This window comes from Lactuca virosa, chromosome 5, assembly GCF_052849685.1.
Source record: "Lactuca virosa cultivar CGN04683 chromosome 5, Lactuca_virosa_CGN04683_v6, whole genome shotgun sequence".
NCBI classification, from domain to species: Eukaryota; Viridiplantae; Streptophyta; class Magnoliopsida; order Asterales; family Asteraceae; genus Lactuca; species Lactuca virosa.
The window spans coordinates 202306726-202450904 of NC_136430.1; the positions used below are offsets into that span (position 1 = coordinate 202306726).

A 144179-nucleotide genomic window follows, 5' to 3' on the forward strand; every position below is an offset into this window, starting at 1 on the left:
ATGAACATTTGGAATAACCATGAGAGAAGATATTAGTCTTATATCTCTATGAAATCGGCTTGCCCTCTATGTAAATACACTAGTGCCGATTTCACCAACAATGGGGTCTTTATATAGTGTGCACATTTGGGTTACACCATGTAACCCATGACTTAACCCATTCCTTATGCTCCATGGGTTTTAACCTCCATGGAGTATCCATGGGCCACCACATGGGTTAAACCCAACATAAGGAATCATGGATCATGAGCCCACATATATAAGAATCTATGATTTACACAATCAATCCCCATATATTTATTTAGTCTCTTTTGATCACTAAATTAATTCCAAATTAATTCTAGATCAATACTAATTAAATAATATGATTTCATATTAATATATTAGAACTTATAATATATTAATATGTCACAAATATCTTCTTCTCATTAAAAGGTCTATCCAATTGTTCTGATGCCATGCAACCCAAATGGACCATGCCGGGTCGGGTCAAGTATATACCAATTATAGTTATGGACTTAGACACTAATCCAACAGTCTCTCACTTGGATAAGTCTAATAACTATTATTGCAAGTACGCCTTCACAACCTGACTAGCAATCGTAGCTCTTAAAAGCTGCTGCCGAAATCAAACAAATCAATGACGCGTCCATTAGATAAGTGATCATATATTCCTCCATTCTAGATATCATATGGACTGAGACATGGATTATAATCATTCTCTCTGTCCATTTGTTGTTTCCCGATTTCTGATTTATGACGACTGACTAATTGAACAAATCAAATCAGTCTAGGCCCGGCCGAGCACTTACATTTTGTCATCACTAAATCATCGAGGGGCCCACAGATATCGCTTTTATCCCTTTGAGGGTAAAAGTAATGGATAAACTTCGACTCATATGCTTGTACTGACTACTTGTTGAATCATACACAAAGGCACGTTTATAACATCGAGTTATCAATGCGTTTTCGTGCAATCAATGTATAACCAACTCATAGTCAACAACTCATATCTCTAGGTTTGAAGAATATAAGATATTATCGTCTCATGATTCACTCGTGATAAAATCCATGAAGTGATTCAAATGAGCGTGGGTTGAATCCAATACTCAGAACTTATGAGCACTCATGAATGTTGTAGCAACCACTGCTATGTCTAATGCACATTAGACAAATCATACAAGCCAAATTCATGACAGTCTTAAATCAATACCTACTTCCAAAGTATGACTGACTGCGGAGGGTTTGAATAACTTAGTCAGTCGGGAAGAATGACCTAGTTATTCAGGAAGTCAAAACATGCAAAGTGAAACACAAAAATAATACTAATCTTGTATGGCCTCAACACTTCGAGTGTAAATAAAAACACCTTTTATCTAAGCACCATATTGATTACTCATTATTCATGTTTCGATTAATCAACTTAATACTTGAATTGAAACAATAGTCATGCCATGCTCCAAGCATGCACACTATGTTCACTAATGGTCTTTCTTTTGTGAAATAGATCAATTGAACACGACTCCAACGATGCTCATTTCACAACCCCAATCCCTTTTGTAAATGTAAGAATACCGAACTCTTGCCATTTACTGTAATCTGTTAGACTCTAAACTTATATGCAATGATCCCCTTGTAATGACTATGCACAAAAGTCACAAAGACTTGGCAACATACATTACACAGTATTCCAATGGAAAACAATCCCATGGAAATGATCTCAAATTCAAAGTACATTCCTTTGAACATCCTTCTTTGCATTAAGTTCTTTAATCTTACACAGATTAAAAGAATAACTTCCACCTATGGAAACAATTCCACATTCCCATTTTGACCATCACTTTTGAACAAGAGTTGCCTCTTTTCAAAATATGTCAATATGGTACTTACTCTATACTTCCAATCGTCAATGAGTAACCAATCTTTGGTAAACCTCAAATTGTCCTCGACAATTGCTTAATCATTTTAGTCATATCCAGTTCTAATCCCTTTTCCTCTCTTAATGCCCTAAGCATTAGGAAAATTTAGAAAGGATAACTATTATAGCTCATGTAATCGATCCTATACCCTAAGCATATGGGACATGATTCATGCTATAATTTTTTTTATTTGCCATATTCTCACAATTCGAACTATGAAGAGGTATGCCGTAATCATAATCAAATTTTGAGAACGCAACATATATAGAATTTCCTTATGTTGAACCATTCCAACATAACATTCTTATATATCCTTGACTAAAGTTGATTAAAATCTCAATCTAAGCTTGTAGAATTGGAATGAAGTATAAAATCCTCTCCCTTAATTATAGGGAAACAACTTTTCAAAGCGAATTGGAACTTTTGTTTTCTATAATTTACATTTCTAACTTACAACATAATCATCATGCTCCCAATAGCATAATGATTATTATCTTACTAGCATAACACTTATGCTCCCACTAGCTTTGACATGTACTCAGAAAACAGCTGGACTTCTAGAAAAACAATACTTTATTGACTTTCTTACTAAAGTTTAGATTTCTGATACGAGATGCTTTGATAAGACTTTATCAAAATCATACACCTTTCCTTAGATAGCTCACATGTTTGTCTAGACCTTTTGCAATTCTCACTAGTTAGTGTGCCGATTAACCACACGCGCTCCACTAACGACATGAGAATGCAAATATCACAACTGCTATATACTTAAAATCCATTTAGTGAAAGCGTTTCCTCACCATCATTTTCATGAATCGAAGAGAAACCTTATGACACTTAGATTTTTATGGTGTAAGTGTTCCTGTCCATGTGAATTTGTGATAACCATAATCACAAGACAAGGTTAGTGGCAAATCCAAACACATATGGACTGAACTTGTTCAATCTTAATTTCTTGCCACCCGGCAGCACAAGGGCCTACCATTGCTTCTAGGTTGTTATGCAAACAATTGAGAACTCATAGAACTCATAAGCATAGTCAACTTTTAACTGGGATAGACACAGAAATAAGAATATGTCAACACGATAGGTTACAAACCTCAAGTCGTGGGCTAGTGATTAACAAAACTTCTTGATTAGTTTTTGAAACTATTTCAGGATATCTTAAACTCCCACTGTCCTCTTGACATATAAGACTCTCTTGCCCAATATTCAAGAGATAGTGCAGATTCTTTTACAAACACTCCACACAATTGGCCTTAGTTGGTCTTTGTTTTATCCAAAACATCACAACTTACCAATTTCAAATGTACAAGAGTAAGAAAACATTTTACTCTACATTTGACAAATGTTTTAAACCTTCTAAAGACTATGTCACTCAAGTTACAATCTTGGAGTATAACTCAAGGATTTGTTTTTGGAACGAAGTATGATTTATCTTTTGATTTAACCATTTCAACAATTCACGGTTCCTCTCCTTAAGCAAACAAATGCACTAAGGTGTCCTTAGAGGATCAATTGTGATATGATTCCATAATCACTAAGATAATCATAAAGCAAGATACACAAGTACTCTCCCATCTCTTCAGATTGGAGAAACTTTTATCTTTCTGCCTTATTTGATTCTTCTTATTCATTCTGCCATATATTGAAACTTTTCCAATGTTTCAGAATTACACTTAAACTTGTAAGCATAATCATATTTACTAAACTTTAGTAAATCATAATGAATAATCTTATCAACCTTTGTGGTGGACCTGACTAGTGCACAACCTAATGTACCCGATCCTTTAGTCCTTCGCTTGACTCACATGCGAATGTGAATAAGGAATTAGTCTTAATTTACCAAAGATGAAAAATCTCATTCATCACACAATACAACTTGCATGATTCCAAGTTTCTATCCAACTGAAACTTGGGTGATGAGAATCTTTCCTTATTTGATAAATTATGACACTACCACAAACGAAAGAATCAAATTCATTTTCCAATATTGCTTATCAATGGAAACATATAAACAACAATTTTTCACAAATGCCTTTGTAAGGATACTTAAAATAAATAAAATCAAAACTTTTCTTTTATTTTAAAACTTGCGGAAAAACTTATCCTTACAATGCAAATTCATATGAAAACTTTGTTGTTATCTATTCCTAAGCAATATCTCATAACTCTTATGCAGTGGCTCAAAATTCTGGTCATCGAACCATGCGATCAGAATCAGCACACCTTTTCTTTAAGCATCCTTTGATTCTTCAAAAACATCAAAATGTAATTACATTACATCATGTATTAAGAATCTCCAAAAGAGACTTAATAGAGTTGGATAACGAACTTTACCTGAAGTAGAGTCAAACTTTTGACTTTACAATCCTTATGAGGTTTCAGGTAAATTCGGCAGCTTCGCAACCAATGCCCATTTCCTTTGGCAATAGGCACATATGGACTCTTTGGGAATGGTACATGGGACTATCTCAGACTTAGCCTTTCTCTTTACCATTTGGTCAACCGATTTGACTATGGCCGATCCCTTTCCATTGGGAAGAGAAAGTTTTTCTGGATTTCCAGTGTCACCATTGTCAATGTCCATGAAGTTTTGGGAAGTCGATCTTCTAATCAAATTTGCTTTACCAGTGTTCCAAATCATTGCTGATTCAGCAGCACCAAGCAAATAGATAAGATCATTAAAGGGTCATGTCATGATCTGTCATCAGGGAGTGACTGAAGAACCAAGTCAACAGCCAGCTACCTCGAGACTTCGACACCCGACTCTCCCGGCTTGTCAATATGTGAATTAATCTCCAAGACCTAAGCACATATAGACTTTGTTTGCCAATAGGGATTGAGTGACTTAGAACTTATCAAGTCTTGAAACTTGTGGGATAGGGAGATTTATTGAAGGAGGTGGATGAAGTGAAGTATGATTTCCATTCCCAGTAATGCACAACAAAGGGATTGATCTTTCACATTGATTGCCATTTGGGATATCATCTTCATTTGGATAGCTTGTTCCTAAAGATTTGGGAAGACCATAGTTGTCTGAAGGAGACATCTATAAGGGAGAAATTCAAGTTAGTTGATTTAAAGTCCTTAATATAACACCCAATATGAAATATTAAGGCTAGGATCCAACAACCTATTTATAACTGGAAGAGGGATGCTGTAATCCAAATTATAAAATAGTTGAAGGTAGGTAAATGACGATTTACCAATTTCCACCATGAAAAACGAAATATAATTAAGTTTTAATTGGATTTGAAACTCCTAGATCTTTTGAGATACATTGAACTTTCAATGGCATGTTTGAATCTCGATTGTGCCCTCTCAAGTTTGTGACTGGGGTGTCGAGGATCACAAACAAGGTGTGAATAACCATGCAAATTGACTTGGTGCCCTTAACTTTATCACCTAACCGATGTGCCAGTTAACCACACATGCTCCACCGATCTATAATAAAGTCAAGTTACCCTTTGCCACTCTTACTAGTCCTTGTTAGTGTGCCGGTTAACCACACACGCTCCACTAACGACTTGATAAGGTACAAAGTGTAATTTCATGGGTTAGCACCTATTTCACATTTTCCTAAGTAACTAAGATTGGGAATTAATAAGTGTTTAGTTACTTAATATTTATCATTATACTTTTAATGAAGGGAGAATTATAGTCCTTTCCTACCCGTTCGGCTAACGACCCTCCACCAGTCAAGGAAGGGGTGGGTGAGAGTGGACACCCATTAAACTTCCATTTTATAGGCAGTAACCTTATACCCCCCTTATAGACCGGCTTCGTGAATGAGGCCTACTAACGGTAAGATTGACTTTATCTTATACATATCTATATAATTAAAATTATAATAATAGTATAAGGGTGTATTTTAAACATTTAAAATAATTGGTGGTTTAATCTATTAATTAAACTATACTCTTAATTTAATTAAACTTAAACCATGTCTTTATGGAATTATTAACTCTTTTAATTAAACACTTTAATTAATTTAATGAAGTCCATAAAGTTTGAATTTTAACTTTTAAAATTATAGAGTTTGGAATTAAAGCATTAATGTGTGTGAGACTTTACAAATTCCAAAACTTGAGGGCAAGTTTTGAAACTATTCAAAACCTTTCATTTCATAACTTATGAGTTTAATGATTCATTAAAATGAAGACTCTTCATTTTTATGTAACCTCTTATTCTTTAATAACACTTTTAAAGAAGTGACTCTTAAACATCCATTCAAGTTATGGAGTCATAAAATAATTAAATGAAAAAGACTCTTCATTTTTATGTAACCTATGACACTTTTATGATTTTTAAGATTCATAAATGTGACCTTTTATGTGACTTGAAGACAAGTTACAAAAACACCTTTTATGAACTTCTTTTAGATTAATATGGATTGAAAGAAAATAACAAATAATATATTTCATCAATCTAAATTACTCATAAAACAAGGCAACACAAAAAAAAAAACTTTTGGCAATCCATAACTTGAGGACAAGTTATGGAGTCCATACCAATTTCATCAAGATCATGAATTATACTAACAAACAATTTGCACATAATTCCTATGATCTAACAAAACTCATAAGCATGAACATTCATAATCAACAATTTTCAAGAATTACATAAACATATATAAACTTGAAACTTCGATTATAGCATTGAAATTGGTTTAGCATAATCATTACCACTTAAAAAATAGGTTTTATAAGTCCAAAACAGTCAAAGGTAATGATTCTAGACCAATTCCAGCACCAAAACTCGAAGATATGTTGTTTGGGGGTCCAACTTGTCGAGTGCATGAACCAACTCGGCGAGTTGGATGAACTTTGCCTTGGACTCGTCGAGTCCATCAATGAACTCGGCGAGTCCACTGTCCCAGCAGCAAAAAACTTCGATTTTAAAGTAGTATAAGCAAGTATAATAAGAAAACAAGCCTAGGCTCTGATACCACTGATGGGTTTTGAGCATTCTAACACTCCTATGGTGTACATGCAACCCTAAATACCTTGGATCTATGTTTTCTCTATTATACATGCAAATATCAATTTTCCAAGGTATTGTTCTAACTAACATAATATAAAGTACGCATAATATAAATTCTAGTAGAATTACATACCACTTGTTTGGTGCTTGATTCCATGGAGCTCAAGAGCCTAGTGCCCCAAGTGTGACACCTCAAATGGTTCACACAACACCATGAACATTTGGAATAACCATGAGAGAAGATATTAGTCTTATATCTCTATGAAATCGGCTTGCCCTCTATGTAAATACACTAGTGCCGATTTCACCAACAATGGGGTCTTTATATAGTGTGCACATTAGGGTTACACCATGTAACCCATGACTTAACATATTCCTTATGCTCCATGGGTTTTGACCTCCATGGAGTATCCATGGGCCACCACATGGGTTAAACCCAACATAAGGAATCATGGATCATGAGCCCACATATATAAGAATCTATGATTTACACAATCAATCCCCATATATTTATTTAGTCTCTTTTGATCACTAAATTAATTCCAAATTAATTCTAGATCAATACTAATTAAATAATATGATTTCATATTAATATATTAGAACTTATAATATATTAATATGTCACAAATATCTTCTTCTCATTAAAAGGTCTATCCAATTGTTCTGATGCCATGCAACCCAAATGGACCATGCCGGGTCGGGTCAAGTATATACCAATTATAGTTATGGACTTAGACACTAATCCAACAATAACTAAGATTGGGAATTTATAAAAGGTTTAGTTACTTTATATTTATCATTATACTTTTAATGAGAATTATAGTCCTTGTACTACCCGTTCGGCTAACGACCCTCCACCAGTCAAGGAAGCGGTGGGTGAGAGTGGACACCCATTAAGCTGCCATTTTATAGGCAACAACCTTATACCACCATATAGACCGACTTCATGAATGAGGCCCACTAACGGTAAAACTGACTTGCTCATATATATATATATATATATATATATATATATATATATATATATATTATTAACTTATAATACTATAAGGGTTGAATTTTAACTTTTAAAACTCTAGGGTTTGGAATTAAAGTTTTCTAAAGTGACTTTACAAATTCCAAAACTTAAGAGCAAGTTTTGAAACTATTCAAAACCTTTCATATTTAATAACTTATGAGTTTTTAATAATTTTAAAGAAAAGACTTTTGGAATTCTGTAACTTGAGGACAAGTTATGGAGTCCATTAATTGGCATTAAGATCAAGAATTACACTAACAAACAACTTGCAAATAGTTCCTATGATCTACTAAAACTCATAAGCATGAACATTCAAATCAACAATTTCAAGAATCATATAAAACATATATAAAACTTGAAAATTTGATAATAACCATTGTAAATGGATTAGCATAATCATTACCACATCAAAAACAGGTTTTATAAGTCCAAAACAGTTTAAGGTAATGATCCTAGTCCATTTCCAGCAGCAAAACTCAAAAATCTGCACACATGGCCTCCTACTCGCCGAGTGCAAGAACCTACTCGACGAGTAGGATGACTTTTCACTTGGACTCGTCGAGTCCCCCCATGGACTCGGCATGTTCACTAAACAGTGAGCAGAAATTATACTTTTTTCAAGAAGTTGGCATCAAGTATATAGAAAACAAGCCTAGGCTTTGATACCACTTATGGGTTTTGAGCATTCTAACACTCCTATGGTGTACATGCAACCCTAGAAACCTTGGATCTATGTTTTCTCTAATATACATGCAAATATGAATTGTACAAGGTTCTCATTCTAACTAGCATACCATGGGGTACTTGTAATATAAAAATTAGTAGAATGACATACCTTTGTTGTTGATTGGATTCCTTAAGACCTTGTGAGCCTAGCACCCTAAATGTGATGCCTCAAATGCTTCACACAACACCTCAACTCTTGGAATAACTTGAGAGAAGTACACTTGAGCACAAATCGGCTAGCCCTCACTCTTTTGTCTTAGATGCCCATTTTGCTCCATATGAGGTTCTTTATATAGTGTGTCACATGTAGGGTTACACCATGTAAACCCTAATGTGCATGGCTTTTCATCTCCCCTATGATCCATGGGTTTTAACCTCCGTGGAGCATCCATGGAGCACCCAATGGGTCCTAGCCCAATCTAGTGAATCATGGACCATAAGCCCACTATATAAGAATGAAAGATTTACATAATCAATCCTCATATATTTGATTAGTCTCTTTTGATCACAAAATTAATTCCAAATTAATTCTTGATCAATACTAATTAAATAATATGATTTCATATTAATATATTAGAATATATTAACAAATCATAAGTGTTCTTTTTCTCATTTTGTCTATCTAATTGTTGAGATGCCATGCAGCCCAAATGGACCATGCCATGCCGGGTCAAGTACATACTAAATATAGTTATGGACTTAGACACCTTATCCAAAACTTTCCGTTGAGGAAAGTGGTTTTGACATCCATCTGCCATATTTCATAATCATGAAATGCAGCTATGGCCAGCATAACCCTTATATATTTGATCTTGGCCACTGGTGAGAAGGTCTCATCATAGTTAACCCAAGGGGTTTAAGTAAAGCCCTTCGCAATCAATCGTGCCTTGAACGTATGCACTTTCCCATCCATGTCGGTCTTCTTATTGAAGATCCACTTACACCCGACGGTCTTACGACCTGGTACATTGGTAACCAAGTTCTAAACTTGATTGTCATACATGGATTGAATCTCGCTGTCCATTGCATCTTTCCACTTCGCAGACTCCGGGCCTGCCATGGCTTCCTTGTAGTTGTTAGGTTCATCCATATTTATCAGTGTACTATCATTAATAAATGTATCACCCTCGACAGTTATATGGAATCCATATAATGCGGGTGGAACACTAACTCTACTGGAACATCTAAGAGGTAAGGACTCGTCAATCGGTTCAACAGGAGTTCCCTCCTCGGGTTGAGTGCTAGTGTTTGAGGTTCCTTAATTACTTGATTCTTGAAGCTCTTCAAGGATAATTTGTCTCCCACTGTCCTCTTGGCATATGAGTTCTCTCTCTCTCTCTCGGAAAACCCCTCTCCTCGCAACGAAGACAACATTGTCACTCGGTATATAGAAGAGATATCCAAAGAACTTCTACGGGTAGTCGATGAAAATACATCGCTCACTACCAGGTTCATGCTTGTTGTGAGTCTCTCGTCTTACGAAAGCGTCGCAACCCTAAACCTTGATATGTGCCAACGAGGGAACCTTCCCTGTCCACATCTCGTGAGGTGTTTTGACAACCTTCTTAATTGCGACTAGATTAAGGATATGGGCAGCAGTCTCTAAGGCATACCCCATAATGAGATAGGTAATAAAGATTGACTCATCATGGAACGAACCATGTCCAACAAGGTTCGATTGCACCTCTCAGCCACACCATTCAGCTGCGGTGTCCTAGGCGACGTCAATTGTGAAACAATTCCACATTCCTTAAGATAGTCGTGGAACTCGATACTAAGATACTCACTACCTTGATCAGATCGGAGCATCTTTATCTTCCTGCCCAATTGATTCTCCACTTCTTGTTTAAACTCTTTGAACTTTTCAAAAGTTTCTGAGTTATGCTTGATTAAGTAGATATACCCCTATCTGCTATAATCATCGGTAAAAGTCATATAGAAGCGGTTTGCATCCCTTGTGGTGGATCTAAAAGGCCCACACACATTAGTGTGTATGAGATCCAATAATCCTTCACCCCTTTCACAAGTGCCAATAAAGGGTGACTTAGTCATCTTACCTAATAATCCTTAAACTCTAAACCTAACCCACTATTAAGAAATTAAGAATAAACTCCAATCTTGGTGACAAGCGACGCTTTCATATTCCCCATGATCAAGTTCATCTTCCCGTGCTCCACATCCCTACTTCTTCTTAGACCATGCAAATCAGAACAAATGTGAAAACCACATCCTATGTCAAGGACCCAAGAACTAGCATGTGATGAGTTGTTAGATTGAATAGTGTAAATACCTGTGAAGGTGGGCTTTATTTTCCCATCGTTGATGTCTTGCAGATACTTCAGGCAGCTTCGTTTCCAATGCCCTTTTCATGACTATGGAAGCACTCTACATCCTTTGGATTGAAAGTGGGAGTAGCAGAACCACCTTTGGATCCACTCGAAGAAGAACCATCATGAGACTTTCCCTTGTGGCTCTTAGAGGGAGCTTTCCTCTTCTTCCCCTTCCCATGTCCAATTGCAAGGACTGGGAAGCAGCAGTAGGAGTGGGTACAACAGACTTTCCTTTTAAACCACTTTCAGCAGTTCTCAATAGGCCTTGAAGCTTGCTTAGAGTGACTTCCTCCTTGTTCATATGATAAGTCATTCTAAACAGATCATAACAAGGAGGCAAAGAGTGTAGGATAATATCAATAGCCAACTCTTCGTTAAAGTTGACATTCAACTTCAGCAAGTGGTCCACATACCTTTGCATCCTTTGCAAGTGGGCTGTGATGGACTCTCCATCCTTCATTTTTGTTGTTATCATGGAGGCAATGATTTTGAACCTTTCTTGTCGAACACTTTAATGGTACCTCTTAATCAAGTCTTGGTGCATCTCAGGAGTCATAGTCGCAATCATGATACACGACATCTTTGTCGCGTCCTTCTCATGCGCCCTATACTCAGCAAATTCTTCAGGAGTAGCAGTTTGTTCATCAACTTCCTTCAGCTCTTTTTCAAGGACATATTCTTTGTCCTCGTATCGAAGGGCCATGCGTATGTTATGAATCCAATCGTTGAATTTGGACCCATCAAAGATTACCCATCCAGATAAGTTCATGAGGGAGAAAGAGCCAGAAGAGTTGGAGCCAGAAGTGTTGGAGGTAGACATCTCAAAAAGAAGACCAAGTTTAAATAGATAAAGAATCCTTAATATGACACCCAAATGAAATATTAACGCTAGGACCCAAACACAATAATTCACAATTCAGAAAAGGGATCCCGTAGTCTAATTGCAAACTATTTGAAGGGAGGTAAATGACGATTTACCAATTTCACCACCCAAAAACAATATTTTTTGAAATAATTAAGTTTTATGAAATTCCTAGTTCTTTGAGATTTATTGAACTTTTAAATGACATGTTTTAATCTCGATTATGCCCTTCAAGTTTGTGACTGGGATACCGAGGATCACAAACAAGGTGTGAATAACCATGCAAATATGCGTGGTCCTCTCGATGTCGCTTACCACCTAATCAATGTGCCGGTTATCCACACACGCTCCATTGATCTATGATAATTCTCGAGCTACCCTATGACACCCTTGTTAGTCCCAAATTAGTGTGTCGGTTAGCCACACACCCTCCACTAATGACTTGGCAAGGTGCAAAGTGCAATTTCATGGAATAGCATCATTTTCACATTTTTCCTAAAGTAACTAAGATTGGGAATTTATGAAAAACATTTAGTTACTTTATAATATCATTATACTTATTAATGAGAAATTAGTTCGTCCTATCCTATCATTATACTGGATCTAGCATCTAGTTCGTCTTGGGCATCAAATTGAGGTAAGAATCTGTTACCTTAAGCCTATATTCTAATTGGGAGTTCATGACCCAACTTTGAGGAAATGGAAGCAAGCCTAGATCTGGACCAATCACAAGGGTATGGTTCCAGATCTGAACCTCACTAGGTCCCAAATATCATAAAGTTGCATGCTTTATAAGCTTATTCTCTCCCCATGCATGAAAACCTTGTTGGAAGGTTAGTTTTGGTGATTATGGCCATGTGAGTCTGTGCATGCACGCAAAGTTTGCAACTTTACGTGTTATCCACACTAGTAGAGTATAGATCTGAAGTTTGGTGCCTTGAGTCCCACTAGAAGAGGCCGTAAACATAATGTACAAATAGGGACTCGGCGAGTCGTGCGAGAGACTCGGCGAGTCGAGAGGGTTTCCTCGTTCACGGCCAAGGGTTTATGGCCAAGGGTGTACGGTTGGTGGTTTACGACCGTAAACATCAAGGAACTCGACGAGTCCCTCGGGTGTCTCGGCGAGTGGATGAGTTAATCAAGGAACCTGACGAGTTAATGATTGAAATCGATGAGTCAAGGTCAATATGGACTGTTGACCTTGACTATAGACTTTGACTTTGACCGTCAGGGTATTTATGGGGTTATGCTGAGTTATTTACTCATTGATTATAGGCAGTTGGGAAGAGCAGCATAGGGTATACCTGAATCCAGTTTGGCAGTTCAAACTTTGAGAGGTGAGTCTTCTCACCATACCAATGGGTCTAAGGCACCAAAGCCGGCCCATTTTACGATAGTTGGTTTACTTGTTATGTAGAGGTGTGATATGCATTTGTGCATGATATATGGTAGAGATAGCCTTTGTGGCTAATGGTAGAGATAGCCATATGGCTAATGGTAGAGACGGCCTTATGTCCAATGGTAGAGACAGCCTTTATGACTGATGGTAGAGATAGCCTTTGTTGCTAACGGTAGAGATAGCTTCATGACTAATTGACATGTGATATGTGGTAGAGGTAGCTTGATAGCTAATATGATATATGGTTTGTGTGGGGTATGCTCTGGGGGACTTACTAAGCTTTCAGCTTAGCGTTTGTGGATTTGTTTCAGGTACATCGGAGTACAAGGATAAAGGCAAGGCGTGATGATGCGGCGTGCACTCTATCTCTCTTTTCCGATCCGGTTTGGGGGACACTCTGATGTTTTGAAAATAATAATGTTGTAATTTTTGTGGTTTGAAAACAATTATTGGAACCTTTATGTTTTATGGAAAATGGTTGATTAATTAAAAATGAAAAAAATTTCTTTGTAAATTTGGGTTGTTACAAGTTGGTATCAGAGCCTTGGTTTGAGGGATTCAGACATACCCTCAGGTGTGTCAGGACTCAAACTAAGGAAATGATAAATTGTTTTCAAAAATGACATAAAATGCTTTTGAAAGAAGGAAAAGATGAGAGTACAACACGCGTGATCAGCCGAGCCAAGTAAGTAGATCACCAATATGCTAGTCATGCTATTTGATATGTGAACTTGGATGATCATATGGAATTTGCTATGTGTATGCTTTTAAAATTATATACGGTTAGAAGCTTATAGCCTTAGAATGATCGATTTGGCCTTATTTCCTGTTCCTTGTCTGGTTGGGGTCGTAGGGTAGAATCTTTTATTCAGAGGTCTATTTGATTCTCTTATGTGTATAATTTTCATGCATAAAGGCAACCTGTTATGATTGGTCTTTTTGATGTGGGTAGAGAAATCTTAGAACAGTCTAGGATTTGGGTTATGCGGTGATTGGTAGTATATGGTTTATTTGGGACGAATTGGAGTTATCAGGTCGAGTCTTGGGGAAAGGTACATGTAGGTGTGGAAGGTAGTATTGGGCCCGTACTACTGGAAGCACAGGATCTGTACTCGAGCCAATGCTAGATCTGAAGACCTCATGGAGAGCCAGTATGGAGAGATCTGTTTTATGGAAATCCTGATCGTTATGACTTATGACATTCCAGTTCAGCATGGTAATGACAAGTTTCGGGACGGGAGGATCAGGATCGGGATCTGGATCCGGGAATGGATCGGGTGACACTATAGACGACAGAGATGAGAGGCTGCGTGAGCTTATCGCAGCCGAGGTTACCAGGGGCATCCTTGATGCTACCCCAGTCATTTTTGGGAAGGTCAAGGAGGGCATAATGGAGATCATGGAGGAGAGACTGAGATCATTCAGGACTGAGATTGTTGCGGGCCAGTTGGGAGTCCGAACTCCCTCGTTCCGGGAGTTCAAGGCGTGTGGGGCGCCAAAGTTTTTTGGGGTCAGGGACCCCATTATCAGCCGACGCTGGGTGGCGGATATCGAAAACACCCAGCGCACGAGTTCTTGCCCGGATGTGGCAAAGGTCAGTTTTGCTTCTTGCATGCTGAGAGACAGAGCCCGGGATTGGTGGGGCGAGGTTACCAGATAGGTAGGACCAGCCGGGGTGGCTGAGATGACGTAGGCCGAGTTTGTTCGGCGATTTGATCTGGAGTTTGCACCACCCATTGAGGTGCAACGTTTGGTGCGATAGTTTCATGATTTACAGCAGACCACCGAGACTGTGGCGGAAATCACCGCCAAGTTTCGGGAACGAGCTTTGTTGATTCCGCAATACGCTACAGATGAGGAAATGAGGCGGACCCGATATCATTCCATGTTGAGGGATGATATTCGGGAGTTTGTGAGCTTTACGGGGTGTAAAACCCTAAATGAAATGGTGGAGAAGGCCCGGGAACGGGAAATGGAGCTTGAATCCCGCACGAAGCGGAAGCCTGAGCAGGATCAGGCAGCAGTAGGACAAGCTAAGAAGCGTAAGACATCAGACACTCCCAGCAAGGGCCAGCAGGGTCGGGGCCGATGTGCCAATTGTAACCGGATACACAATGGAGCTTGCCGTATCGCAGGCTTGGAATGTTATGCATGTGGCTAGCAGGGCCATATGAGCAGGGACTGCCGCGCGAAGGGCTTAATCTGTTTTCACTGCAACCAGACCGGCCATAAGCGTGTCAACTATCCGAAGTTGTAGGGAGGAGGAGGGGCGGTGGCGGCACCTGCGCCCGCCACAATGAGGATTACTGATGGCCGCCCTGTTAAAGAGGATACTCCAGCGGTAAAGAGTCGGGCATTTCAGCTGACTACCGAGGAAGCACGGGCAGCACCAGACGTTGTGGCTGGTACATATTCATTCTTCTCTACTCTATGGATCTGTTTCGCTTATGTGTATTATATGCTTGTATTGGGACCTTTTTGGTCAATGGTATGTCCGCTCACGTCTTATTTGATTCGGGTGCTACCCGATCGTTTGTATCTCTTGCGCTTAGCAAGAAGTTTCGGGAAGCGTCTGGAACTTTAGATTCCCCGCTCGAGGTGGAGATTGCCGATGACCGCACCATTAGTGCTGCGAGGGTGTATCGGGAATGTGTCCTGAATGTGCTTGGTGAGAGATTTCGTGTCGACCTAGTCCCGATACCGTTGCGAGGGATGAAAGTGATTATCGGAATGGATTGGTTGGGGGCCAACGGGGCCATGATTGACTGTGAGCACCAGCTGGTGAGGGTTCGAACCCCAAGTGGGGAAGAATTGGTAATACATGGTGATAGGGCATCGCAGGGGCCGACCCTCTGTTCGGCTGCAAGGGCTAGGAGGTTCCTGCAGCAGGGTTGTTCGGGATTTCTGGCATATATCTCGGATACAAGGTTAGAGATCACGAAGGATGTAGGCAGTGTCCCAGTTGTTCAGGACTTTCGGGATGTTTTCCCCCGAAGAGTTACCAGGGGTGCCTACGGAGAGGCAGGTGGAGTTTCGCATCGATTTGGTACCGGGTGCCGCTCCGATAGCAAAGGCACCATATCGGTTGGCACCACTGGAGATTTAGGAACTCTCTACGCAGATTCAGGAGCTGCTAGACCGAGGGTTCATTCGTCCGAGCAGTTCCCCGTGGGGAGCACCGTATCTTTTCGTGAAAAAGAAGGATGGATCGCATAGAATGTGCATTGATTATAGGGAGCTGAACAAGCTAACAGAAAAGAACCGTTACCCGTTGCCAAGGATCGATGATTTGTTCGATCAGCTGCAGGGTGCGTCTTGGTTTTCCAAGATTGATCTTCAGTCGGGATACCCCAGCAGCGTTCATGGACCTTATAAATAGGGTGTGTAGACCGATGCTGGATTGGCCGGTGATCGTTTTCATTGATGATATTCTGGTCTATTCTAAGACTAGGGAGCAGCACGAACAACACTTAAGGGAGGTGCTGGAGACCCTAAGGGCGGAGAAGTTGTATGCCAAGTTCTCCAAGTGTGATTTATGGCTGCGAGAGGTACAATTCTTGGGGCATATCATCAATCAGGAGGGTATTTCGATTAATCCAGCCAAGGTTGAGGCTGTGATGCGGTGGGAAGTACCGAAGAATGCATCGGAGATTCGTAGCTTCTTGGTTTTAGCGGGTTATTATCGGAGATTTATCCAGGACTTCTCCAAGATTGCGGTGCCATTAACCCGTTTGACCAAGAAGAATGTGACGTTTTGGTGGGGTACGGATCAGCAGTTGGCCTTCGAGACCTTGAGGTGGAAATTGTGCGAGGCTCCGATCCTTGTTCTACCAGAGGGATTAGATGATCTAGTGGTGTACTGTGACATATCAATTTCAGGGTTAGGTGCGGTACTGATGTAGATAGGACACGTGATAGCATATGCATCGCGGAAGTTGAAGCTGCATGAGGTAAATCACCCTACTCACGATCTGGAACTGGGGGCAGTGGTGTTTGAACTCAAGATCTAGAGGCATTACTTGTATGGAGTGCGGTGTACCATCTACACCGATCATAAGAGTCTGAAGTATTTGATGGACCAACAGAGCCTCAACATGCGACAAAGAAGGTGGTTGGACGTGCTAAAAGACTATGATTGTGAGATTCTATACCACCCAGGGAAGGCCAACGTAGTGGCCGATGCCTTGAGCCAACGTAGTGGCCGATGGGGAGTGTGTGTTTGAGGATGACGGTGATCTCTCTATTGTTGGAGATAATCAAAGAGGCTCAGGTTGAGGGAGTAAAGAAAGAGAATTGGAAGGTAGATTGGATCCGAGGAAAATATCCTTTGTTTGTTAAGGATAGTCGTGGCCTCTTGACGCAGTGTGGCCAGGTGTGGGTACCGGTGACCGGGGGAGTGAGACAGAGGATATTAGAGGAAGCGCATAAATCCAAGTTCTCTATACATCCAGGAGCTACGAAAATGTATAGGGACTTGAGGCTAAGTTATTGGTGGCCATGCATGAAGCGGGAAATTGCTTGGTTTGTAGAGCGGTGCTTAACTTGCAGGAAGGTCAAGGCCGAGCATCAGCGGCCTCATGGTAAGGTCCAGCCGCTACCCATTCCCATGTGGAAGTGGGAGGAGATCACGATGGACTTCATTACGAAGTTGCCAAGGACGGCGAGGGGTGTGGATGTCATATGGTTGATTGTGGATAGACTAACGAAGAGTGCCCACTTCATTCCTATATCAGAAAGTATATCCACTGAGAAGTTGGCGGATATTTACGTGTGTGAGGTAGTGGCTAGACATGGGGTTCCTGTGTCGGTAGTCTCTGATCGTGATGTTCGGTTCACATCCAGGTTATGGAAGAAATTCCACGAGGAGCTGGGCACTCAGCTATATTTTAGCACGGCGTACCACCCCCAGACCGACGGTCAGAGTGAGAGAACAATCCAGACATTGGAGGATATGCTACGGGCATGCGTGTTGGATTTTGGAAGGAGTTGGGATACGTATCTCCCACTGGCAGAGTTTTCGTACAGTAACAGTTATCATGCCAGTATCGATCGAGCTCCGTTTGAGATGTTATATTGTCGGAGGTGTAGGACCTCGGTTTTTTTGGATGAGGTTGGACACCGGGTCATGGGAAACACTGAAGTAGTGCTCAAGACTACTGGGTTGATTTAGCAGGTGTACGACCGGTTGCAGGTCGCGCATAGCCATCAGAAAAGCTATGCCGAACGACGGCGATCAGATCTTGAGTTTCAGGTGGGGGATTTCGTGTTGCTGAAGGTGTCGCCCTGGAAAGGGATCATCAGGTTTCGGAAGAGGGGCAAGATGGGGCCTCGGTATATAGGCCCATTCAGGATCACGGCCTGGGTGGGTAAAGTAGCATATCGCTTGAATCTGCCAGAGGAGCTTTGCCAGATTCACAACACGTTCCATGTGTCGCAACTTCGGAAGTATGCCACAGACGAGGCTGCGGTAGTCTCATTGGGTGATATCCAGGTGGATGAGAGCTTGAACTACATCGAGAAGCCCATTGCCATCTTGGATAGGAAGACGAAGGCTCTTCGGAATAAGGAAGTAAGTCTGGTGAAAGTCCAATGGCAACATCGGAAGGGCTCCGAATGGACTTGGGAACCGGAAGAAGAGATGCGAGATCATTACCCCAATTTGTTTGAGTCAGCAGACTTCGAGGACGAAGTCTAGTTCAAGTGGGGGAGACTTGTAACACCTGGTTTGAAATGGAAAGGATTTGAGTGTGGACTCGGCGAGTTGGGAGCTCAACTCGTCGAGTAGGGTCGTATTTCAGGGGCACGAATCGGAGGTGACTCTGCGAATCAGGGTTGTTTAATGAAAAACCCTAATTTTGGGGTTTGCCCCTATATAAGCCTCATTAAATGCTCTTGTAGCATCCCTTAACATTATAAGAGACCGTGTACGGCTGCAAACTACATGGTGTGTGAAGTGTGTGCATTTGAGAGCTTGACTTTTGGAATTTGGGAAGGAATCCAAGCTTGGAGAAGAAGGATCAAGGGGAAAACACTGGATCTAGCATCTAGTTCATCTTGGGCATCAATTGAGGTAAGAATCTGTTACCTTAAGCCTATATTCTAATTGGGAGTTCATGACCCAACTTTGAGGAAATGGAAGCAAGCCTAGATCTGTACCTATCACAAGGGTATGGTTCCAGATCTGAACCTCACTAGGTCCCAAATATCATAAAGTTGCATGCTTTATAAGCTTATTCCCTCCCCATGCATGAAAACCTTGTTGGAAGGTTAGTTTTGGTGATTATGGCCATGTGAAGCTTTGCATGCACGTAAAGTTTGCAACTTTATGTGTTATCCACACTAGTAGAGTATAGATCTGAAGTTTGGGGCCTTGATTCCCACAGGAAGAGGCCGTAAACATAATGTACAAATAGGGACTCGGCGAGTCGTACGAGAGACTCGGCGAGTCGAGAGGGTTTCCTGGTTCACGACCAAGGGTTTACGGCTAAGGGTGTACAGTTGGTGGTTTACGACTGTAAACATGAAGGAACTCGACGAGTCCTCGGGTGACTCGGCGAGTCGATGAGTTAAGCAAGGAACCCGACGAGTTAATGATTGAACTCGACGAGTGAAGGTCAATATGGACTGTTGACCTTGACTATAGACTTTGACTTTGACCGTCGGGGTATTTATGGGGTTATGCTGAGTTATTTACTCATTGATTATAGGCAGTTGGGAAGAGCAGCATAGGGTATACCTGAATCCAGTTTGCCAGTTCAGCCTTTGAGAGGTGAGTCTTCTCACCATACCAATGGGTCTAAGGCACCAAGGTCGGCCCATTTTGCAATAGTTGGTTTACTTGTTATGTAGAGGTGTGATATGTATTTGTGCATGATATGTGGTAGAGATAGCCTTTGTGGATAATAGTAGAGATAGCCGTATGGCTAATGGTAGAGACAGCTTTATGGCCAATGGTAGAGACATCCTTTATGACTGATGGTAGAGATAGCCTTTGTGGCTAACGGTAAAGATAGCTTCATGGCTAATTTACATGTGATATGTGGTAGAGGTAGCTTGATAGATAATATGATATGTGGTTTGTGTGGGGTATGCTCTGGGGGACTCACTAAGCTTTCAGCTTACCGTTTGTGGATTTGTTTTAGGTACATCGGAGTACAAGGGTAAAGGCAAGGCGTGATGATGCGGCGTGCACTCTATCTCTCTTTTTCGATCCGGTTTGGGGGACACTCTGATGTTTTGAAAATAATAATGTTGTAATGTTTCTGGTTTGAAAACAATTATTGGAACCTTTATGTTTTATGGAAAATGGTTGATTAATTAAAAATGAAAAAAATTTCTTTGTAAAATTTGGGTCGTTACACCTGTACAAGTAAATTCACATCGTAACAGTTATACAATAAGAATTTGGAATGCTAGAAGGGCATGTTTATATAAGTTATTGTATGAACATACTTTGAAAACCATACCTCTACATATTATACATACTTACATTTTGAAAACTATACTTATATGGTTATATATATATATATATATATATATATATATATATATATATATATATATATATATAAGCATATGTGTGAAAACTATGTTAAATTTACTTATTATAAGTCAATGCAAGTCAAAGAATTAAATCAAAATCATGGAATGTACCCCACCACCTTGGACCTAAATCTATAGCTTTTGGGATACCATGGCCAAAAACACCCCCTTTCTAGAAGACCCAGGCTGAAAACCCTTTCCTCTTTGACCATAAGGCCGAAAACCCTTGACTCTTGGACCATAAGGCCAAAAACCTTTTACTCGTAGGATATTATGGCCGAAAACTCTATTTTGAGAGTACATATGTGCGATTTCGGTCATACTTGGCAGTAAACACTTCCTTTTGGCTGCAAACCTCTTCAATTAGCCAGTAAACTCCTTAAATATCTTTATTATCTTATCCCAATTCAGCTTCCCTAGGTGATAACTCCAATAACCAATGCAAACATCAAATCAACCTCTTATCTACTCCTTCATATATAAGTCACACTTAGGATCAATTCTACATTTCCTATTCTCAGTAAACCAAATCACATGCAAACTCTCTCAAATACTAAACTCCTTTTCTCTCAACCCAAACTCTCCACAAACATATTTTCAGGAAGCTTTAATCCTTATTACTCCATAATATTTTGGTAAGTGATCTTCACTTAAACTAATGATTATATAAACAAATTCAATTCTAAATCTATTCATTGACACATCAATATGTGTCTAAACACTAGGATACGACTTTCGTTACGTGTTCTAAGCCGAAGGTCACCGTTTTTATCCCGTTAACAAAACCGCGATCACACTCAAGGTGAGTTCACACCCCCACATTTTCATAACCTTTTCTATGTTTTAAGGGGGAGAATACAAGTAAAACACAAGGAAACTTGTGTTAATATACAAACCATTGTTTATGATTTCTTCAATTTTATATCTATTACGTGAAAACATCAAATATGCGAAACAACGTTATTACCAAATTTGCAAACATTTACATGAAAAAGATGCTCAAATGAAATGGTTATCATTTTCGACGAAACATACATTTTAAACTATAATAGGTATAATTTGGAAAACATTGACATTATTTTACCCTTTCGGGAAAAAGAAACGATTATATAAAAATACGATTATTTTTATGTATTATAAACATAACGAAAGGAGTAACAATTTCATGTACGAATATTTTCATTTCAAAAACACGTATCTCGTTGGAAATTTGTGTGTCATTCGTCTTCATCGTACCTACTAAAGGTATACATGGAAGTCCTGTTTTATAACCAGAGTCTCCTCCTGGAGAGCGTGATACTTGTGTATAGATCTATACGAGACTGATGATCCCACACCCTGACTACTAGCTACAGTCATACCGACAGGTTATGAGTGGCAAATGTCATAACATTTCAACGCCTGAAGAACGTCGAGGCAGGCAATTCATTTAGCACGGTTATGAAAACTCACATGATAAATGACAATACATTATTTTACGTGAAATCGACAATACACTTATTTTACGTAAAAACATATCTCTTCAAACGGTTTTATTTATGAATAAAACTGCATATTACTAAAACTAAGTATGACATATATACTTATACTTCTCGGTCTTAGAAACAATTAAGACTACAATTTAGTTTTATGGAAAATATAGGATTTTCTAGGATAAATAGTCTTGTTTTATAAGCAAACGGCTTACAACTCTATTTATAGAAAATATCAGATTTTCTGGAAACAAACGTGATTTCATCTCAATGAATGGCATACAATTATTCGTACAAATGATTATGAACTCACCAACTTAAATGTTGACACTTTTTCAAATGACTTGTATTCTTAGGAAACCAGTAAAACAGGTTATCAGCAACTTTGAAGATTTGACGCTAAGGCCTTAAACAAAACTTTTGAACATTATATTGTAATTGACTTTTGAAACATGTAATGCTTACAATGATGTAACTTTTTAAATTATGTATGTGATGATTGTGTTTACTTTCTTTACTATTCAATTGTTATGATACTGCACATGACGTCCTCCGCCCTCGAACGTTTCCGCCATTCAGGTTTGGGGTGTGACAGTACTTTCATTGATTTGTCTACTACGACATTCTATATACATTTATTCCGTTGTCGAAGATATGATTTGACTTTCTACTTAGAAACATTAAAATATAATTACATTTTTTGATTTAAATGATAAGTTGACAACAATATTATGCTTTTATAATTTTATGTTCATGAATTTGGATTCTTTTATTATGATCCTACTGCAATTAAGTTTTTGAGCTATGAAGAGATTCCTCTTGGCCTTGAAGCGGCTTGTGTTGGACTAGAGATTAAGTTTGTTGGTAATGAGGGTTTAGTTATTATAGGTTGGTTTTTCAGTTATTATGTTCCCACCTAATTATATAGTTGGTTTATTACTATTTTATACTAAATTGCATCATACTTTGTTGTTTTAGGTCAATGTACTTTATAATTATATGGTAAAAACTTTATATCATGATATTTCTCATCAAAATTGAGTTAATATTTTTTTTATATATAAATATGTCTTTTTACATGTTTTTATTGTTACGAAAATTTACTTTAAAATTAGCACTATATACTTGAACTTACATTATTGTTTTTTTAAATTTAATTCTCTTTTATTTCATTATAGAAAATTTCTAAAGACATTGACCAAATCAATGATAATACTGAAGATATGAAACTTTACGAAAAATAATGTTATTTATCAATAGAAATGATTGTTATGAATGAAAAGGTTGTTTACACTATTTTATTTTATTTTATTATAATAAATTTTTTACAGTCATTTCAATGTCCAATCTAATTTTCCTTTATTATTTTGACTGGATACCAAATTCCAATCTCGGGTTTTTAATAATAACTTTTCTAATTTTCAACATCTCCTAAATGAAGGCCACACTTGTGTCATAAGAAAACCAAATAAAACAACAGTCATAAAGATTACATTGCTTAAGATCAAAAGCAAACAATAGTTTTAATTCGGGAAACTATTCTTACAAAATGTGATGATCTTTCCGCCGAATTAATGGTTTTGTGTTTACTGAATTTAATTTAATTATTGAACAAACAAGTCTAAGAGATGTTCTGAGATAATTTGAAAAAAAATTCTAACAATTTATTTGAAACAACCATTACAAAGTTACATAACAATCACGTAACAATTTACTTAATATTTTTTTATAAGTAACTGATTAATAATTGTGAATTTTAATGATTAAAATTTGTTTAATTTTATAACAGGTTCCCATAGGTTATAACCTAGTATTATATAATAGTCATACATTATACAAAAATGAATCAAATAGTATAACAATATCTAACAGTATTTAAATTTAATTTATCTTGATTTATAATTAAACTCAAAAGAAATAATATGAACATTGAAACTTTTTTAAAGTAAAAATTGAACTAAACAAATGTTCATAATATCTAACATAATATCTAACAGTTTGTTGTGTATTGTTTATAAAATAAAATTGAATAATAAATATATCTACCTATCCTAATAAAAGAATAGTTTTTAGGACACATGACAACTTTCTACAACTTTTATATGACACATGTCCTCGTATTGTTCATCATTCTTTATGTTTTCCCGCTTAAATTTCATCTCTGGCTAAGGAACCGATTTTCATCTATATTATTCAAATTTTAAATTAACTTGTTATCCCAATCAGTCCCATTATAATCGAGGATTACCACAAATTTGATAAGGCCGATCCCAAAAGTTACGCAACGTAATTGTTTCAAATTTAAACCTCAATGGCAGCTTTTGTGGGATTACATATACAACTAGTCATTTACCCATTTCAAAAATCAACCTCAGTTGGGTTTAATAGTTTATTTTTTCCTTCGTCTGCATTGTTATCGTGTGGTAAGTAGTTGTATTGGAATTTGATTTTGTTTCAATTTTGTGTTTTCTGGCCTTAACGTGTTTAAATGATGTACACCTTCGATTTTTTGTTTCAGTTCATATTAGTTTGTTGATACCACACTCTTTTATTTGTCATTCTTTTGCCGTTAATAGACAATATTTGTTTTCTAATTGCAGCTAATTTCTTCATGTTCATACTTCCCACGATATTATGTTGAAGGTGGCTATTTCTTTTCTATTTGTAGCCTATTAACTAAAGCTATTTCAAGCTACTTGTATATATTTATATCATATATCATATTTTCTTTAGAAATTACATTATTTTGCATTATTTTTAATTACAAAAAAACATAATCCATAAAAGGTTTTAAATAAAATTTTCTTCATCTAGTTGTGGTTGTTTTTAGTAGTTGGGTCGACAAATTTTAGTAACAAGTTGGAAAATATTGAGGAAGAATTTGCAGAATTTTGATTTGTAAAAAAAAAAATTAATCATCAAAATATTATGTATGGAGTTCTATAAGGTATGGTGTTAAGCTTTTTTGATTTTCGTTTCATCTTGGATATTATTAACTATTTGTTAGCATTAGTTTGTTATTAAATTGAAACTTTATAGTGATACATTTTTTAAGTCTCGGATATTCAATTTTGTTGAGTGTGATTTGTGTATTAAAATTTGTTTTACTAGAAAATTTCAAAGCCAATGAGAATGAGATTTCAAGAACCATCTGTTTTGTATAAAAATTGATTTATATGAGATTTTTATTGTTAATCTTAAAATGGATGGTGAAATTAGTTAATAACTTACTCTTATTTTTAAAAACCATTGATATTTTTCTTTTTTTTTTGCATAATTGGATGAAAAGCTGACTTTTAAAGTTCTTACCATTAAGAACGGTTTCAGGATAGTAATTACGATGGAGGATTATATATGTATTATATACGAATAATGTCAATATGCTAATAAACTCGGTACTATTTCTAAATGTAATAAATAACAGCATATTTTCATTGATTTGTCTACTATGGCATTCTATATACATCTCTTCCCATCATAGCACTGTACTTTGTAAAATCTATGCCATTATACCAATGTCAACCAAATAAAAATCAATTTTCATTGACTAATAAATTTCAAAGGATAATAAAGTGTTGGTAGAAAGACCCCACTTTTTATCTATTTCTTGCATTTATCGCTTTTAAACAGTCACTCCCTCTGATATTCTCATGATGCAATTCTAATCAATGATGGATTAATAAACTATATAAACTTCTTATCAGTGAAGAGTAGCACTATGTAGGTAAGTAATACAAAATGAGAAATACTTGATTGAAATATGGTTTGTGGAATATGAAATGCTTAATTTTCCCTTCTTTATAAAAGGAAGTATGAAAAATTACCTCTTTATGCAAGCTTAAATATAAGCTCGTATTTTAATTTCTTAAAAAAAATTTCCTTTGTCCAAGATATGATTTGACTTTCTACTTAGAAACTCTAAAATATAGTTACTTTTTGATTTAAATTATAAGTTGACAACAACATTATGCTTTTATAATTTTATGTTGATGATTTTGGTTTCTTTCATTATGATCCTACTACAATTAAGCTCTTGAGCTATGAAGAGATCCCTCATGACCTTAAAGCAGCTTGTGTTATACTAGAGATTAGCTTTGTTGGTAATGACGGTTTAGTTATTACGGGTTAGTTTTTCGGTTATCATGCTCCCACCTAATTATATATTTGGTTTATTACTGTTTTATACTGAATAGCATCATACTTTGTTGTTTTAGGGCAATGTACTTTATAATTATATGGTAAAAACTTTATATCATGATATTTCTCATCAAAATTGATTTAATATGTTTTTTTGTATATCTCTTTTTATATGTTTTTATTGTTAGGGCAATTTACTTTAAAATTATCACTATATACTTGAACTTACATTATTGTTTTTTTTTTAACTTTGATTCTTTTATTTCATTACAGAAAATGTCTAAAGACATCGACCAAATTTACCTCTCTAATAAAAGACTCCCAAATTGCCACATGTCCTCTTCTAAACCAAGGTTTTGCCACATGGCACCTTATTGTTCACTCCACTTTTTTCCCGCTCAACGATTTTACTCTTTCCTATTTTTTTATTTGATTCAAACTTATAATATTACTCTTCAATCGTTTCCTATTTTTTTGATTTGGTTCCCATAAAAGCTGCAATTAAATCATTAGTTTCCAAACCCAAATAAAGAATCTGCCTCTTCTTTCTTCCATCTTTCTCTCTCTCTTCCAACAAATCTGACAATTTCTTTCGCCACTAAAGGCATCTCCAACCCACCCCCAAACTCCATTTCTTCCCCCATTCTTCTCCAACCCTACCCCATTTCACCTCCATTTTTGGAGATATGAATAGTATTCCCCCATATATGGGGGAATACTATTCATATCTCCAAAAATGGAGGTGAAGTTTGGTTGTCAATTTTAGTCCCTCTCATTTCTATTTTATACATTTTTAGTTTATTTTATCTACTAATTATAATTTAAATGCAATATTTAATATTTATAATATTATGTTATATACTAATTTATATTAATTAATCTTAAATATAGAGTTTAATTAGTAGAGGGGTGTATTTGCCAATATATATAAGTTATAGAAATGAAATATTCTAGGAATATACTTTTTGGGGTAAAAAATGGGGTAGAAAATGGAGTAGGGTTGGAGATGAAACACTATTTACTCTATTTTTTACTCCATTTACGGGGGAAAAATGGAGATGGGTGGAGATGGTCTAAGTCGCCATTCCTCACGACAACCACCACTACGATCATCCATCTCCACAGCCGCCACTGCACCTCACTGACCTACAAACTCACCCTCATCGACAGATCTGGAAATTAGCAAGAACAGACAAAGGTATGTCTTTAAATCGTCTTTGTTATTATGTGTGTATGTGTGTTTAACTGTGTACACATGTGTTTTAACTATGTGTGTATGTCAATTTCATGGGTATGAATTTAGATCTTGAAACCACCATTATCGATTTTTTATTTATAATTTGATTGGATTTAATTTTAATTTTCCAGGTTCGGATTCTTCTCCATACATTATGTTCTTAAACTTAGGGCAAGGAATTTTGTGGTTATTTTTCTTCTCGATGCAGCTAATTCAACTTTATGCATTCAATTGAGGCTGTTGCTACACTCAAGTTTCTTTCCATGTTTGTTATGTACTTTTAAATAAAAGATGTTGTTAGCCTATATTGATTATTTAGTTTAGTTGTTACTTTATGTTTTAGGTTGTATCATGTATGGAACTTCAAGATGAAACTCCTAAGAAAAAAATAAATAAATAAGAAGGCAGAAAAAACCCAAGAAAGTGAATCGTACAGGGTTAAATGAAAAAATAGCAAGGTTTGAAATTACATATAACATCAAGATCTCTTTGTACCTAAATCTAACTATAACATACATAGGGTCTGTTATTGATTTTGTTAATGACATTTAATAGGTTTGAAATTGCATTCTGGTTATTATATCACTTCATGTAATCTTGCTTATTAAGAGGTAAATGTTGATACCTCACAAGCACAAGTGTTTTTTCGTTATTTAACTTTTCAGGTAAAAAGTCCCGCACATTGACTATTTGACATATTCCATGTCGATCCATGACATACTTCCTCTTTTTTTTTGGTTCCAGTGAAGTTGATGCAAGTTTATGGTGCATTGATGTAATCACTCAGAGACACAAGCTTTACTTTAATAAAGAGTATCATGACACCAGGTTGTAGAAAGGTATTTCATTCGGTATTTGAATATGTTCTTTTTAAATGTCTTCACTGAAAAAAAAATTAGGTTAGAGGACTACTAAATTGATTTATGCTTCCTAAGATATATACATGTTTGATTTTTTTTTTTAGATTTAGATTTTTTTTTGTATTTTGTTATTCCTATGCATACACTTAAGGTTTGTTGTAGATTTTTAAGAGTTCGGATAAATTTGAAAGGGTTCTGGAATGGGTTTGGTGGAAAGAGCATTTTGGTGAAAAATAAAGAAAGAAAGAAATGTATATTGGGGTTTCAAAATTGGTATTGGGCATGATTCAAGTCTTATTGTTTGATGCATGATGTATTTAAAGTTATTATGCTTGCATTGTTTGATGCAGGACGAGGTTAATCAAACAAAGATTTAGAAATATTTATTCAAATTGACGAGTCTACCCTTGAGGCTGATGGAGTTCTTTACACAAATGAAGATGGTGAGATTTTCAAAAATAGAATGCTATATTAAGTTAAAAGAACGTACAATTATTTTGATAGGAAGAAATGAAAGTATGCTCCTATAATAATAGCAAGATGTTATTTCTTGCCTTTTGTCTTATCAAAATTGAATTGCTTTTCGGATCCGGACAAACTGATATAATATTATAGCGTTTAACAAAGTCGGTAAATAACATCCTTCTATGTGTCAACCACACGTTAAATGCGGAAGTAGCAACGTACTTGCATTTATTTTTCAATCGTAGTGTCCTACTTTCTTTGTGAAATAGTGGAACCGCTGAAAATGCAAATTTATACACAAGCATTTATTACATGTGTTAAGTTAGCATTGTAACTTCATATTCTAATTTTGAATTATAACATCCTATTTTCATATGTTTTCTGTTAAAGCATTTGTATTTTTAGTAAATATCTTTTTAAAGAATTGTACATTGGAAAACAAATCCTGTCAAACATTTTATTTTTTTAGTTTAATTCTTACTAGCACATTATAATCCTATCCTTTATCAGTTTTTATTTTCTTAGTTGTTAATGGCTTTGTTATGTAGAAAAACAAGTTGGATGATGGTATTTGAAGCTCACCCAACGAATTTATTTTTAACCGTTATACTGAAACATGCTGATTGTTACGGTGGGTTTACCTTTTCAAGATTTCAGTACATTTGACTTATTGGGTCTTGTGATTAAACCTTTTTTCCACTTTAAACACATAAAAATTCAAAGTCGTCTAGAACTCTCAATTAGGTTGTAGCAACTATGGTTGGAGTTTTCGCTGCATGTTATATGGAGGCATAAAGGAAGCCTCTGCTTCTGTTGTAGGTAGTTGTAGGTATGAATGTACACAAAAAGGTCTTATTGTGGGTTTAGCTTGCGAAATGAATTAGGATGTTATTATAAACGAATAAATAAAAAAATATACTCCCATCTCATGCATTTAACATTATGTATTGATTATGAAATTAATTTTATGTTATTTTACTTTTCTCATCCGTGGATTCCACGGGTTATAAATAAAAATCGATAATAATACTGAAGATATGAAACGTTAAGAAAAATAATGTTATTTTATCAAGAGAAATGATTGTTATGGATGAAAAGGTTGTTTACAATAAATTTTATATTATTTTATTATAATAATTTTTTTTACAATCATTTCATTGTCCAATCTAATTTTCCTTTATTATTTTGACTGGATACCAAATTCCATTCTTGGGTTTTTATTAATAACGTTTCTAATATTCAACATCTCCTAAAGAAAGGCCAAACTTGTGTCATAAGAAAACCAAACATAACATCAATCATAAAGATTACAGTGGTTAAGGTCAAAAGCAAAGAATATTTTTAATTTCGAAAATTATTCATACAAAATGTGATGATTTTTCCGCTCAATTAATGGTTTTGTGTTTGCTGAATTTAATTTAATTATTGAACAAAAATGTGTAAGTAATGTTTCATGATAACTACAAAAAAGTTCTAACAATTTATTTGAAGCAACCGTTATAAAGTTACATAACAATTACATAACTATTTTACTTAATATTTTTTTTATAAAAAATTGATTCATAATTGTGAATTTTAATGATCAAATTTTTTAAAATTTATAATTGTGGTTCCCACGGGTTATAACCAAGTATTATATAAGAGCCGTATACTATACAAAAATAAATCAAATAGTATAACAGTATCTAACAATATTTAAATTTAATTTATCTTGATTTATAATTAAACTCAAAAGAAATAATAAAAACATTGAAACTTTTTAAAAATAAAATTTAAACTAAACAAATGTTCATAATGTCTAATAGTTTATTGTGTATTGTTTATAAAATAAAATTGAATAATAAATAGATCTACGTATGCTAATAAAAAAGTAGTTTTTAGGACACTTGACAACTTTCTACGGCTTCTATATGACACGTGTCCTAATATTGTTCATCATTCTTAACGTTTTCCCGCTTAAATTTCATATATGGCTATGGAACCGATTTTCATCTATATTATCCAAATTTTAAATTAATTTGTTATCCCAATCGGTCCCATTATAATCGGGGATTACCACAATTTTGATAACGTCGATCGTGAAAGTTACGCAACGTAATTGTTTCCAAATTTAAACCTCAATGGAAGCTTTCGTGGGATTACAAATACAACTAATCTTTTACTAATTTCAAAAATCAACCACAGTTGGGTTTAATAGTTTATTTTTTCTTTATCCGGATTGTTATTGTGAGGTAAGTAGTTGTATTGGAATTTGATTTTGTTTCAATTTTTTGTTTTCTAGCCCTAACCTGTTTAAACGACATACACCTTCGATTTTATGTTCAGTTGTATTCAATTTCTGTTGTCTCTCCCACAATATTAGTTTGTTGATACCACACTCTTTTAATTGTCTTTCTTTTGCCGCTAATAGACAATATTTGTTTTCTACTTGCAGCTAATTTCTTCATGTTCATACTTCCCACGATATTATGTTGAAGGCGACTATTTCTTTTCTATTTGCAGCCTATTAACTAAAGCTATTTCAAGTTACTTGTAAATACTTATATCATATTTCGTATTTTTTTAGAAATTACATTATTTTGCATTATTTTTAATTACAAAAAAACGTAATGCATAATAGATTTTAAATAAATTTTTCTTCTTCTGGTTGTGGTTGTTTTTAGTAGTTGGATCGACAAATTTTAGTAACAAGTTAGAAAATGTTGAGGAAGAATTTGCAGAATTTTGATTTAAAAAAAAAATTAATCATCAAAATATTATGTATGGAGTTTCACAAGGTATGGTGTTAAAATTTTTTGATTTTCGTTTCATCCTGTACATTATTAACTATTTGTTAGCATTAGTTTCTTATAAAATTGATACTTTATAGTGAAAGAAATTTAATTGTCGGATTTTCAATTCAACTGATTGTGATTTGTGTATTAAATTGTTTTATATCAAAATTTCAAAGCCAATGATAATGAGATTTCAAGAACCCTCTTTTTGTATAAACAATGATTTATATGAGATTTTGATTGTTAATCTTAAAATGGATGGTGAAATTACTTAATAACTTACTCTTATTTTTAAGAAACCATTGATATTTTTCGTTATTTTGCATAATTTGATGACAATCTGACTTTTAAAGTTCTTACTAATAAGAACAGTTTCTGGAAGGTAATTACGATGGCAGATTATATGTATTATATACGAATGCAGTCAATATGCTACTAAACTCGGTACTATTCCTAAATGCAATAAATAACAACGTACTTTCATTGATTTGTCTATTATGGCATTCTATATACATTTCTTCCCATTATAGCATTGTAATTTGTAAAATCTCTGACATTATAGCAATGTCAACCAAATAAAAATCAATTTTCATTGACTTATAAAATTCAAAGGATACTAAAGTGTTGGTAGAAAGGACCCCACTTGTTATCTATTTCTTGCATTTATCGTGTTTAAATAGTCATTCATATATTCTCACGATGCAACTCTAATCAATGATGGATTAATAAATTATATAAACTTCTTATCAGTCAAGAATAGCACTATGCAGGTAAGTAATACAAAAAGAGAAATACTTGACTGAAATTTGGTTTGTGGAATATGAAATGCTTAATTTTTCCTTCTTTGTTATGGAAGTATGAAAATTTACCTTTTTAGGATTTTAATTTCTTAAAAAAAAAACTTTCCTTTGCGCAGATATGCTTTGACTTTCTAGTTAGAAACATTAACATATAATTACTTTTTGATTTAAATGATAAGTTGACAACAACATTATGCTTTTATAATTTTATGTTCCTGATTTTGGTTTCTTTCATTATGATCCTATTGCAATTAAGTTCTTGAGCTATGAAGAGATCCATCATGGCCTTGAAGCGGCTTGTCTTGGACTAGAGATTAGCTTTGTTGGTAGTGACAATTTAGTTATTACGGGTTGGTTTTTCGGTTATTATGGTCCCACCTAATTATATATTTGCTTTATTATTGTCTTATACTAAATAGCATCATACTTTGTTGTTTTGGGCAATGTACTTTGTAATTATATGGTAAAAACATTATATCATGATATTTCTCGTCAAAATTGAGTAAATATTTTTTATATATGTCTTTTTACATGTTTTTATTGTTAGGGCAATTTACTTTAAAATTATCAATATACACCTGAACTTACATCAATGTTTTTTTTAACTTGATTCTCTTTTATTTCATTACTGAAAATGTCTAAAGACATTGACCAAATTAATGATAATACCGAAGATATGATACTTTACGAAAAATAATGTTATTTATCAATAGAAATGATTGTTATGGATGAAAAGGTTGTTTACAATATATTTTATTTTATTTTATTATAATAAATTTTTTTACAATCATTTCAATATCCAATCTAACTTTCCTTTATTATTTTGATTGGATACCAAATTCTAATCTCGGGTTTTTAATAATAACTTTTCTAATTTTCAACATCTCCTAAAGGACGGACAAACTAGTGTCATAAGAAAATAAAACATAACATCATTCATAAAGATTATAGTGCTTAAGGTCCAAAGCAAACAATAGTTTTATTATGGAAAACTATTCTTACAAAATGTGATGATTTTTCCACCAAATTAATGGTTTTGTGTTTGCTGAATTTAATTTAATTATTGAACAAAAATGTATAAGAGATGTTTCATGATAATTAAAATAAAGTTCTAACAATTTATTTGAAACAACCGTTATAAAGTTACATAACAATCACATAACTATTTTACTTAATAATTTTTTTTATAAAAAACTGATTAATAATTATGAATTTTAATGATCAAAATTTGTTTACTTTTATAATCTTGGTTCGCACGGGTTATAACCTACTATTATATAAGAGCCCCATACTATACAAAAATGAATCAAATAGTATAACAATATCTAACAGTATTTAAATTTAATTTATCTTGATTTATAATTTAACTCAAAAGAAATAATAAAATCATTGAAACTTTTTAAAAATAAAATTTAAAGTAAACAAATGTTAATAATGTCTAACAGTTTATTGTGTATTGTTTATAAAATAAAATTGAATAATAAATAGATATACGTATCCTAATAAAAAAATTAGTTTTTAGGATACTTGGCAACTTTCTACAGCTTCTATATGACACGTGTCATCATATTGTTCATCATTCTTAACATTTTCCCGCTTAAATTGCATCTCTGGCTATGGAACCGATTTTCATCTATATTATCCAAAATTTAAATTAATTTGTTATCCAAATCAGTACTATTATAATCGGGGATTACCATAATTTTGATAACTTTGATCGTGAAAGTTACACAGCGTAACTGTTTCCAATTTTAAACCTCAATGGCAGCTTTTGTGGGATTGCAAATATAGCTAATCTTTTTACCGATTCCAAAAATCAACTTCAGTTGGGTTTAATAGTTTATTTTTTCATCGTCTGCATTGTTATCGTGAGTTAAGTAGTTGTATTGGAATTTGATTTTGTTTCAAACTTTTGTTTTCCAGCCCTAACCTGTTTAAACGACATACGCCTTTGGTTTTATGTTTCAGTTGTATTCAATTTGTGTTATCTCACCCACAATATTAGTTTGTTGATACCACACTCTTTTAATTTTCTTTCTTTTGCCGCTAATAGGCAGTATTTGTTTTCTACTTGCAACTAATTTCTTCATGTTCATACTTCCCATGATATTATGTTGAAGGTGATTATTTCTTTTCTATTTGCAGCCCATTAACTAAAGCTATTTCAAGCTACTTATAAATATTTATATCATATTTCGTTTTTTTTAGAAATTGCATTATTTTGCATTATTTTTAATTACAAAAAACGTAATCCATAATAGATTTTAAATAAATTTTTCTTCTTCTGGTTGTGGTTGTTTTTAGTAGTTGGATCGACAAATTTTAACAAGGCAGAAAATATTGAGGAATAATTTGCAGAATTTAGATTTATAAAAAAAAAGAAATTAATCATCAAAATATTATGTATGGAGTTCCACAAGGTATTGTGTTAAAAATTTTTTATTTTCGTTTCATCCCGGAGATTATTAACTATTTTTTAGCATTAGTTTCTCATTAAATTGATACTTTATAGTGAAAAAATTTTAAGTGTCAGGATATTCAATTCAACTGATTGTGATTTGTGTATTAAAATTGTTTTATATGAAAATTTCAAAGCCAATGAGAATGAGATTTCAAGAACCCTCTGTTTTGTATAAACAATGATTTATATGATATTTTGATTGTTAATCTTAAAATGGCCGGTGAAATTACTTAATAACTTACTCTTATTTTTAAGAAACCATTGATATTTTTCCTTTTTTTGCATAATTGGATGAGAAGCTGACTTTTGAAGTTCTTACTAATAAGAACGGTTTCTGGAAGGTAATTACGATGTCAGATTATATGTATTATATATGAATGTAGTCAATATGCTACTAAACTCGGAACTATTTCTAAATGCAATAAATAACAACGTACTTTCATTGATTTGTCTATTATGGCATTCTATATACATTTCTGTCACACACCCAAACCAGACGGCGGAAACGTCCGGGGGTGGAGGACTTCATTTGTAGTATCACAACACATGTAATATAGTAATCATAGTACAAACAACCATTGTATTAAAAAGTATAAATATTTACATGTGTTTCATATTGTATACTGAAACCAAAAAGTTGTACAAAAGTTAAAGACAAAACATAAACTGCTCCATCTTCAAAAGCTCGGGTGTACCTGTCTACGGGTTCCCTGAGAATACAAGTAATTTGAAAAGAGAGTATCAACATAAAGTTGAGTGAGTGCATAAGTATTTATGTTTTGTAAGAGTGTTTTCTTTTTCTTGAATATGTAAACTGTTTCCAGAAAATCCTATATTTTCTATTGTGTATGAAAAGTAGTTGTATATGTATAAAACTGTTCTGTTTGTAAACTATTGTTCTGTACTTGTAATCTTTATGTAAGCTTGTATCTTGTCAACTGTATCTAGTAAACTGTATCTTGTAAACTGTATCTTGTAAACAGTATCTTGTAAACTGTATACTGTAAAATGTATCTTGTAAACTGTATCTTGTAAACTGTATACTGTAAACTAGTACTTTGAAAATGTACTTAAGTTTAGTAATTATACACTAACGTATTGTTAATACCTTTTTAACGAGTTATTATAACCATACTAACTAGATGGCGTGACCCAACGCTATGTATGCGTTGAAAGTTGATGATAACAATTGTCACTCACCGGCGTGTATGCCTGACTGTAGCTAGCAGTCCGAGTGCGGGGTTGTTAATCCCAATATAGATCTATACACACATTGTTTCGATCCTCTGCTAGAGACTCTGGTTATAATATCAGGACTTTACTGTATCGTTTAAAATGAATTAAATGAACGGTACTCTTTGACTCATAAAAGCGTATAACGTTACATGTATAACAGTTATGAAATCCCAATCATTCTGAAATGAATGATTGATAGTATATCCTTGAATTAGTATTCTTAACATGTATTTGAATGAATGAATACACTTGAATAGTTTTGAATTAAACCTTTATTTTTGTAAAACAATGTACTCTAGTATGCTAGTGTCGTGAATTAATGTTTTGTGTATCATAAATTATACCTATTATAATTTATATGTACTTTCTAAATTGATAACGAGTATTCATGTATGGGATCCTTTGCTCAACATGTACAAAGGGTAATTGAATTTAATTGAATAAACTTTTATACTTGTATACATATACAAATATATATAACTAAAATTTAAATGACACTTGGACAAACAACTGATACTTATGATCCCACATCCAAACAAGGAAAAGGAACCAAAGTGGGTTGTCAGGCTTAAGTCTTTTAAACCTTATTTATATAAATATATGTATACTAGTATGATTTTTGGGGAAAAATATAAGTTTATAAAACATTTAAAAGAAGTTTCATATTTGGAAATCCATTTTGGTGACTTTATGTCTTTTTGAAATAACCACTTAAAACCACTAGATTTGATATGATGTTTGAAACCATTTGTTTTGATAACTGTATTCCATTTGAAATCATTTTGTAACATCCCGAAAGATCAAGGTTCTGAGGAACAAGGAGGTACCCCTAGTTCAGGTTCAGTGGCAACATCGGAGGGGGTCTGAGCTGACTTGGGAGACAGAGTCAGAGATGCGGGAGCAACATCCGGAGATGTTTACAGCATGAGACTTCAAGGGCGAAGTCTGGTTCTAGTGGGGGAGAATTGTTAGATCCCGAAATTCAGGTACATCTATTTAACCCTTCTTTTTTGTCAAATTGTCAAAGTTAGCCCTTGAGTGAAAAGTTGTAGCAAATGAGTATGCTGGGCGTACTCAAGAGTACGTTGCGCGTACTCATGCGCTTGAAATGGACGTGGACCCTTAGAGGTACGCTGGGCGTAACCGGCCCAAATGCAAAACCCTAATTTAGACTTGAGCCCTATATAAAGAAGGTTATGGCCTTATCCTCAGCCACCATTTGAGTGAGTGAAACCCTAAAAGAGAGCCAACCTTCGTTCTAAGCTTGTGTGTGTGTTTTTGGAGCTAAAGTGTCTTTGTGTGTTAGTAAGGAAGAAGAGGAGATTCTTGTGAAGGCTAGAAGTTGGAGTGCAAGCCTTGGATCTGAGTTCTACAGAGGGAAGAGCTTCACTTGGAGGTATAAAGCTCAAAGCTTTCCTTGTTATTTTGATTTGTGCTTCATGGACCATTTCTAGGGTTAAAGTCCCAAAGGTGGAGACTTTATGAGCATAAAGGACTCCATAGACCTAGATCTGTCCCTTTTCAGTGATATATGAATTATAGATCCATAAAGTTTCCATCTTGGTCGTTGTTATGAAGTCATGCTTGAGTTATGAGCTTTCTAGAGTTGGGAAACGGAATGTTATGGGTGTTAGTGACTTGTCCAGCCATGCAAAGGCTTAAAGTCACCAACTTTATGGATTAAGAGATTTAGAAAAGGTCAGATCTAGAAGTTGGACGTGAGTCTTAACTGATTAAGACCCTAAAAGCTAAGAAGTCTGAAACTGGGAATTACACTGGGCGTAATCCCAGTACGCGCGGCGTAGGGGGTCGCATTCCCCGATTCTGTGAGGTTGCCGGGTACGCCCAGCGTACAGGTTTGGTACACGCAGCGTAACCCGGAGAGTTGACTTTTGTTGACTTTTAGGGTTTTGGTTAACATTTGGACTTTGGGTCAGGGAGGGGTAAAATGGTCTTTTACCCTTCTGTGGGATTGTAGAAAAGGGATGTAGTCTAGCCTTGAGAGCCGTTAATGATTTGAAATAATTACTTTATGTGATTAGGCGGGGCTAGGTCGTTGTTTTGAGATTCAGGGATATCGAGCACGTGAGTTACTAGACATCATACGAGGTGAGTCTTCTCACTATACATTACCTAGAGTGGTATCTATGTGTAGACCGAAGGGTCTTGTGTGCTATGTGTTGTATGAGATTATGTGAATTGTGATAAATGTATGCTATGTGTTGTACAGACCGGACCGGAGGGTCCAACGATATAGACCGGACCAAAGGGTCCAACGATACAGACCGGACCGAAGGGTCCAACGATACAGACCGGACCGATGGGTCCAACGAGCTATGACTGGACCAGAGGGTCCGACGAGCTACGAGACTGGGGGGGGGGTCCCGCTGAGACACATCGACCGAAGGGTCGTATTATAGCCTTGAGTGGCGTATGTGTTGTATGTGGTATTTGGGGAACTCACTAAGCATTTATGCTTACAGTTGTTATGTTATGTGTTTCAGGTACTAGCAAGGATTGCGGGAAGGCGCCGTCATGATTCGTACACACTGAGAGGATTTATGTATATAAGATCTTGGGACATGTTTTGTTTTGTTACAGTGGACTCATTATGTTTTGATGATTATCGTACGAATGAAAGTATGTTTTAAAATGAAAAATTGTTTTGAAAATTCACGTTGTTACAAGTTGGTATCAGAGCCTTGGTTTGAGGGATTCGGGTGCATCTTCGGATGAATCTGAACTCCAACTGAGGAATTGAGAAAGTTTTCATAAAATAAACAATTTTTCTAAAAAGAGTAAAAGATTTTAAGAAAGGCAGAAGGAAGCAGTGTGTACGATCAGCCAGCGCCCGAATGGTGATTTCCCAAAATACCCTTACATTATATGTTATGAGATATGTTATGATATGATATGCATGCTAGAGTAGGCTAGGTGTTCATATTAGGACTAGAGTGGCCTGATTTGTGATGCCTTAGCCTAGGAAGGATTTTGCTGCTATGTGATGCTTGAGAGCGAGTAGGTAGCAGTGAGGAGCTGATGAGAGGTCTACCGAAGAGTAGCCTATGCCAATGAGATATAGAGTACTTGTGATCTGGGACCCAAGGAGGAGGACTTAGGGTGAATACTGATGCGGTGTGGACGGTAGCATAGGGCCCGTACTACTGAAGACACCGCAGCAGTGCACACTCTAAGTAAGAATCCTTAGGGTACTAAAGAGCAAGTAGGGTTGAGTATCGAGTACGAGTATACTCGAGCGAATCTCTGATTTCTTTTGTGTTATATTTCAGAGACATCATGGTTGGGACGCGCCACCACCCAGGAGGCAGTGGTACCAGTGGTACCAGTGATGAGGAGATCCGTAGGTTGATTCATGAGGAGGTGGCTGCGGCCATTCGAGCTGAGATACAAGAGATGTTCAGGTCTATCAAGACCACGTTGATCGAGACTTTTGATGAGCGGTACGCCGCTCTTACTGAGGCTGCTGTTGTTGCGGCCACCGCAACTGTTGCTGCTGCCAGGCCGTTGGGAGGTGACTCGTTGCTGTACCGAGAGTTCAACAACACGAAGCCACCAGAGTTTGATGGGACGCAGGACCCGATTGCTGCGATGAGGTGGATTTCTGATATCGAGGGATGCTTCTACACCTACTCGTGTCCAGAGCATCTGAGGGTTCGGTTTGCGCTGAACCAGCTTCGCTTGGGAGCGAAGGACTGGTGGAAGTTTGTGACGGCAGACTTCACTACGGCAGAGCTGACTGCGGTGACCTAGGAGAGGTTCACCATGATGTTTCGAGATGAGTATGTTCCCCCTGTGGAGAGGGAACGTCTAGCCCAGGAGTTCTTATCCCTCAAGTAGGGAACTGAGTATGTGATAGTGATTACAAGGATGTTTCATGAGAGGGCGTTGTTTTGCCCTGAGCACGTGTCGACTGAGCAGGCACGTATGAGCCGGTACTTGAGCATTCTGAGGAGGGATATCTGTGAGTTCGTGGCGAACTCTTCGTACCGAACATTTGCCGAGCTCCAGGCAAATGCCCGGAAGAGAGAGATCGAGCTGGAGACTCGGGTCAGGGAGGAGGCCGAGTCTCGGAGGAGGGACAGGCGACCGGCACAGGCGCAGCCGACAGCCAAGCGGGCAAAGCCCGCTGATTCGAGATCTGGGGGTCCGAAGGGCCGCACTTGCAGGAAGTGTGGCAAGAGCCACGAGGGAGTGTGCAGAACTGGGGTATGTTACAAATGCGGGAAGGAGGGGCACTATGCGAGGGATTGCCCAAAGGGGTTCACGGCTTTCTTTCATTGCAACCAGACCGGCCATCGGAAGGCCGAGTACCCACAGCTACTGCAGGGATCAGCGCAGGGATCTGCGCTAGCTGCTCGAGCTACTAAGACTCGGCCAGCGAAGGCCGAGACACCGAGGGCTCGCGGGAGAGCTTTCCAGTTGACATCGGAGGAGGTCCGCGCAGCGCCTGATGTCGTGGCTGGTACGTATTCTTTCATTTATTTATGCTGAGTTATGAGATATTGTGCTTATATGATGATATGCGTAGGTACTTTTCTTGTGAGTTCTGTACCTGCCTTAGTGTTATTTGACTCGGGTGCAAGTCGATCATTTGTGTCGATAGCATTTAGTCGGCACATCAGTAGCAGACGAGAGGCGTTGAGTCGACCTCTGTGGTTTTCCATAGCGGACGAGCGAGCGATGTATGCCACGGACGTGATTCGAGGATATGTACTCGAGATCTTCGGTATCGAGTTTTCGATAGATCTGGTCCCGATTGCGATGGGGGACGTATGTGTTATCGTGGGTATGGATTGGCTGAGCCGAGTTGGGGCTGTGATAGACTGCGAGCGACAGTTGGTGACGATTCGAGATCCTGGTGGGGGAGTGCTGACAGTTTATGGCGAGGGAACCCGAGGCGGGTCAGCATTCTGTTCGGCTGCCAGAGCGAGGCAGAGTTTGCAGCAGGGCTGCAAAGGGTTCGTAGCTTATGTGATGGATACACGAGAGGCCGCTGGGAGGCCAAGTTCGATGGATGACGTTCCGATAGTGCGTGAGTTCCCGGATGTTTTTCCCGAGGAGTTGCCGGGAGTGCCTCCCGAGAGGCAGGTAGAGTTCCGCATTGATTTGGTTCCGGGGGCAGCGCCTATCGCCAAGGCGCCTTATCGCCTTGCGCCGCTGGAGATGCAGGAGTTATCCTCGCAGCTTCAGGAGCTGCTGGGGAAGGGGTTTATTCGACCGAGTAGCTCACCATGGGGAGCGCCGATCCTTTTTGTCAAGAAAAAGGATGGTTTACACCGGATATGTATTGATTACCGGGAGTTGAACAAGTTGACGGTCAAGAATCGTTACCCATTACCGAGGATCGACGATTTGTTCGATCAGTTGCAGGGAGCGTCTTGGTTCTCCAAGATTGATCTGAGGTCTGGATATCACCAGATGAGAGTACGTGATGAGGATATCCAGAAGACAGCGTTCAGGACTCGTTATGGACATTACGAGTTCTTGGTGATGCCTTTCGGGCTCACCAATGCACCAGCAGCATTCATGGACCTCATGAACAGGGTTTGTAGACCGATGTTGGATCGTTCGGTGATCGTGTTCATCAATGATATATTGGTGTATTCGAGATATCCCACCCACGATCTGGAGTTGGGGGCAGTGGTGTTCGCCCTCAAGATCTGGCGTCACTATTTGTATGGGGTTCGGTGTACCATATACACGGACCACAAGAGCTTGAAGTATTTGATGGATCAGCCCAATCTGAATATGCGTCAGAGGAGATGGTTGGACGTGGTGAAGGATTACGATTGTGAGATCCTGTACCACCCGGGCAAAGCTAATGTTGTAGCTGATGCGCTGAGCCGTAGGGCGGAAAGTGCCCCGATTCGAGGCACTTGCATGAGATTGACAGTGATGACCCCGGTGTTGGACACCATCCGGGAGGCCCAGGCAGAGGCCGTGATACCGGAGAACCGTAAGAGGGAGCGGGTGATCGGACAGGTGTCCGAGTTCGTTATCGATAGGCGAGGGTTGATGACCTTTCAAGGTCGGATTTGGGTGCCGCATGCAGGAGGGGCACGTACCATTCTGATGGAGGAGGCGCATAGATCGAGGTTCTCGATCCATCCCGGGGCCACGAAGATGTATTTGGACCTAAAGAAAGATTATTGGTGGCCCTGTATGAAGAGGGATGTCGTGTGGTTTGTGGAGAGGTGCTTGACCTGTCGCAAGGTTAAGGCCGAGCACCAGCGTCCACATGGCAAGTTGCAGCCGCTTGAGGTTCCCCAGTGGAAGTGGGAACATATTTCCATGGATTTCATCACCAAATTGCCGAGGACCGCGAGGGGTGTCGATGTAATTTGGGTGATCGTCGACCGGCTGACGAAGAGCACGCATTTTCTTGCTATCAGGGAGAGCTCTTCTGCGGAGAGGCTGACAGAGTTGTATGTGAGGGAGGTGGTATCACGACATGGGGTGCCGATCTCGATTGTGTCAGATCGAGATGTACGTTTCACTTCCAGGTTCTGGAAGAAGTTTCACGAGGAGTTGGGCACGAGGTTGCATTTCAGTACCGCTTACCACCCCCAGACGGATGGACAGAGTGAGCGGACGATTCAGATGCTCGAGGACATGCTTCGAGCATGTGTGTTGGACTTCGGAGGAAGTTGGGACACGTACTTGCCGTTGGCTGAATTTTCCTACAACAACAACCACCATTCTAGCATTGGTATGCCTCCCTTCGAGTTGTTGTACGGAAGGAGGTGTCGGACTCCCATCTGCTGGGGAGAGGTAGGACAGCGTATGATGGGTAGTACTGAGATAGTGTTGCAGACGACAGAGCAGATACAACAGGTTAGACAGAGGTTACTGACGGCTTAGAGTCGTCAGAAGAGTTATGCGGATAGACGACGATCCGAGCTTGAGTTCCAGGTGGGAGATTTCGTACTCCTAAAGGTATCTCCTTGGAAAGGAGTTATCCGGTTCAGGAAGAGGGGCAAGTTGGGGCCCCGGTACATCGGTCCGTTCAGGGTGACCGCGAGGGTGGGCAAGGTAGCATATCGGTTAGAGCTACCTACGGAGTTGAGTTAGATTCATGATACCTTCCACGTGTCTCAGTTGAGGAAGTGTATAGCCGACGAGTCGGCGGTGGTACCACTGGAGGATATTCAGGTGGATGCGAGCCTGAATTATGCTGAGAGGCCAATCGCGATTGTGGATCGAAAGATCAAGGTTCTGAGGAACAAGGAGGTGCCCCTGGTTCAGGTTCAGTGGCAACATCGGAGGGGGTCTGAGCTGACTTGGGAGACAGAGTCAGAGATGCGGGAGCAGCATCCGGAGATGTTTACAGCATGAGACTTCGAGGGCGAAGTCTGGTTCTAGTGGGGGAGAATTGTAACATCCCGAAATTCAGGTACAACTATTTAACCCTTCTCTTTTGTCAAATTGTCAAAGTTAGCCCTTGAGTGAAAAGTTGTAGCAAATGAGTACGCTGGGCGTACTCAAGAGTACGTTGTGCGTACTCATGCGCTTGAAATGGACGCGGACCCTTAGAGGTACGCTGGGCGTACCAAGGTTACGCTGGGCGTAACCGGCCCAGATGCAAAACCCTAATTTAGACTTGAGCCCTATATAAAGAAGGTTATGGCCTTATCCTCAGCCACCATTTGAGTGAGTGAAACCCTAAAAGAGAGCCAACCTTAGTTCTAAGCTTGTGTGAGTATTTTTGGAGCTAAAGTGCCTTTGTGTGTTAGTAAGGAAGAAGAGGAGATTCTTGTGAAGGCTAGAAGTGGAGTGCAAGCCTTGGATCTGAGTTCTACAGAGGGAAGTGCTTCACTTGGAGGTATAAAGCTCAAAGCTTTCCTTGTTATTTTGATTTGTGCTTCATGGACCATTTCTAGGGTTAAAGCCCAAAGGTGGAGACTTTATGAGCATAAAGGACTCCATAGACCTAGATCTGTCCCTTTTCAGTGATATATGAGTTATAGATCCATAAAGTTTCCATCTTGGTCGTTGTTATGAAGTCATGCTTGAGTTATGAGCTTTCTAGAGTTGGGAAATGGAATGTTATGGGTGTTAGTGACTTGTCCAGCCATGCGAAGGCTTAAAGTCACCAACTTTATGGATTAAGAGGTTTAGAAAAGGTCAGATCTAGAAGTTGGACGTGAGTCTTAACTGATTAAGACCCTAAAAGCTAAGAAGTCTGAAACTGGGAATTACGCTGGGCGTAATCCCAGTACGCGCGGCGTAGGGGGTCGCATTCCCCGATTCTATGAGGTTGCCGGGTACACCCAACGTACAGGTTTGGTACGCGCAGCGTAACCCGGAGAGTTGACTTTTGTTGACTTTTAGGGTTTTGGTCAACATTTGGACTTTGGATCAGGGAGGGGTAAAATGGTCTTTTACCCTTCTGTGGGATTGTAGAAAAGGGATGTAGTCTAGCCTTGAGATCCGTTAATGATTTGAAATAATTACTTTATGTGATTAGGCGGGGCTAGGTCGTTGTTTCGAGATTCAGGGATATCGAGCACGTGAGTTACTAGACATCATACGAGGTGAGTCTTCTCACTATACATTACCTAGAGTGGTATCTATGTGTAGACCGGAGGGTCTTGTGTGCTATGTGTTGTATGAGATTATGTGCATTGTGATAAATGTATGCTATGTGTTGTACAGACCGAACCGGAGGGTCCAACGATATAGACCGGACTGAAGGGTCCAACGATACAGACCGGACCGAAGGGTCCAACGATACAGACCGGACCGATGGGTCCAACGAGCTATGACTGGACCAGAGGGTCCGACGAGCTACGGGACTGGGGGGGGGTCCCGCTGAGATACATCGACCGAAGGGTCGTATTATAGCCTCGAGTGGCGTATGTGTTATATGTGGTATTTGGGGAACTCACTAAGCATTTATGCTTACAGTTGTTGTGTTATGTGTTTCAGGTACTAGCAAGGATTGCGGGAAGGCGCCGACATGATTCGTACACACTGAGAGGATTTATGTATATGAGATCTTGGGACATGTTTTGTTTTGTTACAGTGGACACATTATGTTTTGATGATTATCGTACGAATGAAAGTATGTTTTAAAATAAAAAATTGTTTTGAAAATTCACGTTGTTACACATTTGTTATAACACAATATCTTTGTGTTATACTTGTATTCCCCCCTTAAAACAGTAAAACTTATGAAAATGTGGGGGTATGAACTCACCTGTTGTAAGTTACTCAAATGTAAGATTGGTGTAGGATGCTAAGTGTCAAGTGAAGACCTGAGCACACACGGATCCTATTGAACATATAATGACACATATATGTTTATAATTAGTGAATAAACAACTAATCATGAAAGGTAACACCCTATTAGACTAGGAAACTCTAGGTTTTAAGTATTACAATCACATATGATTGCGTACTAAGGGTGTATGGCCATTCTAATGAGTTTACGGCCAACATGGTATGTCTCACATGAGTTTACGGTCTAGGGTTTACGGCCCTATGAGTTTACGGCTGTAAACTCATAGTATATTGTACCATTTTGTGTTTTAAAGTCCTAGGTTCTTCATTGAGGTGTTCTAGACTTAGTTCCAAGGCTTAGTAAGAGGTTTAGGGTTCATTTACACCCTTAATTAGGGTTTGCGGCCCAGGGAGATTGCCTTGGCTGTAAACACCTTTTGATCTTGATTTCTTTATGTTTTCAAGTAGTATAATCAGTAAGTATTACACCAAGGAAGGTACTCAAGGGTTTAGAAGCCTTTAGGAGTGTTTAAAGTCAACATATGCTTCATTATATGGGTTTACGGCCAAGGGAGATTGCCTTGGCCGTAAACTCCCTTTGTTCTTGCTAATTGAATGATTCTTAAGTGTTCTTCAAGTATTTCGTGTATATAGTAAGCTTAGGAGAGAGTACTTACAATATAGAAGCTTGATAGGGTGATTAAAGTCCAAAAACACTAGTGTGTGTTCTTGGTGTTCTTGGTGAAATGAAGAACACTTGAAAATCTAGCAAAATGGAATGATTTCATGGATGAAATCATGTATAATCACTAGATAAGAAGGTGTAACAACAATTCAAGTGAAAGAATTCTTACAATTTTTGAAGATCAAAGTGAAGATCTTATGATACATGAGAGAGAATCTTGGGTGTTCTTGACTAGAAATGGAAGAAATGGAGAAAAGTGATGTAAACTCATGCATATAGCATGGGTTTACGGCCTTGACATGAGTTTACGGCCCAAACATGAAGTTTTGGCCGTAAACTCTATTTGATGGGTTTAAATCTTGATTAAGGTACAATGGACTCAAGCTGATACTTCCTAATACCCGATTCTTGAATACACTAGGCGTAGAACACCCAAACAGACTCTAAACAATGCTAAAAGTAGCAGAAACAAGTTTGTATTTGATTGAATTGACTGAAAGTACAAGATAGAAATTTCGGGTTGTCACAATTTCTTCCCATCATAGCATTGTACTTTGTAAAATCGATGCCATTATAGCAATGTCAACCAAATAAAAATCAATTTTCGTTGACTAATAAAATTCAAAGGATACTAAAGTATTGGTAGAAAGGACCCCTCTTTTTATCTATTTCTTGCATTTATCGCTTTTAAATAGTCATTCATATATTCTCACGATGCAACTCTAATCAATGATGGATTAATAAATTATATAAACTTCTTATCAGTCAAGAGTAGCACTATGCATGTAAGTAATACAAAAAGAGAAATACTTGACTGAAATGTGGTTTGTGGAATATGAAATGCTTCTTTATTATGGAAGTATGAAAATTTACCTTTTTAGGCAAGCTTAAATATAAACTCGTATTTTAATTTCTTAAAAAAAACTTTCCTTTGTCTAATATATGCTTTGACTTTCTAGTTAGAAATATTAAAATATAATTACTTTTTGATTTAAATGATAAGTTGACAACAACATTATGCTTTTATAATTTTATGTTCATGATTTTGGTTTCTTTCATTATGATCCTACTGCAATTAAGTTCATGGCCTTGAAGCGGCTTGTGTTGGACTAGAGATTAGCTTTGTTGGTAATGATGGTTTAGTTATTACGAGTTGGTTTTTCGGTTATTATGCTCCCACCTAATTATATATTTGGTTTATTACTATTTTATACTAAATAGCATCATACTTTGTTGTTTTAGGGCAATGTACTTTATAATTATATGGTAAAAACTTTATATCATGATATTTCTCATCAAAATTGAGTAAATATTTTTTATATGTCTTTTTACATTTTTTTATTGTTAGGGCAATTTACTTTAGAATTATCAATATACACTTGAACTTACATGAATGTTTTTTTTAACTTGATTCTCTTTTATTTCATTATAGAAAATGTCTAAAGACATCGACCAAATCAATGATAATACCGAAGATATGATACTTTACGAAAAATAATGTTATTTATCAATAGAAATGATTGTTATGGATGAAAAGGTTGTTTACAATATATTTTATTTTATTTTATTATAATAAATTTTTTTACAATCATTTCAATGTCCAATTTAACTTTCCTTTATTATTTTGATTGGATACTAAATTCCAATCTCAGGTTTTTAATAATAACTTTTCTAATTTTCAACATCTCCTAAAGGAAGGCCAAACTTGTGTCATAAGAAAACAAAACATAACAACATTCATAAAGATGATAGTGCTTAGGGTCAAAAGCAAACAATAGTTTTAATATGGAAAACTATTCTTACAAAATGTGATGATTTTTCCACCAAATTAATGGTTTTGTGTTTGCTGAATTTAATTTAATTATTGAACAAAAATGTGTAAGAGATGTTTTATGATAATTAAAAAAAGTTCCGACAATTTATTTGAAATAACCGTTATAAAGTTACATAACAATCACATAACTATTTTACTTAATATTTTTTTTATATAAACAACTGATTAATAATTGTGAATTTAATGATCAAAATTTGTTTAATTTTATAACTGTGGTTTGCACGGGTTATAACCTAGTATTATATAAGAGCCCTATACTATACAAATGTCACAACTGACATTTTGCTAGGAAATTCTATTCTCGTATAAACATCGTCCATTGTAAAAGCTTGTACTCTAAGTGAATATTATACTCTATGCTCATTCAAATACATCACATATGTTTAAATAAGGGTTGGAAACCCTAGAAATCCCGGCTCATGTTCATTATAGACTAGAATTCTCTTATTGGGCCTAAGGGACCAATAAATCATCAATTCATCAATCTATAACATTTTGGGACATTTGGGCCTAGAATGATTCATTCTACCTCCAATGGGCCACGATGGGTCATAAATGATTTAATTGGGTTAAGAACTTCGTGATTGCGTTAAGAACTTCTTAGATCTGGACAATATTTGGGAACTACAACACTTTATACAACTTACTATAAGGATAAATGTGTTAAACATATGAAGATTCATAAGAAACTAAACAAAATCTTGAAAAAGGGCCATATTTGACAAATAACCAAAAAGATGAGACTTTCTTGGCATATACGGTTTTACAAGGACTAAAAGAGTCACTTTTATACAAAAATGAGTTTTTATGATATTCTTGGGAATGAAAGGGCCAAAATGCAAATTTTTGTATATTGGGCCATAAAAATGGGCTTTTCGGTTTTATTGGGCCTAAATTGTAAAAACCTCGATTTTTATGGAGTAAATTGTCATTTAACTCAAGTTTGAGTAAAAAATGTAAACCTACGGTTTCATGGGTTAAAAATGAAATTTTTCCAAAACTTGGGCCAAAAACGTAATTTCTATGAAAAGTGAGATAAAAATGTAAATTTTTATAATCATGGGCAGAAAACATCATTTTTATAAAACTTGAGTCGAAAAGTGTCATTTTATTTAAAAATGGGCTGAAAATTTAAATCTTTACGATAATGAGCCAAAAATAATATCTTATATATATTTGGACCATAAACGTAAATTTCTTGATATTGGGCCTAACATATTCATTACATGTCTATTTGGGCCTTTGTGGCCGAATTACATGTTTGTTGGGCCTAATATGTTTATTACATGTGAATTTGGCCCTTTGTGACCCATTAACATGCTTATTGGGCCAGTCTATACATCACATGCTTAGTGGGCCATAGCTGATCCATTACATGTCTGTTGGGCCTTATACATTCATATACCTATTTTCTGGGCTTTGCAAATCTTAGCTATATATATACGAAAAACATTATACATAGTGTAATTCAATACTCGTGTGAAAACAATAAATGATCTAGTGAGACTTGTCGGTTGACACCTTTAGGGTGTATGATCGTTGCCTGTAGTGATAACCAAAGTCTCTTGGAGGGAGAGCGAGAGTTTGTGTATAGATCTATACGGGGTGACTCCCCACACCTGAGTTGTTCGCTACAGCTAGACTAGGCCAGTCTAGGGTGACAAACCTTACCGTCAATCAAATCGGCGCCTAAGAATGCCACGGCAAGCGAACTCGTCAAAAATCAAATATGGTTAAAACGGCTCACTTAGAAATCTTCTCCAACATAATTTTATAGAATACCTATAAAATCTTGTGGATACAAAAACATACATATAATGTCATTCAGCCTAGGGGTTGAGACCTCAACACTTTTATAAACAGAAAATATCGGATTTTCTGGGGTATTAACTGTTAAACAATGTCTTTTACGTACTACAGAAAATACATGGTTTTTATCTGGATTACATTTTTTATACATTCCAAATATAGAAAACATACATGCATTAATATTTGATTTTGATACATCACGTTCAAACCATTTTCAGAAAATATCGGATTTTCTGGTGTTTACAAACTATTCCAAACTTTTCATTCAAATATGCTTATGAACTCACCAACATTATATATGTTGACGTTTTTCAAAATAACTTGTATTCTCAGGGAATCGTTAAGAAGAAAGGTCAGCAGGAAATGGTGGAATTTGTTATATTTTGTTATCAACATACATTAAACATTTTGAACATGTAATATTGTACTTGATGTAAACAATGCTGGTTGTATTTGATATGCATGATGATGATGATGATGTTGTCTTGTTTCAATTATATACAGTTGTGATGATATTACAAGATGAGGTCACGCGCAAGCCCCCGGACGTTTCCGCCGTCTGGTTCGGGGGTGTGACAGATTTGTATCAGAGCATTGTTTATAGTGAACTGGAATATCTAATCATACTTGATATGCAACTATAAATACAATGGGACTAAAACACTCTGAATAAAATGCATACCTAGGTATACATTAAAACTATAACACTAAAAGTCTCTGGAGGATATGGAACACTGTGGTTAAACCCGGGCAGTTATATTGGGGGTAAATATAGCCTGATCAACTATATTTATTCAAAATATGACCAACATGTGTTTGGGGGTAATCATGGTGGGAAATTGACCTAGAAACTTACCTCGTATCCAAAACTTCTCAAGAACTCAAACACAAATAATTAAAATACTATAGGAGTATTTTGAAAAGTTTATATACACACTCCCTTTACACACTTTTCACTCCCAGCTTCTCGCGCAGTCGCCATGGATGAAGCACATCAGGGCGTTCTTTTCTACCAGAACCTAGTGGCCCAAGGAGTAGTTGAGAAAGACCCCGTGGTGGAGGTAGCCCCCGGTGTCGGACCCGAAGAATACGTGGAGACGGACTATGAGTTTGAGGAATCCGATGAGGTCACAAAGGAGAGGGAAGATACGAATGAAGTACGTAGTGAACCTCCTACTCCCGAGACAGTACAAGATCACTCCACAGCGCCACGGGATCCCGTAGATAGGACTCACTTCCTAGAGGAGGAGGTTGCCACTCTTCGGCAACAACTTTTAGCAACGGAGGCCCGAGCTGTTCAGGCCGAGCTGTTCATGTACTATCGTTATGATTTTCTTTTTATGTTTTACTCTATGTACTATCGACCATATGTTTAAGTGATTACACTACTCATAGGGTCGTCATGCTGTCGGATCATGTGTTTCCCCATGTACTGTATGCCTTTTGGAAAATTTTCATGTATTAAAAACAAATATTATTAATGGAAATGTTCTATGTTTTTATCGTGATGTTGTTATCTGCTATGTGTTTTGTTTCCTTGTTTTATGTTAATACATGGAGTCACTTAGATGCACAAATCGATTCGCCGAGTCTATGAAATTCTAAACTCGGAATGCGATATGTACTCAACATATTTCTGTTCTTTGACAGAAAGATGCCTCAAAGACCCAACCGTAGAAACAACCCAACACGGACCCCACCAGAAATAAACTCAGTTGCATTCCAAGCAGCAGTGTCCGTTGCGGTCACTGCAGCACTTGCGCAGATTCGCAATGGAAACAACGGAAAAGGCAACGGAAAGGGAACCAGAAGCACAAATCAAGGAACAAACCACGTAACCACAAGAACTTGCACCTACAAGGACTTCACCAACGCCAAACCTCAAACCTTCAATGGAACAGGAGGCGTAATAGCCCTGAAGCGATGGATTGAGAAGGTGAAATCAGTTTTTGAAATCTGTGGATGTCCGGATGGGTTAAAGGTCAAGTTTGCGGCCTGTACATTCATTGATCAAGATCTCTCCTGGTGGAATGGTCACGTAGAGGCCATGACTCTCCCGATGGTGAACGAGATGCCATGGGAAGAGCTTAAGGAAATTTTGTTGGCTGAATACTGTCCGAGGGGCGAAATTCAGAAGATGGAACAAGAGCTGTGGAACCTCACGGTTCAAAACTCCGATATCGACGCATACATATCCAGGTTTAGTGAGCTGTCTCTCTTGTGTCCCGGAATGATCACATCTGAAGGGAAGAAGATCGAGAGGTTTATCTAGGGATTGACCGCTCCAATCTAAGGGAATGTAATTGCGGCAAACCCTGAGACGTATTATAGTGCAAAGAGGCTGGCCAAGAAATTGTACGATCATGGTAACAAAAAGGGTGCCAAAACAGGAGAAGTGGAAGTTAAGAAAGAAGGTGAGAACAAGAAGGGGAAAAAACAAGCGGAAGGGTAAACAAAATTCTGAATCATCAAAGAAAGAACAAACTGTGACTGTCCATGCTTCTACTCAAGCTACCACCACACCACATGCTCCAGCCTCATCCACACCAAATAATCCCAAGAATACTCAGGGACCCTACCTAAGTGCAGCAAATGCAATTTTCACCATCAGGGAGAATGTAGAGAGATGCACTGCACAAGCTGCAACCGAAAGGGTCACACTGCAAGGTACTGCAAAACATATCCACAACAAAACCAACAGTCAAACAACAACAACAACAACAACCGCAACAACAACAACAACAACAACAACAATGTTGGGGCCAGTTACACCTGCTATGGGTGTGGAGAAACCAGCCATTTCCGACGCAACTGCCCTAAAGCAAACAATCAAGGGGCAGGAGCAGCAGGAAGAGTGTTGACAATGCGTCAAGGCGAAGCAGTGCAGGACCCAGTAGTTGTTACTGGTACGTTCCTACTTAACGACTCGTACGCATGCATCTTATTTGATAGTTGGCGGAGCGAAGTTTCGTTAGTAATAAATTCAAACACTTACTAAATCAAAAACCCGAGAAGCTCAACGAAGCCTTCACGGTGGAAATGGCTGATGGGAAAACTGAAACAACCAAAGATATCTATGTAGGGTGAACATTAACACTAAACAATCACTCCTTTCAAATAGACTTGATGCCAATAAATATTAGGAGTTTTGATGTGATAATCGGCATGGATTGGTTAAGCCCCCACCATGCTGATATTATGTGTTGTGAGAAGGCCGTTCGCCTTCATCTCCCCAATCACGTAACCCTAATAATCTATGGCGATAAACCTGGCACCAACCTTCGACTTATCTCGTGTATCAAGGAACAAAAGTGTCTACACAAGAAGAACTACACATTCCTCGCTCATGTGGTAGATAAGACCAAAGTAGAAGTAAACATTCAAGACATTCCAGTGGCATATGAATTCCCGGATGTATTTCCAAAAGATCTTCCGAGAATACCCCCAGAAAGACAGGTCGAATTCCGAATCGACCTATTACCAGGAGCCACACCAATTGCCAAATCACCCTACAGGTTAGCTCCCGCCAAAATGCAGGAGTTATCCCGTCAACTAAGCGAGCTGCTGAGCAAGGGATTCATCCGACCAAGATTCTCACCCTGGGGAGCTCCGGTCTTGTTTTGTCAAGAAAAAGGACGGATTCTTTAGAATGTGCATCGATTATAGGGAACTAAATAAACTTACCATCAAAAATCGGTACCCACTTCCACGAATCGACGATCTATTTGACCAGCTTCAAGGAGCTAATTATTTATCAAAAATAGATCTGAGATCCGGTTATCATCAACTCCAAGTTCGAGAAGAGGATATTCCCAAAACTGCTTTTCGAACACGATACGATCATTACGAATTTTTCGTAATGCCCTTCGGTCTGACAAATGCCCCCGCTGCATTTATGGACCTCATGAATCGAGTCTGCCGTCCATTCCTGGATAAATTTGTGATTGTATTAATCGACGATATTCTTATCTACTCTCGAAGCAAAGAAGAACATGGTCAACATCTCCGTCAAATCTTAGAAACCCTAAGAGCTGAGAAACTTTATGCAAAGCTTTCCAAATGCGAATTCTGGATCCGCAGTGTAAACTTTTTGGTTCATGTAGTTAGCAATGAAGGGATTCATGTAGATCCTTCCAAGATAAAGGCCATTGAAGGCTGGGCTATCCCGAGAACCCCAACAGAAATCCGTCAATTCTTGGGTCTCGCAGGCTACTACTAGAGGTTTATCCAGAATTTTTCTAAGATCGCCAAACCCCTTACGACCTTGACACAAAAGGGTGTGTCTTTCAACTGGACAGAAAAGCTAGAAGCCGCCTTCCAAACCCTGAAGCGAGCCCTTTGTAGTGCACCAGTGCTATCTTTACCAGAGGGAACCGAAGATTTCGTAGTCTACTGCGATGCTTCGAACCAAGGATTAGGTTGTGTCCTCATGCAGCGTGGGAAGGTGATAGCGTACGCATCCAGGCAGCTAAAGACACACGAAGTAAATTACACCACTCATGTTCTCGAGCTGAGAGCGTGGTATTCGCCCTAAAGATTTGGAGGCACTACCTCTACGGTACAAAGTGCACCATTTTCACCGACCACAAAAGCCTCCAGCACATTCTGAATAAGAAGGAATTAAACATGAGGCAACGAATGTAGGGTCGAAATATATTGTAAACAGCCAAAGTCTGTTTATTTGTATTCTTCGTATGTTTTGTTCACTTCGTATATTTTGTTATGTATTTACTAAGGTGTCTTTTGTACGAAGCTTAACGTCTATGCCTTAGTATTTTTTGTACTTCCTGTTTCCTATAAATAGGAGCTGAGCATTAAGTAGATAGTAAGAGTCAGAGAGTGATTGTAATAAGTTCACCCTTTTTACTATCGTTCTATACTTGTGTTCATCGGAAGTAATAGAGCTGAAACCTGATTATATTTACTTCTCGTGTTCAAATTACATTTGATTTGCTCTGATTTGATTTATACTCGATTCATCACTTCATCAATTGGTATCAGAACAGGAATCAAAATCTGCGATCTGATTTTCACTCTGATTCAAAAGGTTTTTGAATCAAATACTGATTCAATAATTTCCGCACCTTTTGAAGTGAAAAGTGTTCTAGATCTTCAGTTCTGATTTGATTCTGCAACTGATTTGTTGAATCGAGTGTTCTACTTGATTTTTCTGTTCAATTCAACAATCTACATTCAAATTTTCTTTGATTTCTCAGAAAAATTCAATCCGTACATCAATGGCGAACTTCAACTTAAAGTCAATGACTTCATACTCTCATCTGCTAGGATCTTCAACTAAGATTCCTATGCTCATTCTGGAATACTATGATCAGTGGTCTGATCGCATGCAAGACTACTTGAATGGAATCGATAAAGAGCTTTGGTCATGCATCTCAGGGAGTGTTACTCTTCCGACAAATCTTCAACCAATTTGATCTTCATCTGGTACTACGAGTGTTGATGCTCAATCTAATCGTATGAAGAAACTTGAAAAACGATGCATAAGGGAGTTACGTGGTGCATTACCTCTAGTTATGTATAACTATGTCAGAAGTTGTACAACTGCAAAAGAAATCTGGAATAATCTCAAAGAAACGTTTCAAGGAAGCGAGAAGATGAAAATTAATTCAGTTAAGCACTGTTTGATTCAATTAAAAAATTTCAAGCAAAAAGATGGTGAGACAGTTGAAGTTTACTATGATAGGCTGAATGAGTTGATCTATAAATGTCATCGTCATGGCATTACAAGGACAACAATGGAATTCAATTTGACATTCATCACGGGTCTACGAAAGGAATGGAGGAATTTTACATTAATGGTGGAAACACAACAGAGTTTCGACCCATCATCATTAAATGATTTGTATAATCTGCTAAAGACTCACGAAGGCGAGGTAAATGAAATGGATGAAGAATCAAAATTAAGCTTAGGTGGACCATTAGCTTTAGTTTCGAAAGTTTCAGAAAAGGAACAGGTTGAAGAAGAGAATTCTGATGAAGAGGGGTTTTTAATGAATTCGGATGATAAGGCAGTAGCTTTTTACTCAAACAATAGAGTTAAATATTTTTTCAAGAAACCGTTTAATCCGAAGATAAAGCAGAGTGTGGGAAAAGGAAGTTTTGTGAACAAGTCTGCAGGAGAAGAGAAGAAGAAGTTTGAAAAGAATGTTGAGAAGGTGACTGAGGTTAAGAATGAGAAGAAACTGAAAGGAGATTCGGGTGTTGACTGTCATTATTGCAATGGAGCAAATCATCTAGCAAATGATTGCATGCTTCGTAAGAAGAAGGAGAAAAAGAATATGATAATGGACGAAGCGTATTATGTGGAGAGATTGGAAGAGGTGCGTTCGAAGGAAAAAATGTATCATTGGTGGCTAGAGGTGAATAGGAGGAAGAGGTCACATATCAGATCTGGTCTTCCGGATCCGATGATAAAGAGATGCGTAATCATACGCATGGTGCCATGTTCGCGAAGCTGGAGGAAGATTCGGACGAAGAGGTGACTGGTCATTGTTTCATGACCAAAAGTGCTGATAAATCTCCAATGACTACCAAGGTACGTACTATTCTTCAGTCTTTCAATATTCCTTTAAGTGCATATGATTCTGAATTAATTGCTTTTGATGATACTGTTCCTTATTTCGATGCTTTGGTTATCTCTGCTAGCAATGAGGCTAAGAAATCAACTTCTCAGTTGATAGAAGTACAGAAGCAGTTAGATGCCAAGAAAATAAGAATTGAGAGTTTAGAATTGAAAATTACAAACATCATGTATGATAGGGATTCTTTAAGCAGTGATGTTAAAATGTTATTAGCTCAAAGAAATATATACTGTAATTCTGCAAAGCGTTTGTATGCGAAATTGACTGCTTTATATCATTCATCTGATATTAGCAAAGAACAACATAGGAAGCTATTACCGTTTCTTGCTTTTGAAAGAGAGAAAATTAATAGTGTGTCTTATGATTGTCAGCAAACCATAGCAGAATTCGATAAAGTGCCTGATAATCGATTTGCTTATGGTATTGTTAAGATAGATGAATATTTGAATGCTGATGAACTTGTTGAAATTGTGAATGATACCTTAACCAAGAATGAACAAATCAAAATTTTGAAAAGAACTGAGAATTCAAAACTTGACTCTCAATCCAATTTCGCTGATGTCGATGATAATTCTGATAGTTTCAGCGAAATCAGTGAAATAGAGGAAGAGGAAAGTGTCGATTGTTCACAGTTGTCTGTCATTAAGGTCACATCTACGTCTAAAGGAAAAGAAAAATGTAATGATTCGTTGGTTAAGAATGACACTGACAAATCCTCAACTTTGAAAGTTTGTGATTTCGACAATGTGAGTGTCAGAGATAGTCAAACAGATAGTAGTGATGATGAGGATGAAGCCCAAGTTTTGAATGAGTCTAAGCCTGACAAACCTGTTTCAAACGAACCAACCATTCCACGTGTTGTTGTTGATCAAGTGTTTGGGGACACTGAAAATTTCGACAAAGTTCTGTCTGAAAAAGGAGCTCATTATTTGGAAACAAATCAAGTAGTGTATCCAAATCAAGTGTTTGTCACTACTGGAAATGTTGAAAACATTAAACCAGAATTCAACAAAATGGTCGGAAATGAAAACAAGAAAACAACAGACGAAGGATTCTTTTCAAATAAAGCACTGTCGAAAATAATCTAGCAAAGAATTCGTATGTTTTTCAAAGACAAAAACCTCAACGAAAATGGGTTGAAAAACAAAAAGCTGAGAAAGAAGTTTCAAAACAAGTTGTTGTGAAAAATGAAAGTGTTGTCAAATTAAACTCAAAAGAATTTAAAGAAGAAATAGAAACGTTTTCAAAAGAAAATGAAATTTCAAAAAGACAAGCACGAAAGAAATTTTTTTGGCAAACTGTTGAGTCTCGAAAGAAACAAAACGATTTGACATTGAAAACGTCTGAAAACAAAAAGACTAAATCTGTTGAGAACAAGTCTTCAAATTCAGCATCTTATTCGGACCAAAAGAAAAATCCCGCTCACTCAAACAACACAAAATCTGAATTTTATTCAAAAACAAATTATTTGAAAGTTCAAAATACAACGTTTTCCACAAATGTCAAAAACACATCAAAGAGATTTCAAAATCAACCCTCAACAAAACAATTTTCTTCTAATCAACAACAAAGATTTTCTCAAAAATGAAAATTTCACAATCGATTTTCTCAAAATACAAGCGTTGGAAATAATGTTGGAAGTCGATATGCTATGGCATTTCGTCCTACGTCAAATGTTGATTTCGTTCCACAAAAACCGAATTTTCCAAATCTGTCTGGGAAGCATAATTTGAAAGTGTCATACACAAAGGGTTCGTCAAGTGTGAAGAATATCGATCATTGGCTTGAAGGCCAAGGAAAGATGTTTCAATCTTGTCAGTATTCCCAACAACAGATTCACGAAGCATTTGAGCAATATTTGAATGATTCATCAAACGCAAGTTCTTCTTCCAAAGATTCAAATATTCCTGTGAAAACATGGAAACTAGTTTCGAAAGATAAACCAGTTACAAAACAAACTGAGAACAAAAAGGCGAATGTCAGTGACAAATCTAAACCTTCGAAAACTTATATTTCTGCTCCTTTACCCAATGATGTTGACTTAATTGATACTTTCAAATCAAAAGTTTGTAATTGGGTTTTAGGTTCTTCATTTCATTCGGTTTTCAAAGCTAATAACCAAGGACCCAAACAGCCTTGGGTACCTAAATTCTTTCATTAATTGCAGGTTTTATGTGACGAGCAATATGATGAGAAATGGTACATTGATAGTGGTTGCTCTCGTCACATGACTGGACGAAAGGAAAATTTAAGACATTATCGAAGTTTGGAAAATGTTGGAGTTGTGAAGTTCGGGAACAATCACAAATGTCAAGTGAAAGGATATAGCAAAGTCACAAATGGGATGTTCACTGTTAATCGTGTTGCCTATGTAGAAGGTCTTCAACATAACTTGATAAGTGTTTCACAACTTGTTGTGGGCATTGGCAATCAAGTGGTGTTTAACGAAGCAGGCAGCATCATTTCGAATGTTGAAACTAACAAAGTTTTGCTCAAGTCCAAACGACATGGTGACATGTTTACCCTTGATATCAAACCAATCATCGGCAAACCCTCAGTGTGTTTACTTTCGAAAGCCTCCTCAGATGTCAGCTGGTTATGGCATCGACGTTTATCACATTTAAACTTTCGAAATTTAAATAAATTGGTCATTAATGATCTTGTTCGAGGTTTACCAGTACTAAAATTTGATAATGATACTTTGTGTGTAGCTTGTGAACAAGGAAAACAACATCGCAAAGGTCATCCAATTGTCATAGATTCGAAAATTGTTGAACCGTTGGAACTTCTTCATATTGACCTTTGTGGACCATCAACTGTTGAAACCCTCAACAAGAAACGATACATTTTAGTTATAGTTGAGGATTTTTCACAATTCACATGGGTGTATTTTCTCAGGTTAAAATTTGAAGTCGCTCAAACAATGATCGAATTTATCAAGAAAATTGAGTTGATTCTAAAGAAGAATGTTCGAAAAATCAAAAGTGATAATGGTTCGGAGTTTAAAAATAATATGCTCAATTCGTTCTTAACTGATAAAGGAATCTCGCATAATTTCTCATCGCCATATACACCACAACAAAATGGTGTGGTTGAAAGAAGAAATAGGTCACTTTGCGAAGCAGCAAGAACTATGTTGACATATGCGAATCTACCTCAATATCTTTGGGCAGAAGCAGTTTCGACAACATGTTTTACTCAAAATCGATCTTTCATTCATCGTCGTTTCAATATAACTCTGTATGAAATCATCAATAACCGAAAACCTAATGTCAAATTCTTTCATGTTTTTGGTTGCAGGTTTTTTTATAATGAATCTCAAAGATAGCATTTCGAAATTTCAAGCCAAGGCTGATGAAGGAATATTTTTGGGATATTCGACAAATTCGGTTACATATAGAGTGTTAAATAAACGAACTCGTAAAATAGAAGAATCGTTTAATCTAACTTTTTAATTTTTGGTTGCATATAGGTGTTTTATAATGATTTAATTTTTGGTGTTCCAGACAGGGCTGTTGATGCTGAAGTACATGCTGCTGATAATCGAAATACTGAATCTTCGAAACATACTAATGATTCGACAATAACAACCGATACAACTACTGATGGCGAAAGTATGCTAGATGCTCAAGTGGAGGGGGAGCACTTGAATATTCCTTCAAATGTTGAGGGGGAGCATCCTTTCGAGGGGGAGAAGAGAAGTTTAAATGATGTTGTCGAGGGGGAGCATCAGAATAACAATCATTTCGAGGGGGGCATGATGAGACTGAAACAATAAATCTTGATCAAAATGATGAATTTCATGATCTAAATGATAATATTTCTATTGCAGGATCAGAAAATGGAGAGATGTATGAAGATGTACCTTTAGACTTTGATCCAGCATATCCACCATTGGAAAAGTGGACAAGCAATCATCCGAAAGAGCAAGTCATAGGAAATCCACAAGATGGAGTTTTGACAAGAGCTCAAAGTCGTGCAAAGAATGAGGTATTAAATACTCACAAGAATTTTGCATGTTTAATGTTTTCATCTCGAAAATTGAACCAAAGACAGTTAAGGTTGCAATGGAACACTCAGATTGGGTTGTTGCAATGCAATCCAAACTGGCTGAGTTTGAAAGAAACAAGGTTTGGAGATTAATTCCTAAACCTGAAAATGTTTCGAATGTCGGATTAAAATGGATTTTCAAAACCAAAACCGACAAAGAGGGAAATATTGTACGAAATAAAGCACGATTAGTCGTAAAAGGATATTCGCAACAAGAAGGTATCGATTATGAAGAAACCTTTGCCCCTGTCGCAAGACTCGAGGTTGTTCGAATATTTTTGGCTTATGCAGCTCACAAAGATTTCGATGTTTATCAAATGGATGTGAAATGTGCTTTTCTCAATGGTGAACTCGAAGAAACAGTTTATGTTGAACAAGCTCCAGGTTTCATTAACGAAGAATATCCTGATCATGTGTATATTTTAGATAAAGCAGTTTATGGGTTAAAACAAGCACCAAGAGCATGGTATGAAACTCTTACCAGTTTCTTAAAACAATCGAAATTTAAACAAGGATCAGTTGACCCCACATTATTTCGAAAGAAAGTTGGGAATCATCTAATGCTTGTTCAACTTTATGTCGATGATATTATTTTTGGCTCTACTAACCCTGCTTTGTCTAATGAATTCGAAAACTTGATGAAAAGCCAATTCGAAATGAGCATGATGGGTAAAATCAATAATTTTCTTGGCTTAAACATTTATCAAAGCAGAGAAGGCATTTTCATCAATCAGGAAAAATATACAAGGAATTTGCTCGAAAAATTTGGAATGACAAATAGCACGAAGTTAAGCGTACCAATGGCGGTTGGAACAAGGCTATCACCTTCGTTAGAAATGCCTGCGGTTGATCTTACCTTATACAGGAGTATGATAGGTTCATTGCTTTATCTTAATGTAAGTAGACCTAATATCATGTTTTCTGTATGTAATTGTGCTAGGTATCAAGAAAATCCACGAGAACCACACTTAACTGCTGTGAAAAATATCTTTCGTTATCTCAAGGGAACAATTTCGTTAGGATTGTGGTATCCTTCGAAATCATGATTTTTTATTCAGACATTTTTAGATGCAGATCTAGGAGGATGTACTTTGGATCGAAAAAGCACAAGTGGTGGATGTTAATTTCTAGATGGAAAGTTGGTTAGTTGGCAGTCGAAGAAGAAAACGTGTGTTTCGATTTCTACTGCTGAAGCTGGATATGTTGCAGCCGCTGCTTGTACTTCACAAATTATTTGGATCCAGAGTCAGTTGCGAGATTATGCCATTAATATGAAAAAGATTCCATTGTACTGTGATTCACAAAGTGCTATACACATTTGTCATAATCCAGTACAACATTCGAAAACAAAACATATTGCTCTTCCTTATCATTTTATCAAAGATCATGTGGAAGATGGCAACATTGAAGTCCATTTTGTAAAAACAACTGATCAGCTTGCTGATATTTTTACAAAAGCTTTGGATGAAAAATCATTTGTTCAAATTTTGACAGGTTTGGGAATGATCGAAGCAAGTTCAGTTCCAGGAATGATTTCGAATGTATGACAAAGAAGTGTTATACAAATGTGATGATTCAGAGGCCATAATGGTTCATTCAGAGGCTGATAGTATTAACCATTCAGAGGTTACTGTTCACATTCAGCGCTTCGACATGCTTCGAATTCGACACATTGTGGATTTTGGTTTTGGGGTACAAATTTTCGTTAGTTTGTCAAATTTTCGTTAGTTTGTCAAATTTTCGTTTGTTTAACAACTTTTCGTTAGTTTTTCAAATTTTCGTTAGTTTGTAAAATAGTTTTATTTTCGAAAAATCAAAAACTTCAAAGATATTTTATTTTTGTTTTGTCATTTTATTTTCGAAAAATCAAAAACTTCAAAAAGATTTTATTTTTTTTTGTCATTTTATTTTTGAAAAATCAAAAACTTCAAAAAGATTTTATTTTTGTTTTGTCATTTTATTTTCGAAAAATCAAAAATACCAAAAAGATTTTCTTTTGTTAATTGTTTTCTTTTTCGAAAAACTTACAAAAACACAAAAATATTTTCTTTCTTTTCGAAAAATCAAAAATATCAAAAAGATTTTTGTTATTTTGTTCTTTGTCTTTCCTTTGTACAGCTTTCACGAAAGGTTTACAAGGGTCATGCTTGCATTTTTATGGGAAGGTAAAATTTCGACAACTTTGTACTAGTTAGACTGTCCCTAGAAGCATGCTGCAACATGTTGACCCAAGCCTCTATTGACTCAATGTGTGATTTCGAAAGCTTTAATGAATTTTTTCGTACGAAAATTTCTTCCCAATCAGGCTTGTATTCACATTAGTCTATTGAGCTACCCTACTCTTCTCAAATGAGTTAAGAGTTGTTTGTTTGGTCCAATCATAACAGAGGTACAATTGATTTCGTGAACCAATCTTTTTCATCTCAAAATTCTAACACATTTCACACACAATGACATATGTCCGAGAGGTCATTGATCAAACCAATCATGACTTAGGCATATCCAACTTCTGTGTTAATGATCTAACATCATTAGACCGTGATGAAAGTGAAACCCAATCTTACGAACTCATTTCAGGAATTGACGAGGAACTATGTTCCTGTTTTAACGAAACAGTCGTTTCTATACCAATTTTTGAAACTCCAAATCATATTCAATTCATTTGAGTGGTCTTGATCAAATATTCGAATCCCACAATATTTGTTACCCAACAAGATCCAACACACAAATTTTATTTTTTTGAATTTGATTTCCGTGTGAGTTTCTTTTGCTTTCTAAGTCACATACAAAATCATTCAAAGCATACTTGTCACTGACTACACTGGTCAAACAGGTAATTTCGGTTACAATTAATCACCTTATGTTTAGGTTGATATGTAACGAAATTGTAAACCACCCACGAAGCCTTGCAAAAGAAGCCCTTCGATACTTCTCTATAAGTATTCGATTGAAATTCATGGGAACATACACAAGCAGTTGATTATCTCTATTGATAATTAACGAAGCAACCTTTTCCCGGGGTTTATTTGCTTTTGTGTCGAAAATTTGTTTTTCGACATCACAGTTCCAAAATTTTCGTTAATTTGTTTCTTATCTTATCTTTGGTACACTGCACTCACGAAATCCTTGAGGTTCTGAGTACTACCAACTCAGGCTGATGATTTCGAAAGTCTAGCAAATGACTTCATCTCTAAACCGAAAGACGAAAGAGCTTTACCTCCATCCGAATGTTTGTGACGGTTATACTTCTATTGGGAGAAACAAACAGACTGTTTGATAGGACGTTTTGTATTCAGTCCGGGTTTCAAGGCGATGTGACAGTTACTTTTTGACGCATGTCTACCTTATCGGCAGAGTAGTGCGAGTTTCAAGGTGCCATGTCAGATCTCAATTAATGCTTCTCCCGCGTTAAATTCAAATTCCAGGGTTACATATAAAAGGGGATTCAAGGGTTCTTTATCAGTTTACGCTCATAAAAGAAAAATTCCCAAATTACCTATGTTCTTCAAAGCTTCAAAACCCTAATCATGGCTGCTCCGGTTGGTGTTGATTCTGTTTCTCAAACAACTGAAGATATCACTTCCCAACCGATTATGAAGATTCAAAGCACTAATTATCAAGTCGAGGGGGCTGTTTTACTGTATCCAGAAGAGTTGAAGATGTTGATTGTCGCATTGAAAAGCTCTGTTCTTTCTACTGCCATGTTCAACTCGTTTGTTGTTCCTCTATCCTGGCTATCCATAGCAGAATCTACTGCATCATACAGCAAAGCTCTAGATGTCATTACATTTAATCTGGTAAACGATAAGAAGGTTCGATTATCCAAGAAGTTATTCTGTCAGATTCTTGAAATTCCTAATTCTCTACCGTACACTGATCTTTCGTTTGATCAAGTCCTATATATGTTCAATGAGATGGGTCATCAACCCCCACTCACCAAGATCAGTGATTTCAAGAAGTCTGGACTTCCAAGTATTTGGAATTTCTTATTTGGTATTTTTCTCCGCTGCTTGACTGGTCGCAGTGTTGGATTGGATAAAGGGAGAATGGAAGTGTATGCCATCGTTGTTGGTCTGTACTATGATATTCTAGTTGATTATTCTACTCAGATGTTGAAGGAATTTCAGAAATGTTTGGAGAACACCAATGTGGTTCAAGGAATATCTTGTGCAAGATACTGGAGTTTGATCCTTCGTTATATCTATGACAAAGAAGGTATTGCAGTACCAGAAGATGAAGAGAAAGCTGATTTCTTGAAGTATCACTTTCCAAAGGAGGTTACAGATAATGCTGAAGAGTTTCCTAAAATTTCACGAATTCCTGATGCAATGTTAAAACGTGTTGATCCACTGAATCCTGTTTTGATAGAATATTTGAAGACTATTAATCCTGATGACGAAACTGGAAAATTGTTATTAAAAGAGGATGCTGGTCCTTCTAAGAAATCGAAACATTCGAAGAAGGATGCAAATGCTACTCCTGAGAAGCCTGTACAAGAACCCAAGCCAAAGAAGTCTCCAAAGAAACAGTCTACGACAGAGGAACAAGTTTTGCATGTTGTGACAAAGCCTGTTGAGCCTGTTGTTGATGATCAAGATAAGGAAACAATTCCATCAAATTCTGGGGTTTTTTGAAGATTAAAGAAACAAGTTTGTGGTTCACGAAAGTCTACAGATGGATATTCTAGGTTTTCTCCTACCATGGTTCATAAACCACATCTTAATCACCAAGGGGTCCTTATTCGCGAGGTTCCAGTTCTTGTTTCTCCTTCATCAAAGAAACGAAGAGCTGAAGATGTGGCCAAACATATTTCCAAGGAGAAGATAAAGAAACGAAATTTGGTTCTTCAAGAGGAATCGTCCGAAGGCGAGAAAGTTCCTGAAACACCTGAAGCAACTATTCTCAAATCAACATCGACTCCTGAGCAGACTAAGGTCATACCACCCGAAGTTTCGTTAACCAAGTTAGTTCCTGAGGAGGTTCGAACTTCAGACATCACTACACACGTATCTGATATGAATGTAAATGTCAACATGGGTGAAGGAGATTCGCATAAAGAGGTTGCAGTATCAGTTCAAGGTATTCCTATATTATCTTCCATGGATACTTCTGTTTCATTACCACCTTATATCATCCCTGTTTCGAACACTATAAATTCACCTACTTTTGAGCATGTTATCCAAAATCCAATTACCACACTTTTCTCATCTCAATCCACTGATCCACCCAAACCTGTTGATGAACCTGAAACTGATACGGACGAAGGAGGTTTTGGAGGAACTTTCGATGATTTAGAATTTGATGACGAGGAAGAAAATGTTCCAGATCATATGTTAATGTCTATGAAGCAATTCAAGATTCTTAACAAGAAGTTGAATTCAATTATTCAATCTCAAGCTGATATGGGGGGAAGTAACTCTGTGTCCAGCATGGAAATTAATGGTATGATCAAGGCTGTTGAAGCCCGACTGATTACCAAATGTTCTGGATTGATTACAGACTCTGAATCACGACTAATGGAGAAGTTGGATCAGAATGATAAGTGTAATGAGTTACGGATGAAGTCTCAATATTCGAATTTTCTGGGCGAAGTTCAAGATTTTTCGAAGGATGGCTAAAGACCGACATGTCTTGTTTATTCAAGATGTGAAGAAGGTGCGAGAAGATGTCAATCTCAAGCTTCAAGAACTTCGTGAAGACATGGTGAAAGAGATTGTTATTGTTCAGAAAGATTATACGTCTCTTAATCAAAAGATGGATATCATTTGTGATGCAGTCACAAAGTTTGTAAAATTATACGAAAGTTTGAGTCCTCAAATTACTCAACTTTCTACGGATGATAGTCAAAGCTTTGTGGAAGTTCTTCATTTGTTAAAGGAGTTGAAAGAACTCGTGTTCAAGCCTGATCCATCTTCGATCATTACTCCTGAGTTCCTGTCCTAGAAGTTTATTCAATTTGAAGCTGTTCTGCACAAACAGTTAGCTCCATTGTCCAAAATTTTGAAATTGTTACCAACGGATGCCCCACCTGTTGTCACAGGGGTGCAAGGGGGAGAAAGAAAGGTTGGCGAGGGAGTTTCACATGAAGAGGTCAAGGTTGTTGGAAAAGTTTTCTCAACGAAAATTCCAACAAAGCCAACTATTTCTACTGCTACTCCGGTGACTTCGACAATAGTAACTACAAAGCCAATTGCCAAAGGCATTGTAATTGATTCTTCTTGTGAAGGTGGAAGTAGTTAAAAACAAACGAAGGTTGTTGATGACTTTTTAAAACAAGACAAATGGAAAACAATTGTTGTGGAGAAGTCAAAAGAAGAAAAGAAAGCAGAAGTCGAAGCTAAAATGGAGAAACAAAGGGTGATTCAGAGTATTTTGAGACTTTGTGCAAGTGATCCACCTGAAATGAACAAGGGTGATCCAAGCAAGCATTACAACTATGAAACGATCGAAGCGAAAGTTGCATATAATCATATGTATTCCTTTCTGAAGAAGTCGAAACAAAGCTATGTTGTTGCTAATTCAGACATGAACCAACTTAATTTCCCTGTGAATGAGATGATGTTCATCATGGCTCAATACAGAATTCCTGAAAAGTTTGATAATGATGATGAATACACGTATATGAAACTTAGGTTTCATGCTGTTCTTGGGAAACTTCCAGAGGAGATTTGGTCTTTGATAATGATAAAGAAAGTGATCAGTATTACAAGGGATGTTTTATTCGAAAACATGATGCAAAATTTTCGCTTTCATGTTGCAAGGGCGAATGGTCAAATCTGTGATTTCTCTGTAGCAGATTTTCCGTTAATGAACTTGTATGATCTTATACAAGTTTCATTGCTTTTGAACGATAAGAACGCTTTGCATCTTCAAGGAACGGACCAAGAAGTGTTTAGACTTGGTCTTGCCCACATCAAAATATTCATAGATAATTACAATGAGTGTTTGGACCTAACTGATGTGGAGTTGGCTACTATGAAGGGGTTGGAAGTGAAAGTTCCAATGGAAGTCCCGAAGACTCAACCTGAGTTGAAGAAGTTTGCTGATGGGGAGATCTGCTTAAAGCCATTTGGATTGGTCTTCGCAGGAAAGGACAAAAATGGGAAGGCAAAAAGATTTTTGTTTCAGGAAAACGAAGTGGAGAGATATACTACGTCCCAGTATATGAACTTTATTGTTCGTATGAATAACTGTTCAAAAACCAATCTTGGAGATAAGAAGGAATTGAAGAAGATTATCTAATGGTATATGGAGATACGAAGAGTGGTGTTATTTGCTGTACAGATTCTCTCAACTTGAGAAGTTCATCTTGTTTACAAAGGGGGAGATTGTAGAGTCGAAATATATTGTAAACAATTGAAGTCTGTTTATTTGTACTCTTCGTATGTTTTGTTCACTTCGTATATTTTTTTATGTATTTACTAAGGTGTCTTTTGTACGAAGCTTAACGTCTATGCCTTAGTATTTTTTGTACTTCCTGTTTCCTATAAATAGGAGCTGCGCATTAAGTAGATAGTAAGAGTCAGAGAGTGATTGTAATAAGTTCACCCTTTTTACTATCGTTCTGTACTTGTGTTCATCGGAAGTAATAGAGCTGAAACTAGATTATATTTACTTCTCGTTTTCAAATTACATTTGATTTACTCTGATTTGATTCATACTTGATTCATCACTTCATCAGCGAAGATAGGTTGAGCTACTAAATGATTACGAGTGTGAGATCAAGTACCACCCGGGAAAAGCTAACATGGTAGCTGACGCCCTTAGCAGAAAGGAATACTCAGGTCGCCGGGTGAAAACCGTAACAATAACAATCCAATCCCACCTAACCTCTCAAATCAAGGAAGCCCAAATAGATGCATTGAAGCCGGAGAACGTCGCAAATGAAATGCTATGTGGGATGGACAAGAACTTTGAAGTCAAGAAGGACGGAGCTTACTGCTTCATGAACAGAATCTGGGTCCCTAAACTTGGGGGATTCAGAGAAATGATCATGAATGAATCCCACAAGACGCGATATTACATTCATTCGGGTTCAAATAAGATGTACCTGGACATAAAGCAACATTATTGGTGGCCAAATATGAAGGAAGAGATCGCCACTTACGTGGGCAAGTGTCTCACTTGCTCCAAGGTGAAAGTGGAATACCAAAAGCCCTCGGGACTAATGCAACAGCCAGCGATACCCGAGTGGAAATGGGAAAGGATTACTATGGACTTCGTGACCAAATTACCAAAGACAGCAGACGGATTGGATTCTATCTGGGTAATCGTCGATAGGTTAACAAAATCCGCTCATTTCCTGCCAATAAAAGAATCCTACAAGATGGAAAAGCTGACGCGAATCTACATGAAGGAGATCATAAGACTTCATGGAGTACCGATGTCTATTATCTCGGATCGAGATAGTGGGTTTACCTCAAGGTTTTGGCGGCCACTTCAGAAGGCAATGGGAACGCAATTGGACATGAGTACGACTTATCACCCCCAAACCGATGGCCAAAGTGAACGAACGATACAAACACTCGAGGACATGCGGCGAGCCTGTGTGATTGACTTTTGCAAGTCATGGGATGCCCACTTGCCCTTGGTTGAATTCTCATACAACAATAGTTATCACACGAGCATCAAGGTTGCTCCTTTTGAGGCTCATTATGGTCGTAAATGCAGATCGCCTCTATGCTGGGCTGAGGTGGGTGACACTCAACTAGCGAAAGGACAATAACCAAACAGCACACTCATAGGGCCAGAGATCATTCTGGAAACGACCGAAAAGATAATCCAAATCAAAGCCCGACCCCAAGCGTCGCGAGATCGACAGAAGAGTTATGCTGACAAACGACAGAAACCTCTGGAATTCCAATTCGGAGACCGGGTACTATTGAAAGTCTCTCCCTGGAAAGGAATGATCCGCTTTGGGAAACGTGGAAAACCTAAACCAACGATACATCGGACCGTTCAAGATTCTTGCCCGAATTGGTCTGGTAGCCTATAAGCTGCAGCTACCTTCGAAGCTTAGCAATGTACACCCCGTGTTCCACATCTCGAACTTGAAAAAGTGATTTTCAGATGAAACTCTTGTGATTCCTTTGGAAGAGATCGAGACAAACGAGATTCTCCTGTTCGTCGAAGAACTAGTCGAGATAATGGATAGGGAAGTGAAGTGTATGAAGCAGAGCCGAATTCCGATTGTGAAGGTTCGATGGAACGCCAAGCATGGACCGGAATTCACATGGGAACGTGAAGACCAGATGAAGCAGAAGTACCCTCACCCGTTCTCTCATTCATGAACCTATCTTTCGAAAGAATTTCGGGATGAAATTCCCTCTAACGGGGGGATGATGTCACAACTGGCATTTTGCTAGGAAATTCTATTCTCATGTAAACATCGTCCATTGTAAAAGCTTGTACTCTAAGTGAATATTATACTCTATGCTCATTCAAATACATCTCATATGTTCAAATAAGGGTTGGAAACCCTAGAAATCCCGCTTCAAGTTCATTATGGACTAGAATTCTCTTATTGGGCCTAAGGGACCAATAAATCATCAATTCATCAATCTATAACATTTTGGGACATTTGGGCCTAGAATGATTCATTCTACCTCCAATGGGCCACGATGGGCCATAAATGATTTAATTAACCCTAATGGGCCATAAACTCATTCCTTTTACCATTTTGGGTCGTGAACCTTCTTAAGGGCCCAATGGCCCGAAAAATGCTTGGAGTTTCATAAAAATTCGAACAAGCCAAGAATAGGCCCAAAAACCATTTCATCTCCAATCTTTTAAGCCCATTCTCGGCCCATGTAGCTAAAAAAAAGCAGAAAGTGAATAATTATGCACTTGTGACACCTTATGTTTACATGGTGGGTATCCATGCAAACATTACCTCAATCTCTTCTATTTCTCCCTCTTCTTCTACCTCTCGGCCGAAACCCCTCCCCTCACCTCTCTCATTTTTCCTTTCAAACATCTTCAAAACACTCTCTAGAACACCTCCCTTTTTCCTCCAAAATTTTCGAGATTTTGGGTATAGCTTCAAGAGATTCTTCTTCAAGATCACCATTCTTGGTAAGTTCTTACTTGAATCTATGGTTTAACTTCTAAGATTTCATCAAAATCTCTTCTTAACTCATATCCTTTCATGATCTAACTTCCTAGGACCATCTAAGTTCGAAAATCATTCTCAAAAAGCTTCCTAGGGTCGAGATCTTCTCACATCTTCATCAAAAACCAAATGCAAACCCCCAAAGTGAGTTCATACCCCCTTGATTTCGGTTTTACTTTGTTTTTGGGGGAGAATACAAGTTGCTATGTGTTAGATCTATGTATTTGTGCCTGTTTATGTGTGTTTTCTAAGTGTATGTCGTGATTGTGTTAAGAACTTCTTAGATCTAGACAATATTTGGGAACTACAACACTTTATACAACTTACTATAAGGATAAATGTGTTAAACATGTGAAGATTCATAAGAAACTAAACAAAATCTTGAAAAAGGGCCATTTTTAACAAATAACCAAAATGGTGAGACTTTCTTGGCATATACGGTTTTACAAGGACTAAAAGAGTCACTTTTATACAAAAATGAGTTTTTATGATATTCTTAGGAATGAAAGGGCTAAAAATGCAAATTTTTGTATATTGGGCCATAAAAATGGGTTTTTCGGTTTTATTGGGCCTAAATTATAAAAACCTCGATTTCTATGGAGTAAATTGTCATTTAACTCAAGTTTGAGTAAAAAATGTAAACCTACGGTTTCATGGGTTAAAAATGAAATTTTTCCAAAACTTGGGCCAAAAACATAATTTCTATGAAAAGTGAGATAAAAATGTAATTTTTTATAATCATGGGCCGAAAACGTCATTTTTATAAAACTTGAGTCGAAAAGTGTCATTTTATTTAAAAATGGGCTGAAAATGTAAATCTTTACAATAATGAGCCAAAAATAATATCTTATATATATTTGGACCATAAACGTAAATTTCTTGATATTGGGCCTAACATATTCATTACATGTCTATTTGGGCCTTTGGCCTAACTACATGTTTGTTGGGCCTAATATGTTTATTACATGTGAATTTGGGCATTTATGACCCATTAACATGCTTATTGGGCCCAGTCTATACATCACATGCTTAGTGGGCCTGTCTACTAGTTTCATGAGAATACAAGTGATTTTGAAAAACATCAACATTTTATTTTGGTGAGTTCATAAGCATTTTGTTTTAGAAAATAAGTTCTTGTTCCTTGAAAATGTTTGTGTGTTCCTACAAAATCCTATACTTTCTCAATAAAATGGAATGTAGTCTTAGGCCTTAAGACCAATATATATATGTTTCTTATGCTTAAAGAATATATTATAACACTTTGATTTCATAAAATAAATGTGACCCATATTGGTTCCTACTATGGTTCCTAACCTAAGAGTAAGTAATCGTATTTGTTTCCAGAAAGTTGAATTGTAAACTGTTTACTAGTAAAATAATGATGTTTATTCCTGGAAAATCCTATATTTTCTATAAAACCGAATGGTAGTCTTAAACGCTCCAAGACCGAAAAGTATAAGTATAATTTCCATACTAAGTTTAATGATATGTAGTTTTATTCATAAGTAAAACTAGTTGAAGACGTGTTTGCACTGTAACCAGATGTGATGTTGATACCCTCCTATGGTCATTTTGTACATACGAGTTATATATAATCGAAGTCGAACAGGCATTCGAATTGGTGAATCTGCCCTAAGCCCACAACTAAAGAAGGAAGAGGAAGTAACGCGGAAATCATACATTCCACTGTCTACCGGACATAAATTTTTATATAACACTGACGTATGCACTAAGTAACCACAGGGTGAATACCCCTTTAAGACTGTTTGAAAATATATCATTACGTCAATATTTAGTTAATGCTTATTGTGAGTGTTCATTATAACCATGCTAATATGACTAATGGCCTACACGACGTTCTTCAGACATCACCCTAGACTTGCGGGTCTAACTGTAGCGAACAACTAAGGTGTTGGGTTCTCAATCCCGTATAGATCTATGCACAAACTCACGCTTCCCTCCAGGAGACTCTGGTTATAATTCAGGATTTTAACGGGTACCATGTTTGGTACAACGAAGGAGTGGCTCACAATCATGTATTAACTAGTTTACATAAAGTGTCTTGAAGTTATCCATTCCTTGTTATCATTTGTATTATCCTTTTATAGTATTCACAACGTATAAAATAATCATATTTTTATATGATTATTCCTTTGACCCGAAAGAGTAAAATAACGTGAATGTTCCCCAAACTATACCTATTATAGTTTATCTTGTTTGTTTACTGAAAATAGTTATATAATCATTTATATAAATACATAGTAAATATATTGTCTAGATGTTTTTAAATGAATATGTCATTAAAACCTACAAGTAACACAAATATAAGAACATTTGGTACGATAAAAACAATTTCTAGTTTTTGACTTTTCTGTCTATGTTTTTAGAAAAATTATAGAAAAATCATCGTAAGTCGAAATTTGGATCCGTAAATTCTGAGAGTTTAGAATATGAGTCTACTTTGTTTTTAATTTTTATTATAACTTTTAGCGGTCTCAAACAAGTGTAAAAATGTTCATCTTCGCAGACTGGTCTAAAATCATTTCTGAAATGATAGGCAGTTTTGTAAAAATCGCCATAAATTGTAAAAAAATCGTATGAATGCGTGCGAGTAGTCCTTAGAAAGGTATAAACCTGAAATATTTTCATATTGAACATTTTTGAAAAATATTAAGTTTAAGATGGTCAAAACAGTCCGTGAGTAGACCATAACTTTTCTGTTGAAAGTTGATGTTTAAGTTTAGCTTATGTTTTGTTGTTGTAACTTGTATTCCTCCGCTCCTAAAACATGGAAAAAGCTTGAAAATATGGGGAAATGAACTAACCTTTAGTGGATTTCTTAGTGGATCAAGAGATGAATATGAAGATCCTCAAGCTTAGAACACTTGAAGATGGTTGAAGAACACTTGAAGATGGTATTACCCTATGGATAATAACACATATAGATGTGTGTAAATGTAACAAAACTATTATTTTTGTGTAGAATCACGAGATCTATGGAGAAAAGCTTACCAAACATTGAAGAACCCAACTTATGGAGAATTAACCTTGAAGGAACTTGAGTTGTCCTTGAAGAGGAAGATGAAGAAATGAAGAAGATGGAGAGAATGATGAAGATGAAATGAGAAGGGGGAAGGGGTGGAAGCCACTTTAAGGGGGGAAGAGGGGTAGGGAGGGTGGGGTGGGGTGAGGTGAGGTGATGTTTGCTTGGTTGTATGTTGGGTATAGCCTAGTTATTTGTTGGGTAAAGATTTTTGGTGGGGAAAGGGGAGATATCCTTGTCTCTTATGGGTTTTATAAAACTCAAAAGTCAACTCTTGTTTTCTTTTTAAAAATGTTGGAATTTTTATAAAAAGAGTGACATTTTTTATAAAAAGTGTGGTATTTTTATAAAGAAAATATGGTATAAATGATGTATAAATATTTAATTTGAATTTTAAAAATTCAAATTGTTAATAAAATCATTATTATCAAAAATAATAATACGTTACACAAAAATTAGGTTGATTTCTAAATTCTTTCCGTTAAAAGTTGGGCGTTTTAGGCCGGGTATGGAATTTGTCGTATTTGGTGACGAAATCAACAAAATTTCGTATTTGTAGCCTTTGTTATCAAATTGCCATGTATTATAAGGATTATGAATTCCATTACATCGTGTTATGAATATTATTTATACTAGAATAATATAAAATTGAATTACCGAATTGTTACGATACTAACCTTATTTACAGTTTTTGTTTGATAATTTCCAATAAGAATGGTACTTTGTATTATAATTTGTCAATTGTACATTGGACGTATTAGGGAATATCACAATTCACCTAAAATTCTAATATGAGTTGAGTTGACCTCGCTGACTTTTTTTGACTTTGTTTGACCAAAATTGACGGTTGTCACATCATTCCCCGTTAGAAGGAATTTCGTCCCGAAATTAGCATCTTGAACGGGTTCCGGGTAATCCTGAGGGAAGGTTGCGGGTATCTCTGTTTATCGCTCCTAGGTGGAATTAGGTCCTTGCTTGGTGTTCCAGTGGACCTTTGCTATTGGTATTTAACTTTTTTTTTCGTTCCTTCCTTTTCCCCTATCCATGATTCCCTCATCTTCCTCTTTGGGGTGTAGGTCCTTGTCTACTTGGATTCTGTCAAGTGGGATTACAAGAGCTTCGACAATTAGGCACTTATTAGGGTTGGTTATGTGGAATGTGGGATGTGCGAGGTTGAGTTCTTGTGGTAACCGAAGTCTATAGGCTACCAGACCGACCTTGGTGAGGATCTCGAATGGTCTAATGATGTTTTTGTACTAGATGCCCTAGATGTAGCGTTTCTAGACCTTGAGTGTGGTGCAGCTGGCTTATGAATCTTTAGGCTGTCTTGGAGGTTTCTTCTTACGGAATTCTGAGCTAGTCGTATGCCGACTTTGCTTGGTTTCTTGAGGTTGGTTGAACGGATCGTCGGTTTGGAATGGAGGATATTGGTCCTTGTTGATGGGTTTGCTTGGCTCTTGGTAGTCAATGGTCTTACGAACAATTTTCCCTTCCTCCTTACGAGTCGGACGGGTGCTCTCTGAGGTTAGGGGATCAGTCTGAAAATTTCCTTACTTAATAGGTCGTTCCATTGACCGGACAATTCATGTGTTCACGTTGGTACTAAGTGACATTGGGGATTTGGCTATGGAAATGGCTCCAAGAGTCGAGTCGATTCTGAACTCAACTTTGGCACATGGGTGATATTTCCGAAAGGGTTTCAGAACATCTCGGGGAGGTTATAAACCTCTGAGATTCCTTTGAGGTCTTTTTGCTTCTTGTTTCTTATTTCTATTGTGGCTAGAAAAGAGCGTGGTACCCTTTTTCATAGGTACTTATGAGTCCAATTGTAAGAGATGATTCAGAGGTTTGTCGTTATAGATTGAATGAGTTTTGTTAATCAGTTGGTTAAGGAGAAGGGTCTCTTTGTGGCACATGAAGTTAGTATGGTGAGGATCAACCCAATCCATGTCGAATGACGACGTCAGAACTTCTTATAGTAGTAGGTGTTAAGCCGATTAGGAAAAAAGTGTTTAGAGCGATAGTGCCTTCTACGTGTATGTTTTCAGTGCCTTTGGTTTTATCCTTGTTATTACTACTGCAAACCTTTTGTACCGCACTTAGCGAGTACTAGCACTATGAGTGCTCCGATTATTAGTGAGGAAATTTCACAATATGATCCCTACCAGGTCCTTCTATAATTGCTTGACGTATACAAGTCATGTATAACTGAGATTGATAAGACTGTCGACTGAGTGACTCTGCCCTAAATCCACAACCAGACAAGGAACAGGAAATAAGGCGAAATCACGCACTCTAAGCCTTTAAAATTCAATTATATATAACCTTAATGTATACGCTAAGCCATCATAGCTCACCGGCAAGGACCCATAGTTTCTCTATGAATGATGTGTTGTGTTCGGACGAGAGTGTAGTTTATAATTATTTATTAAAAATTTAAGCTTTAAAATAATTTTATTAGGAAAACATACAGTTGTTCGCAGGTGATTCCCGGAGGGTCTCTCCTGCGGCGATCATCAACACTCTTCCATCCCCGCCAGAGTTCCTTGTTATTGGAAAATCCCTCCTGAAGTGTCCAGGTTCGCCACACCCGTAACAGGTCTGGCTTATTCCAATGCCGAGGACCTGGGATATTGGTTATGCCGGTGCCCGGTAGAAACAGGCAGTGTGCCCCTTCCTGTTGCAATTCTTGCAGTGTAACTCTCGGCAGGCTCCATAGTGATGAAAACCGCACTTGTTGCATTGTAGGCGAATCCCAGTATATTGTCTCACTGGTGTTGGGGTGCCAGATGTTGTGGCAGTATGAACAGCAACAATCTGTTGTTTGTTCGAGGGCTCTTGAGTTGGTAGTCCCTTTTTCTTACTCCCCGACTTTCGCTTATGGTCGCCCCCTTTTGCTGGCTTAGGAATGGAGGCCATTACACCTTGGCCGACTCCATGGTCCATAAGTGTCTGTGCCAGACGCTTGGCACTGTCAAAAGTAAGTGGGTTGGCAGCTATTACGTTCCCTTGGATCGGGGGAGTTAGTCCCCAGATGTATCTCTCCACTTTCTTACTTTCCGAAGTGACCATTCTGGGACACAAAATAGCTAGGTCACTGAATCTGGCTGTGTAAGCAGCAATGTCGGAGTCTTTCATCGTCAGATCCCAGATCCCAGAGCTCTTGTTCTAGTCTTTGTACTTCACCTCTCGGGCATTACTCTTCCATCATAATGGCTTTTAAATTCTCCCAGTCCATTGAGTTAGCCACGGCAAGAGTCAGTGACTTGACATGGCCATTCCACCATGTAAGGGCCCTGTCAGAGAAGGTGTAGGCTGCAAACTTCACTTTGCTCCCTTCTGGGCACACACATATTTAAAAAATCGATTCTGTTTTCTCGAGCCATTGCATTAGAGAAATGAATCCCCCGCTTCCACTAAAGGATTTAGGTTTGCAATTCATGAAGTCTTTATGATTGGATAAGGTGTCTAAGTCCATAACTATTTCTGGTATGTACTTGACCCGACCCAGCATGGTCCATTTGGGTTGCATGGCACCATGCAATTGGATAAACTAAAATGAGAGAAATAACACTTATGGTTTATTAATATATTATAAGTTCTAATATATTAATAATATTATTTAATTAGTTTGATCAAGAATTAATTTAGAATTAATTAAGTGATCAAAAGATAACTAATTAAATATATGGGTAGATTATGTAAATCTTCCATATCTTATATAGTGGGCTAAGAGGCTCCATGGATTATCAAGTTGGGTTCCACCCATAGGATGCTCCATGGATGCTCCATGGGAGTTACAAACCCATGGGTCATGGAAATGAAGAGTCATGACACATTAGGGTTTACATGGTGTAACCCTAGATGTGTCAACACTATATAAGAAACCCATTCTCCACCAAAATAGACGACACATAAGAAACAAGAGGGCTAGAGCCGATTTTGCAAGTGTAAGATTCTCTCAAAGTTTACTCCTTTGCATTTGGTGTTGTGTGAAGCATTTGAGGCATCACACTTGGGGTGCTAGGCTCACAAGGTTTCAAGGATCATAATCAACAACAAGGTAAGTTATTTTATCTTTCATTCAAGTTAAAAATGTTCCCCATGTATGCTAGATAGGAATATAACCTTGGAATTCAACTTTACATGATTATTAGACAAACATAGATCCAAGGTTATTAGGGTTGCATGTACACTTAGGAAGTGTTAGAATGCTCAAAACCCATCAGTGGTATCAGAGCCACGTTTGTTTGTTGTTTTTTTTTTTTTTGTGCAAACAGCTTGAAAAAAAAATCGTTTTTCTGTTTTCTGCTCGTATGAAAGTTTGCACATTTGTTGCTGGAAATGGACTAGAAACATTACCCTAAACTGTTTTGATGTTTTAAAGCTTGTTTTAGATGATGTAATGTTTATGTTAATCCATTTACAATGGCAATTATTAAAATTACAAGTTTTTTTAAGTGTAATTTTTTGATTCTTGAAAGTGTTCATATTCATGTTCTTGAACTTATGAAGATTAGATGATCATAGGAATTGTTTGTAACCTTCATGGTAGTTTAATTCATGATCATAATGTGTTTTAATGGAGTCCATAACTTGTCCTCAAGTTATGGAAAACAAAAAGTCTCACTTTTATTAAAGCCATTAAAAGAACACAAGAGTTATAAAAATGAAGAGTCTTCATTTTTATTACTCAATTAATTCATAAGTTATAAGAAATGAAAAGTTTTGGAAGTTTACAAAACTTGCCCTCAAGTTTTGGAACATATAAAGTCTTGATTAAAACTTTAGTTCCAACCCTTAGAATTTTAAAAGTTAAAATTCAACCCTTATACTTTATAATATTATAAGTTACTAATATATATATGTATAACGTCAAGTCGTCTTACCGCTAGTACGCCTCATTCACGAAGCCGGTCTATAAGGGGGGTATAAGGTTGTTGCCTATAAAATGGCAAGTTAATGGGTGTCCACTCTCACCCACCGCTTCCTTGATCGGTGGAGGGTCGTTAGCCGAACGGGTAAGACAAGGACTTATAAATTCTCATTAAAAGTATGATGAATATTATAAAGTAACTAAATGCTTTTATTAAATTCCCAATCTTAGTTACTTTAGGAAAATGTGAATAAGGTGCTAATCTATGAAATTACACTTTACACTTTGTTTAAGTCGTTGGTGGAGCGTGTGTGGTTAACCGGCACACTAACTTGGACTTAACAAGGTAGGTAAAGGGTGACTTAAGGTTTACCATAGCATCGGTGGAGCGTGTGTGGTTTACCGGCACATCGATTGAGTGATAAACCTTGAGGGTACCAAGTGATTTGCAGGGTTACTTCACACCTCGTTTTGTGATCCTCGATATCCCAGTCACAAAACTTGGAGGGCACACTCGAGATTGAAACATGCCTTTGAAAAGTTCATTGAATCTCAAAAGAATCTAGGAATTTCTAAGAACCAATTAAAAACCTAATATTTATATTTCGTTTTTCATGGTGGAAATTGGTGAATCGTCATTCACCTACCTTTCAAATATGTTATAGCTTGGATTACGGCATACCTCTTCTAAGTTATAATATATTGTGATTGGATCCTAGCCTTAATATTACATTTGGGTGTTTTATTAAGGACTCTCTTAATATCTAAACTAATCTTGTTCTCTTCTTTCAGATGTCTTCAAACAATGCTGCTTCTGGCTCTAATCCTAATGGCTCCTTTACCCTTATGAACTTGTGTGGGAAAGTCACTTTTGATGGATCCAACTTCAATGAATGGATCAGAAACATCAGGATGATTACCCGCTACGAGGACAAAGAATATGTCCTTGACAAGGAGCTTAAGGAGATTGATGAGACCACTGCAACTCCCCACGAGATCGCTGACTTCCGGGCACATGAAAGGGATACTACAAAAGTGGCATGCATCATGTTGGCCACCATGACAGCGGAACTCCAAAAGTCCTATGAGGACTTCTACCCTTTTGAAATGCACCAAGATCTGATGGAAAGATACCATCAAAGTGCCCGACAAGAAAGGTATGAAATCATATGCTCTATCATAACAACCATGATGAAGGATGGGGAATCCGTCACGAGCCACATGCAGAAAATGCAAAGGTATGTGGATCGGTTGCTGAAGCTTAATGTGAACTTCCCTGAGGAGCTTGCAATAGATATCATTTTGCACTCCTTACCATCGTGCTATGATCAATTCCGCATGACATAGCACATGAATAAGGAAGAGGTCACACTCAGCAAACTTCAGGGACTCCTCAAGACCGCAGAAATAGGTCTTAAGGGTAAGTCGGTTGTTAACACTCCTACTCCAAACTCCGCCCCGGTTTTGGCAATCAGGAAAGGTAGAGGGAAGAAGAGGAAGAGCTCTTCGAAGGGTACCAAGGCTAGGACCCTTGATGGCTCTTCTTCAAGTGGAACCAAGAAAGGTTTTGTCACTCCTTCTTCTGACCCTAAAGAGGCTGAATGCTTCTATTGCCATGAAAAGTCACATTGGAAGCGGAACTGCCCAAAGTACCAGCAAGATGTGAAGGATGGGAAAGTTAAACCCAACCATGCAGGTATTTACACTATCTTATCTAATAACTCACCCCATTCTAACTCTTCGGTCCTTGATACCGGTTGTGGTATTCATATCTGTTCTCATTTGCAGGGACTAAGAAGAAGTGAGAATGTGGAGCATGGAAGAATAAACTTAATCATGGGGAATAGGAAAGCTTTACCTGTCACCAAGATTGGAGTTTATACTTTATCGCTAAGTAGTGGGTTTAGTTTAGATTTGAATAAATGTTGTTATTCACCAGAAATGGCAAGAAATATTATTTCCTTTCATGCATTGTATAAACAAGGTTTCACCTTTTCATTTGATAATGAAGTTGGTTCGATTAATGCTTTCTTTAATAATGTTCTTTATTTTAAAGCATTACCTTGTGATGGTGTGTATGAAACTGTATCTGTGGTTGATAACTTAGGAAATAATGTATTGTGTATTGATTCTGTTAATGATAATAACTTGGATAAAGCGTCATTATGGCATTGTCGTCTTGGACATATAAGCAAGAAACGCATAGGCCAACTCCAAAAGGATGGAGTATTGGAGTCATTTGACCTAAAGTCAGATGATAGTTGCGAATCATGCTTACTTGGAAAAATGAAAAAGTCACCCTTCACAGGTTCTTGTGAGAGGGGTGAAGGTTTGTTGGATCTTATACACACGGATGTGTGTAGTCCCTTCAAACATGCCACAAGGGATGCTAATCGTTATTATTTGACCTTTACTGATGATTAGAGTAGATATGGATATGTCTACTTAATCAAGCATAAGTCAGAGACTTTTGAGAGGTTTAAAGAGTTTAAACAGGAAGTCGAGAATCAATTGGGCAGGAACATTAAGATGCTTCGATCCAATCGAGGTGGTGAGTATCTTAGTTCAGAGTTCCTCGACTATCTTAGGGAATGTGGGATTGTCTCACAATTGACACCTCCCAGGACACCGCAGTTGAATGGTGTAGCTGAGAGGCGTAATCGAACCTTGTTGGATATGGTTAGTTCCATGATGAGTCGAGCTTCGCTACCAATCTCATTTTGGGGGTATGCCTTAGAGACTGCCGCCCATATCCTTAATCTAGTTCCCACAAAGAAAGTTGCCAAAACTCCTCATGAGATGTGGACTGGTAAAGTACCCAAACGAGACCACATTAAGATTTGGGGTTGCGAGGCTTTCGTGAGACGCGAGACTCATGATAAGCTCGAACCTCGAAGTGAGAGGTGTATTTTCATCGGCTACCCACAGAAATCCTTTGGTTACCTCTTTTACAGACCTAGTGAGAATGTGGTCTTTGTAGCTAGGAGGGCTTTCTTTCGAGAGAGAGAGTTCATAAGCCAAGGAGACAGTGGGAGGCAAGTTGACCTTGAAGAAATTCAAGAGTCAAGTGGTGAAGGAACTTCAAACCCTAGCACTCAACTTGAGGAGGAAACTCTTGTTGAGCCAATTGACAAGTCTGTACCTCTGAGGCGTTCCACAAGGGTTAGGAATGCACCTGAGCATTACTATGGATTCCATATTACTGCAGAAGGTGATACACTTATCAGTGATGAGACACTGATAGGTCTGGATGAACCTAACAGTTACGCGGAAGCCATGGCAGGCCCTGAGTCAGCCAAGTGGAAAGAGGCAATGGACAGCGAGATACAGTCCATGTATGACAATCAAGTTTGGAACTTGGTTGAGAATGTACCAGGTCGTAAGACTGTAGGGTGCAAATGGATCTTCAAGAAGAAGACCGACATGGATGGTAATGTACACACTTATAAGGCACGACTGGTTGCAAAGGGTTTCTCACAAACTCCGAGAGTTGATTATGATGAGACCTTTTCTCCAGTGGCCAAGATTAAGTCTATTAGGGTTCTGTTAGCCATAGCCGCATTTCATGACTATGAAATATGGCAAATGGATGTCAAAACCGCTTTCCTTAATGGAAAGTTGGCTGAGGATGTTTACATGAGTCAGCCAGAGGGTTTTGTCAACACAGAGTACCCTAATAGAGTGTGTAAGCTTGAGAAATCCATTTATGGGTTAAAGCAAGCACCTCGCAGATGGAATCTTTGCTTTGATGAGAAAGTCAAGGAATTTGGCTTTTCTAGGAGTGAAGATGAATCTTGTGTATATGTCAAGGCTAGTGGGAGTATAGTTAGCTTTTTGGTATTGTATGTGGATGACATACTACTCATAGGAAATGACATCCCAACTCTGCAGGAAGTTAAGTCCTGGCTTGGGAAGTGTTTCTCTATGAAGGACCTAGGATAAGCTGCCTATATTCTAGGGATAAGGATCTTGAGAGACCGGAGTAAAAGACTAATTGGACTTAGTCAGAGTACCTACTTGGATAAGGTGCTAAAGAGATTCGGCATGCAGGACTCCAAGAAAGGAGAGTTACCCATCCAGAGTAACGCCAGATTGAGAAAGACACAAAGCCCTAGTACTGAGGCTGAGATAGCAGAAATGAGTCGAATACCTTATGCTTCGGCTGTAGGATCGATCATGTATGCTATGACGTGTACTCGACCTGATGTAGCCTTTTCTTTGAGCATGGTTAGCAGGTATCAGGGGAACCCTGGCAAGGCACACTGGACTGCGGTAAAGAATATCCTCAAGTACCTACGGAGGACTAAGGACTGGGTCCTTACCCTCGGTGGGAGTGAAGACTTGAGAGTTGTAGGGTATAGGACTAAGGTTATCTAGCTTTCAGACTGATAGGGATAATTTCCGCTCTCAGTCAGGCTGGGTCTTTACCTTAAATGGAGGAGCAATTTCTTGGAAGAGTTCCAAGCAAGAGACAGTGGCTGATTCAACTTGCGAATCAGAGTATATAGCAGCTAGCGAGGCAGAAAAGGAGGCGATATGGCTGAAGAACTTCATTGGAGACCTTGGAGTTGTACCAGCTATTAAAGAGCCAATGGAAATTTTCTGTGATAGTGAAAGTGCAGTTGCCTTAGCTAAGGAACCAAGGGATCACGGGAGATCCAGACACATCGACAGAAAATATCATTTCATCAGACATCGAATAGAAGAAGAACTCCTCGTGGAAAAGAGGGTATCATTGGATGAGAATCCAGCAGATCCCCTCACGAAAGGACTGACTCGGGTTAAGCATCTCCAGCATGCTCGGAGCATAGGGCTGAAGGATGATATTAGATTTAGTAGTTAGATAACCTTGAAATTTGTAAAGTGTAATTGACATTAGATGATGAATAAAAGGTGTTTTATTTATGAGTAAATTGTTGCTATCTCTTGTCGATCGTTTACTATATTTCTTTTGCATGTTTTGACTTCCAGAATAATTATGTTTGGTATATCATATTATTCGAACCTCCACAGTCGGTCATATGTCGGAAGTAGGTATGAATCAAGACTGTCATGATTGGTTGCAGAGGTCTAAGTTGTTGGACATGGCTACAACACTCATGAGTGCTCATAAGTTCTGAGCATTGGACTCAACCCACGCTCACTAGAATCACTTCATGGAATTTATCTCGAGTGATCGTGAGACGGTAATATCATATAAGTCTTCAAACCTAGATATATGATTTGTTACTTATGAGTTGGTTATGCATTGATTGTACGAAAACGCATTGGTAACTCGATGTTATAAAACGTGCTCTTGCGTATAATTCAATGAGTAGTAGAACAAACATATGAGTCGAAGTTTATCTGTTCCTTCTTGGATTAGAAGCTGATATCTGGGCCCCTCTATGATTTTGTTTTGACCTATGTACCGGGCCCGGTCAGAACTAAGTTGATGTGTTCAATTGAGTTCTATGTCAAACAAATCGGAAATCGGGAAACAAACTGCTAGACACAAAGTAAGACATTGTTCCATGTATTTGTCTGGCTGATATCTAGAACAGAGGATTATATGATCACTTATCTTAAATGGCGTATCATCATCTTCTCAGTTCCGAGAGACCTTGAAAGAGCTACGATTGCCGATCGGTTCCTGAAGTATTGCAGTTATAGTTATTAGACTTATCCAAGTGGGAGACTATTGGATAAGGTGTCTAAGTCCATAACTATTTCTGGTATGTACTTGACCCGACCCGGCATGGTCCATTTAGGTTGCATGGCACCATGCAATTGGATAAACTAAAATGAGAGAAATAACACTTATGGTTTATTAATATATTATAAGTTCTAATATATTAATAATATTATTTAATTAGTTTGATCAAGAATTAATTTAGAACTAATTAAGTGATCAAAAGATAACTAATTAAATATATGGGTAGATTATGTAAATCTTCCATATCTTATATAGTGGGCTAAGAGGCTCCATGGATTATCAAGTTGGGTTCCACCCATAGGATGCTCCATGGGAGTTACAAACCCATGGGTCATGGAAATGAAGAGTCATGACACATTAGGGTTTACATGGTGTAACCCTAGATGTGTCAACACTATATAAGAAACCCATTCTCCACCAAAATAGACGACACATAAGAAACAAGAGGGCTAGAGCCGATTTTGCAAGTGTAAGATTCTCTCAAAGTTTACTCCTTTGCATTTGGTGTTGTGTGAAGCATTTGAGGCATCACACTTGGGGTGCTAGGCTCACAAGGTTTCAAGGATCATAATCAACAACAAGGTAAGTCATTCTATCTTTCATTCAAGTTAAAAATGTTCCCCATGTATGCTAGATAGGAATATAACCTTGGAATTCAACTTTGCATGATTATTAGACAAACATAGATCCAAGGTTATTAGGGTTGCATGTACACTTAGGAAGTGTTAGAATGCTCAAAACCCATCATTTATATGTACACTCTCTAGGTGTCCGTGGCTATATCCATGGTTAAAGTTGTTGGTACCACTTCCCGCTCCGTTGGCACTACTTGTGTTGATCTGAGTCATGGCGGCTGCTACGACGGCAGTCACCGCAACCTAGATCATAGCGTGGTCATATTGAGGAGGTGGCGGCAGTGGATTTGTTGTCGTGTTGTTGTCACGCCTGATATATCTACGAGGCGGCATCTTTCTGTCATAGAGTTTTAAAGATGAAAGGTTGGTAAGGCATTGGTAGTGGTTATAAATCGAATGTCATAAGAACTAAGTTATTATAGTTTTGTGCATATCATGCCCCGAAAGTGTTTTGTAAACCATTCATAACAGCAGTCTATGTGAAAATAAACTTATGAATTTTCAGTAGTGACCATCCTCACTGAATTCTCATGACTTGATTTGTAGTTATTAGTTGTGACGAAAGACATTATAAATCTAACACATAGTGTGAGTAGTGTAATCACTGACTCACTAGGTTATATTAGTTTCTTAGTTATTATTGTGACGCATACGGTGCTCAGCCTTCTCGCATGTCTTGCGAGCGCTTCTCTCCGTCTGATTCCCTCTCGAAATCCTCCTCCCGTACTCCTTCTGGTTCTGCCTCGACTCCTCTGTTGGCTGTTTGCGATGTCTAGGTGTGTCGTTTGTGCGAGAATGAGTGTGTCTAAAGAATCTAGGAGATAAATAAAACATTCTTATTTTTATGGGGTGATCCTTATCGGGTCCTCCTATAATAACGCAGTGTATACGGATTATATATAACCAAGATTAAATAGACCTTCGAATAAGTGATCCTACTCTAAAACCACAACCCAACGAGGAACAAGAAGTAGAGCGAAGATCACAAATTCTAAGTCTATAAAATCTCCATTATACACAACCCTGGGAGTATACACTTCACAATTATAGGCCTATCAGTAAGGGTCTTTTTAAATTTTACATAAGTTAGTTATAGTGCCTAAAATACTCCTATAGTATTTTAATTATATGTTTGATTCTAGAGCTCATTAGTATTGGAAGATGATAAGTTTTTTAGATTTGTTGTTATTGTATAGTATCATAAAATACTCCTGTAGTATTTTAAACTTTATGCTTGGTTCTAGTGTTCCATTGTATATAAAGTTGGTAAGTTTTAGACTTGTTGCAACACTACCCTCATTCCCAAACACATGTTGGTCGTATCTCAAATAAATATAGTTGATCAGGCTATATTTATCACATATATGATTACATAACTGTCTAGGTTTAACTGTAGTGTCCAACGTCTAAATACTTTTGTATTGTTCTTCTTGTGATACTTATTCTAGTATGTATATATGTAGGTATGTATACTTTTATAAAATTATTAATATATTTTAAAAGTATAACTCTTGGTCAGAGTGTTTTAGTCCTATTGTGTTTATAGTTGTATACCTTTTATGGGTTGATATACTTAGTTCACTATAAACAATGCTCTAATACCAATCTGTCACACCCGGAAACCAGAACGGCAGAAACGTTCGGGGGCGGAGGACGTCATGTACAGTATCACAACAATTTTATAATAGTAATCAAAGCAACAACAACCATTATATTAATAATATAGGGTTTACATTGTACTCGATTTACATAATGTTTGACTCCAAAAGCAAAAAGCATAGCAAAGACTTGAAGCTATTATGCTCCGTCTTCTCAAACTCGGTGCGTGTACATGTCTACTAGTTCATGAGAATACAAGTGATTTTGAAAAAACATCAACATTGAATTTTGGTAAGTTCATAAGCTTTTTGTTTTAGAAAATAAGTTCTTGTTCCTTGAAAATGTTTGTGTGTTCCTTCAAAATCCTATACTTTCTCAATAAAATGGAATGTAGTCTTAGGCCTTAAGACCAAAATATATATGTTTCTTATGCTTAAAGAATATATTGTAACACTTTGATTTCATAAAAGAAATGTGACCCATATTGGTTCCTACTATGGTTCCTAACCTAAGAGTAAGTAATCGTATTTGTTTCCAGAAAGTTGAATTGTAAACTGTTTACTAGTAAAATAATGATGTTTATTCCTGGAAAATCCTATATTTTCCATAAAACCGAATGGTAGTCTTAAACGTTCCAAGACCGAAAAGTATAAGTATAATTTCCATACTTAGTTTAATGATACGTAGTTTTATTCATAAGTAAAACTAGTTGAAGACGTGTTTGCACTGTAACCAGATGTGATGTTGTTACCTTCCTATGGTCATTTTGTACATACGAGTTATATATAATCGACGTCGAACATACATTCGAATTGGTGAATCTTCCCTAATCCCACAACCAAACAAGGAACAGGAAGTAAGGTGGAAATCACACATTCCACTGTCTACCGGACATAAATTTTTATATAACACTGACATATGCACTAAGTAACCATGGGGTGAATACCCCTTTAAGACTGTTTTGTTGGGTCAAAAATATGGTTTATACTTTGCTTTTCTAGAAAATATATTTTTCTATAATGTAATATGTAATTTTGTGGCTATGTACGGCCGTACTCGTGTGTACGGCCGCACACCTGTGTACGGCCGTACACGGGTGTGCGGCTGGTGTCTCATATATATAGGGTGAGGAGTACATGCAAGTGGAAGGCCTAGAGGAGAGTTATTGGAGAGGAGCATATTGTAGAGAGAGAAACAAGAGAGAAGAAGAGTGTGTGTGAGAGAATCTAATGTGTATGGAGTATCACTCATATCTTTGAATACATCATAGATTCAAGTTATTCTTTTTCTCCTTCTATTCTATTTGATCTGGCACAATCTGTTTGATTGGGATTCCGCACAATCAAACGGATCTGATTGATACACAAGCATATTTGGGGACTTACAAGTGGTATCAGAGCTTGGATTGTATATATCAATTTTGTCAGATCTAGAGCTTATTTGATCTTATTTTGAAAAGATTTTTGCGTTTTTGGATAGATCTCTGAAAATTAGGGGGGGTTTGTTCTTTGCATTTTTGATAAAAACGAGTTTTTGATTGAGTTTTAGAGCAAAATGGTGAAAAACGTCGTTTTTTTCGCGATCTGATGAAGATGTGCGGCCAATTGAAGGTGTACGGCTCGGAGTGTGCAACTCGGTGTGCAGCTCGGAGTGTACGGCTCGGGGTGTGCGGCTCGGACGTGTGCGGCTTGGCAGTTTGCGGCTCGAACGTGTGCGGTTCGGACGTTTACGGCTCGGCTTCGCTTCATTCTCGTCCTCGCATCGCACCAGCCTCGGTCTCGTGCCTCGCACTTCGTCCTCGCAGAAGCTTCACAGGAGCATCTTCGCTTCGCATATTAAAAAGGGGAAAAGGAATTTGGAGGTGTCGGGGATCGAACCCGGGTCTCCTACAAACTCAACAAGGCGCCTTACCAGTTGGACTAGGGAGTCTTTTGTTCCATTCCTTCGAAATTTTATTCAAAAGTACTCCCATTCGCACCTAATTTCGAAAATTTGACACATTTAACCCAAAATTCAATTTCTTCTATTTTTAAATTCAATTTTCAACCAAAAAAAAAAATTTAGTTTTCAATTTTTTATTTTTATTTTTGACTTTTGACTTTAAATTTTGGCATTTGACTTTCAAGTTTGATCTTTGACTTTAAACTTTGACTTTTTCGTTTAACTTTTAAATTTTCAAATTTAGCCTTTCGGTTTGACTTTTAAGTTTGACTTTTAAATTTGAATTTGACGGTTGACTTTCTCGGTTTTTAAGTCAAAGGGCAATTAAAAAAAATAATAATAAATAAATAAAATAAAATAATATATATATATATATATATATATATATATATATATATATATATATAATTATAATAAAAAAAAAAGAGTTCCGCATCAATTCGGGTAAATGAAGTTTCATTTACTCCATCTTGTGAAACTACTATTAAATTTCTCCGAGATCAAATCGATTTATTAAAAAGAGAAAATGAGGACCTCAAATACGAAGGCTATACTCTTTGGAAAGGTCAGAAGCCTCTGAAAGCTCAATTAGAGGCCAAGACTAAGGACTTTAGGAAATTACAAGAAGATTACAGCAACAAGTGTGAAAATTACGATCACATTAAGAAAAAACTTGTTGCTGTAACTGGAGAACTTGATGCTTTGAAAATTAAGTGTGGAAAAACAGATGTTAGTTTCAAAAATTATACTGCGTCAAGTAAGACAGTCGAGTCCTTATTTGAAAACCAATTAAAATTCAAAGATAATCAAAACAATGGTGTAGGGTATGATAGTGTTCCTCCCCCTTTCAATCATAACTATATATCAATCCCTATGACACAGGAAGAAATTGATAGGGAGACACATCTTCAATATGGGAAACCTGATGTGGTTGTGCCAGAAAAGGTTGAGGTGAACGTTTCTAATAATTCTACTTCTTGTGCAGGTAAAGTAGTAGAGGATGAGAACAAGGAGAAAACTATTGAACAATACAATGACTCCTTGAACTCTGAATATGTTGCTTCTAACTCAGTTACTCCTAACAAACCTGTTGTTGAGAAATACAGGCCACCAAAACAAGCGAAACTGACGGCTTGTTGCAAGTGTGCATGTGGGAACAACCTGAGACAAGGCATGGACACGCCACCAGGAAGAAACAATTTCCCAGTGAAGAAAAAGACTTGTTTTCACTGTGGAACACCTGGTCACATTGCCCGAAACTGTCCAAATCGCGCATATGTTCCCTACTACGCACAAGGCTGGCAGAATGCGCCAAGAGGGAGATTCTACAATGGAAACCCTTCGAGGCCACGTTCAGACAATGGCGACTGGAATGCCACGAAGGGCAAGAGTTCAACTCCCAAGGCCAAGAAATCAACTCCCAAGGGCAAGAAGGGAATGCCGGCCCATAAGTCAAGTTCAAGAGATGCTCCTGTAAAGCCAATACCGGTTAGGTCAAAGTCATCTTGGTAGCCGACTTCAAGTTCAAAATCAAGTGCCGAGGCACCCATCCGCTCGAAAAAGAAATGGGTTAAACCTGACTACAGATGGGTACCAAAGGTTCAATCTCCCAAATCATCTAATGCTTCTAATATTTCTACATTTTATGTTTGTGATAAACAGGATATGTCATGGGAGAAAGTAGCATGCGTTGATGACAAAGGTCGAACCAGCTTCAAAATGGATTGGGTTCCAAAGACCAACTGATCCCGCTCTGTGCTGGAGCAGCTATGGAGGCATATCATCATACTTCGGTTTGTTGATAGTGGTTGTTCCAGGCATATGATAAGAGGCATCTCTCAACTGTACAACACTCAGAACATTGTTTGAGAGTATGTGTCCTTGCGGGAAGGGAAGAAAGGAAGTGGTCACTCATGGGGATTGTGCTTAACGACATGAAGAATTTTCGGATCTGTTCTGAGATTAAGCGTTCTGTTCTCAGACCTTCTGGATGAAAATTCAACCGGTGAATTATGATTTGCATTTTGCTCTCTATACTCCTGAGTTTATCTTACATTGATTCATTTCAAAGACAATTTTCTTTAATTTTCTTATAGTTTTTCGTCAGTAGGTATTGTTTGGGAAGTGATATCAAGAAAGTGATAACGGGCAATCTGAATCTGTGTAAGGTTCCAAAGCTGAATTGTCTAGGCTATGTGTTCGATGCGCTGGTAGGCACGAAAAGTTTAATGGACTTGACTAGGTACAGATGAACTTAAGGAATCTAGAGACTTGATAAATCTTGACCTAGATAGTTCCGTTTAGCCTGACAATATGACACTTGGGTAGGTTGAGCAGGGAGATATACATGAGAATCTACCGGTCACATTAAGAGAACCTGTATCTAGAACTGTGGTTTAACTTTTCCTTAATGTACGGATTTTGTCCTTAATTTCCACATTGACGGGGCGACTGGGGAATTCCGATAAATTAGGTCTGTAGAAAATTATTTTCTTTCTTTCCTACTGTTAGTCATATGTTGCCTCCTCTGTGTGATCGAAAGATCCGACCTCGACTGCAACATATGCAAATATGTCTCTCTGCATCTTCTATCTATGCTATTCTTTCTACCTGTTAGCCATATGTTGTCTCCTTTGCGTGATTGATAATCCGACCTGGTACACAGCATATGCAACCTTCTGCTTCTCAATCCCTCTGAAATTCTAGTTAGTCATATGTTTCACCCTCTGCGTGATTGGAAGAGATCCGACCTGGGTGTACAACATATGCACTCTAAATCAATTCTCTCTCCTAATAATTGTCTGCTCACCTAAAGTAAGGAGTATCTCAGAAGTTCTTGATTATTGGAGTATATCAGGAAGCGGGAAACACGTTCTAGTACATTTAAAATTGAACAATTAATGAATTGTCTGTATATCTCGCTGCTCAACTTAGGTGGACAACAATATCCTTGGTCGTCGTCAGATGAATGGTCCTTAGGATGTTAATCTAGGAACACAGGATCAAATTGTCTTGTCACTTATAGCATGTCCAAAATTTGTCACAATTTTTCGTGTTTAAGTGGACCACAATACCGGTGATCGACCAGATCTATTCATGAAAGGGGAGGTACCGACAAACGGATTAAGACTGTCCTACAACTTTGATCCCAAATATTTTTGTTTTTGTTAAATTTGTTCATAGTTTTCCTCTATGCACAAATTTAGGGGGAGAATTAAAAAAAATTCAAAAATCAAACAAAAATCAGAAAATTCAAAAATCAAACAAAAATCAGAAAATTCAAAAATCAAACAAAAATTAGAAAATTCAAAAATCAAACAAAAATCAGAAAAACAAAAATCCAAAAATAATTTTGTTTCTGTTTTAATTTGTGTGCTAAGTTTTCTTTTAGTTTTGTTTTGTCTTGAAAAGTGAATTCAGGTGTAGATGAGACTCATAGAGACTGTATCGAGAGTTTCTGAGCCAAGGCTTTATCCGTGATCATCAAAGAATTCTCATTCGAAGGAGCAAGAAATGAAGATTATTCTTCCAACATTCAATCTTTCAACCCCAGAAGCAAGGTCAAGTTGTACTTGAAGATTATGTGACAGATTGCATTGAAGCCTCCTCAATCAATCTGCTGCTATCTATGAACCTGCTGAAGTGATCCAGAAGATTAGATTTCTCTATTGTTCTCTCTGAAGATTCTCAAGCTGAAAGCGCTATCTTTCAAGAATCAGTACAAGAACCCTCCTCACCCAATGTGCGTTTAGAGTCAAATCTTGAAGAAATGCCCAACTGCTCAAGATGAAGTCAATTATTGAAGATTCATCATGTTCATCTTGAAGCTATGAAGAAATTGAAGATAAATGCTGAAGCCAAGCTCCCGATGAAGATTATCAAGAAAAGCCAGCTACCTTTTTAGGGGGAGCTTGTTGGGTCAATTAGAAAAGAAAGCTATAAACCAAGGGGGAGATTGTTGGGTCAAAAATATGGTTTATACTTTGCTTTTCTAGAAAATATATTTTTCTATAATGTAATATGTAATTTTGTGGCTGTGTACGGCCGTACACGGGTGTACGGCTGGTGTCTCATATATATAGGGTGAGGAGTGCATGCAAGTGGAAGGCCTAGAGGAGAGTTATTGGAGAGGAGCATATTGTAGAGAGAGAAACAAGAGAGAAGAAGAGTGTGTGTGAGAGAATCTAATGTGTATGGAGTATCACTCATATCTTTGAATACATCATAGATTCAAGTTATTCTTCTTCTCCTTCTCTTCTATTTGATCTGGCATCATCCGTTTGATTGAGATTCCGCACCATCAAATGGATCTGATTGATACACAAGCATATTTGGTCTATGATGTAATATGTAATTTTATGGCTGTGTACGGCCGTACTCGTGTGTACGGCCGCACACCTGTGTACGGCCGTATACGGGTGTACGGCTGGTGTCTCATATATATAGGGTGAGGAGTGCATGCAAGTGGAAGGCCTAGAGGAGAGTTATTGGAGAGGAGCATATTGTAGAGAGAGAAACAAGAGAGAAGAAGAGTGTGTGTGAGAGAATCTAACGTGTATGGAGTATCACTCATATCTTTGAATACATCATAGATTCAATTTATTCTTCTTCTCCTTCTCTTCTATTTGATCTGGCATTATCCGTTTGATTGGGATTCCGCACCATCAAACGGATCTGATTGATACACAAGCATATTTGGGGACTTACATGTTTGAAAATATATCATTACGTAAATATTTAGTTAATGCTTATTGTGAGTGTTCATTATAACCATGCTAATATGACTAATGGCCTACACGACGTTCTTCAAACATCGGAAAGTTCTGACGTTTGTCACCCTAGACTTGCGGGTCTAACTATAGCGAACAACTGAGGTGTGGGGTTATTAATCCCTTATAGATCTATACACAAACTCATGCTCTCCCTCCAGGAGACTCTAGTTATAATTCGGGATTTTAATGGGTACCATGTTTTGTATAACGAAGGAGTGGCTCACAATCATGTATTAACTAGTTTACATAAAGTGTCTTGAAGTTATCCTTTCCTTGTTATCGTTTGTATTATCCTTTTAAAGTATTCACAACGTATAAAATAATCATATTTTTATATGATTATTCCTTTGACCCGAAAGAGTAAAATAACGTGAATGTTCCCCAAACTATACCTATTATAGTTTATCTTGTTTTTTTACTGAAAATAGTTATATAATCATTTATATAAATACATAGTAAATATCTTGTCTAGATGGTTTTAAATGAATATGTCATTAAAACCTACATGTAACACAAGTATAAGAACATTTGGTTCGATAAAAACAATTTCTAGTTTTTGACTTTTCTGTCCATGTTTTTAGAAAAATTATAGAAAAATCATCGTAAGCCGAAATTTGGATCCGTAAATTCTGAGAATTTATAATATGAGTCTACTTTGTTCTTAATTTTTATTATAACTTTTAGCGGTCTCAAACCGGTGTAAAAATGTTCATCTTCGCAGACCGGTCGAAAATCATTTCTGAAATGATAGGCAGTTTTGTAAAATATCACCATAAATTGTAGAAAAATCGTATGAATGCGTGCGAGTAGTACTTAGAAAGGTATAAACCTGAACTATTTTTATTTTGAACAGTTTTGAAAAATATTAAGTTTAAGATGGTCAAAACAGTCCGCGAATATACCATAACTTTTCTGTTGAAAGATGATGTTTAAGTTTAGCTTATGTTTTGGTGTTGTAACTTGTATTCCTCCCCTCCTAAAACATGGAAAAAGCTTGAAAATATGGGGTTATGAACTCACATTGAGTGGATTTCTTAGTGGATCAAGAGATGAAGATGAAGATCCTCAAGCTTATAACACTTGAAGATGGTTGAAGAACACTTGAAGATGGTATTACCCTATGGATAATAACACATATAAATGTGTGTAAATGTAACAAAACTATTATTTTTGTGTAGAATCACGAGATCTATGGAGAAAATCTTACCAAAAATTGAAGAGCCAACTTATGGAGAATTAACATTGAAGGAACTTCAGTTGTCCTTGAAGAGGAAGATGAAGAAATGAAGAAGATTGAGAAGGGGGAAGGCGTGGAAGCCACTTTAAGGGGGGAAGAGGGGTAGGGAGGGTGGGGTGGGGTGAGGTGAGGTGATGTTTGTTTGGTTGTATGTTGGGTATACCCTAGTTATTTGTTGGGTAAAGATTTTTGGTGGGGAAAGAGGAGACATCCTTGTCTCTTATGGGTTTTATAAAACTCAAAAGTCAACTCTTGTTTTCTTTATAAAAATGTTGGCATTTTGATAAAAAGAGTGACATTTTTTATAAAAAGTGTGGTATTTTTATAAAGAAAATATGATATAAATGATGTATAAATATTTAATTTGAATTTTAAAAATTCAAATTGTTAATAAAATCATTATTATCTAAAATAATAATACGTTACGCGAAAATTAGGTTGATTTCTAAATTCTTTGCGTTAAAAGTTGGGCGTTTTAGGCCGGATATGGAATTTGTCGTATTTGGTGATGAATTCACCAAAATTTCGTATTTGTAGCCTTTGTTATTAATTTTCCATGTAGTATAAGGATTATGAATTCCATTACAACGTATTATGAATATTATTTATACTAGAATAATATAAAATTGAATTACCGAATTATTACGATACTAAGCTTATTTAGGGTTTATGTTTGATAATTTCCAATAAGAGTGGTACTTTGTATTATAATTTGTCAATTGTACATTGGACGCATTAGAGAATATCACAATTCACCTAAAATTCTAATACGAGTTGAGTTGACTTTGTTGACTTTGTTGGACCAAAATTGACGGTTGTCACATTTTGTGGGATTACAAATACAACGTACTTTCATTGATTTTTCTAAACTCGTTACTATTTCTAAATGCAATAAATATCAACGTACTTTCATTGATTTGTCTAATATGGCACTCTGTATACATTTCTTCCCATCATAGCATTGTACTTTGTAAAATCTATGCCATTATAGCAATGTCCACCAAATAAAAATCAATTTTCATTGACTAATAAAGTTCAAAGGATACTAAAGTGTTGGCAGAAGGGAGCCTACCTTTTATCTGTTTCTTGTATTTATCGCTTTTAAATAGTCATTCTAATATTCTCACGGTGCAACTCTAATCAATGATGGTTTAATAAATTATATAAACATGTTATCAGTCAAGAATAACATAATGCAGGTAAGTAATACAAAGTGAGAAATACTTGACTGAAATGTGGTTTGTGGAATATTAAATGCTTAATTTTTCCTTCTTTATTAAGGAAGTATAAAAAATTACCTTTTTATGCAAGCTAAAATATAAACTTGTATTTTAATTTCTTAAAAAAAAATTTCCTTTGTCCAAGATATGTTTTGACTTTGTACTTAGAAACATTAAAATATAATTACTTTTTTTATTTAAATTATAAGTTGACAACAATATTATGCTTTTATAATTTTATGTTTCTGATTTTGGATTCTTTCATTATGATCCTACTGCAATGACGGTATAGTTATCTCGGGTTGGTTTTTCGGTTATTATGCTCCCATCTAATTATATATTTGGATTATTACTGTTTTATACTAAATAACATCATACTTTGTTGTTTTAGGGCAATGTACTTTATAATTATATGGTAAAGACTTTATATCATGATATTTCTCCTCAAAATTGAGTTAATATCTCCCTATTCTAATAAAAGAATAGTTTTATTCTCCTTTTGACATGTGTCACCATATTAGGCTTTCATAATTAATGCATATTTTATTTTTCTTTTGCCATATGTCACCCTATTATGTCTAAAGACATTGACCAAATTAATACAATTTATAAAGTGATATAATTTTAGATATTTATTTAAATCAATGATTACAATTTTATATAACTAAAAAAATCTCTTTTTATTAATTTTTGACTTTGATTCTCTTTTATTTCATTACAGAAAATGTCTAAAGACATTGACCAAATCAATGATAATATTGAAGATATGAAACTTTACGAAAAATAATGTTATTTATCAATAGAAATGATTGTTATGAATAAAAAGGTTGTTTACAATATATTTTATTTTATTTTATTATAATCAAAATTTTACAATCATTTCAATGTCCAATCTAATTTTCCTTTAGTATTTTGACCGGTACCAAATTCCAATCTCAGGTTTTTACTAATAAATTTTTTAATTTTCAACATCTCTTAAAGGAAGGCCAAACTAGTGTCATAAGAAAACCAAACATAACATCAGTAATAAAGATTACAGTGCTTAAGTTGAAAAGCAAACAATAGTTTTAATTTGGAAAACTAATCTTACAAAATGTAATGATTTTTCCGCCCAATTAATGGTTTTGTGTTTGCTGAATTTAATTTAATTATTGAACAAATATGTCTAAGAGATGTTTCGTGATAATTTTAAAAAAAAACTCTATCAATTTATTTGAAACAACAATTATAAAGTTACATAACAATCACGTAACTATTTACTAAATATTTTTTTTATATAAATAACTGATGAATAATCTCAAAATTTGTTTAATTTTATAACCGTGTTTTCCATGGGTTATAACCTACTATTATACAAGAGCCCTATACTATACAAAAATGAATCAAATAGTATAACAATATCTAACAGTATTTAAATTTAATTTAACTTGATTTATAATTAAACTCAAAAGAAATAATAAAAACATTGAAACTTTTTAAAAATAAAATTTAAACTAAACAAATGTTCATAATGTCTAACAGTTTAATGTGTACTGTTTATAAAATAAAATTGAATAATAAATAGATCTACCTACCCTAATCAAAGAGTAGTTTTTTAGGACACTTGGCAACTTTCTACACCTTTTCCCGCTTAAATTTCCTCTCTGGCTATGGAACCTATTTTCATCTATATTATCCAAAATTAAAATTAATTTATTATCCCAATCAGTCTCATTATAATCGGGGATTACCACAGTTTTGATAATGTCGATCGCGGAAGTTACGCAACGTAATTGTTTCCAAATTTAAAACTTAATGACAGCTTTTGTGGGATTACAAATATAACTAATATTTTACTGATTTCAAAAATCAACCTCATATGGTTTTAATAGTTTATTTTTTCCTTCGTCTGCATTGTTATCGTGAGGTAAGTAGTTGTATTGGAATTTGATTTTGTTTCAATTTTGTGTTTTCTAGCCCTAAGCTGTTTAAACAACATACAACTTAGATTTTATGTTTCAAGTGTATTTAATTCTTGTTGTCTCACCCGCGATATTAGTTTGTTGATACCACACTCTTTTAATTGACTTTCTTTTGCCGCTAATAGGCAGTATTTGTTTTCTACTTGCAGCTAATTTCTTCATGTTCATACTTCCAACGATATTATGTTGAAGGTGACTATTTCTTTTCTATTTGCAGCCCATTAACTAAAGCTATTTCAAGCTACTCGTAAATATTTATATCATATTTCATATTTTTTTTTTAGAAATTACATTATTTTGCATTATTTTTAATTACAAAAAAATGTAATCCGTAATAGGTTTTAAATAAATTTTTCTTCTTCTAGTTGTGGTTGTTTTTAGTAGTTGGATCGACAAATTTTAGTAATAAGTTAGAAAATGTTGAGGAAGAATTTGCAGAATTTTGATTTATATAAAAAAAGAAATTAATCATCAAAATTATATGTATGGAGTTCCACAAGGTATGGAGTTAAACTTTTTTTGATTTCCGATTCATCCCGGAGATTATTAACTACTTGTTAGCATTAGTTCTTATTTAATTGATACTTTATAGTGATAAATTTTTTAAGTCTCGGATATTCAATTCAACTAATTGTGATTTGTGTATTAAAATTTGTTTTACATGAAAATTTCAAAGCCAATGAGAATGAGATTTCAAGAACCCTCTGTTTTGTATAAACATTGATTTATATGAGATTTTGATTGTTAATCTTAAAATGGATTGTGAAATTACTTAATAACTTACTCTTATTTTTAAGAAACCATTGATGTTTTTCTTTTTTGCATAATTGGATGAGAAACCGACTTTTGAAGTTCTTCTTATTAAGAATGGTTTCAGGAAGGTAACTATGATGGCAGATTATATGCATTATATACGAATGTAGTCAATATGCTACTAAACTCGGTACTATTTCTAAATGCAAATAAATAACAAAGTACTTTCATTGATTTGTCTATTATGGTATTTTATATACATTTCTTTCCATCATAGCATTGTACTATGTAAAATCTATGCCATTATAGCAATGTCAACCAAATAAAAATCAATTTTCATTGACTAATAAAGTTCAAAGGATACTAAAGTGTTGGTAGAAAGGACCCCACTTTTGATCTATTTCTTGCATTTATTGCTTTTAAATAGTCATTCATATATTATCACGTGTCACGATGCAACTCTAATCAATGATGGATTAATAAATTATATAAACTTCTTATAGTCAAGAATAGCAATATGTAGGTAAGTAATACAAAAAGAGAAATACATGACTGAAATATGGTTTGTGGAATATGAAATGCTTAATTTTTCCTTCTTTATTAAGAAAGTATGAAAAATTAACTTTTTATGCAAGGTTAAATATAAGGTCGTATTTTAATTTCTTAAAAAAGACATTCCTTTGTCCAAGATATGCTTTGACCTAAATATATATTTGGTTTATTACTTTTTATACTAAATAGCATCATACTTTGTTGTTTTAGGGCAATGCACTTTATAATTATATGGTAAAAACTTTATATCATGATATTTCTCATCAAAATTGAGTTAATATGTTTTTTATATGTCTTTTTATATGTTTTTATTTTTAAGGCAATTTACTTTAAAATTATCACTATATACTTGAACTTACATTATTGTTTTGTTTTTAACTTTGATTCTTTTTATTTCATTACAGAAAATATCTAAAGACATTGACCAAATCAATGATAAAACTAAAGATATGAAACTTTACGAAAAATAATGTTAGTTTATCAATAGAAATGATTGTTATGGATGAAAAGGTTGTTTAGAATATATTTTATTTTATTTTATTACAATATTTTTTTTAAAATCATTTCATTGTCAAATCTAATTTTCATTTATTATTTTGACCGGATACAAAATTCCATTCTCAGGTTTTTAATAATAACTTTTCTAATTTTCAACATCTCCTAAAGGAAGGCCAAACTTGTGTCATAAGAAAACCAAACATAACATCATTCATAAGGATTATAGTGCTTAAGGTCAAAAGCAAACAATATTTTTAATTTCGAAAACTATTCATACAAAATGTGATGATTTTTCTGCTCAATTAATGGTTTTGTGTTTGCTGAATTTAATTTAATTATTGAACAAAAATGTGTAAGTGATATTTCATGATAATTGAAAAAAAGTTCTAACAATTTATTCGAAACAACCATTATAAAGTTACATAACAACCACATATCTATTTTAGTTAATATTTTATTTTATAAAAAACTAATTAATAATTGTGAATTTTAATGATCAAAATTTGTTTATTTTTATAACCGTGGTTTCCACGGGTTATAACCTACTATTATATAAGAGCCCTATACTATACAAAAATAAATCAAATAGTATAACAATATCTAATAGTATTTAAATTTAATTTATCTTGATTTATAATTAAACTCAAAATAAATAATAAAAACATTGAAACTTATTAAAATAAAATTTAAACTAAACAAATGTTCATAATGCCTAACAGTTTACTGTGTATTGTTTATAGATCTACCTATCCTAATAAAAAAGTAGTTTTTAGGACACCTGGCAACTTTCTACAGCTTCTATATGACACGTGTCCTCATAGTGTTCATCATTCTTAACGTTTTCCCGCTTAAATTTCATCTCTGGCTATGGAACCGATTCTCATCTTGATAGGTCACAACTTAAGTGGTTTGGGCTAGGCAACTATTTGTATAATTCTTAATAGAGTCTTGGTCTTGTATTGTACATGTTGGTGTTGTTTACGGTTGTGTTGGTGTTCACGGTCGTGAACGGGTTTACGACCGTGAACGCGTGTTCAGCCGTGAACCCTGTTCATGGCCAGTCTGTTCCTATAAATAGTGTCAGAGTCTGTAGACGTATCAGAAGAGTTTACGGTCATTGTGTGTGTTACTCAAGGTGTACCAGACGTTTCTTCTAATATATGTGTGCATTGCTTGATAATCTTCATCTTCTACTGCATTGTTGTTCTTATTGATTGCTAACTGTTTTGATCACTGGTTTGGATCACTGGATTGGGAGTCTACACTCCTAATAATGTGGCAGATCTATTCACAAAACCGTTTAACAAAGCTCGATTCGATGTGCTTGTGCGATTTTTGAAAATGATATGTTTTGAGGACTAATTTTTGTTTTAGGTTAGTTTAAATTTGTGCATTAAATTTTCATTCTCACTCATGCACAAATTTAGGGGGAGAAATAAACAAAAACAAAAAAAAAATTAGAAAATTAAAAAAAATCCAAAAACAGTAGTATTTCTGTAGGTGATGTGTTGGAAGTGATATCATGTGATAACAGACAATTTGAATCTATGTAATGTACCAAAGTTGAATTGTCTAGGCTCTGTGTTCGATGCACTGGTAGGCACGATAGATTTAATGGACTTGACTAGGTATAGATGAACTTAAGGAATCTAGAGACTTGACAAATCTTAACTTAGATAGTTCTATTCAGCCTGACAATACGACGCTTGGGTAGGTTGAGTAGGGAGATATACATGAGAATCCACTGGTCACACTAAAGCAATCCGTATCTAGAACCGTGGTTTAACTCTTCCTTGATGTACGGACTTTGTCCTTAATTCCGGTATTAACGGGGCGACTGGGGAATTCCGATAAATTAGGTCTGTAGAAGCTTATTTTCTTGCTTTCTTTCTGTTAGTTATATGTTGCCTCCTTTGTGTGATTGAAATACATCTGACCTGGACTACAACATATGCAATTCTATTTCTCTGCATCTTCTATCTATGCATTTATTCCTGTTTGTTAGACTATGTTGTCTCCTTTGCGTGATTGAAATACATCCGACCTGGTACACAACATATGCACCATTCTACTTCTCAATCCCTCTAAATCTGGTTAGTCATATATTTCACTCTCTGCGAGATTGGAAGAGATCTGACCTGGGTGTAGAACATATGCATTCTAAATCTGGCTTCTCCCGTAATAATTGTTTGCTCACTTAAAGTAAAGAGTATTTGGGAAGTCCCTGATTATTGGGGTATATCAGGAAGCAGGAAACATGTTCTAGTACATCTAAAACTGAACAATCAGTAGGTTCATTGTAGATCTCGCTGCTCAATTTAGGTGGACAACAATATCCTTGGTCGTCGTCGGATAAATGGTCCTTAGAAATTTTATCTAGAAACATAAGGTCACAATGCCTTGTCATTTGTAGTATGTCAAAAATTTGTCACAATCTTTCGTATTTAAGTGGACCACAATACTGGCGATCGACCAGATATAGACATGAAGGTAGAGGTACTGATAAACGGATTAAGGCTGTCTAATAACTTTGATCCCAAAAATCACAAAAATATATTTAACATTAGTAAAAGTGAAATTGGTGTTAACTCATTTTAATTTCAATTTTATTTTTATTTTTATTTTTATTTTTATTTTTATTTTTGCTAAAATATTTAAATTTTGATATTTTAGTTTAAATTTTTTATTTTATTTTATTTTATTTTTTATTTTTATAGTTCTCAAAATGCATTATTTTTAAATTTTTTTTGAGTATTGGGCTTAATTTTTGAGGAATCTTGGGTTGCAGCCCAAATGGATGGACCGGGTATGGTCCATGTATAAAAGGAAGGTGATAACGGTTGTAAACTCTTCTTTCCCTCATTTCTGAGTGTGCGACCATAAACTCCTCCCGAATCCTCTCATCATCACTGTTAAATCGATCCATCTAAATCCGTGTTTTTAACTCGAAATTGCTTGTTTACTCTTGTAGGTATGCTCATTACGATCACCGAAATCATAATCTAACACAAAAACGACCATGAATCAATGGTTTAATCGAAGAATTTGAACTGTTCGGTGTTTACGGTTCTTGAGTCGTTTATGGCCATTGAAGGGTTTACGCCCGTAAACCCGTGTACGGCCGTACACTCTTTCTTTGACCGTAAACCCAATTTTTGCAACATAAATTCTCATTTTCATCACTTAATCACCATTGAAGCCTAATTAAATTATTTAATGAGTAAAACCTTAATCTTAAATGTTTACATAAATTGTTTTCTCACTTGGCTTGGTTAAGTGCAGATCAAAATTGTTAAACTTAAGTTTGCTGACAGTCACAACTTGGCGATCTTTTTGGTGGACCCACCAGCAGCCCAAGGTGATTTTAAGTCCATGGTGTGTGGTTTGAAGAAGTGTTGCCTAGCTTCCGCTCTAACTTTGAATCCTATGATCTACCAAAGTCAGATTAAAGATTTTTGGAGCTCTGCTGTGGTGAGAAAAGGAGATGGTGACTCAAAACTTGTTGAAGCAACTGTTAAAAGAAGGAAAATTATTGTTACAGAGCAGATTATCCGAGATGTTCTGAGAATTGAAGACCAACCAAGCTTTCTGACTGAGATTGAAATAGCTCAATCTAAAGAAATCATTAAATAGATGGGTTATGAAGGAGAGTTTCCTCCAACCATCAAGAAGTTGTTACCACCTTACTGGAGGTTTCTAGCCCATGTCTTTGTGAGCTGCATCTCGGGTAGGAGATCTGGGGCGGATGAAATTTCTCTACTAACACGGGTGCAATCGCCGCTCTTGCCGCAGGTCTTGAATTCAACTTCTCAAAATTTATCTTGCCAAAATTAATTGGGAATATTGAAGGAAAGAAAAGAGATAAATTCCTTATGTACCCAAGATTCCTACAGTTGATCATCAACAACAGCTACCTAGAGATTGAACAAGGAGGAGAAACACTAGACATGAAATTTCTTGGGTCAAACACCTTTGGTTTAATGAAATAGGACCGTAAGGGTAAGTATTTCTTCGAAGGCAAATACCCTTTGGTGAAATTCGGGATGTTTGCAGAGTTAAGTGATGCGTCTAAGTCTAACGACTCCTCTGACCACATGGAATCTAAAGATTATGTCTTAACCATCTCCGAACACGAAGAAGAAAGAGTTCCTCCTGTTGCAATCGTAGCAGAGGAACATGATATGATAAATGTGGAGGTACAAAGTGACTTCAATAAGAGTCAAGATGCGGGTGGTGATGGTGATGATGATGGTTTTAATGATGATGATTCAATTTTTGGCGGTAACTTGTCTAGTCATGATGATAAGGAATTGAATTTCGAGTTTGGTGATGACTATTACCCAACAAATGACGACCTCAACTCCTTCTTTATCAGTGTCAATGAAGTTGCTCAACCAGCAACGGAGACAAGGGGAGTAGAAAATTCAAGAAGCGATGCCTCTTATTTCTGAACAGATGGCCAGTATTCCAATTGATAAGGATGCAGCGTCAAGGATTCCTTCCGTTAATGTTGACATTCCAACCTCCACGTCATCTGTGAGTGAACCACTTGTGACTCAAATCTTCCAGCCTCCGTTGAAGAGAAGAAGACATGATCCGAGGCCGGGAGTACTTATTCGGGAACAGGCCTCGCCGACACAGCCTGCAATCACAACACCAGTTACTTCTTTAATTGTTCAAACACAAGAAGGACCAAGAATTATGTTTGAAACTGGGCGCTCTTCAGTTCCTGGTACTTCCTCCCCACCAAGGCCTGCACATGGCATCGCCTCTGTGAGGCTTGCAAGGGCCTTGGCTGCACAAGAATAAACAGGCCTTCCTCTTCGCGGAAAAGGCATATCAATCGAGGAAGGTAACACAGAGGGAGTGGAGCCATCCAATGCAGAGCTTAAGGTCAAGATATGAGTGTTAAAGCAGACAATCATTGAAAAGGATCTCTTGATAGGTAAACTTGACGTTCGACTTTCAGATTTTGAAGAAGATAACAAAACCAAGTCAAAGCAGATAACAGATCTCCAGATTCACCTTGGAGCTTTAACTGCATGCTATTATGATTTGAAGAATAAACTTTTTGAAGAATTTGGCGACAAGTTCAAGTCATCAGTCGAACAGCCTGCAACCAGTGAAGGTTTTTCCAGTGGCCCTATCCAGCCTTCTCATCATGACAACCCTGTGTATCGACCACCTCCCAGAACCACAAGGATTGTCGATCGATTCAAAAAAGAACCTGTAAATGCCCACTCTTGAATCACAATCAGGCATGCTAAGAGGAAGACTACGGCTGAAAAGAAAGAAGGATTGCTTTTTATGAAGAATTCTGATGAGAATCGTAGTTTTGACAAACCTCAACTCAATGTAACCGATCTTGAAAGGAGAAGGTTCGGGGACAAATTTGGCGATCGATCGGGAATCAAGATGTGGGAATACAAAGACGAATTAAAATTGTGGATGGTGAAAAGAAACTCTGGTCACACGTAATATTACAAGGACACTCAAGACTTTTGTTCATGGACTAGAGTTGATCTTACAGAACTTTCGGTTGCTCCATTTCACAATCCAACTCACAACTCTGCAGCCTTTAAATTCAAACTATTTCTGGAAAGTCAAGTCAGGGAGAAGTTTGCTGGAATGAAAACCGTAGAGTCTCTTATTAGAATAGACAAGGATGTGCTCGATCCCCATACCAACGAACCTATGAAGATAGTGATGTTGCCGCCAACCAAACAGTTAAAAGAAATTCCCATTCCTCTTTAGTTTCAAGAGGGATATCTGGCTAAAATGGAATTTTGGGTGTACGATGAGGCCACAACCACCGCTGTGATTAAGTTTAAAGAAGGTGTTCTTCGTTTATCTGACACAAAAGATCTTCTGCGGTTCAGTGAAAGAGATATTCACACCTTGTCAAGTCATCAAATTATGTGCAAATCGGAGCTTATCGAGCCAACCGCCAAGGAGTTCACAGGAATGGTTGCAAAGATCATTGACAAAAGGCTATGGATATGGGCTATGGGAAAATCAGATGTGATGTTTTTGGAGAAGCCAAGATAGGAGAAGATTGAGCTCATGCTAGCCTCAAACCAAGGGGGTGATTGATAGGTCACAACTTAAGTGGTTTGGGCTAGGCAACTATTTGTATAAGTCTTAATAGAGTCTTGGTCTTGTATTGTACATGTTGGTGTTGTTTACGGTTGTGTTGGTGTTCAAATCCGTGAACAGGTTTACGGCCATGAACGCGTGTTCAGCCGTGAACCCTGTTCACGGCCAGTCTGTTCCTATAAATAGTGTCAGAGTATGTCGAGTGTGTCAGAGTCTGTAGACGTATCAGAAGAGTTTACGGTCATTGTGTGTGTTACTCATGGTGTACCATACGTTTATTCTAATAGACGTTTGCATTGCTTGATAATCTTCTTCTTCTACTGCATTCTTGTTCTTATTGATTGCTTACTGTTTTGATCACTGGTTTGGATCATTGGATTGGGACTCTACACATCTATATTCTCCAAAATTTAAATTAACTTGTTATCCCAATCAGTCCCATTATAATCGGGGATTACCACAATTTTTATAACGCCGATTGTGAAAGTTACGCAACATAATTGTTTCCAAATTTAAACCTCAATGGCAGCTTTTGTGGGATTACAAATAAAAGTAATCTTTTACTGATTTCAAAAATCAACCTCGGTTGGGTTTAATAGTTTATTTTTTCATCGACTGCATTGTTATCGTGAGGTAAGTAGTCGTATTGGAATTGGATTTTGCTTCGATTTTTTGTTTTCTAGCCCTAACATGTTTAAACGACATACACCTTCGATTTTATGTTCAGTTGTATTCAATTTCTGTTGTCTCTCCCACAATATTAGTTTGTTGATACCACACTCTTTTAATTATCTTTTTTTTTGCTGCTAATAGACAATATTTGTTTTCTACTTGCAACTAATTTCTTAATGTTCATACTTCCCACGATATTATGTTGAGGGTGACTATTTCCTTTCTATTTGCAGCCCATTAACTAAAGTTATTTCAAGCTACTTGTAAATATTTATATCATATTTTGTATATTTTTAGAAATTACATTATTTTGCCTTATTTTTAATTACAAAAAAAATAATGCATAATAGATTTTAAATAAATTTTTCTTATTCTGGTTGTGGTTGTTTTTAGTAGTTGGATCGACAAGTTTTAGTAACAAGTTAGTAAATGTTGAGGAAGAATTTGCAGAATTTTGATTTTTTGATTTATAAAAAAAAGAAATTAATCATCAAAATATTATGTATGGAGTTTCACATGGTATGGTGTTAAAATTTTTTGATTTTCGTTTCATCCTAGAGATTATTAACAATTTGTTAGCATTAGTTTCTTATTAAATTGATACTTTATAGTGAATTTTTTTAAGTGTCGGATATTCAATTCAACTGATTGTGATTTGTGTATTAAAATTTGTTTTATATGAAAATTTCAAAGCCAGTGAGAATGAGATTTCAAGAACCCTCTGTTTTGTATAAACAATGATTTATATGAGATTCTGATTGTTAATCTTAAAATGGATGGTGAAATTACTTAATAACTTACTCTTATTTTTAAGAAACCATTGATATTTTTCCTTTTTTTTGCATAATTGGATGAGAAGCTGACTTTTAATGTTTTTACTAATAAGAACGGTTTCTGGAAGGTATATACGATGTAAGATTATATGTATTATATACGAATGCAGTCAATACACTACTAAACTCGGTACTATTTCTAAATGTAATAAATAACAACGCACTTTCATTGATTTGTCTATTATGGCATTCTATATACATTTCTTCCCATCATAGCATTGTACTTTGTAAAATCTATGCCATTATAGCAATGTCAACCAAATACAAATCACTTTTCATTAACAAATAAAATTCAAATGATACTAAAGTGTTGGTAGAAAGGACCCCACTTTTTATCAAATTCTTGCATTTATCGCTTTTAAATAGTCATTCATATATTATCACGTGTCACGATGCAGCTCTAATCAATGATGGATTAATAAATTATATAAACTTCTTATCAGTCAAGAATAGCACTATGCAGGTAAGTAATACAAAAAGAGAAATAATTGACTGAAATGTGGTTTGTGGAATATGAATGCTTAATTTTTCCTTCTTTATTAAGGAAGTATGAAAATTTACCTTTTTAGGCAAGCTTAATTATAAACTCATATTTTAATTTCTTAAAAAAAAAAACTTTCCTTTGTCTAAGATATACTTTGACCTTCTAGTTAGAAACATTAAAATATAATTACTTTTTGATTTAAATGATAAGTTGGCAACAACATTATGCTTTTATAATTTTATGTTTATGATTTTGGTTTCTTTCATTATGATCCTACTACAATTAAGTTATTGAGCTATGAAGAGATCCCTCATGGCCTTGAAGCGGCTTGTCATGGACTCGAGATTAGCTTTGTTGGTAATGATGGTTTAGTTATTACGGGTTGGTTTTTCGGTTATTATGCTCCCACCTAATTATATATTTGGTTTATTATTGTTTTATACTAAATAGCATCGTACTTTGTTGTTTTAGGGCAATGTACTTTATAATTATATGGTAAAAACTTTATATCATGATATTTCTCATCAAAATTGAGTAAATATTTTTCATATATGTCTTTTTACATGTTTTTATTGTTAGGAAAATTTACTTTAGAATTATCAATATACACCTGAACTTACATCAATGTTTTTGTTTTTATGTTTTTTGTTTTTTTATTTTTGTTTGTTTTTGTTTTTTTAACTTGATTCTCTTTTATTTCATTACAGAAAATGTCTAAAGACATTGACCAAATCAATGATAATACTAAAGATATGAAACTTTACGAAAAATAATGATATTTATCAATGGAAATGATTGTTGTGGATGAAAAGGTTGTTTACAATATATTTTATTTCATTTTATTATAATAAACTTTTTTACAATCATTTCAATGTCCAATCTAATTTTCCTTTATTATTTTGATTGGATACCAAATTCCAATCTCAGGTTTTTAATAATAATTTTTCTAATTTTCAACATCTCCGAAAGGAAGGCCAAACTTGTGTCATAAGAAAACAAAACATAACATCATTCATAAAGATTATAGTGCTTAAGTTCAAAAGCAAACAATAGTTTTAATATGGAAAACTATTCTTACAAAATGTGATGATTTTTCCACCAAATTAATGGTTTTGTGTTTGTTGAATTTAATTTAATTATTGAACAAAAATGTATAACATATGTTTCATGATAATTAAAAAAAGTTCTAACAATTTATTTAAAACAACCGTTATAAAGTTACATAACAATCACATAACTATTTTACTTAATATTTTTTTTTATAAAAAACTAATTAATAATTGTGAATTTTAATGATCAAAGTTTGTTTAATTTTATAATCGTAGTTCCCACGGGTTATAACCTACTATTATATAAGAGCCCTATACTATACAAAAATGAATCAAATAGTATAACAATATCTAACAGTATTTAAAGTTAATTTATCTTGATTTATAATTAACCTCAAAAAAATAATAAAAACATTGAAACTTTTTTAAAAATAAAATTTAAACTAAACAAATGTTCATAATGTCTAACCGTTTATTGTGTATTGTTTATAAAATAAAATAGAATAATAAATATATCTACCTATCCTATAAAAAAGTAGTTTTTAGGATACTTGGCAACTTTCTACAGCTTCTATTTGACACGTGTCCTCATATTGTTCATCATTTTTAACGTTTTCCCGTTTAAATTTCATCTCTGGCTATGAAACTGATTTTCATCTATATTATCCAAAATTTAAATTAATTTTTTTATCCCAATCAGTCCCGTTATAATCGGGGATTACCACAATTTGGATAACTTCGATCATGAAAGTTACGCATCGTAACTGTTTCCAAATTTAAACCTCAATGACAGCTTTTGTGTCACACCCCGAAACCGGAACGACGGAAACGTTCGGGGGCGGAGGACGTCATATGCAGTATCACAACAATTGTATAATAGTAATCAAAGCAACAACAATCAGTGTATTAATAATATAGGGTTTATATTGTACTCGATTTACATAATGTTTGACTCCAAAAGCAAAAAGCATAGCAAAAACTTGAACTATTATGCTCCATCTTCTCGAAACCTGTGTGTGTACCTGTCTACTAGTTTCCTAGTTTCCTGAGAATATAAGTGATTTTGAAAACACGTCAACATTGAATGTTGGTGAGTTCATAAGCATTTTGTTTTAGAAAATAAGTTCTTGTTCCTTGAAAATGTTTGTGTGTTCCTTCAGAAATCCTATACTTTCTCAATAAAATGGAATGTAGTCTTAGGCCTTAAGTCCAAAATATATATGTTTCTTATGCTTAAAGAATATATTGTAACGCTTTGATTTCATAAAAGAAATGTGACCTATATTGGTTCCTACTATGGTTCCTAACCTAAGAGTAAGTAATCGTATTTTTTCCAAAAAGTTGAATTGTAAACTATTTACTAGTAAAATAATAATCTTTATTCCTAGAAAATCCTATATTTTCCATAAAACCGAATGGTAGTCTTCAACGTTCCTAGACCGAAAAGTATAAGTATAATTGCCATACTTAGTTTAATGATACGTAGTTTTATTCATAAGTAAAACTAGTTGAAGACGTGTTTGCACTGTAACCAGATGTGATGTTGATACCCTCCTATGGTCACTTTGTACATACGATTTATATATAATCGAGGTCGAACAGGCAGTCGAAGGGGTGAATATGCCCTATGCCCACAACCGAACAAGGAACAGGAAGTAAGGCGGAAATCACACATTCAACTGTCTACCGGACATAAATTTTTATATAACCCTGACGTATGCACTAAGTAACCACAGGGTGAATACCCCTTTAAGACCGTTTGAAAATATATCATTACGTAAATATTTAGTTAATGCTTATTATGAGTGTTCATTATAACCATGCTAATATGACTAATGGCCTATACGACGTTCTTCAGACATCAGAAAGTTATGACATTTGTCACCCTAGACTTGCGGGTATACCTGTAGCGAAAAGCTAAGGTGCGGGGTTCTCAATCCTGTATAGATCTATACACAAACTCACGTTCTCCCTCCAGGAGACTCTGGTTATAATTCAGGATTTTAACGGGTACCATGTTTGGTACAACGAAGGAGTGGCTCACAATCTTGTATTAACTAGTTTACATAAAGTGTCTTGAAGTTATCCTTTCCTTGTTATCGTTTGTATTATCCTTTTATAGTATTCACAACGTATAAAATAATCATATTTTTATATGATTATTCCTTTGACCCGAAAGAGTAAAATAACGTGAATGTTCGCCAAACTATACCTATTATAGTTTATCTTGTTTGTTTACGGAAAATAGTTATATAATCATTTATAAAAATACATAGTAAATATCTTGTGTAGATGTTTTTAAATGAATATGTCATTAAAACCAACATCTAACACAAGTATAAGAACATTTGGTACGATAAAAACAATTTCTAGTTTTTGACTTTTCTGTTCATGTTTTTAGAAAAATTATAGAAAAATCATCGTCAGATAAAATTTGGATCCGTAAATTCTGAGAGTTTAGAATATGAGTCTACTTTGTTCTTAATTTTTATTATAATTGTTAGCGGTCTCAAACCATTGTAAAATTGTTCATCTTCATGGTCCGAAATCATTTCTGACATGATAGGCAGTTTTTGTAAATATCGCCATAAATTGTAGCAAAATCGTATGAACGTGTGCGAGTAGTCCTTAGAAAGGTATAAACCTGAACTATTTTAATATTGAACAATTTTGAAAAATATTAAGTTTAAGATGGTCAAAACAGTCCGTGAGTAGACCATAACTTTTCTGTTGAAAGTTGATGTTTAAGTTTAGCTTATGTTTTGTTGTTGTAACTTGTATTCCTCCGCTCCTAAAACATGGAAAAAGCTTGAAAATATGGGGAAATGAACTAACCTTTAGTGGATTTCTTAGTGGATCAAGAGATGAATATGAAGATCCTCAAGCTTAGAACACTTGAAGATGGTTGAAGGACACTTGAAGATGGTATTACCCTATGGATAATAACACATATAAATGTGTGTAAATGTAACAAAAATATTATTTTTGTGTAGAATCACTAGATCTATGGAGAAAAGCTTACCAAAAATTGAAGAACCAACTTTTGGAGAATTAACCTTGAAGGAACTTAAGTTGTCCTTGAAGAGGAAGATGAAGAAATGAAGAAGATGGAGAGAATGATGAAGATGAAATGAGAAGGGGGAAGGGGTGGAAGCCACTTTAAGGGGGAGAAGAGGGGTAGGGAGGGTGGGGTGGGGTGAGGTGAGGTGATATTTGCTTGGTTGTATCTTGGGTATAGCCTAGTTATTTGTTGGGTAAAGATTTTTGGTGGGGAAAGGGGATACATCCTTGTCTCTTATGGGTTTTATAAACTCAAAAGTCAACTCTTGTTTTCTTTATAAAAATGTTTGCATTTTTATAAAAAGAGTGACATTTTTTATAAAGAGTGTGGTATTTTTATAAAGAAAATATGGTATAAATGATGTATAAATATTTAATTTGAATTTTAAAAATTCAAATTGTTAATAAAATCATGATTATCAAAAATAATAATACGTTACACGAAAATTAGGTTGATATCTAAATTCTTTGCGTTAAAAGTTTGGCGTTTTAGGTCGGGTATGGAATTTGTCGTATTTGGTGACGAATGCCGCAAAATTTCGTATTTGTAGCCTTTGTTATTAATTTTCCATGTAGTATAAGGATTATGAATTCCATTACATTGTGTTATGAATATTATTTATACTAGAATAATATAAAATTGAATTACCGAATTGTTACGATACTAACCTTATTTAGGGTTTATGTTTGATAATTTCCAATAAGAGTGGTACTTTGTATTATAAAATGTCAATTGTACATTGGACGCATTAGGGAATCTCACAATTTACCTAAAATTCTAATACGAGTTGAGTTGACCTTGTTGACTTTTGTTGACTTTGTTTGACCAAAATTGACGGTTGTTAGATTTTGTGGGATTACAAATACAACGTACTTTCATTGATTTGTCTAATATGGCACTCTGTATACATTTCTTCCCATCATAGCATTGTACTTTGTAAACTCTATGCCATTATAGCATTGTCAACCAAATAAAAATCAATTTTCATTGACTAATAAAGTTCAAAAGATACTAAAGTGTTGGCAGAAAGGACCCCACTTTTTATCTATTTCTTGCATTTATTGATTTTAAATAGTCACTCTGATATTCTCACGATGCAGCTGTAATCAATGATGGATTAATAAATTATATAAACTTCTTATCAGTCAAGAATAGCACTATACATGTAAGTAATACAAAGTGATAAATACTTGACTGAAATGTGGTTTGTGGAATATTAAATGCTTAATTTTTTCTTCTTTATTAAGGAAGTATGAAAAATTACATTTTTATGGAAGCTAAAATATCAACTCGTATTTTAATTTCTTAAAAAAAAAACTTTCCTTTGTCTAATATATGCTTTGACTTTCTAGTTAGAAACATTAAAATATACTTACTTTTTTTATTTAAATAATAAGTTGACAACAATATTATGCTTTTATAATTTTATGTTCATGATTTTGGATTCTTTCATTATGATCCTACTGAAATGACGGTTTAGTTATCCCGGGTTGGTTTTTCGGTTATTATGCTCCCATCTAATTATATATTTTGATTATTACTGTTTTATACTAAATAGCATCATACTTTGTTGTTTTAGGGCAATGTACTTTATAATTATATGGCAAAAACTTTATAATTATATGGTGGATAACCTATTGACCCATGTTCAAATCCTGGCACTACCCAGCCCTTGTGGCCATGGAGGTTCGCCTGCAGTGACTCCAGGGCATGAGGCAAAGCCTCATGTTTGCAGCGGGGGATTAGTCGGTGCGCGAAAGCTGGCCCGGAAACCCTCGTTAGCGAAGTTCCCTTTCCAAAAAAAACTTTATATCATGATATTTCTCCTCAAACTTGAGTTAATAGCTCCCTATTCTAATAAAATAATAGTTTTATTCTACTTTTGACATGTGTCACCATATTAGGCTTTCATAATTAATGCATATTTTTTTTTCTTTTGCCACGTGTCACCCTATTATGTCTCCTAATTATTGCATTCTACTTGTCAACCTATTGATTATCCATTTCAAATTTCAAATTTTAAATTGCTCACTATAATTACATTAAATTAATAACAATAGAATAAAAATTAAAATAAAATTAATACAAATTAAAAAGTGATATAATTTTAGATATTTATTCAAATCAATGATTACAATTTTATTTAATCTTCTTCTAGTTGTGGTTGTTTTTAGTAGTTGGATCGACAAATTTTAGAAAATGTTGAGGAAGAATTTGCAGAATTTTGATTTATATAAAAAAAAAGAAATTAATCATCAAAATTATATGTATGGAGTTCCACAAGGTATGGTGTTAAACTTTTTTTGATTTTCGTTTCATGCCGGAAATTATTAACTATTTGTTAGCATTAGTTTCTTATTTAATTGATACTTTATAGTGAAAAAGTTTTAAGTGTCGGATATTCAATTCAACTAATTGTGATTTGTGTATTAAAATTTGTTTTATATGAAAATTTCAAAGCCAATGAGAATGAGCTTTCAAGACCCTCAGTTTTGTATAAACAACGATTTATATGAGATTTTGATTGTTAATCTTAAAATGGCTGGTGAAATTACTTAATAAATTACTCTTATTTTTAAGAAACCATTGATATTTTTCCTTTTTTTGCATAATTGGATGAGAAGCTAACTTTTAAAGATCTTACTAATAAGAATGGTTTCTGGAAGGTAATTACGATGTCAGATTATATGTATTATATACGAATGCAATCAATATGCTGCTAAACTCGGTACTATTTCTAAATGCAATAAATAACAACGTAATTCCATTGATTTGTCTATTATGGTATTCTATATACATTTCTTCCCATCATAGCATTGTACTTTGTAAAATCTATGTCATTATAGCAATGTCAACCAAATAAAAATCAATTTTCATTGACTAATAAAATTCAAAGGATACTAAAGTGTTGGTAGAAAGGACCCAACTTTTTATCTATTTCTTGCATTTATTGCTTTTAAATAGTCACTCTAATATTCTCACGATGCAACTGTAATCAATGATGGATTAATAAATTATATAAACTTCTTATCAGTCAAGAATAGCACTATGTAGGTAAGTAATAAAAAAGAGAAATACATGACTGAAATATGGTTTGTGGAATATGAAATGCATAATTTTTCCTTCTTTATTAAGAAAGTATGAAAATTTACCTTTTTATGCAAGCTTAAATATAAGCTCGTATTTTAATTTCTTAAAAAAAACATTCTTTTGTCCAAGATATGCTTTGACTTTCTACTTAGAAACTTTAAAATATAATTACTTTTAGATTTAAATGATAAGTTGACAACAACATTATGGTTTTATAATTCTATGATCATGATTTTGGTTCTTTTATTATGATCCTACTGCAATTAAGTTCTTGAGCTATGAAGAGATCCCTCACGGCCTTGAAGCGGCTTGTGTTGTACTAGAGATTAGCTTTGTTGGTAATGACGATTTAGTTATTACGGGTTGGTTTTTCGGTTATTCTGCTCCCACCTAATTATATATTTGGGTTATTACTTTTTTTATACTAAATAGCATCATACTTTGTTGTTTTAGGGCAATGCACTTTATAATTATATGGTAAAAACTTTATATCATGATATTTCTCATCAAAATTAAGTTAATATGTTTTTTTTATATATGTCTTTTTATATGTTTTTATGTTTAGGGCAATTTACTTTAAAATTATCACTATATACTTGAACTTACATTATTGGTTTTTTTTTAAACTTTGATTTTTTTTATTTCATTACAGAAAATGTAAAAAGACATTGACCAAATCAATGATAATACTGAAGATATGAAACTTTACGAAAAATAATGTTATTTATCAATAGAAATGATTGTTATGGATGAAAAGGTTGTTTAAAATATATTTTATTTTATTTTATTATAATAATTTTTTTTAAATCATTTGATTGTCCAATTTAATTTTCCTTTATTATTTTGACCGGATACCAAATTTCATTCTCGGGTTTTTAATAATAACTTTTCTAATTTTCAGCATCTCCTAAAGGAAGGCCAAACTTGAGTCATAAGAAAACCAAACATAACATCATTCATACATATTATAGTTCTTAAGGTCAAAAGCAAACAATATTTTTATTTTCGAAAACTATTCATACAAAATGTGATGATTTTCCGCTCAATTAATGGTTTTGTGTTTGTTGAATTTAATTTAATTATTGAACAAAAATGTGTATGCGATGTTTCATGATAACTAAAAACAGTTCTAACAATTTATTCGAAACAACCATAATAAAGTCACATAACAATCACATAACTATTTTACTTAATATTTTTTTTATAAAAAAACTAATTAATAATTGTGAATTTTAATGATCAAAATTTGTTTAATTTTATAACTGTGGTTCCCCCGGGTTATAACTTAGTATTATATAAGAGCCCTATACTATACAAAAATAAATCAAATAGTATAACAATATCTAACAGTATTTAAATTTAATCTATCTTGATTTATAATTAAACTCAAAAGAAATAATAAAAACATTGAAACTTATTAAAAATAACATTTAAACTAAACAAATGTTCATAATGTCTAACAATTTATTGTGTATTGTTTATAAAATAAAATTGAATAATAAATAGATCTACCTATCCTAATAAAAAAGTAGTTTTTAGCACACTTGACAACTTTCTACAGCTTCTATATGACACGTGTCCTCATATTGTTCATCATTCTTAACGTTTTCCCGCTTAAATTTCATCTCGAGCTATGGAACCTATTTTCATCAATATTATCCAACATTTAAATTAATTTGTTATCCCAATCAATCCCATTATAATCGGGGATTACCACAATCGTGAAAGTTACGCAGCGTAATTGTTTCCAAATTTAAACCTCAATGGCAGCTTTTGTGGGATTACAAATACAACTAGTTTTTTTACTGATTTCAAAAATCAACCTCAGTTGGGTTTAATAGTTTATTTTTTCATCGTCGTGAGGTAAGTAGTTTTATTGGAATTTGATTTTGTTTCAATTTTTTGTTTTCTAGCCCTAACATGTTTAAACGACATACACATTTGATTTTATATTCAGTTGTATTCAATTTCTGTTGTCTCTCCCACAATATTAGTTTGTTGATACCACACTCTTTTAATTATCTTTTTTTCCGCTAATAGACAGTATTTGTTTTCTACTGCAGCTAATTTCTTAATGTTCATACTTCCCACGATATTATGTTGAGGGTGACTATTTCCTTTCTATTTGCAACCCATTAACTAAAGCTATTTCAAGCTACTTGTAAATATTTATATCATATTTTGTATTTTTTTAGAAATTACATTATTTTGCATTATTTTTAATTACAAAAAACATAATGCATAATAGATTTTAAATAAATTTTTCTTCTTCTGGTTGTGGTTTTTTTTAGTAGTTGGATCGACATATTTTAGTAACAAGTTAGTAAATGTTGAGAAAGAATTTGCAGAATTTTGATTTATAAAAAAAAAAAAGAAATTAATCATCAAAATATTATGTATAGAGTTTCACATGGTATGGTGTTAAAATTTTTTGTTTTAGTTTCATCCTAGAGATTATTAACTATTTGTTAGCATTAGTTTCTTATTAAATTGATACTTTATAGTGAAACATTTTTAAGTGTCGGATATTCAATTCAACTGATTGTGGTTTGTGTATTAAAATTTGTTTTATATGAAAATTTCAAAGCCAATGAGAATGAGATTTCAAGAACCCTCTGTTTTGTATAAACAATGATTTATATGAGATTTGATTGTTAATCTTAAAATGGATGGTGAAATTACTTAATAACTTACTCTTATTTTTAAGAAACCATTGATATTTTTCCTTTTTTTGCATAATTGGATGAGAAGCTGACTTTTAAAGTTTTTACTAACAAGAGCGGTTTCTGGAAGGTAACTACAATGACAGATTATATGTATTATATACGAATGCAGTCAATACGCTACTAAACTCGATACTATTTCTAAATGCAATAAATAACAACGTACTTTCATTGATTTGTCTATTATGGCATTCTATATACATTTCTTCCCATCATGGCATTGTACTTTGTAAAATATAGGCCATTATAGCAATGTCAACCAAATAAAAATCAATTTTCATTGACTAATAAAATTCAAAGTGATAAGGCTAAAATCCTTATAGATCGAATAGATTCTGAACAAGTATGATATGAACACGAAGTAAAGTAAGAACACATAATGAATCAATGTGTCGAATGATTAAAAGTCACACCTCAGAAGAACTCTATGAAGAATTGCTATTGTAGAGGCGTGCTAGGGTTTACAAGAATATCTCTATAAAAAACGTTAACGATCTACGGTGCATGCGTGCACTATTAATACTTAAACCCTAATAAATGATATATCTTGGACAGGCCCAATACTGAATACAAAAATGTCTAAATAAATAAGCCCAATGACGCAATCTATTATACCCAACAATCTCCCCCTTTGCGTCAATTGAGGCCCAAACCCTTCAACTTTGGATTCGCTTCTGCACATCATACACCTTTGGAATCATAGCATAAATCGCTTGGCGTACCTCAATGTACGATATAACCATATTGGAGAAGCACTTGATATCATCTTTCTTGTTGCCTTTGAACTTGCTCACCTGGTCCAAAATGAACTCAAGGAATTTTGTGGTATAGAGATGCTTATCAGAAAGATAGAAACATCCTTTGCGAAAGTCTGATCCAGTTCGTTCCCTAGCAGAGTAAACCACAAACCAATCTCCACTGTAAAGTTTCCCTGGCTTCAACTTTTCAAAATCCTTGGGAGTTTCCTTAAGAACAGCCGAAGGCTTCTTTCGCAGGACAGCAGCAACGTCAACATCCATCTCTCCAATCTCCTGAATATATGACTTTATCATGTGCTTGAGATGAGACATGACAAGTTCATATTTTTCTTTGTCCTTCAACAATATGTTGTAAAGAGTGAACCAGTCATATGGGTTAAGGCATGGAAGATCTGCGAGAGTAAACTCATAGCATTGGCCGGCTGAACCTCTTGCCACTTTAAACTTTGCATTCGGAAAGCTATCAGTTTCGATCGGCCCTGTAACCTTCGCACTGGTAATTTTGCTTAATGACCAGGTTTCGTATTGTGGCTTCATATGCTTCAGATAAAACGAAAACATCATATAATCGGCTCCACTGTCTGTGATTGGAGCGTTGGCCACGTTAACAAAATAACGAAATCTGAGAGCTTTTGGAGTAATTGGCAGATCCAGTTGTGAGTCTCATGTGCTTTGAAGATCAAACGAAACTACTGGTTCTAACCAATACTGGCTTGGAAGATCAAAAGCATCGTGCTGGATTCTCTTTAAGGTCCAATTGGGGAACAAGAGCTTTTTGCTCTGAAGAGTAGCTTGTGCTTCTTTCTCAGCCCTTTCTTTTTCTTCAGCTTCACGGATGATTCGCTGGTGCTCATCCAGTTCAGCTTCACGAACTTTTCGTCTTTTCAGTTCCTCTTCAGTAGGCTCCTCTTCGTCTTCATTATCAATTATTGGGTCGTCACGGAACAGCTTTTCCTTGCCTTTAGGTTTGGTCTTGACAATAGGCTTGACAGGAGCTTCAAGTCCTTCTTTTCTTGATCCACCAGCCACACTTTCTCCCCCTTGTTTCAGATTAAAGGATTGATCAGAAACACCCTCAAGGCGGTGAAGCATGGCGAAGACTGGCCTTAACTTTTCTGCCAGATGCTTTCGCATGGTGATAGTGATCATGGAGTCCCTAGTCTCAATGATATCCGAGAGCATGCCAGTAACATCAGTTATACAGCTTCGCATGACTGCCCTCTCAGATAACAGATCATGGACCTGCTTCTCCGAAGCTTTAATTTTGGTGCTTAACACCTTGGCTTCTTCTGACTTGAGAGCGAGAGATTCCTTCAGGGTACTCTCCTTCACCAGTTCGTCTTTAAGCTGAGACGAGATAGTGGCTTGAAATGATTCATGGTCATTTTTAAGCCCTGTACGAATCTCTTGGAGTTTCGTCTTCTCACTCTTGAAGAGAGAATCCAGACTCTTCAATGCTTCGTTTGCTGATGTGGTGTTGGATTTGAAATTGGTTTAGAAGTTCTCCATGAAAGAATTAGTTTCTTCAATTAGTTTATCGACTTTTTCGGTCATGGACTTCCAAACCTCAGCAGAATCAGTGACAGCTTTATTCGATGTTTCAACAGTAGCAGAGTGTTGCTTCATGATTCGCTCAAAGAGAGACTCAACAGCTGCTTTGGCGTATGCATCAGTAGAGGAAGCTTTGTTCGAGAGAATCAGTTGGTCAATATTTTCATGTAGGGACTGGAGTTCCCTTTCGTGACATGCACCTCGTCTTCACTCTCAGTCCGGATTTGGAAGGGACTGTAAGTAAAACCACCAAGATCTTCATCTTCGTCATCACAAAAGACCATTTCTGGGTCATTATGGCTAAGAGGGGAAATGGGAGGTGAAACCTGAGTGGAGAAACCTGAAGTTTGAGCCCCCGCATCAGATACGTTGACCGAAACCAAAGGTGGGATTGAGGTAGAGATAAAATCTGAAGTCTTTTCCCCCGCATCAGATGTGTTGAAATTGACGAGAGGTTCGCCTGTGGTGTTTGTGGTAGTGGTTTCAGTGTAGATGGGTGGTGGCTGGGTGGTAGAGGTGGTTGTTGTAGAAATAACAGGTGGTGGTTGAGATGAAATAGGTGTTGGGCAAGCAGCGATGGTAATAGGAATAGTAGTGTGAGTAGGAAAGGAGGTGGAGTTGAAACAGAATCGTTTAAAGTAACCACTTGATGTGGGGAAGGTGGAGGCGAATCATCACGAAGCGAACCATCAAATTGAGAGCTTTTGCTTTTGCTGGATTCTCTTTTAGCTGGATCAGAAGGAACGTACTCAGTATCGCTTGTTGAAGAAGAGATGGGCTTCACTATCATCTTTCTGAGCTTTCGCCTCTTTGGAGCCGAAGGAGCTGCACCTTGAGTCTTTCACTTCTTAGGGGTTGGAGCTGGAGAAGATTGACCGTCTGGAACCCCTTTCTTCTTATCTCCCTTATTGCCTCCTTTTTTGGATTTATCAGCTTCATCTAAGGAGCATTGCATCTCAGAAGTAAGCTCCCTAGGACCCGAAGCAGGTTTCTTCTTGTACTCAGTGATAATTTTGCTAGCCCCAGAAACACATCTGTACATAGTTTCTAGAATAGACCCAAAAAATATAAACTTCGAATTATCAGTGATAATAATCTTCGTATTTTGGAAGGTGGCAATCGACGACAGTAACGAGTCCGCCATCACCATAATATTGAACTTTTCTATTGCCCGCTGCACCACAATCGTCCAGAAACGTGCGCAAGAGATCTCGCCGTGTCGAGATGAAGAATTCATACTCTGCACCAATTGAGCCCAAAGAACGGACCCATAATTAAGGTTAATCCCATGGTAGAGGACATAGAGGATTGTCATGAATGATTTGCTAGCACAGTCGGATCCAGTTACTCTCTCAGAGAAATCCTTGAAGAGAAGAGTAAATAGACCATTCCATTGGGGTGGAAGACATGACTTCTTGAACTTGGTGATAGTGGTGAGAAGATCAGTATACCCTATTTGGTAGAACATGTCGAAGATCTGGGCAGTAGAAATAGACTCCGGATTCACCAATGTATCGACATAGTTTAGCCCTAGAAGAGAGCAAAACCTAGTATTTGAGACTGAGTGTTTCTTATCAAGAACTTAATATATGATCTTTTCCTCCTCCTTGACATACTTAGAAGATGAAAAGGCCTTCGACAGCAGTGACATTGGAACACATTCAACCTTGGTTAAGTCAGTAACCAAAGGTGAGTACTTCAAACACTCGACAATGGGAAGCATGAACGCGTCATATTTAAACGGAGCCAGGTCGAGGATCAAGTTCTGGTTGGGCTTGATGGTGAGGAAAGAGGACTGATCAGTGTGGTCTTGAACAGATGATGAATCAGCCATTGTTGCAGGTTCGAGAAGAAGAAGATGAACCGTAAGAGAAATTGCCTTTAGGTTTTTTTGAGAGTATTGAGAGTGGTAAAGACAATTAAGGGATTTGTGAAAGCCTTTTATACGATTTACCAGGAGAAAGAAAGATATTTGATGACGTTTGCGTGATTTTCTCTGAAAAGACGCCTGAAAAAGCACGATGTGACAACTGTTACTCCGAAAAAGGTGTCAGGCGGCGTGATGATAGGAACCGTTTCAAATTCACGCGCCTTGTGGTTCGAAATCTTATCAATTCCTCCGCCTCTTCATATTTTGCCTTAACGCTTCATATTCCAATTAAATAATCTGAGCACCTTTTGCCTTTTGAAAAACAAGACCACCATAGCAGTGAGAAGCGAAACTGTGAATCTGAAAAACACCATAAGTACCACAAACTAGAATTTTGGAAAATCATAAAGATCTGCATGCAAGACTATGCGAAAGAAAAAGAAATAAAGCAAAGTATATCTGTTGGGATTGAATGATGTCATATATGACACGAAACCAAGGATCCCGAGCACGAATCTCTTCTTTCAAAGTCAAGAGAGACTGAGAAGTATCTGTGTGGTTTCCCGTTGAAGTACGATCAAATGTTTGTTAAGAAACATTGAAAGGCATCTTTTTAATTTAGGCTTGTGAGGTGGCTTTCACTTCAACCAAAATATGAACTTGATATAAGAACGAAAGTTGGATGAAGTACTTGTGTGGCCAGTGTAGCCTATTACATCAAGTAGGTTTGATAATTTTTCAGTGACTTGGTAAAATGTTAGAAATCTCAAAACAAAAACGAAACTGGATCTTTTGGGAAGAAATGTCTTAGTTTTAGACAATTTTATAAAGATCTCACAAAAATAAAAGGGATTCCATGAAACAACAAACAAAAGTGGTCATCGTTGGAGTGTTGGTGGAAAACTAGAACATTCAGTTGTTCACCGTCAATTCATTAAAGGTGTTGGATTGTGGGTTTAACTTATCATGTGGTAAAACAAAACTAAGATCATCAACACAGATGTTGTGTAACCGTAAACCTCAGTGGTAAATGCTGAGAGTCTCAAGGGTCATGTTTATGAAATGAAATTGATGAAGAAAAGTGTTGAGGTGGTATAAGAAACGAAAGTACCTCTGCTATGCGATTGTGACTAAGCAGATAACTCTTAACTCAATGTGAGAAAAGTAAGGTAGCTCATGACTTAAGTGAATTTAGCAGCCTGATTGGGAAGAAACGATTTGTATATATCGAATCGATAAGGCTTCACTTTAGAGTCATTGAGGCTTTAGACAACATGCAGCAACATGCTTCTAGGGACACTTAGCTAATACATAGATAAAGAATGTTATACCTGCCCTTTCACACGAAACTTTGCCTCCGTGATCATCTGAAAATATTTTTGGGTTTTTGTAATATGTGAAAATAAAAAGAAATAGATAACACAAAGAAAATATTTTTGTATTTTGAGATTTTCTAAATAAAACAAAAAGGAAAATATTTTTGTATTTTTGATTTTCGAAATAAAACAAAAGGAAAATACTTTTTATATTTTTTTCTGAAAAAAAAAATTAAAAAACAGAAAGAAAAATCTTTTTGGATTTTCTGAAAATAAATAAAAACATAAAATATGCGAAAAAAAACTTTTAGAATGCATAATATACAAAAGATACAGGAGTTCCAAACCATGAGTAAGAAGTGAAATCACTAACCAACCGTTCGCTTATAAAGAATGAGTGAAGCGAATAGGAGCGAGAGTTCGTTCCATTTCGTGTCCCGAAAAAGATGGAACGAAATAGAGCGAACGTTCTCCTCATTTCGCTTGATAAAAACTTATGGAGCGAAGAAGAAAGTGATACTTATGGAAGCGAAGGTGGTTTCAGAACCGATTCAACTTCCATCATTCCTAAGCCTTGGAGTATTCTATTAAAGGTTGCTTCAGGCAAGGTTTTCGTGAATATGTCAGCTAATTGATAAGCAGATCGAATGAAATGAATCTAGCATTACCATCTTCCACATGATCCTAGATGAAGTGATACCTCAGTGCGATGTGTTTTGTTTTTGAGTGTTGCACTGGGTTGTGACATATGCGAATTGCACTTTCAGAGTCACAGTAAAGTGGGATTCGCTTCATGTTCAGGCCGTTTTCTCTTAATTGACTTTGAATCCATATAACCTGTGAAGCACATGATGCTGCAGCGATGTACTCATCTTCGGCTGTGGATAAGGATACACATGTTTGTTTCTTAGACTGCCAGCTGACGAGTTTGCCATTGAGAAATTGACATCCGCCTGTAGTGCTTTTTCTAATCCAATCCACATCCTCCAAGATCAGCGTCTGAGAATGCTTGAACGAAGAACCCTGATTTCGTTGGATACCATATACCAAGAGATAGGGTTCGCTTCAGGTATCTAAAGATGTTCTTGACAGCACCATGTGAGGTTCGCGTGGATTTGCTTGAAACATGGCACAATAACAAACGAAAAACATAATATCTGGTCTACTAGCTGTTAGATACATCAATGAGCCTATCATTTGACGATAGAGAGTCATATCAGCAGCCGATTTTTTCAGAGATGGTGTTAGTTTCGTTCGAATTCCATTGGAACCTTCACTCTTGAGTCTCCCATCATTCCAAACTTGGTCAGTAAGGTCTTTGTGTAAGCTTCCTGATTAATGAAAATGCCTTCTGGTCCCGGTCTTATATTCAGTCCAAGGAAAAAGTTAATTGGACCCATGGAACTCATCTCAAATTTAGTGTCTATCAACTTTCTGAATTCAACTGTTAAGCTAGGATTCGTAGAGCCGAAGATGATGTCATCGACATAAATTTGGACGATCATTAAGTGGTCACCCTCTTTCTTGCGAAAGATGGTTGGGTCAACCGAACCTTGTTTAAACTTAGACATTTTAAGAAAGCGAGTTAGAGTTTCATACCAGGCCCTTGGCACTTGCTTTAAGCCATAAACTGGCTTGTCCAAAATGTAGCAGTGATTGGGATACTTTTCGTTCACAAAACCCGGTGGTTGCTCAACATATACGGTTTCTTCTAATTCTCCGTTTAGGAATTCACACTTGACGTCCATATGAAATACCTCAAAGTTTTTGTGTGCAACGTATGCTAGGAAGATTCGAACAAATTCTAACCTTGCTACTGGAGTGAAAGTCTCTTCATAGTCGATCCCTTCTTCCTGACAATATCCTTTCACCACAAGTCTGGCCTTGTTCCTTATTACATTGCCTTCTTTATCCATCTTATTACGAAATACCCATTTCAGACCAACTACAGATGCATCCGGTGGTGTGAGAATCAATCTCCAAACCTTGTTTCGTTCGAACTCACTGAGTTCGTCTTGCATAGCCTGTACCCAATCAGAATGATCAAGTTCAATTTTAACGGTTTTTGGTTCTATCTTGGAGACGAACGAATTAAACATACAATATTCCACTTGAGAGAATAAAGCAGTTTGCTTCATTTTTAGTTAAGAGCGTGTAAGAACTCCCGCAAATGATTCACCAATAACTTGTGCTTTCGGATGATCTCTGGTCCATTTTGTCAGTGGAGGGTAGTTTAGATCATAGGAAGGATCCAGTTCAACATTTACTTCTTCGAATTCTGATTGAACGTCTGAATCATCATTCGCATTGTGATTCTCCCCCTCGAGTGATGAAACGAGTTCAACATCAGGTTCAAAATTCTCCCCCTCTAGTGAACTATCGTGGGTCATGGTTGGAGATGGGTTCTCCCCCTGGAAAGGCGAATCAGGTTTAGAGAATGAAGACGAACACTCCCCCTGCAATGGTGTGCTATCTTATGGAGGTTCGTGTGGACTCTGAGGTTCGCTTTCCATTTCTTTAGAAGCATAATCAATTATCTTTTTCAGTTCGTCTACTTTGTTATCAGCTGCTCTTGCTTTAGAGGTGATGGCTTTTTGTGGCTCATCAAAAAGTAGTATGTACTCTTCATACAGATTGGAGAGTGGAACAGTAACTTGACCTGTCTTAGGAAAAATTTCCTCTAATTTACCTTCGCTTGATTGAATTTTCTTCATGTAATTGTCGTCAAACGTGACATAATAGGTTTCCTATTTTTTCTTTGAGCGTTTATTTAGAACCCTATATGCCTTGGAGGTTAGCGAATACCCCAAAAAGATACCTTCATCAGCTTTCACATCATATTTGTTTCGGTTTTCTTTGGAATTAAAAATGAAACACCTGGTACGAAAGACATGGAAAAACTTGACATTACGTTTACGATTATTAATGATTTCATATGGAGTAAGAGAGAATCACTTATTTAGGATGGATCTATTCTGGGTAAAACAAGCAGTCGCAATGGCATCGGCCCAGAAATATAGAGGCAGACAAGCGAAACTGAGCATGGTTCGTGCAGCTTCACATAAGGAACAATTTCGCATTTCAACTACACCATTATGTTGTGGAGTATAGGGAGCAGAGAAGTTGTGTGTTACTCCCTTTTCAGCTAGAAATTCTTCAAACTCTTTGTTTTTGAATTCTAGCCCATTGTCGCTTCTAACATTACAAACCAACTTTCGTAGTTGAATCTCCACTTGCTTTATAAAGTTCTTAAGCTTGGGAGTTGCATCATATTTTTGTCTAAGAAAATACACCCAAGTGAAACGAGAAAAATCATCAACAATTACAAGAATATACTTACTACCACTGACACTTTCGATTGCAGAAGGTCCATAAAGATCGATGTCTAGAAGTTCAAGAGTTTCTATGATTTTCGTGTTTACAAGAGTTGGATGACTTTTTCGACTTTGCTTACCCGTTTCGCATGCGGCACATAGATGATCCTTATCAAACTTTAAGAGAGGAAGCCCTCGCACATGATCACCAAGAACAAGCGTGTTGATCTCTTTGAAGTTGAGGTGCAAAAGTCTTCTGTGCCACAGCCAGCTATCATCCAAGCGAGCTTTTGTTCAATGGATTGGATTTAAGTTCAATGGATACATTTCGCATTTTTCGCTGCGACTTCAATAGAACTGCTTTCGTTTCCTTTTCTATTATTTATGATCCTTCATCATCAAAGAATACCTTCAAGCCAGTCCCCACAACTAATTATGAAACAATAATTAGGTTGTGTTGCAATCCTTCCACATAGGCCACCTTTCGGATTGAAAAATCTCCATTTGTAATCATCTCGTAGCCTTTAATTGTTCCAAAGGAGTTATTCCCATACTTTACACATCCACCATCTTTGAGAGCCCGAAACTCTCTTAGCTCTTCCTTCCTTCCTGTGATGTGACGTGAGCAGCCACTATCAATGTACCATTCGTTGTCGAACTGCTCGTCACATATAACCTGCAAAAATCAAGCAGATTTAGGAACCCAAAGTTGCTTGGGTCCTTGTGAGCCTTTTACAGAAAGCGGAAAAACAATGGAGTGATCAACCATATAAGTTCATTTAATCAGGGTGGTTTCGTCCTTTCTATTTATTGTGAAAACTTTGATTTTCGTCTTATCAGAGTTATTTTGTTTTTGCTTATTTTGATTTTTGACGAGATCTTTGTTATCTTTCCTAGGGTTAGTTGTCGACTTCTTAGTTTGAACTTCAGAACTTGGGATCAACTTTCCCTTTCCTTTGACATCCTTGATAGAAGCTTTCATTGGTTGAGAATGGTGAGAATTCGGTTTCTCAACAAACTTCTTAGAAGATGATGATTTGTGAGCGAAAATCCCCTTTTGTTTTTGTACACTACACGAATGACAGTGTGAACACTGTTTGGGATTCGCTTGCGAATTTGCTTTCACTTTTTTATTGGAAGCTTTTTCTTTGCGAATGTAGTTAGAGTTTTGGGATTGCCAAACCTGCTTCCTTTCGTTGAGATTCTTCTGATATCTCTGATTCCTCTGACATCTTTTGCTCTGCAAGTTGCTTAGAGGATTTGTGAATATTCAATGTTTGTTTCGCTTTACTTGCTTGAGTTTTGTCCTTTACAGACAGAGATTTGCTTGTCTCCTTTGTGGGTTCACTTTGAATATCCTTAGTACCACTTGTACTAGCCTTCTCAAAACTTGATGGCTTGTTGATTGGTTCAGCCACATATCTGCCTTTAACTCTCCAGGAGGTTCTTGCAGACAGACCCTTCGTTTCATCTGCATTATCAATTGGTGCGGACCAAAAGAATGCATCACAACCATCTTTGTTGTCTTCATTAACGATGGACGTTAGTTTGATGGTTTTATTTTTGTGTAATCCACCAGTGGCAAGCACTTGATTTGGTACATTTTGAACCTTTAGAAAAATAGTTGCTTTCGCTTTTAGTATTTTTGGTTGATTTTGAGAAATTCGACCGAATTCAACTGAATTTTCAGAGATAAGGACTTTTACAGGTTCAGATTCGTTCTTAACAAATTCAGAACAGTCAACCTCATCCTCTATAAATATTTCACTCATGTCACTGTCCTCATCAAATTCAGATGTGCTTTCAACATTGATTTTGTTCTCTGGACTCAACTTAGAACTCAATGAGTCAAATTTATGTACAGTTTCGGTCTTTATTTTCAACCTGTCATTTTCATCAATTAATTTTTTCAGCATGTCCTTGTGGTCTTTGGACTTTATGAAGGATTCAATTTTATCCAGACCAATTCTGTAAGCATCAGAGGTTTCAACTGAAGAGACGATAGATTCACATTTGTAACAATCAACATCAATCTCGTCTTCCTTTAAGTCAAGGAAGGGTAAGATCATTTTGTGAATCTTTTTCCTAATTTCACAATCTAAATGCAACTGAGTAATATTAGTATAAAGACGTTTAGCAATTAAACAAAAATAATTCCTTTGTTTTAAAAGCATTAAGTTATCACGCTGCAAATAAATATGTTCGTTCCTAAATCTAGACAACTCTGACTCTTTCTGTTCTATCCAGATCCTTCGCTCCTCACTCTTGGATGATATCCTGTTGATTTGATCCGTTAGGTTAGAATTCATCAGACGGGTTTGTTTTAAGCTACCATCAATACTAGAAAAGGTAAATTTTAGATCATTTAATTCTTTTTCATAGTTAGATGTGGGTATTTTAAGAGATTCGAGAATGGAATTTACTTTTTTGATCAGTTGATCCCATTCATTGATATGCTCACAAACTGGTTTTGCTGCAAAGCACTTATCTTCTCTTCTCTCCTTCGTTTCCTCATATCCACCATCATTTGCATAGCCTCTCATCTGTGACACGTCGTTGGTCACCATTAGACACCTTCCAACGAACTCCGATCCATCTGCTTTCTCAACAAATGCCCTGCCATGTGTGGGCTTGCGAACTTCCTCATCCTCTGAATCAGTGGACCATATCTCTACTCCTCTAAACTCATTCTCAGTTGTATTTTCCTGCACAATTAAAGCATGCATTGATTTATCAGTGGACTTCTTCTTCTTGATCTTTTCCAGCTTACGCAAGTAGTAAGCCTCATCATCATCTCCTTCTTTCTTCTCATTCAGCCTCCTCAGCATGCATTCCTTAGCTAAATGATTTTTTCCATGACAATAGTTACAGTCATAGCCTGAGTCACCAACCATCTTGCTTTCTTTCTTCTCTTCACCCTTTTGAGGAATGCTTTTGTTCTCCTCTTTCGCTTTCTTGGATCTGTAACTTCCCTGCCAGTTTCGATTCTTAGTGGTAGGGAATTTCTTTCTTGCAAACCGCTTGGGGTTTGAAACCATTAAAGCATATTCTTCGCTCGTCAAATCATTATCAGAGAGATCAGTTTCTTGTTCTTCCTCTGCAACACCCTTGCCCTTCAAAATGAGAGCCAAGGACCCCATATTGGATCCAACTTTTCGTTTCTTTCGTCACTTCATTTTCATGTGACTTAAGAATGCCAACAAGTTTGGCCAATGAATAACTCTTCAACTGATCGTGTTCTTTAACCGTTGAGACTACTGCCATCTATTCGGGTCTAAGCCCATTCATGAATGTGACCTTCTGCTCGATCACCTTTCGTTCTATTCTATGCTTAATCATATTACTGAGAAGATGATTGTATCAGTTGAATGTCTGGCTAAGATTCTCTTTTGGCTTTTGTTTGAAGTCACCAAACTACGAAAGCATGAGTGTTTGGGTGGAATGTTCGAGATCAGCATCTGTGGAATAAAGCTCTTTAAGCCTGTCCCAAATATCTTTCGCATTGTCACAAGAACTCACCAAACAGAATGTATCGGAGTGTAGAGCGAACTTGATAATCCTCATTGCTTTAACATTGTTGATGAGTTTGTCTTTCTCATCCTTAGGAACATCCTTCATATCAATGAGCAACTGGTTGTATTCCTTTTGAGTTTTAATGGTTCTTTTGGTTTCAGAGTGAACAAAAGGACCCTCTATAATAGCTTCCCAGATCAAATACCCATTATCTTCTGAGCCAAGAACATAGTCTTCAAAATGAAGAGCCCATACTTCATACTCATAAGGATATAGAATCAAAATCCTTGTGGTTGATCCTATGTTGTTTGAGATGTTGATTGGATTGGTTTGAGAATCGTCGTTCGACATGTTGACTTCATTTTCGTACCTGTCAAGAATCAGGCTTGTAAGATCGTATTAGGGTAATATCAAGATCTCAGAGTAACGTCAACAAAGTAATGATGGCTCCAACAGATTCGATAATAGCGGAAACCCTAATGATTTCTTCAAACAGAAGAGATGCGTATGATTTACACAGTCTCCTGCTCTGTTACCAATTGATAAGGCTAAAATCCTTATAGATCGAATAGATTCTGAACAAGTATGATATGAACACGAAGTAAAGTAAGAACACATAATGACTCAATCAATGTGTCGAATGATTAAAAGTCACTCCTCAGAAGAACTCTATGAAGACTTGCTACTGTAGAGGCGTTCTAGGGTTTACAAGAATATCTCTATCAAAAACGTCAACGATCTACAGTGCATGCATGCACTATTAATACTTAAACCCTAATAAATGATACGGCTTGGACAGACCCAATACCGAATACAAAACTGTCTAAATAAATAAGCCCAATGACGCAATCTATTATACCCAACACAAAGGATACTAAAGTATTGGTAGAAAGGACCCCACTTTTTATCTATTTCTTGCATTTATCGCTATTAATTAGTCATTCATATATTCTCGCGATGCAACTCTAATCAATGATGGATTAATAAATTATATAAACTTCTTATCACTCAAGAATAACACTATGCAGGTAAGTAATACAAAAAGGGAAATACTTTACTGAAATGCGGTTTGTGGAATATGAAATGCTTAATTCTTCCTTCTTTATTAAGGAAGTACGAAAATTTACCTTTTTAGGCAAGCTTAAATATAAACTCGTATTTTAATTTCTTTTAAAAAAACATTCCTTTGTCTAAGATATGCTTTGACTTTCTAGTTAGAAACATTAAAATATAATTACTTTTTGATTTAACTGATAAGTTGACAACAACATTATGCTTTTATAATTTTATGTTCATGATTTTCGTTTCTTTCATTATGATCCTACTGCAATTAAGTTCTTGAGCTATGAAGAGATCCCTCATGGCCTTGAAGCGGCTTGTGTTGGACTAGAGATTAGCTTTGTTGGTAATGACGATTTAGTTATTACGGGTCGGTTTTTCGGTTATTATGCTCCCACCTAATTATATATTCGGTCTATTATTGTTTTATACTAAATAGCATCATACTTTGTTGTTTTAAGGCAATGTACTTTATAATTATATGGTAAAAACTTTATATCATGATATTTCTCATCAAAATGGAGTAAATATTTTTTATATGTCTCTTTACATGTTTTTATTGTTAGGGCAATTTACTTTAGAATCATCAATATACACCTGAACTTACATCAATGTTTTTTTTCTTTATTAATTTGATTGGATACCAAATTCTAATCTCAGGTTTTTAATAATAACTTTTCTAATTTTCAACATCTCCTAAAGGAAGGCCAAACTTATGTCATAAGAAAACAAAACATAACATCATTCATAAAGATTATAGTGCTTAAGGTCAAAAGCAAACAATAGTTTTAATATGGAAAACTATTCTTACAAAATGTGATGATTTTTCCACCAAATTAATGGTTTTGTGTTTGCTGAATTTAATTTAATTATTGAACAAAAATGTGTAAGAGATGTTTCATGATAATTAAAAAAAAGTTCTAACAATTTATTTGAAAGAACCGTTATAAAGTAACATAACAATCACATAACTATTGTACTTAATATATATATATATATATATATATATATATATATATATTTATAAAAAACTGATTAATAATTGTGAACTTTAATGATAAAAAAATTGTTTAATTTTATAACCGTGGTTCGCACGGGTTATAACCTAGTATTATATAAGAGTCCTATACTATACAAAAATGAACCAAATAGTATAACAATATCTAACAATATTTAAATTTAAGTTATCTTGATTTATAATTAAACTCAAAAGAAATAATAAAAACATTGAAACTTTTTAAAAATAAAATTTAAACTAAACAAATGTTCATAATGTCTAACAGTTTATTGTGTATTGTTTATAAAATAATATTGAATAATAAATAGATCTACCTATCCTAATAAAAAAGTAGTTTTTAGGATACTTGGCAACGTTCTACAACTTCTATATGACACGTGTCCTCATATTGTTTATCATTCTTAACGTTTTCCCGCTTAAATTTCATCTCTGGCTATGAAACCGATTTTCATCTATATTATCCAAAATATATATTAATTTGTTATCCCAGTACCATTATAATCGGGGATTACCACAATTTTGATAACGTCGATCGTGAAAGTTACGCAGCGTAATTGTTTCCAAATTTAAACCTCAATGACAGCTTTTTAGGGATTACAAATACAACTAATCTTTTACCGATTCAAAAGATCAACCCCAGTTGGGTATGGTAGTTTATTTTTTCATCGTCTGCATTGTTATCGTGAGGTAAGTTGTTGTATTGGAATTTGATTTTGTTTCGATTTTTTGTTTTCTAACCCTAACATGTTTAAACGACATATACCTTCGATTTTATGTTTCAGTTGTATTCAATTTCTGTTGTCTCACCCACAATATTAGTTTGTTGATACCACACTCTTTTAATTGTCTTTGTTTTGCCGCTAATAGGCAGTATTTGTTTTTTACTTGCAGCTAATTTCTTCACGTTCATACTTCCCACGATATTATGTTGAAGGTGACTATTTCTTTTCTATTTGCAGCCCATTAACTAAAGCTATTTCAAGCTACTTGTAAATATTTATATCATATTTCATATTTTTTAGAAATTACATTATTTTTCATTATTTTTAATTACAAAAAAATGTAATCCATAATAGATTTTAAATAAAATTTTCTTCTTCTGGTTGTGATTGTTTTTAGTAGTTGGATCGACAAATTTTAGTAACAAGTTAGAAAATGTTGAGGAAGAATTTGCAGAATTTTGATTTATAAAAAAAAATATATTAATCATCAAAATATTATGTATGGAGTTCCACAAGGTATGGTGTTAAAAAATTTTGATTTTCGTTTCATCCTGGAGATTACTAACTATTTGTTACCATTATTTTCTTATTAAATTGATACGTTATAGTGAAAAAATTTTAAGTGTCGGATATTCAATTCAACTGATTGTGATTTGTGTATTAAAATTTGTTTTATATGAAAAATTTCAAAGCCAATGAGAATTAGATTTCAAGAACCCTCTGTTTTGTATAAACAATGATTTATATGAGATTTTGATTGTTAATCTTAAAATGGCTTGTGAAATTACTTAATAACTTACTCTTATTTTTAAGAAACCATTGATATTTTTCCTTTTTTTTTGCATAACTGGATGAGAAGCTGACTTTTAAAGTTCTTACTAATAAGAACGGTTTTTGGAAGGTAATTACGATGGCAGATTATATGTATTATATACGAATGCAGTCAATATACTACTAAACTCGGTACTATTTCTAAATGCAATAAATAACAACATACTTTCATTGATTTGTCAATTATGGCATTATATATACATTTGTTCCCATCATAGCAGTGTACTATGTAAAATCTATGCCATTATGGCAATGTCAACCAAATAAGAATCAATTTTCATTGAATAATAAAATTCAAAGGATACTAAAGTGTTGGTAGAAAGGACCCCACTTTTTATCTATTTCTTGCATTTATCGCTTTTAAATAGTCATTCTGATATTCTCAGTTAAAAATAGCACTATGCAGGTAAGTAATACAAAAAGAGAAATACTTGACTGAAATGTGGTTTGTGGAATATGAAATGCTTAATTTTTCCTTCTTTATTAAGGAAGCATGAAAATTTACCTTTTTAGGCAAGCTTAAATATAAACTCGTATTTTAATTTTTTAAAAAAAAGCTTTCCTTTGTCTAAGATATGCTTTGACTTTCTAGTTAGAAACATTAAAATATAATTACTTTATGATTTAAATGCTAAGTTGACAACAACATTATGCTTTAATAATTTTATGTTCATGATTTTGGTTTCTTTCATTATGATTCTACTACAATTAAGTTCTTGAGCTATGAAGAGATCCCTTATGGCCTTGAAGCGGCTTGTATTGGACTACAAATTAGCTTTGTTGGTAATGACGGTTTAGTTATTACGGATTGGTTTTTTGGTTATTGTTCTCCCACCTAATTATATATTTGGTTTATTATTGTTTTATACTAAATAGCATCATACTTTGTTGATTTAGGGCAATGTACTTTATAATTATATGGTAAAAACTTTATATCATAATATTTCTCATCAAAATTGAGTAAATATTTTTTATATTTGTCTTTTTACATGTTTTGATTGTTAGGGTAATTAGTTTGGAATTATCATTATACACTTGAACTTACATCAATGTTTTTTTTTTTTAAAAAAAACTTGATTTTCTTTTATTTCATTATACACTTGAACTTTACGAAATATAATGTTATTTGTTAACAGAAATGATTGTTATGGATGAAAATGTTGTTTATAGTATCTTTTATTTTATTTTATTATAATAAAAGTTTTACAATCATTTAAATGCCTAATCTAATTTTCCTTTATAAATTCCAATCTCGGGTTTTTAATAATAACTTTTGTAATTTTCAACATCTTCTAAAGGAAGTCCAAACTTGTGTCATAAGAAAACAAAACATAACATCATTCATAAAGATTATAGTGCTTAAGGTCAAAAGCAAACAATAGTTTTAATATGGAAAACTATTCTTTCAAAATGTGATGATTTTTTCACCAAATTAATGGTTTTGTGTTTGCTGAATTTAATTTAATTATGGAACAATCATGGCTAAGAGATGTTCATGATAATTAAAAAAAAAAAACGAAGTTCTAACAATTTATTTGAAACAACCATTATAAAGTAACATAACAATCACGTAAATATTTTATTTAATATTTTTTTATATATAAATTTTTTATAATTGTGAATTTTAATGATCAAAATTTGTTTAATTTTATTACCTTAGTTCCCACGGGTTTATACCATAGTATTCTATAAGAGTCCTATACTATATAAAAATGAATCAAATAGTATAACAATATCTAACAATATTTAAATTTAATTTATCTTGATTTATAATTAAACACAAAAGAAATAACAAAATCATCAAAACTTTTTTAAAATAAAATTTAAACTAAACAAATGTTCATAATGTCTAACAGTTTGTTGTATATTGTTTAGAAAATAAAATTGAATAATAAATATATATATAATACAATCCTAAAAAAGAAAACGAAAATGCAAACAGAACTTTATATACAAATATTAGACTATTGGGTGTGGGCAACATGGTTATGATGCCAAATATTGCCACCTCATATTTTCTCACATTTTAACATGTTATAGATGAAGTGGGGGTGGTGTTACTATGTTATAACATGGTGTTAAGAGGAGAGAAACATAGAGAAAAAGAGAAAGAAATAATCTGATTGGATGTTGCCTCTTATGTTGGTTACCACATTTCATAAAGCCACATTTCATAGCTAGAACATCCCATAACTAGAGGCGGGGTGGGGTTCCCTCCATGGTAATACCGTTAAGGCTGTGCCACGTAGACAATAACGAGCCTTAACGGCCCATACCGAACAGAATGTGACTAAAACTTTTAAAACAATAATTAGAATCGAAGCTTCGTCAATTTCATTGACCATAGATAATTTTTATTCGTTGCCCAAGAAAAATAATAAAATATCTGATGGACGCTGATGGATATCATCATCAGAATGAGAACCATATAAGACTGGTAGATGTGGGCAACGCCCACACCGGCGTTATTGGGAAAAAGACAAAAAAACGACGTTATAAAATGTTATGGTGGTAACGGGGAGCAACGCGCAGGCTAATAACGCCTGATAACGGGTAAGGGGGCGGTGTTCACGTGTTATAATAACGCCCTTTGGGGCGTTGCCCATACCCACCTCTCTAATAAAGCATCAAAGTCTCAAATTCATATTCGATTATCTTCATTTCTTTTGAATTACTGAAATATGAGTACTCTCATCATGTTCACAATTCTATGTACCAACCTAATCATCAACAGTTTTCCGGCGACAGCTGTTTCAACCATCAAAGTTGGGGACCAACTCAACCGCAATTCTCAGCTTCTTTCCCACGATAAAGTGTTCACGTTAGGGTTCTTCGACTTTCCGGACGCAAACTCCACTTATTTAGGAATTTGGGAAACCAACGATGAACTATCGTTCACCAACAAACTATGGGTAGCCAACCCTGTTGTGTTCCAGCCTCCAAAGTCTCCAAAGCTACAGTAGCCACCATTGTTGACAAAATGAAGCCTACGAGACAAGTTTTTCTTCCCACTCTATGATGAACACAATTAATGAATGCAACTACAATGGTGGCTGCCAAGACTATAAATAGAGACTTCATTCTTCAGTTGTATGCATCCCAAAAACACAGAGAAACAGATAGTATAACACTTAGAGTGAGAGTGTCAGTGAGAGGGTTGGTTTTTTGTAATAGTTGAGTGTGAGAGTTGCTCCTCCTATTGTAATTCTATTTTCGTGTTTAATAGAAGAGTTTTCCAACCCCAACAACTGGTATCAGAGCCCCGTTTGGTGTCCAGGGAATTTCTCACGAATTTCTCTGTTTTTTCGTCAAAATTGTTTTGTCTCAAAATCGATTTCTAGGTACACCATTAGAAAGATCTCGTTTCAAGGATTCCGAAAATATATTTTTCGTAATTTTTTGACCACGGGAAGACCTCCAAAACACCGGTCAAAGATTGGTCAAACCTGCCGGAAAATTCGCCGGAAAAACCAGGTGGCCGGAGAAGACTGCCGGAGAAGACGGGTGACGTCATCAGTGACGTCAGCATTGACCAGCTTTTCAGAAAAGTTGCAGTTTAGCCCCTGAAGTTTCAGAAAATTGCAGAAAGGTCCCTCTGTTTCTGAAAAACTGCAGTTCGGTCCCTGTTGTTCTGAAAATAACTGTTTTGGTCCCTGGAGTTCTGAAAAGTTTCAGAAAAGTCCCTGGTTGGCAGAAATATTTCAGATTGGCCCCTGTAAGTTCCGAAAATTACAGTTTAGCCCCTGTAGTTCCGAAAAGTTACAAATTAACACATAACTTTTCAAGAAAGTATATTTTGACCCCGAAAAACTCTACCCCACCATTTTTGACGCTTCCGAATCCAACCGAGAGCTCGGTTTTATCTAATTTTTCCTCAAAATATTTGTAAAATAAATTTGCAATTATTTTCGATGGAATCTACAAGTACGATTACGATCGTTCGACTTACGCCCACAAATTACAACATGTGGAAGCCAAGGATGGAAGATTTGCTTAATCTGAAAGATTTAGCAGAGCCTATAGAAAAGCAAGGCGTCAAACCCAACACGAAGACAGCCGAAGTTTGGACGAGAATAAACAGGAAAACGGTGGCACAAATTCGACAGTGGATCGACCACAGTGTTTTTCATCATGTCTCTCAAGAGACAGACGCGTACAAACTTTGGGAGAAGCTCGAGAATATGTATCAGGCAAAGACGGCACGCAACAAGACCTTGCTGATGAGGCGCCTTGTAAACCACAAGTTACGAAGTGGTACGTCCATAACCGAGCATACGAGTCAGTTCCAGGATCTCGTAAACCAGCTCGGTGCTGCTGATTGGGTTCTCAAAGACGAGGAACAAACCATATTGCTCTTGAGTTCTCTACCAGATAATTGGGAGACGCTTGTTGTGACTCTCAGCAATTCTGCCCCCGATGGTAAAGTGACAATGGAGATGGTCACAGATGCCCTAATGAACGAGGAAGCGAGAAGGAAAGAAGCTGGTACAGACCAGTCTTTTGCCCTCGTGTCAGAAAACAAAGAAAGAGGCGGAGGCAGAACTGGAGGCCGAGGTCGAGGGAGAGGCAGAGGTAGACATGGTCAAAGTAGAGGAAGATCCCAAGATCGTGGGAAATCACGAGATCGAAGGAAATCGCGAGAGCGAGGTAAATCTTCAAATACATGGTTCGAAGGCTATTGCAATCATTGTAATCATTGCCGAAGGTTCTTACGAGAGCAGCCCGAGACAAGCCAGAATCCAAGCAGGGAGAATGGTGAAACCATGGTCACCATAACACAAGACGTTGCCCTTGTTACATACGAGGAGGAAGCATGCCTACATGTTGAAACTCATGATGATGAGTGGGTGATTGATAGCGCTGCATTATATCATTCGACTCCAAACCGGGATTTATTCAGTACTTATAAACCCGGAGACCATGGTACCGTGAAAATGGGAAACACCAGTTTCTCAAGCATTGCTGGTATTGGTGATGTGCATTTAAAGACCAATGTTGGATGTACATTGGTGTTGAAAGATGTTCGGCATGTCCCAGAGCTGAGAATGAATCTTATCTCAGTTGGAGCTCTTGACGTCCAAGGATATGATAATCAATTCAAAAATGGCACCTGGAAGTTGTTGAAAGGTGTTATGGTTGTTGCAAGGGGAAAACTTGATGGTACTCTTTATAAAAGTCATGCAAAGTTGCTTCAACCAAGTCTCAATGTTGTTAAAGAAGAGACATCACCAAACTTGTGGCATAGAAGACTAGGCCACATGAGCGAGAATGGATTGACGACTCTTGCAAAGAAGGAGTCCATTTCAATGGCAAAAGATGTTGCCTTGGATCCTTGTAAATACTGCCTATTCGGGAAACAACACAGAGTTTCCTTTAGCTCCACAAGAAAGAACCGCTCTGAGTTGCTGAGCCTTGTCCACTCCGACGTATGTGGACCCATTGAAGTAGAATCTCTTGGTGGAAGCCAGTATTTTGTGACATTCATTGACGATGCGTCACGAAAGGTATGGGCATACTGTTTGAGAACGAAGGACCAAGTATTGGACCGCTTCAAAGCTTTTCATGCAATGGTGGAAAGACAAACAGGCAAGAAGCTAAAATGTCTCCGATCAGATAATGGAGGCGAATACTATTCCCGTGAGTTCTCTAAATACTGCACGAAACATGGTATCAGACATGAAAAGACTGTCCCACGAACCCCACAACACAATGGTGTAGCAGAACGGATGAATCGCACCATTGTTGAGAAAGTTCGATGCATGCTCAGCATGACTAAACTCCCAAAGCCATTCTGGGGTGAAGCTGTATTGACATCTTGCTATCTAATAAATAGGTCACCTTCCGCTCCATTGAATTTTGAAGTTCCGGAGAAGATATGGACGGGTAAAGACATATCATATTCTCACTTGAGAGTATTTGGGTGCAAAGCGTTTGCACATGTATCAAGTGAATTGCGGAAGAAATTGGACCTCAAATCCACTCCATGCATCTTTATTGGATATGGAGATGAAGAGTTCGGGTACAGGCTATGGGACCCAGAACTAAATAAGGTTATTCGAAGCAGAGATGTGGTTTTTTATGAAAACCAGTATTATGATTTCAAGGCACCGGTTAACAAGCAACAAAGCTCCAAAGTTTCAGATATAATATCTAAAAATAAAGATGATGTTTCCACTGAAGAAGTGGATGAAGAAGTCGATGATGCAGATCAAGAAGGTGTTGAGCAGGGGGAGCTTCCACCCCTGGATAATTCAGATCCACTGCCAGAAGTTGCAAACGAAGGAACTCAAGTTAGACGATCCGAACGAGTACGTGCTCCATCAACAAGATATCCGACTTCAAACTACATCCTTCTTACTAGTGAGGGGGAGCCAGAGAGTTTTCAAGAAGCTCAATCTCATATTGACAAAGCAAATTGGCAGAAGGCCATGGAAGAAGAAATGAATTCTTTGCAGAAGAATCAAACATATGAGTTGGTAAACCTCCCCAAAGGAAAGAAAGCCTTGAAAAACAAGTGGGTTTTCAAGTTGAAGAAAGACGGCAAGGGAAATACTATGAAGTATAAGGCGAGACTCGTTGTCAAAGGTTTCCAACAAAAAGAAGGAATTGACTTTGATAAAAAAATTTCGCCAGTTGTGAAGATGATGTCTATTCGAGTTGTACCCGGATTAGTTGCCAGTCTAGATCTTGAACTTGAGCAGATGGATGTGAAAACAGCCTTTCTCCATGGTGATTTGGATGAAGAAATATACATGGAGCAACCTGATGGCTTTAAAGTCCCAAAGAAAGAGCATCTCGTCTGTAAATTAAAGAAGAGCCTTTATGGTCTTAAGCAAGCCCCAAGGCAGTGGTACAAGAAGTTTGATTCATTTATGATGAATCATGAGTACAAGAGAACTGTTGCAGACCATTGTGTCTATCTGAAGAAGTTTCCAGATGGGAAATTTGTCATCCTTTTGCTCTACGTGGATGATATGTTGATAGTAGGCCAAGATGCAATGATGATCAACAACTTGAAGAAGGATTTGTCTAAGTTCTTTGATATGAAAGACTTAGGCCAAGCACAACAGATATTGGGCATGAAAATTATCTGTGATAGAAAATCAAGAAAATTGTTCTTATCACAGGAAGAGTATGTTGAACGTGTGATCAAAAGGTTCAACATGGAAAATGCCAAGCCCGTTGGTACGCCCTTGGCTAACCACTTTAAGTTGAGTAAGAAAAATTGTCCATCTTCTGAGAAAGAAAAAGAAGAGATGAAGGCAGTCCCCTATTCCTCAGCCGTAGGAAGTCTTATGTATGCAATGGTGTGTACAAGACCGGATATTGCTCATGCTGTCGGTGTTGTGAGTAGATATCTAGCTAATCCGGGAAAACAACATTGGGAAGCAGTCAAATGGATACTTCGATACCTGAAGGGTAGTTCGAAACTATGTTTATGCTACGGGGGAGCAAAGCCAATCGTGGAAGGTTATACAGATGCCGATATGGCAGGAGATCTTGATAGTAGGAAATCTACATCAAGTTACATTTTTACTTTGGCAGGGGGAGCTATCTCGTGGCAATCCAAGTTACAGAAGTGTGTCGCACTGTCAACAACAGAAGCCGAGTATATTGCTGCCGTTGAAGCTGGGAAGGAGCTTATATGGATGAAACGGTTTCTTCAAGAATTAGGCTTTCCACAAGAAGAGTACATCATTCATTGCGATAGTCAGAGTGCTATGGACCTGAGTAAGAACTCGATGTACCATTCCCGTACAAAACATATTGATATACGTTATCACTGGCTTAGAGAAGCAATTGAGGGACGAGAATTGAAGTTGTTAAAGATCAACACCAATAACAATCCTGCAGACATGTTGACAAAGGTGGTGACACAAGAGAAACACAGACTATGTGCTGACATAGTTGGGATGAGGATTGTTGGACGGAGACTGGAGGGGGAGATTTGTTGTGTTCCAGCCTCCAAAGTCTCCAAAGCTACAGTAGCCACCATTGTTGACAAAATGAAGCCTACGAGACAAGTTTTTCTTCCCACTCTATGATGAACACAATTAATGAATGCAACTACAATGGTGGCTGCCAAGACTATAAACAGAGACTTCATTCTTCAGTTGTATGCATCCCAAGAAACAGATAGTATAACACTTAGAGTGAGAGTGTTAGTGAGAGGGTTGGTTTTTTGTAATAGTTGAGTGTGAGAGTTGCTCCTCCTATTGTAATTCTATTTTCGTATTTAATAGAAGAGTTTTCCAACCCCAACAAACCCATCCAAACCGATCATATCCAGCCCTAGCATCGTCCTCATGATCCATCCTGACACCGGAAAATTGATCATCGCCTCTGGTGAAGCAACCCTTGTAAATATCTCCGATAATAAATTCACTCCTGGTGATAATTTGACTGCAACTCTTTCATACACTGGTAATTTCAAACTGAAGAACGAAACTGACAACCAGACTCTATGGCAGAGTTTTGATTATCCAACCAATCTTCTTCTACCAGGTATGAAAATAGGGGTAAACCTTAAAACAGGTCAGAGCTGGAACTTAACTTCTCGGTTAAGAATTGGTAACCCTGATTTGGGTGCTTTTACTTTGAGCTGGGAACCCACTGACGAAGCATCTCAGAGATTTATGATTCGAAGACGAGGTCAACCCTACTGGACAAGTGGGAATCTAAGTAATCAAATATCACCGAATAAATTTGAATTTCTTACTGTAGATAATGGATACCCGTATAATATTAGTTATATATACAATAATGATGAGATATACTTCACTATCCACGCAAACGTGCATGTCGGTCAAGATGGCAGCATTGGTCGCTATCCTGTGTGGTATTTGGATCCAGAAGGCAGGCTTATAGCTGGTCAAACCTACTCTGTCTTAACCGGTGAGGAGTTCTGTTATGGGTATGAGACACGTAGTGGGTGTGTGGCAGGTCCTCCTTTACAACCGTGTAGGAGTGAGAATGATCAATTTAATGTACGGAATGGCGATCTTGCTACTGGCATGGTGTATAACACAGATGATGCTAATACAAGCCTAAGTTTAAGTTTTAGTGATTGTATGATGAAGTGTTGGGATGATTGCAGCTGTCTGGCGATTAACACACAAGAAAACGGAACCAACTGCGTTACATGGCATGGACCCAAATCAACTAAGTTTAAAATAAACCCCGCGGGTACTTCTGAGCGGAAGTATGTGTTAGAGTCTCAACATCCGAGTAAAGGTAAATAAATAGTGATTGATTCGGTGCATGGTGTTTATGGGTTACTATTTATATATTTAATTGCATTAATCTTCTTTGACTCTCTTAGCTACTACACACATTTGGGCACCTATTGTTACTGGGATTTTTCTACTTTCCTTCTGCTTCGGGTTGTTGTGGTATCTTAAGAAGAGAAATCTTAGACTAAAAGGTATGACAATGTATATTAATGTTTATCTCATATGTGTATGTTGTTTACAATCACCTTCCTTTCTAATCCATATTTTATTGAAGCTGAGGAGAGACAAAGAAGAGATGACCAATATATTATTGGGCTGATGGCTTCAGATAGCTTCAATGATGCAAGTAATCTCGATAGCAGTGGCAGAAAAAAAAGTGAAGTGATGGTGTTCAGCTATGCTTTTATCGTAGCAAGCACAAATGACTTTGCAAGTGAGAATAAACTCGGAGAGGGTGGTTTTGGGCCTGTTTATAAGGTACTTTTATCTTTGATATATATGGGTCATGTTTTCAAAAATCTACAATCCGACATAATGAGATATTGTGTCTTTATGAGAAAAGGGGAAACTTAGCGATGGACGGGATATGGCAATTAAAAGGCTTTCAAGAGCATCAGGACAAGGGCTTGTGGAATTCAAGAATGAACTCATACTTATTACCAAACTAAAACATACAAATCTTGTTCGGGTCCTAGGTTGTTGTATTCATGGAGAAGAAAAAATGTTAATTTATGAGTACATGCCCAACAAAAGTTTGGATTTTTTTCTCTTTGGTAATGAAAAATATTAAACTAAATGTCTGTCATGCTTTAAATTTAATAAATTATTGTATCATCTTACTTTCTGAAAACACTTGAATAGATGAAACAAAAAAGACACACCTAGACTGGACGAAACGATCGAACATCATTGAAGGGATTGCTCAAGGCATGCTTTATCTACATAAATACTCAAGAATGCGAGTTATTCATAGAGATCTAAAGGCAAGTAATGTTTTGTTAGATGTAAGCATGAACCCCAAGATTTCTGATTTCGGTATGGCCAGAATTTTCAAACAGCATGAGACTGAAGCAATGACCAACAGGGTGGTGGGAACATAGTAAGAATATTTTTTCTCTTTCACTTGTCTATGTTGGATATTGTCAAATTGTCAAATTGTTTCCTTACATTATAGCATAAGGGCATAAATGCCTAACTGTTGTTAGGCTTCAAAATTGTATGAAATAGGTAATAAGAGGGGATTGAGGAGAAATTGTTATATATGATTTCCAAGTATTAGTGAAATTTGGTTCTTGAATTACTAAATCTATGTGAAACACATCACACAGTGGTTACATGGCTCCTGAGTATGCAATGGAAGGGACTTTCTCGGAGAAGTCAGATGTTTTCAGCTTTGGAGTCCTAACCTTGGAAATTGTGAGTGGAAGGAGAAATACTAGCTTCTATCATCGTGATAAGAGTGTCAACCTAATTGGATATGTAAGTTTAGTTAAAATTTGTAATTTTTATAGATTTATTGTATTAGAAAAATAATCCATATAAAGTCAAAGTAAATATAATGATTGAAGACATTGAAATTGTTTTAGGCATGGGAGTTGTGGCTAGAAGGGGACGCACTTAAGCTAGAGGATCCAACGCTAGTCAAT

General features: G+C 36.1%; 1 pseudogene; it reads left to right on the forward strand.

Annotated features, from left to right (window-relative positions):
* Nucleotides 1–135981: 135981 nt before the first annotated feature.
* Nucleotides 135982–144179, forward strand: part of LOC145110867 (G-type lectin S-receptor-like serine/threonine-protein kinase CES101) — an 8447-nt pseudogene continuing 249 nt past the window's right edge.